Source organism: Colossoma macropomum, unplaced genomic scaffold (assembly GCF_904425465.1).
Source record: "Colossoma macropomum unplaced genomic scaffold, Colossoma_macropomum, whole genome shotgun sequence".
Taxonomy (NCBI): domain Eukaryota; kingdom Metazoa; phylum Chordata; class Actinopteri; order Characiformes; family Serrasalmidae; genus Colossoma; species Colossoma macropomum.
In genome coordinates this window covers 11,078,766-11,200,269 of record NW_023494810.1, presented here as the reverse complement: position 1 = coordinate 11,200,269, position 121,504 = coordinate 11,078,766, and the positions used below count along the sequence as shown (strand labels likewise).

The window sequence follows — 121,504 nt, the reverse complement described above, 5'->3', positions numbered from 1 at the left end:
TTTGAAAAAAAAAAGTTTTGAAATCATTATTAAGTCACAAAAAAACAACATGTTTACATGCAGTTGTATGCAAAAGTTTGGGCGCCCCTGGTCAGATTACTTTTTTTGTGTGTTTCCGATTGAAAAAGTATTAAGTATTTAATATTAAGTATTTCAGAGTGGAGGAGCCTGAGAGTGGAGGAGCCTGAGAGCGGAGGAGCCTGAGAGCAGAGGGCCTGAGAGTGGAGGAGCCTAAAAGTGGAGGGGCCTCAGAGTGGAGAGGCCTGAGAAAAGAGGAGCCTGAAAGTGCAGAGGCCTGAAAGTGGAGGGGCCTCAATGTAGAGGAGCCTCATTGTGGAGGGGCCTGAGAGTGGAGGAGCCTGAGAGTGGAGGAGCCTGAGAGCGGAGGAGCCTGAGAGCAGAGGGCCTGAGAGTGGAGGAGCCTAAAAGTGGAGGGGCCTCAGAGTGGAGAGGCCTGAGAAAAGAGGAGCCTGAAAGTGCAGAGGCCTGAAAGTGGAGGGGCCTCAATGTAGAGGAGCCTCATTGTGGAGGGGCCTGAGAGTGGAGGAGCCTGAGAGTTGAGGTGCCTGAGAGTGGAGGAGCCTGAGAGAAGAGGGCCTCAGAGTGGAGGAGCCTCATAGTGGAGGGGCCTGAAAGTGGAGGGACCTGAGAGTGGAGTGGCCTGAGAGTGGAGGAGCCTGAGAGTAGAGGGGCCTGAGAGTGGAGGGCCTGAGAGAAGAGGGCCTCAGAGTGGAGGAGCCTGAGAGAGGAGGAGCCTGAGAGTGGAGAGGTCTGAGAGTGGAGGGGCCTGAGAGAAGAGGGCCTTAGAGTGGAGAAGCCTCAGAGTGGAGGAGCCTGAGAGAGGAAGATCCTGAGAGAGGAGGAGCCTGAGAGTGGAGAGGCCTGAGAGTGGAGGGGCCTGAGAGAAGAGGGCCTGAGAGTGGAGGGGCCTGAGAGTGGAGGAGCCTGAGAGTGGAGGGGCCTGAGAGTGGAGGAGCCTGAGAGTGGAGGGGCCTGAGAGAGGAGGAGCCTGAGAGTGGAGTAGTCTGAGAGTGGAGGAGCCTGAAAGAAGAGGGCCTGAGAGTGGAGGGGCCTCAGAGTGGAGAGGCCTGAGAGAGGAGGAGCCTGAAAGTGGAGAGGCCTGAAAGTGGAGGGGCCTGAGAGTGGAGGGGCCTCAATGTAGAGGAGCCTCATTGTGGAGGGGCCTGAGAGTGGAGGAGCCTGAGAGTTGAGGGGCCTGAGAGTGGAGGGGCCTGAGAGCAGAGGGCCTGATGGTGGAGAAGCCTCAGAGTGGAGGAACCTGAGAGAGGAGGATCCTGAGAGAGGAGGAGCCTGAGAGTGGAGAGGCCTGAGAGTGGAGGGGCCTGAGAGAAGAGGGCCTGAGAGTGGAGGGGCCTGAGAGTGGAGGAGCCTGAGAGTGGAGGAGCCTGAGAGTGGAGGAGCCTGAGAGTGGAGGGAGCCTGAAAGAAGAGGAGCCTGAGAGGGGAGGGCTCAGTGGAGAGCCTGAGAGTGGAGGAGCCTGAAAGAGAGAGGCCTGAAAGTGGAGGGGCCTCAGAGTGGAGAGGCCTCATGAGAGGAGCAGGAGGGCCTGAAAGTGGAGAGGCCTGAAAGTGGAGGGGCCTGAGAGTGGAGGGGCTGGAGGGGCCTCAATGTAGAGGAGCCTCATTGTGGAGGGGCCTGAGAGTGGAGGAGCCTGAGAGTTGAGGGGCCTGAGAGTGGAGTGGCCTGAGAGTGGAGGAGCCTGAGAGTGGAGGGCCTGAGAGAAGAGGGCCTCAGAGTGGAGGAGCCTGAGAGAGGAGGAGCCTGAGAGTGGAGAGGTCTGAGAGTGGAGGGGCCTGAGAGAAGAGGGCCTTAGAGTGGAGAAGCCTCAGAGTGGAGGAGCCTGAGAGAGGAGGATCCTGAGAGAGGAGGAGCCTGAGAGTGGAGAGGACTGAGAGTGGAGGTGCCTGAGAGAAGAGGGCCTGATGGTGGAGAAGCCTCAGAGTGGAGGAACCTGAGAGAGGAGGATCCTGAGAGAGGAGGAGCCTGAGAGTGGAGAGGCCTGAGAGTGGAGAGGCCTGAGAGTGGAGGGGCCTGAGAGAAGAGGGCCTGAGAGTGGAGGGGCCTGAGAGTGGAGGAGCCTGAGAGTGGAGGGGCCTGAGAGTGGAGTAGTCTGAGAGTGGAGGAGCCTGAGAGAAGAGGGCCTGAGAGTGGAGGGGCCTCAGAGTGGAGAGGCCTGAGAGAGGAGGAGCCTGAAAGTGGAGAGGCCTGAAAGTGGAGGGGCCTGAGAGTGGAGGAGCCTGAGAGAAGAGGGCCTGAGAGTGGAGGGGCCTGAGAGTGGAGGGGCCTGAGAGTGGAGGAGCCTGAGAGTGGAGGAGCCTGAGAGTGGAGGAGTCACAGAGGGGATTTTCCACTGGAATGAATGGCTGAATGATTAAAAAATGGTTGTGCAAACGTGTGAGCATCTCTTTAATGTCACCATGATACAAGTACACTAGCAATACCACAACCTTGTTGAACAACATAGCAACCACCTAGCAATACCTTAGCAATCACCTCCAAAACCATAACAACAATATAGCAACACTCCAGTAACCACCAACAATACCATAGCAACCCCCTAGCAACCACCTCTAATACCAAAGCAACTGCTTAGCTTAGCAACCACCCAAAATACCTTAGCAACCATGTAGCTATACTTGGAACTGCTTAAGCTGCATTCTGTATTTCCTTCAGAAAATGTGCTTTTCTAGGTTTATAACATTTTATGCCAACTTCTATATTCATAAATGTAAGTATTCAAATCAAGTATTATAGTGGTATTTATAAATGAAGACAACCTCAATCAACCTTTGTATTTAAGGGATAAGAAAGATGTCAAAACTCGATTACTATGCAGACTTTGCAACATGTATTGTACTTTTCTGTATTGTGATGCTTGCCTGTATTTTATGTCTATGTATGTTTTTGTGTAATTCATTAGAAAAATAAACCAGCCAATTAGAAGCTGAATTAAACAAAGCCAGCTTTAGCTGCTTGTTTTCAGTATATTTTTGCGAGACTTCTCAGGACAGTGGTTCAGTCACTGATTCACATGCTTGCTCCCAGTTGTTGGATAATGCATGCTCTCAAGTTTTAAAAGATGTTAAGGCTACTGTGTCCTGATTGGTTGGCAAGGTAATCAGGTAATCAGGCGCTATGACGTCATTCACTGCTCAGGACGTCATTACTCCACTACATCTTTGCATAGAAAATTGTTGTTTGCCGTTATATTAATGTTTGAAATATTGAGTGTAGAACATTTAAAAAGTGTTCTCAACTGAATGGAGATGAGAAAATTCGCAAACACTTTTTAACATTAGGGGTGGGATAAAATATCGATATGGCAATATATCGTCTCGCTTTCTTTTGCGATGTTATCGATACACTGGCACCAAATATCGATTTATTTATTGAAACATGCGTGTGCTGTAATCGCTCTAAACAGACTCTCCCTCCAATTTAATCTACCAGATTCTTACTTCATGACTCCACAGGGTGGCGCTAAGGTGCTAATCAAATGAATAGGCTAAAACTGCAATGAAAAAGAAACTCACAGGGCAGAAATGGTGGACCATGGGGGGGACAAATCAGACAGGCGTCCTCTTTCAAGTCGAAGGTCCGGGCCCACTTTGGCTTTTACGGCATTAAAGGTACAAATAAAACAGACAAAGATTCCGATCTTGTTAAAGTATACAGGCAACACAACAAACATGCATAGCCACCTTCTTCATCATCATCCTGATCTGGTTGTTAAGAAAACAGCTAACGTTGCCACAGCTCGAAGTCAGATCATCACTGAGAGGCATATTTTAGTCATATTTTTATGAGGTATCAGATGAAATACACGAATCACTTTCATACTTCCCCCCCCTCAGAAATCTCTGGATGCACTACTTTCAGTCTAATCTCTCTCATCTACGCAGAGGAGCAAGTAGTCAATTATTCATTCTCTGTGCATATTAGCTGAGGTTTTGCTCTTGCACAGTTAAAAGGGGCATCCTGTCCTTAAACTAGCATTACATGTTATTTGTTATGTTATTGTTGTGATGTAAAGTGACTCCAGTCACCCACACCAGTCTATTTGTTAAACAAATCACTTTATCTGTAAGTCTTACATATCATTTACGTCTAGCAAGTATTCTATCTCAAGATTTCAAAGAAGACTTCAGATGCTGGGTTCAGTTGGAGAAAAAAGGCTTTAATTTTTATTACAGGCAAAGTGCATTCAGCCTGGGCATTAGGCTCTTGACCAGGGGTCAGCAACATGTGGCTCTTTTACTGTCCTGTTGCGGCTCCACAACAGAATTAGATTTCTAGATAAAAATAAAATAATCCTCCTTTGCAGTAAAATAAAGCCCTGCTGCTGCTCGTTCAACACAGGTTTAACAATAAATGGTCTTAAGCGCTGGAGTTAATGTAGAACTGCTAATTCAGCCTTTAACCCTGAAGATTGGCGCGCAGACTGCTGGCCACCATAGCAACGGAGACAACAATGTCGCCTAGCTAGTAGCTAATGAAAAGATTTAAGATGAACATCGATAATTTGGAGACAAATAGACTTATTTGCATTTATAATCACTCCAGCTGGTTTCCTGACACGTTTAATCTGCAATGAGAAACTGAACACTAAACACTGAAAATTTGAAGATGAAATCAGCTTCTTGTTCGAATTCTCCCGTTGTACTCATTTAAGGTGGAACGGGGAAAATTCAACCAAGATGAGAAGCTGACTTCAGCCTCGTAAAAAGTCGAATGTTAGAAAATATTTTACGAGAAGCTATTCTATTCTTGCAGAAAAGTTTCCTGCCAGAGATGTGAGAAAAGCGGCTATAGCTGAGCTAAAGCTTAAAGCAGAGCAAAGTAAGTCTGTGTTTCGTTTATATTATGTTTACTAGCCTACACTATCACATTAGCACATACTGAGACATTTTTACAGCCAAGATGGCAAAACTGACATAAAATCTTGTGGTTCCCAAGGTGGTTTGATTTTTGTTGAAAGGACAGAATGGCTCTTCTTACATTTGGATTGCCGACCCCTGATCTAGACCCAAACGCGAATACAATGTACAGAGTTCCTTCTTTTTATACACTTTTCAGAGATCAGGTAATCCCCTCTCTCTCTTTTGATATGTCATAACCTGTTTTTCCCATCATTAAATTCGAGCCATTAAAAAGTTCTGTTGTCTTTTTCGTATCTAATCATTAGAAAGGGCAAACTGCATCTTTACCCATGTAAAGATGGTACCCAACAGCTCCCTTGGTGTTTATTAAACACCTGTTTATACACTGGCCTCTTTGTGGCTTAAGGCTCAAAGGATTCACCTGAAAGCCTCTGCTGCTTAGAAAAGTTCTGGTATTTTCCAACACACAGATAAAGTCTCAGGGGCTTTGCTGTCTTATGTACACTTTCAAATGTCTTATGTATGTACCTTTAATTAGTGATGTTCTTTTTCAGTCATCATGTTTGATTATTATGTTAGAAATTTTCATTTTATTGTGAGATTATGTAATATTCTGTAGTGCAGCGCTGCATCCCTCAGCCTTATCAGTTTAACAGAATGTATGATTTTGTATCCTTTTTCATCATCAGTGCTCTCTCACTACAATTCCCAACATGCATTGATCAAATACATCATTGGGAATCCCTGCTACGGCCTGGGAAATTTGGTTTTCCATAATATGGGCACTTAAATTCAAAGGGATAAAGAAATGGGGGTAAAAATGGTAATGTAAAAATGAATAATAACTGTTTTTGGTAAACACAAAAACCACACACGGGTGAAAAGTGGACCTCAGGGGGAAAAATAGAATAGACGACAATAAAAAGTAGGATACGGACCCGTTAGAGTAGCTTGAACATCATCGTCCTGTGGTTAGTCCCTTCACATTTGCCTGTCACCACCACTTTCTGTCTATGAGTCTGTTATTATGCAGCAGTGTCTGACTTTACTGAGCCGTGGCAATAACTCAGCGCGCTTATTGAAACTACAGCTTGGCCTGCGTGAGCTGAGTCTAAATCAGTCTTGCTATGTGGTTTGGACAGCTGTGAATGCTACAGGAAGAACTTGTACTTTTACTATTTTTATCTGAAGTCCATGAACAGAATAACAGAAACAGTAGCAATTTAGATTCAACAGCATCAGTCAAAGCCCACAAGTGATTAACAGTTCAGTTCATTGGTGTCATTTTGTCATTTGGTTGTGTGTTACTGCAACTGCAATAAAACGTGCTGTAAAAACTAAATTTTCGGTATAGAGGGGTTAGTTTTTAGTACAAACCCTATTCCAAAAAAGTTCGGACAGTATGTGAAATGCTAATAAAAACAGAAAGCAGAGATTAGTTAATTCGGTTTGATCTGTTTTAAAAAAAGGTACAAAAATATATTTTACCTTATGAACTTTATTTTTTTTTTCTAGATATACGTTCATTCCAAATTTGATGCCTGCAACACATTCCAAAAAAGTTGGAAGTGCATGTTTAACATGTTTGAGCACTTAATAATCATTTGAGGACTGAAGACACAAACTGATCTGGTTTTGAAAGTGAAATTTTTTGCCATTCTTCTGTTATACCAGTCTTCAGCTGCGCAAACAAATGGCCTTTGTTGTTGCATTTTGAGCTTAATAAGACACACATTTTCAACAGGAAACAGTTCTGGACTGCAGACAGGTCAGTCTAGCACCTGCAATCTCTGATTACGCAGCCATGCTGTTAAAACACTTGCTGCATGTTGACATTCCTGAAAAAGACGGTAACTAAAAGGCAGAATATGTTGCTCCAAACTGCGTTTAGTATTAATAGTGCCTTCACAGTGTCATAGCATGACATCACTGAGTTTCGAACTTTATGCTGGTATCAGTCTGGACAGAGAACATGACATCTGTTATTTATAGATGACATCTGTTATTTATAGATTTTTAGACACAATCTAAAAGGTTGACTCATTAGAGCACAATACAGGTTTCCACTGTGCATAAGTCCATTTCAGATAAGCTCAAGCCCAGAGAAGTCGGCAGCATTTCTGGATGTTGTTGATATTTGATTTCCACTGTGCATAGTACAGTTTTAACTTGCATTTGTGGAAGCAGTGATAGACAATGGTTTGTTAAAGTATTTCCAAGCTAATGAGGTGATTTCCATCACAGACGAATGCTGTTATTTAATGCAGTGCTTTTTGTGGGGTCAAAGATCACAAGCTTTCAAAATAGGTCGTTTGCCTTGGCCTTTACACACACAGATTTCTCTGGATTCACCGAATATTTTGATGATGATACGCACTGTAGAGCGTGAAATACCAAATCCTTGCAATTGCTTGCTGAGTAACATTATTTTTAAACTGCTGGATTTTTTGCTGTGTCCACTCACCGTCCACTCTATAAGACACTCCTACCTTGTTGGTCCACCTTTTAGATGCATAGTCAGAGACAGTATCTCATCTGCTGCTGGACAGTTTGTGTTGGTCATCCTCTAGTCCTTCCTCAGTGGTCACAGGACACTGTTGGCTGGATGTTTTTGGTTGGTGGACTATTCTCAGTCCAGCAGTGACACTGAGGCGTTTAAAAACTCCAGCAGCACTGCTGTGTCTGATCCACTCAGACCAGCGCAACACACACTAACACACCACCACCTGTCACTGGTGAGAATGATCCACCACCCAAATAATACCTGCTCTGTGGTGGTCCTGACCACTGAAGAACAGGGTAATGAAGTATACAGAGAAACAGATGGACTACAGTCTGTATACAGTCCAATATGGTCAGTGGAGCTGATAAAATGGACAATGAGTGTAGAAACAAGGAGGTAGACTTAATGAAGTGGCTGGTCGGTGTATTGTGTTGGGAGTCAAACAATTATTCAGAACAGATGGATGATCAAATTCTATATTATGAAAATGTTTAACAGTCTATTAGTATGAAGGGCAATCAGCTGGAATAACTGTAATTAAATTAATAATTAAAAAGCAGATTTACTTCCATTAGTCAGTGCATAAACACAAATAAGTACTATATGAGCTTCTGTATTTATTGATGGCATGTTTGTTAAGACAGATTCAAGTCTGTATTTTAAAAACTGGACATTTTTTCTTATGAAGGAAATCACAGTCCACACATTTCTAACTGATTCAGCCTTAAAACCTTCTGGCTTAGTGAATTTTCAGTGGTCAGATGTTCTTTTGTTATGCTAATCAAACTCCTCTCTATATGTAGTCGCGGCGGTGGGGGAGGTGCTGACCCAGGGTCATCAGCGCATAAACAGCAAGAACATGAATACAAGGTCTTCCTCGGGGTCAGAAAGTATCTCATGTTCCAAACATGAACCTTTCACACCATCATGAGCACAAAGAGAGATTACGGTTCTCTCATTTACATACAGCGAAAACATATTCTGCACATGTGGAGCCTCATTTATATAAACATTCGATCTGAAAATGATTGTAAAAATTTACATTTAAGTACTCTCTTAAAAAGGATGGTTCTTCAAGGGTTCTTAAGTAATGGGAATGGTTCTATTTAGAACCATTTCATGCTCAAATGGTTCTTTGCATAATGAAATTGTTCTTCAGATTGATGGAGAATGTGTTGTATATGGTTCTATAGAGAACCGTTTTTAAAATGTTCTATACAGCACCGAAAAGGGTTTTGCTATTGTTACAATAACCATATACAACACACTCTCCATCAATCTGAAGAACCATTTCACCAGGCAAAGAACCATTTAAACGTGAAACGGTTCTATATACACTCTTAAAAAAGATTTTCATCAAGGGTGCTTTAGTAGACAATGGTTCTATATAGAACCATGAAAATGAACACTCAAATTGCCATTTGCAACGGTTCTTTACATGGTGCAATGGTTCTTGGTGATTGATATAGAACCCTATAGACATTGTCACAACAGAAGGACCCTTTTTGGTGTTATATGAAACTAATTCAAAAAGGTTCTATATAGATGTCTACACACTTAAGTTCTTCAAGGGTTCATTAGTAAAGAAAATGGTTCTATATAGAACCATGAACATCCAAAGAACACTTTCCATGATTGAACAGTTCTTTGCATCGTGAAAAAGTTCTTCAGATTGATGGAGAATGTTCTATATAGAAGCGTTCTTCTATTGTTACGATGTCAGGCTTGTAACAGTAGAAGAACCCCTTTTTGACTCTATATGGAACCATTTTCAAAAAGGTTCTATACAGAACCATCTACAGCACATTGTCTGTCAATCTGAAGAATCCTTTCATGATACAAAGAACCATTTAATCATGCAAAGGGTTCTTTGAGTGTCTGTGGTTCTATATAGAACCATTTTCTTTGCTAAGGAACCCTTGAAGAGCCATCTATTTTAAGAGTGTATGGTTCTAAATCAACCCCTTGTGAAAACAGTTCTTTCTGCTATTGTTGCGTTGTTAAGCTTGCACACAAAAGAACAATCCTTTTTGGTGCTATATAGAACCATATACAGCACATTATCCATTAATGTGAAAAAATGTTTTCATGTTGCAAAGAACCCTTTAACCATGCAATAAGTTCTTTGAGTCTTCATGATTCTATATAGAACCATGTTTTTACTAAAGAACCATAATATGTAAGAGTGTGGAACTCATGGCCCTAAATAGAACCATTCCTTTTACTAAAGAACCCTTGAAGAACTATCTTTTTAAAGAGTGTAGTGAATTTGACATTGAAGTGTCCAAAGATGGACAGTTTTCCAACCTGACGTATAAACGGCAGTGCCGGTGTGCTACGTGCATTAGAACGTGCGACTTGTAAACATTGCATTTTTTAAAAATCAACTATGCTTAGAACTTACCTTAAGAACAAATTCAGGAAGAAATATATTTTATAGATTATCCAGTGGTCTGCAGTCTTGACAGTGTTGCTGGTAGACTCTTAAAAATTAAATTAAAATTTAATTAAAATAAGTGACCCTTATTAGTCCCACAGTGGGGAAATTTCACCTCCACATTTGACCCATCAGTGCAGTGGGCAGCCCTATCCATAGTGCCCAGGAAGCAGTTGGGGGTTAGGTGTCTTGCTCAAGGGTCACTTCAGTCATGTACTGTCAGCTCAGGGGATCAAACCGACAACCTTACGGTCACAAGGCTCCAGCCCACAAGTTCCCTAACCTCCAGCCCATGACTGCCCCAAATGAAGGGTTTTTTGATCTTTTAAGAAAAACTCACAACGGTTCTCAACATAATCTCCACCTGCAGTATCAGCCATAAATCCACACTCCTGAGAACTCCAGCTTCAATCGTGATCAACCTCACCCGATCCACCTATTTACTGCCTTCAGAAGTCTCTGATTAGCTGAAGGAGGTGTGAAACCTTTGGGGAGGTAAATGTCCAGGAGGAGGGTTGGTGACCACTGGTCTAATTTATTGTCTGTGCCAATCAAAAAGTGCTAGATGCAATATTTAAGTGAACACTTTCCATTATTGAAGCATTCTTTGCATCAGGAAAAGGTTCTTCAGATTGACAGAGAATGTGCCATAAATGGTTCTATACAGAACATTTTTGAAAAAGGTTGTTCTATTGTTCCAATGTCAGACTTGTTACAATAAAAGAACCCTGTTTTGGTGCTCTATAGAACCATTTTCAAAAACGTTCTATATAGACCATCCACAGCACATTCTCCATCAACCCGAAGAAGCCTTTCATAATGCAAAGAGCCCTTTTAATCATGCAAAGGGATCTTTGAGTGTTCATGATTCTATATAGAACCAGGTTCCTCAATAAAGAACCCTTAAAGAACCATCATTTTTAAGTGTGTATATGGTTCTATACAGAGCCTTTTTGAAAGGGGTTCTATATAGCACCAAAGAGGGTTCTTCTATTGTTACAATGTCAGGCTTGTTACAATAGAACCCTTTTCAAAAAGGTTCAATACAGAACCATCTATGGCGCATTCTCCACCAGTCTGAGGAACGCTGTCATGATGCAAAGAACCCTTTAATCATGCAAAGGATTCATTGAGTGTTCATGGTTCTATTTAGAACTATTTTCTTTACTAAAGAACACAATTTTTAAGTATGTATATGGTTCTATACAGAACTTTTTTGAAAAGGGTTCTATGTAGCACCAAAGAGGGTTCTTCAATTGTATACGATGTCAAGAAGGTTCAATACAGAACCATCTATAGCACATTCTCCATCAGTCTGAAGAACCCTTTCATGATGCAAAGAACCTTTTAATCATGCAAAGGGTTCTGTGCGTGTTCATGGTTCTATATAGAACCATTTTCTTTACTAAAGAACCCCTGAAAAAATGTCATTTTTGAGTGTGTATATGGTTCTATACAGAACATTTTTGAAGAGTTCTATATAGCACCACAAGAGGGCTCTTCTATTGTTACTTAGCAGTCTTATTACAACAGAATAACTCCTTTTTGAATGCCCATAGTTCTGTATGGAACCAGGCTCTTTACTAAACAACCTTAAAGAACCATCATTTTTAAGTGTGTAGTGCTGTTCTGTGAAATGTAGCACAGTATTCTGGTGGAACTTTATTTTGTTCCTCTAAACTCATGGCTGTGATAAGAAGGAACAAAACTTAGCTCAACTTCAAGGAACCATTTAGAGCCACTCAGTCTCAGTCCTGACCTCAGTGACCTCTTTTAGTAAACGAAGAGAACCTTATGAAATAAGGTTCAACACATCCCTACAGAGCACCGACCGTTCTTCAAAATAGTGCAATTTGTTTCCTCTGAATTTTCTTTCTGCTGCTCCAAGTTTCCTCAGCGTAGCTTTAAGAGCCGCTACACGACGGTAGTTTATATTTTCATTCTTGCTCTCCAGCTGTGAGTCCTGCTCTGTGAAGGTCTCTCGCCTTCCAACTGACCAGAAACTCCCTGGATAATTATGAAAAAATGACCAAATTCCTTCTATTCAACATCCATGTTTCTATTTTCTGTGGTGTGAAAGAGCTTTTTTACTAAAGTCCTGAGAGTCCATGAGATACTTATAATTTTCTGAATTGTTATGGCTTAATTATCTTGTGATCTTAAGTTATCTTGAGATCACAAGATAATTAAGTCATAATCAAGATAACTTATCTTGAGATGACAAGTCACAATTTAATTATCCTGTGATTGAGATAACTTGAGATCATGACTTTTCTTGTGATCTCAAGATAATTATCTTGTGATCAAGTTGAGTCATGATCTCAAGATAACTTCGTCGTAATGAAGATAGTTATCTTGAGATCACAATATAAGTATCCGGTGGTCTTGAGATAAAAGTTAATAATTAAGTCATAACTCGATCACAAGATCACAAGATAACTGTCTTGTGATCTCAAGATAAAGTTGTTCTCCTAAGATCATAAGATAATTAGGTCATGATCGCAAGGTAACAATTTTTGTCTTGAGATCACAAGATATGTCACAATTATTCAGTGACCCTGAGATAACTTGAGATCTAGTTGAGATCTAGTCATGATCTCAAGATAACAGTGCGATCACCGTTATCTTGAGATCACTGTTTAACTATCCTGTGATCGAGATAAAAGTTATGTTGAGATCAGAACACAATTAAGTCATGCTCTCAAGATAAGAATCCAGAAAATGATAACCCTGGATTAATGGCCTCTCTGGACTTCTGTACTTTTCCGGCTCACTGTAAGTGGGATGTTTTAGCACCAATGGATTTTTCTCAGTTCTTCATAAACGAGTCACGTTTACAGAGTGATAAAATGTTTTCAGTTGTATTTATATTTTGCAGATTAATGCACAATATTACTCACCCATCCATAATAAATATCCCAAAACAAACCATCTTATCTTGTGAGATATAAGAATTCATTTCCCAAATACAGGGTGGTGCCCATCATTGATGGATCAGCTGAGACCCAGCTTGTAACAGAAAGACCGCTGTACATTTGAGACTCTGAACTACACTTATATCCTCTCCAGGTACAACTTGGTAGACGAGGAACATCAGGTGCTTGTTGGGCCGTATTTCTTGAAAGGGTTGAGTGGAAAAAGTGTTTTACAAGCTATGATATTACACATTTAATGTCTTTTTGACTGAAAAGATGATATCCTTGATTTGCGGTAAGCTGTTGTCTTCCAGAATCTTGGCATACGGCATTGGGATGTCCACTCCAGTCACTCTGATAGCGGGGGCATCTAGGTAGTTGAATGCTGGACCTACAGTTAGAAAGCAGACAAGACAGGATTGTGTATCGTATACTGTACAGATGGAGGCCTAATGACCTTTCAATGCGCAATGCTACTCCATAAAATTCAGTGAAGTAAAACCCAGAATGACAGTTTACCCTCCATAATTCTGGCACAAATCTCAGCCCCGACACCAAACTGGGGCCAGCCTCCCTCCACAGTTATCAGGTGGTTGGTTTTCATCACGCTGGCTTCAATTGTCTCCACATCAAGCGGTCTGATGGTGCGGAGGTTGATAACCTGCAAGTAAGTTGCAAATCAGTCAGCATATCAAAATTAAGAAAACGAAGGCTAAAAGCAACTGAGCAGAACATTCGTGAAGCTCACCTCACATTCAATACCCTCTTTGGCCAAAACAGCAGCAGCATCAAGACAATGACTAACCATTCGGGAATGCGACACAAGTGTGATGTGGTTTCCTGTGTAGAAACACAGATATAATCTTTAAGTTCTACTTTGGATGAGCTGAAATACTAAAATTTGACTTTTTTGCCTTGGGGAGAGCATCAGACTGTGGCATTACCTACCTTGTCTTTCGACCTTCGCCTTTCCAATGGGGATGGTGAAGTCTTTCGACAGGGCTTGTTCAGACATCTCAAAGGCCACTCCATACATCAATTCATTTTCCAACACCACCACTGTTTGAGAACACAGAGGATGAAACTGCTAAACTGTATTACAGTAAAAAAAAAAAATCTACACTTAATATCAGTTTGTTAAATATTTTATGAAACTCTGGCCTGAATTAAGTAGGAGTTTCTTGCGCGTTTGTTCGTTATGTTGGTTTTGAAGCGCTGCCTTCTGTTAACACTGTAGAAACTTGCTAATGTAGGTTTCTTTACAGTGGTGGTGATAGGAACCACGGGGTCACCACGTCTACAACACAAATATAGCCATTTTATTTACTATCCAAATCCACCAGTGGACCTACATGAGTCTTCTGAGTTTCATATGCTGATGATGGTAAAATAGTGGAAAATCAAAGGTTGAGTGAGACATCTGAGTCAAACTGGCAATTAGGGCAACGAACCTTTAAGCCAAAGCTAGCCCTTATATCCAAACCCAAGAGTCTGATATTCCCCTGATTAATTAAAAAAAAAAACTCTGCTGATGAAGCTTTAAAAAGTTAAAATCTCTCAGACTCCATGTTCTTTAGTTAACCCTTTTGTTGCCATATGAAAGCTAAAGCAGAGAGCTAATAGCAGGTTTTACAGTGATCTGGCTGTGTGTTTGTGCTGTATTTCTGGGTTGTGAAATGTTAGAGCTGATTTCTCTCACTCTGGCTTGTGATCGCAGGTTCTTCTGAGTGATCTGGTGTGTGAATCATGTCACTATTTTTAACCCTTTGTTTGTAATATGAAGACTAAAAGCAGAGATATATTATAGTAACAGTAGCGAGTGGGTTTTGGGTGATTTTGGAGCTGGATTGCTGGCTGATGGATGGTCACAGGTGGATGAAATCACTCTGGATTGTAAGGTCAGAGTCTGATGAGTGATCTGATGTGTGAATCATGTCACTGTTTTAACCCTCTGTTGAAATATGAAGGCCAAAAAGCAGAGCAACAATAAGAGAATGTTGGGTGGTTTTCCAAGCCAAATTACTCACTGATGCTGACATCAGAGCTCAATGACATCATGCTAACTAGTTAGGGGTGGGTCTGCTGAACATCCTGATATGTGGATCATGTCTGTAGCTTAAACCATTCTGAAGTTATGAAGATTAGAAGTTGCCTATGGTTTTGCTCGTAAAATTGCAGGCTTTGGGTCCTAAGGGTTAAACAGCTTGTTTATGATTAGCTACAGTGGCACTCTCTTTCAAAAACAATTATAGGATTACTCATATATATATATATATATATATATATATGACACACATCTAATTTACTAATATCTAACCTAACTCTTTCAAGAGAATTCAGCAAAATTTAAACTGGTAATTTTCAGTGATTTTCATAATAGTTGGGCTTCCATCCACATTTTTATGCGCACTTCGACATACTGAATAAAAATGATTCGCTTTGCCGGAGGTGGATATATTATTTGCTGATAAAGAAGTAAAGTTACAAATTACTATGGATACATATTTGCTGATGATTCTGATTTGCTCGACCGCACCTACAAAACATGAAAGAAGGCTGCAGGTAATCAAAAGATAACTAGCTTTTCAAAGAAGAAACCACAAAACTGATTTTAGATTATAAACAGATACCTTAAGCCTTTTTATTATGACAGGGCATTTTGTCTTTGCGCTCTTACAATGTAAAATACAGCTATAAAATGAAACAAGAGCAGAGATAAGCTGCCTAATAAAGTTTCTCTGTAAACTTGCTATTTATCTGAATTGCTTTTATGGACATGATGTAAAGAGTTTTGTTCTCGTGATGGAAACTCAAAGTCCAATCTGCTTAAATTTAATTCAACAACTGAATGCAACGGGATGCTTCCATGAAACAAGGGCTAAAGGCCACAGCTAATTTGCTGGAAATCAATCAAGCAAGCAAGAAAGAGAAGGTTAAAATCCTCATGTTAAATATCAAGGCACAAGGTCAGTCATACCTGGGTTGTCGTCTCGAATGGCTGATTTCAGAAGACCCCTGGCGTCCTCCGAATTCCAAGGGCTTACAACCTTCAGACCAGGGCAATGTCCATACCAGGCTGCAAAGCACTGGGAGTGCTGGGCCGCAACACCTGCAGAAGCACCGTTGGGCCCACGAAACACGATCGGGACAGGCTGCAGACCAGCGGACATATAGTATGTCTTTGCTGCAGAGTTGATGACCTGGTCAATGGCTTGCATGGAGAAGTTGAAAGTCATGAATTCACAGATGGGCCTAAGACCAGCCTGAAAACAGAGAACAAATAATTTAACAAAACTTAATTGTTTATTCGTTACTTTAACACAGAATTTTACATTGAAAAGGACCCAGTATAGTAAACAGGGTTCCATAATCACCTTGGAAAAAAGTGAACCAACTCACCATGGCAGCACCTACAGCAATACCTGCAAAACCCATCTGTATGAAAAAACAAGGCAAAAAAGACAATTTTTAATTACAGTTGTATAATTTGTATCACCACTATTTACAGTTCTGGTTGGTTCTGTTTATGTGACCTAGCAGACGTCACTGCCTGGCGAGCACATTAATTCAAGCATAGACAGGATGGCATAATCAGGACTTGCCTTTGCAGAAACTGCCTTATTTTCCTAAATAGCCAATTTCATACTAATTGGAGTGACTTTCTTTGCTGAAAGTCACATCTGATTGCAATTAATGAAACGTTTCCCACTCGGGATTGAGAAAGGCCACTGCTAACTTGCAGGCAAGTCATGCAGGAAAAAAATACAATAGTTACTCAGAAGACTTGCTGAAAATATTCTGTGCGAAATACCTCCATTTCTGCTGTTAGCCAAAATGAATAACACAAATGGAAAAAAATTCTAATAACACAAATGACTGAATTCAATCACGACCAGTTATTACAGTACAATGGAAAAACAAAATATCACATTTTCCCAGTGGCATGAAATATAATCAGATATATGACCATTTTCAGAATTTATCATGCTGTACGCACATACATAAACTATCGTTCAAAAGTTTGAGATCATTCTAACATTCACAGGTTTCACATAATTAACAGAAAAAGTGCTCTCCAGAATAATCATGTCGTAGGTTTTAATAAAATTAAAATCCAGCATGTTTACTTTTTCAGAATTCAAGCTGACAAAAGTGGCTGTAAATACATATTGGCAGTATTTCAATTAATAACTTACATGGATTACTTAATAAAATGTCTAAAGATTCCTTTTAATGTCTGGTTGATAATATTTGAATCTATATTGTTTTTTGTTATATTTTTGTTTTATATTGTTTTTACTGTATATAAAATAAGGACTATTACAACAAGTGATTATAAACTTTTGAACAGTAGTCCAAATTGCTCAATAAACTAAAGCATGCATGATTTTATTTGCTCAGTGCACAAAAGATAAGCATTTCTGCCCACTGGGGGAAAAAAAATAACATTGCAAAATAATGATGAGAATAGTATGAAGCAACAACCAGCACAGTTAAAATTTGGAATGACTCATTGGTTAATTCTTGCTCACCTCTGTAATGGGTGTGTCAATGATGCGTTTATCTCCATACTTCTTCCAGAGTCCTCTGCTCACCTGTATTGAAACATTTACAGTATAATTTGAGCACAATAACAAGAACGAAAGAAAAAAAAACTTGCAAACTCTTGAAGACTGGAGAGAGTCTCAAAAATACTACACTTATTAACCTTGTAGGCACCATCATACTGTGCAACTTCTTCTCCAAGCAGGAACACGCGCTCATCCCTCTCCAGCTCCTCATCCATCGCCTGGTTGAGCGCATCTCTAACCGTCACCTGCAGCAGTTGAAAATCTTTCATTTATCCAAAACCACCAGTGAGTGTATACAGGTTTAAGTTGTTGTATGTAATTTAAATGTATTATTGCCTCACAATCTTTTTTTAGGCCAAAACTATTGTAAAACAATGCCTCAGCCATCAGACATGAGGATTCATAACTATTTCACGTAATAACTTTCTGTGAAGGAGCTTTTAGAGGTGGACATGTTTTATTACAAAAAGAGCATAGTTTAACTGGATTTAGTGAAGTGCAGCGTACGAAACTGGTATTGATGGCAGTTTTTATACATGGCACTAATAGTACATTGTGTCTGTCTGTCAAAATAACTTTATGAGTACTGTGTATCGTGAAAGGACTGTCATATATCTTTCTCCATATCGTCCACACCTAATAGATGCTTCAGACTGTTTCAAAAAATTTTAAAACCCACAAAAACAAATGGTTAGTGATCAAAATACAGCACATGGCACCTTTCGCCATCATTTTAAGAGAAAAAAACAAACTGAACTGTTTTTTGATTGAAGTCCAATCAAAACAAGAGATATCAGGTTTGAATTTAAAGATCACAACCTTGAAATTCATCAATATCATCCAGTACTGACTACATAAATTACTGAGTGACTCAGCTGTCAGTATGGAAGCCCATTTCTGCCACTATGAAAATGTATAACCATTTAGTAAGTCATAATAATGTGAAAGTTTTCCATAATTATTAGTTAGTATCTCATAATTATGACTTGCTATCTCATAGTAATGAGACTCTCACAATGACTTAGTATTTCATAATTTTGATTGATGTTCTCATAATCATGAGTTATTATCTCATAATAAAGAGATTCAATCTCATAGTTATGGCATGGCATCTCATAATTACATCTTAAAATCTCATAATTATGACTTAGCATCTCATAATAATGACATACTATGACATTATTACGACTTACAATATCAATTATGACTTACCATGTCATATTAATAACAACTATCACATATTTATGACTTCTATCTCATACTTAAGACTTAGCATCTCAATTACGACTTGGCATCATATAATTATAACGTACTATCCAATAATGATGGCTCACTAGCATCTCAGTTTTGACTTTCACATAATTCTGACTTTGTATCTCACTGTAATGAGATTCAATCTGATAATTATGACTTATTTCTTCATAATTATGAGATAGTAAGGTATTACTATGAGACACTATGAGATAACGAGTCATAATTATGGAAAACGTGCTCGTTATTGTGATTTACTACAGGGCTATGTATGTTTTTTTTCAGTGGCGGAAACGGGTTTCCACATAAATCTGATATTCATGCTACACTGACAATCACTGAGTTTCACTGACAGCTCGGGTAGCTGAAGAGCACAGCTAACTTAGCTAAAACTGTAAGCTTGAGGAGCGCCGAGTTAGCCACACAGCTAACACAGCTCTGCCGGGTAGGCGAATAAATGACTTCGTCGTCAGTCATACGATAAATATGATATTAATCGCCTCGTTAATGTATATCAGTTGTCGGTTTTCACGCTGCAGTCCTCTCGGAGGACTTATTTTCCGCCTCTGTCTCTCCTCCTGTCCGAACATGTTAACGCCAACTTAGCTCGCTAACGAAGGTTGGAGCATCACATCAAACCTGCACAGCAGCCGGCGAAGACTTGTGAAACTCCCTCCGGAGAACGGCCGAAACGGCATTCTGCGAAGAAGAAAACAGACAGAACGGTTCATTTCAAAACACTCACTTCTTTACTTTAAGAACCAGACAGTTAAATAGTCGATATTTACCTTTCCAGAGCGGAGAAAGCACCTCAGCGACGCCATGTCGGCTCTGTCCCTCCTGTCCTCTATTTTGGAGGCGTCACTACAGTGATGTCATGCGATTTCAGTGTCCAATGAGAAGATGGGATGCTCAAAAACAGCCAATCACAGGCGGTCTCCTGTCTGGACGTCACCAAATGGAAACGGCGCGTTAGGAAATCCAAGGGCAAGGAAGCAACTGACTTGTGGCTGCTGCCATTTTCTGTGAAGTAGTACTTAAAGAGAAATTGCCATCGATTTACCAGAATTTCTGCATAATTAAATCTTTAAGATGCAAACTAAGTCGTTCAGAGTGGTTTGGTGTGAAATGCTCCGTTTTAGAGAAATTTACCGAGTCAGTATTGTTCACAGTGGTGGTGATAGGAACCAGACGTCCGCCTCTAAAAGCTACTACATGAAATGGCTATAAATACACTGAAACAATGTTAACCTGAAATGTATTTTAATCAATTTAATATAATCTATTTAGGGCAGAGGGATCTATGCAGGGTGTTATGAGGCAAAATAGTCCCCAAAGAAAACTTTTTTTATTTTACCATCAGCAACATCACATCTAAAACTCAGAAGACACGTGTAGGTTCACTAGTGGTTTTTCAATGGTAAATAAATTTCGCTGCTGTCGGAAGAAAACCTTGTATCTCCAAAATGGTTACGTTACAGGAGAAGGAAAAAACTTCCTTTACTTTAATGTAAGTCAATGGAACCAGACTTTTTTCCAAGTCATTTTGGGCCATTTCTTTTAGCCCATTCATCATGAAATTTAAAGGGTAACAGGTATTTTCAAATATTCAGAAACTGAAAAATGTGCTGTCTGTGTTTCCCTTTAATATTCCTCCTTAATTGTTTGAACTATGCAAACTGAACAAAAACAGTTTAGTATGAAATTAAAAAGCACAAGATGTGATCCTTTGGATGCCTGTTTTTGTTGGAGGAATATGACTTTATGTTCGGTATTCCTTCATTTTAGCTCCATATTTACAATAACAAAGATTAAAGGGCCCATATCCTATATTTTCTTATATTTTATCTTTCCCCATTATGTCCATACATAACATTTGTGCAGATTTATGCACCAAAGATTCCTCCCTTTATCTTTGAATGAAACAGGTTGTTTTTGTTACCGTGCCTTTAAAACTGATATATGTAAATAAGCTAGGTTCTGATTGGCTGCCCTGTACTGTGCCTCATTTAAAAAGCAGTCCAGGCTGTAAAACATATTATAGTTAATTATTACATCCTTTCATATTTTACAAACAAAACATTGAATCTGTTTTCCATCCTTCATTTCATTACATTAAAATACTTTTTTAGAAAATATTTCTTTTAATATACATTTTAAATATTCATATTGAGAATACTACACATTTGAGTAATATTTGTTGAACATTTTGACCTCAAGGTGGAGCTTCTTAAACTGCATGCAGATTAGTTAATTAATCATAAGTTTGATAGAAAAAAAAACTGAAAAAAGAAAATTTGCATTTAAAATACAAACGATTTCAAAGATCAGATATTTTTTTCTTCAAAATGGAACGATAATCATTTCTGTACTTTCAGTTCTGTCACTCTCTAAGTGGCTTGTTTTGGTCTTAATTTAACTTGTGTGTGGAGTCTCTTCATTACTGTAACTGAATTTGTCCCTGTATTTATTTTTATGTTAATTTAAAGTGAAAATAAGTTAATAAATCCTCAACAAAACAAATATGACATGTTTTGCATTTTTGTGGACAATTTCTAATGTGCCAAGTTCAACATATGGGGGGAAAAAACATTAAAAAAAACAATATACTGCACCATAACTTTTGCACACAATTTGTTATATTTTCTTCTAATATGTTAAATATGTAAAAAAGTAAAGAGTAAATGTGCATTAAAATGTGCAGAAGTGTGTTGTCTGTAGAGCAGGGGTGTTGAGCCCCAAAATGGGCCATATTAAAAAATCTCAGCAAATCTGTGGGCCAGCTGTGGTTTTATTTCATTTTTACCTACCATTTTGCCATGACCCCAACAGGCCATTGTTGGCTCTGCATACTTTAACTATTCAAAAATAATTTTAAATAAAAATAAACTGTGTTATATAAACCAGTAGGCTACATTAGTGGCAGATAACTTAAACCTGTTTAAACGTCCCCAGGATGTAGGATTTTAAAACTGCTTATTTATTTAAACTAGACACCAGGCTTTTTGTGTAACTACTGGCCCAAAGATTGTTGTTGGAGGAAGGGAGTCGGTGCGCACATTATGTTGCAGTGCATGCTGTGGACTGAAGTGCATTTCAGGGTGAAATGGGCTAATAATAACAGAAAATTTAATTAATTTCGCCGAATAGGACTGTGTCAGGGGCCTGACTTGGCCTGCGGGGCTTGTGTTTGACACATGGGCTGTAAATGTTCACTTATTCTTCACTTAGAAAATCAACAAAACATGGACCAGGGGCGCCCAAACTTTTGCACACGACTGTATATGGATTTCACTTTGACCTGAAATACTGAGACTATTAGTTTACATGACAAAATTCAGCACAAGCATCTGTACGCTGACATTTAATACAAAACACACGTTCGGACAAACTGAACACAAAGTGAAGAACATTCCATCATTTTTACTTGAATTATCACAACTGAAAGCACAAAAACACCATTCTGTTAAAATAGTGTCAACACAAGTCTTTTTTTTTTTTAACAGGGAAAACAAGAACATGGTTCTGCTTGTTAGAAACTGTTTAAGGATGCACACCTCCAGTGCTTCCAGCAGTGGTTGTGGCAAACGCACAGTCGTCTTCAGTATTAACCGTCTCCCCTACACTACAGCGTCTTTAATGACGTAATGAAATCTCATGTAAACTTTACACCTCTGTTCAAGACCACTTTTTAACAAGAAGTGGTAAAGTGCTGCAGAGAAACTGATTTTCCTTCCCCAGTATAATTCACTTCTGAGCTCAACGTGTGGCCTACAGGTTCCATCAAAAACCTTTCAGCTGTTTGTTTTGTCTGCAGTGCAAAATGTATGGACGTATATACACAGACAGGCTGATGATTACATGAATATGATTTTTGCTATACAAATTATTCTCGCTAACCTTCCAGTCCACCAGGTGTCGTAGTACTTTGTCCTGAATAAACAAGGATTCTAGGATTCTTTCAAATTACTGTTCCCCGTACCTGTGCAAAAATAAGGATGTTTTTAGGGTGATTTTACTCAACCAGGCTCCGCCCACAAACGCCTTCTATTGTAGCTACTATGAGGCAAATTAAACAAATCAGAGAAACTTTACAGATAGTTGACCGCACTTTGCAAAATAGCTACATTAAGAGTGAGTCAAAATGACATTTCTCATAGATGTGTGAAGGATCACATTTTTAGGATAGACTAGGGGTATTTTTTCCTCGTGCAATTGATCTAATGTTAGTATGCGGGCAAAATCTATTTCATTGTTTTATTTTTGTTATTTTTCAATCTGCCTAGTTTTGATTAGCTAAAACAACTTAGTCCAGCCCAGTTCTGAGGTTTGGAATCACTCGTTATAGTAATGCTTTGTATTATTTTATACACAATAACAATTAAAATATAGACTGAAGTCTTATAAACTACATGGCAAAAGGTATGTTTAGATGTTTTAATAAATATCTCAAAAATGTTGAGTAAGGGTGTAATAATTATTTCAATACATAGCGAAAAATGTGAATCGAAATTTAAAACTATCACTGTTTGAAACCACAAACCTGAGCATAAACATATTTTCAGGCCATCCTTAATTCTGATGTATCCAAAAATATATTGTATCTAGACACCATTGTATCATATTAACCCAAATCATTACATCCCTAATTTTAAGTTATTTTATACAATAAATTAGAAACTGTAATTATCTATTAACAATTTTTTCATGTCAGGCTATCTACCCCTAGACATTCTGGAAGTTAAATTAATTGTAACGTTATTCTTGATGCTATTTACATTCACCTATGTCTCTGTTAGTCATTCTGGACAATCTAACATTTCTTTATTTTTCCTGAATCACATGCAAAATTTTGGGATGCTTTGTTGACTTTCTAAGTGAAAATAAATGAACATCCTCTACAGAGAACACACTTCTGCACTTCTGCACAATTTAAAGCACAATTACTGTTTATTTGCTAATTTTAACCCAGAATGTGGTCTGTGCAAAAGTAAGATCTAATATATTAATAGAAATTGTAAACTAAAATTAGCAGAAAATGCCATGTGTGCTCTCTGTCAAGGATGTGTTAACTTACTTTCACTTAGAAAATCAACAAAACGTCATTTGACTAGGGATGTTCAAACTTCTGCATAAGACTGTAACTGTTTGAAATGTATTAAGTAGCATACTCAATTCACTTTATACATTTTTGAATGGCAGCATTTTAATCTGGAAACGCACCTTTTATGTTGTGACTGTAAACAAACATTTTAGCGGTCCAATATTATGTTTTTTTTTTAAACCAGTGTTCTGTAAAACTTCAGTCACGAAACAGTAGATACGAAAGAAGGCGTTTGTGGGCGGAGCTTACGTCAACTGATTTCAAGTCCTTTACAAAGTCACCAAAGGTGGAAGTATTTGACTCAGATGTTGGTATGTAATCCTGAAAACACATCAGAAGGTTTATATGAGGGTACAGGGACAGGATAATTTGTAATAATATTATATTTATATATAGGCTTGATTGTAACCTTGCATAAAAATTCACACTGTTGCAGACAGGAGAATGAACTATATACAGCTCCTAAATCTGGGAACAAGAATCATACCACTTGTCTCGTATAGGCACAATGGTTAAATGTGGCACAAACCCAAAAGCTATTTTTTTTTCCATTTTTTTCTTTAAAACAAAGCCCTCCCTAAAGAGTATGAATGACTTAAAAAGACATTTGCACAATATTTAAGTAAAACTGTCAAACTTAAAGTCAGCCGGCCAAAGCATTTAAAAAGATGCTTGTGCTTGAAAAAAAAAAAAACGTGTAGCTGCAGTTGTAGGGTGTCTGGTTTGTGGGGGGTCAGTAATATGCATATGATTAACACAAATATGCTGGCCCAATTCTTAAAATCTGACAGCTGGAGTCCAGTTTCCAGGATTAGATTCTGTATAGCAGCACTGTAGACCCCAAATTGATTCCACACAATTACCCACACACTCCAATCTGCAGCTGATTTGGGAAATGAAAAACAGCAACCTTTCAAGCTTTCCACTGCAGTCCTATTTTAAACAATACTGCCAGCTTCTGCACGACTGAAGAAGAGACCTTGGATGCCTTACAGGAGTCAGCCAAGGACGAATTGCACAATAGAAGTTGAACGAAGAGTCGTACAAAAACAGGCCGTCTCTCAGATGTGTGGATTGCTGCGATCGTTGGTCTCTGACTTCTTGAGCCTGCCTTTGCTGAAGGTCTGGATGGAGCTGAGGAGGGCGCTGCGGCCCTCGCCGTTAACGGAAGGCGGGTTGAAGGGAGGGGGGGGCCTGGGACACTCCCTGAAGGTGGAGGAGGTGGAGGTGGCGGTGGAGGAGTTGCTGGCTTAACACCTGTGTTGACCACATAACAAATATTAGTATGACCGGACACAACTGTACTCACAGGTGTTCCACAGGGTTTAAACCCGCTGCCTCAAAGGCAGGAGAACTACAGTACCAGTCAAAAGTTTGGACATGCCTACTCTTAGAAGGGCTTTTGCAAAACTGTGAAATAGCACATGTGGAATTATGCACTAGCTAAAAAAGTATGGAGGTCTGTAGGGATACACAATAAATCATATTTTAATGGTTATTGATATATGAGTTTCCATGAAAAAAAACACATTGTTAAGGGCTGCGATGACGGAACAGTTCAAATTACTTCAAGAACGCAGCGCCAAAGTGACATAATTAGATTTATACAATATAGTGTCAGAAGAACCTCTGTCACAATTTACCTAGTCTCAGTTTGAGCTGATCATAATTATTTTAGCTGACAGCAGTCACTTTCCACAGTCATTCGATTTCTCAGTCATATTATGCTGCAAAGAACAAAATGTGACTTGGGGTGTTTTCACATATAGTTCTTTTCAAATGAACCGAACTGAGTTCTTTTAAAATGAACCTGAAAGTGAACCAACTGCAAATGACCTCAGTTCTTTTTGTGTTCACAATGTAAGTGAACTATGAAGAGGACTCAGTTTTCTTTCTGGTCCTTTGAGATCTCAGACCACTTCTTGTTCAGACCACAACTCCATTAGAACTCAGACCCCCTTCACATCGCTCACAGTCCACAGTGCTCACAAAGTGGGCAGCGTTCTCTGATAGATCTGATCTTTCAGGTGGCCAGAGGAACCACCAGACCTGCCTGCTGCTCCTACTGGCCACACTGAAACAACTGGCCAAAGTGCATCATGCAAAATTGGAAAAATGACCCTGCGTGTCTGCCGCAGTGCTTTCCATTTTTGGTCAGTTTCCTTTTTCTCGAGAGGTAGTCTCAGTTCGTTTTTTTTTGGGGGGTGTTTAGAGGGTCTGAGACCGTTTGTTGTGGTCATACAGTGTTTTCACATATAGTTCGTTTTAAAAGAACCGAACCGAGTTCTGTTAAAGTGAACCTGGAAGGGAACCAACTGCAAGTGACCTCAGTTCTTTTTGTGTTCACAATGTGAGTGAACTCTAAAGAGGACTCAGTTTTCTTTCTGGTCCATTGAGATCTCAGACCACTTCTTGTTCAGACCACAACTCCATTAGAACTCGGACCCCTTTCACAGCACTCACGGTATGCACAGCGCTCGCCAAGTGGGCAGCGTTCTCTGATAAATCCGAGCTATCAGGTGACGAGAAGAACCACCAGACCCGCCCGCGGCTCTCCTATTGGCCGCGCTGAAACGATTGGCCGAAGTCCATTGCGCAAAATTGGAAACACGGCCCTGCGGGTCTGCCGCGGTGGGCTCCGTGTTCGGCTAAATTTTCATTCATTCAGCGTTCAGTGTGAAAGCAGCTGAAAACTGCGCTGCGTGCCCAGCTCGAGCCTTTAACACGGTATAATCACGCGGGCTCTCGCATCTGATCGCTTTAATAAGTCAGCGCTGCTGTCTGTCTCAGATCACGGACAGACTTTATCCTGAGTAGAACCGTATAAATGATCGTTTGTTTGTTTACCTGCTGAAGTGAAGACTGTGGCTGTATGTACGGTGAGCATCGAGGTCTTCACCATAAAGCAAAGCTAAAGCGGACTGGGGCCGTTTTGTTTTCACAATGCACAAATTAATCGAACCACAAAACGAACTACAAACGAACCGAACTGAGACCACCTCGAGAGGTGGTCTCAGTTCGGTTCGTTTTTGGGGCCGTTTAGGGGGGTCTGAGTTCGTTTGGCGTGTTCACATATGCAAAAGAAACCATGACTCAGCGCTGAAACGGCCCAAGTGTGAAAACGCCCATATATGCTCCGAAAACCATTACTCAGCAGTCTGAGTCCACTTTAGACACTGAAACGGCCCAAGTTTGAGAATGTCCTTGGTGCATTTATTAAATATGAATAAAAGAAAGCAGTAAATGCATTCATTGAAACATTATGAGGCTTACGAAAACAAAAAATTCTCACTTCTAAATTTGTCCTCTAATTAATATATGTCTCTGTTATCAGAAGAAAACCTCATATCTCCAAAATGAGAACTTTACAGGTAAAGGAAAAACCGCCAAAGAAACCAGACTTTTTTTCCCAGGTCATTCGGGGGCGCTTCTTTTGGTCCATTCATCATGAAATTAACACACAATATAAAGGGCAACAGGCATTTTCAAATTATGTCAAAAACTGACAAAGTAACACTGCAGGAACACTGACGTGGTGGTGGTGTGCTGTGTCTGATCCACTCGTACCAGTGCAACACACACTAACACCACCACCACGTCAGTGTTACTGCAGTGCTGAGAATGATCCACCACCCAAATAGTACCTGCTCTGTGAGGGTCTGGTGACATGTCCACAGTGTTTCCTGTCCTTCACCCAATGACCGCTGGGATAGGCTCCAGCACCCCCCACAACCCAGAAGGATAAGTGGCTTAGATAATGTGTGTGTGTGCTGGCAGAATTGCTTATATTTTCACTCATGTTCTCACTCTCGCGAAGAACATGTAGCTTTGCTTGACCCTACACATAATTTTGTAATTGTAGACGTTTATCACTGCGCGCAGCTTCGATTCACCAGTACAAAACAGGCAGAAACAGGTAGTGGTGGTGTGGACACTGGGTCATGGAATTTTATTTCTCATAATGTTGTCGAATTAAAATTTAGAAATAAATTCAAACATTGGCATCAAGCTTTGCTATTTACTGTCCTAGAGACAAATTTCAAGCATTTAAGCAGAAAGCTTTAAATTATTATTAACATGATGAAAAACATCAGGCGTGTCCACATTTTTGACTGGTACTGTAACCTCTGTGGACTAAATGCAGCCACATGCCACAGCTAGGCTAAGCAGAGTGGTGCACTTACCATAAAGATGGGCACACGCTACAGGATATTTTTTACATGCTTGAAAAAACAACAAAAAAAAAAAAACAAAGCCTCTCACTAATTACACAAGTGAATACCTCAAACTACAACATAATCTATTCCTCAGCCCTACTTGTGCCTCAGAGGAGCAATTTTCTACCTTGAAAATTTGCCAGCGAGGCAAATTAGGGCTAAAATTGGATCCTGCAGTATGTGCCCAGAATAAGGGGTAACATTTAAGCAGCAACAAAAAGAGACCGCAACAAAAAAGAAAATGTGTCTACAGCTACGGCACTTTTTTTCTTCTATAAAGTGAGCCCTTAGTAATACCAAGCGCCACGTCTTATAACCACATTACTAAACTGTAATCTTAGTGTCCAGATTTAAAATGACTTCATAAATCAAATGCATGAATAAAGTCTTTAATGCAACCTGCAAACTAAAATATCAGATGAATGCTTTGACCCCTAATTAATAATTCACCAAATCACATTTCCAAGTGATACTATGTCAGTTTTGCCACAATTACCAATAGAAATTCCACAGAAACCACAAATAATGTAAATCACAATCCACATGAAACCCAAACATCTGTATAGTGAAGATTCCTGAATATTTAGAATACCTGTATGCCAAAAATAAGCGTGAAAAAGTGAGGAAGGAAAAAAAAGGGAGAAAAATCCAAGGACAGGTCAGCAGGCCATTGCAGATTGTGAAGTTTAAAGTTGCATAAACCTTTCTCAGTAGGCCAGATTTACATATAATGTGATTCAATGATGTATTCCCAGACGGAAACACAACTTCAGGTGATGAATAACTTAACAAAAATTTACTTTGATGTAGTGCTGGGCAACATACTGTCTGTACTGGTGCAGTGCAAATGACGCAATGTGATACTGCATTTCAGTTTTAGTATTATTTCTGACACATAATAAAACTATATTCATGATATAATCCCCTTACAATAGTGGTATCTGTTCTCCAAGCAGCTCGTTTTTAGTTTTTTTTAATTTCTTTGTATGCTTTACTTGTGGTAACTGGGCACTGAACGTTAACTACAGTGTAGTGATGTACTCAATGCTTTATTTTGATTCGAAAGAACAGTTTAAAATCCATGAAAATTAAATAAATAGTACGTTTCCTTTCTGTAATGGTGCTTTCTGTCTGGCTGATGTACAACGTGTACATTTTTTTTGGTGCGATTTTAAGAGATGAACAGAACAACACAGTCTAATCAAAATGAGCTGCGTCAGATTTGCAGTAGGGCCTGACCAAAATAAATATTTTTGGACCGATATTGATTTTAAGGGTCTTAAATTTAAAATTTAATATAATGTTGGCTGGTATATTTTTTATTTATACTTAAGATTCTAATGATTCAAACACGATACATTCTGCCATACAGACATTTTTCCTTTGAATGTTGCTGAATCCTCTGAATTAAGAGGATTTAATTATCATTAAGGAGTCAAAATATAACACTGCTGCACACTGAACTGACTTCATAAGACTGGCAACCTCGCCAAAATCCCCCACAGAAACCAACAGGCTCTGTGTGCAGGAGTGTTAGCTTGGTATTAGCACGTACCAAGCAAACTTCATATTTAGACTTCTTAATGACCTCGTAATTCAGAGCATACAGTGACTTTCGAAGAAGCAATGTACGTAAGACGAAATCTGTCAGGTTTGGAACATATTTGTATATCATAGCGGCCATTTTCTGAAACTCTGTTAATTTTTATCACAGAGAAGTCAATCTTAGACCTGGAGTTCCTAATATGGGCATGAGGCTGACTTCAGAACGATGCACAACTTTTGTGGTTGATTGAGCTGCTCAGTGACAACTTATATACACGATTTTGTGCTAACACGAGGAGATCATGAGTTCGAATCCCTTGAACAAAAAAAGCACTAATTTTTATCTTGTTTATTATTAAGTGCCTCAGTCTGTTCTGACTCCTGGTGACCATATGGACAGTGTTTCTCCAGAATATTCTGTCATCTGTTTGGGTCTTCGGGCTTCTCAATGGCTGGTTCATGATTCCTGTAAATGTATCCATCCATCTTGTTGCTGCTTGTCTTCTTCCTCTTCTCCCTTTAACTCTTCCAAGCTTAATGGTCTTCTCCAATTAACTGGTTATTCTCAGAATATGTCCAAAGTTACCAGCGATATTATTGGCCAATAGCAATCATACTGTAGGTTGTTAATATTGGCCGTTATATCAATCAGGTCCTTGTTTGCAGGAGTGTCCAAAACAAACTGTGTCAACTTTAACATAGAGTAAGGCCCAATCCCATTTCACCCCTTGCCTCTATCACTTAACCCTTAGCACTCCATTTTGCGCCTTCATGCTTGGCGCAGGGTGTCTCGATTTTGTTTGAGATGGAGGAGTAGGGTGAAGTGATAGGGCTAAAAATAAAAAATGGGATTGAGCCTAAGAGTACTGAGGAAACAGTGTCCAATTAACTTTATTAATGCACACTTCAATATCACTTGATACCATGACACCATGCTGAATTTGGAAAATACTGTGATATTGAACTGTATCAATGCTGCCCAGCACTACCTTGATGCCCTTATTGTTGTGGGTACAGTGAGGCAAAAAGCTCACTACTGAGGAAGGGTGCACTGCAACTTTACAACATTAAGAAATTATTATTGAATTACTTTACCCCACACATGTTCAAAATGGTGCATGCTCTACTTTGAAGACAGCGTAGGAGGGGAAAGAGAGGCAGATACACGTTACTGATCATTTTAGAATGAGAGGAATCAAAACACACATGTTGGATGTGGAATATGATATGTTAAATTCAAAGATGATTACAAATCATTTTAGAGCACATTCAACACATTCGAGATTTGATTCATTATGCAGTGAGAAAGAAGCCGTGAATGAAATATCATTTGGGTAACTCTTGCACATCTAAAGTCAATTAAAGATTACCATCAAAGCATTACTTAATGAATCACTGAACATTGGTATTTAACTGTAGATAACATCTAATGCAAATTCTGGCCTACTCAGACCATTTCACCTTTCACCACTAGGGGGATTTTTTTTGAGCCCACTGGCTGTTCAATGGCTTTACCTTCATTTACAGACAGGAGGCTTGAATTAGCAAAAGAAATGTATCTTTTTCAATTACATGATCAAAATAGATGACTGGCGCAATCTTGGTATGAGATTAGATGTATGTATGTTCAGAACAAACATAATTTAGAAAGAGATAAATACCTGGTGCAGGTGGAGGAGTGGGAGAAGAAGGGCAAGTAGGGGGAGAACTTGCTCCTGAACCTGGCAAAAAAACCAACAAAAAAAAACAAAAAAAAAGTTGAAATATAGTTTCTTCATTTTTAAATCATGTTTTTAGAGACACTTGGACCGGTTCACAAGCAGACAGTTTCAATGCACGAATCAGATTCTGAAGTAGAATTCTGCTGCGTTACTTCAGGGATGTTCAATAGTGTAGTGGTGTCTGTATATGTGTCTTTACTTAAAGTACCTACTGATGGGGTTCCCAAAAGTCTGTTTTTCACCAGTCATTTCCCCGATTTAACCAACATCAAGCACCTCTTCTGAAACTATAACAAAATTATAGAATCATTTGCAACCTACCAGAGTTGTTGTTGTATTTCACTGAAAAATCTTCCTCATTTTCATAAGCAGACTGTCTGGATTTCTAAACGAATAAAAACGACAAAATAACTTTTCTCTATTTTGTTCGCCACCATGCATACAGTTTTTTTGTTCATCATCATTATTTGTAAAGCAGCTCAGCCACTATCTTGTCTACCTTTCTAGCCAGGATCTTCCTCCTCTTTTTCTCCTCCTCAGAGCCGTGGTGAGACTGTGCCCGGGTCAGCCTCCTGTGCTGGTGAATCTGCACAGAGGAGACACATTGTGTGTCAGTGTCAGCATCAAGGTAGTGCTATAAAGGTCCAGTGAGCAAAATGCAAATTATATTTGATTATACGTTTTTCCCTCAGCATACAGGGTGCAAGGACAAAAGGAACATAAAACACTTACTGCTCTCTGTTCTTCTTGGAGACGCTTTTCCAAGCACTCTTTGGATGATTTCAAGGCCTCCTTCAATTTGGAGGTTATCTACGTTTTAGGGAGGAAAGCAATACATGTTTACTGATAAGCTGACAGTATTATTCTCACATGATGTGTATATAGATATATACACTACAGTTCACTGGTCCTGTACAACTTTACAAGTTCATATAAGTAAAAATAATCAGTTGGATGCTACTTTTTGTTGTCTAGAGTATCTAAACCTGCATTGTTTAAAATTGTATATAAAATAACAAAAATTATTCCAAACTTCTGATTGAACAGTAGTGTCTTATCGTATGTTTTTTCCTTCTCCAGTTACCATTTTGGAGATACGAGGTTTTGTTCTGACAAAAGCGACATACAAGTCCAGTTATTAGAGTTACAAGTCAGTATCTGGCATAACTATTAAGTCACTCATTTATTATTTATTATTCACTCACTCAATTATTCCAAGTGTTGTTGATAGAATTAAATAAATCTATGAAATGTAGTGCACTGAGAATTATTCTCTAATCAAAGTATTACTAACTTTTATAAAAAAAACCCAAAAAAAACCAAAAAAAACCACTTTTTTTTTACTGTGTTAATGTTTATTGGTATTTTTTTGCATTAATCTAATTTATGCAAGTTCTGCACAAAACACAAACAAGGGTGTAGAATCACCTTGAACTGGGGCTTTTCAGAGTTGAACAGTAGCACATCACTGAACAGTCTGTAAAGAAAAAAAATGACATTTACATTACTTTCTTGTCATCATTACACAACACTGTGAAAAGCTGGAGCAGTGGTGTCACTACTCACGGTGTTTGCAGGAGTTGAGGAACAGTGGGCATTCCTGTTTTACAAGCCTCAGTGGACAGGATGGACTGCAGTACCGAGACTGAAAGAAAAGTGGAACTTTAATTACCATGCTTACAGTACAGTGTTCAGATACTCTTGTGCCAATTAAAAAGATCTGAGTGCATTTTTAAGCCGACTCACCGACTGAGGTGTAGGGAGCAGAGGGATACTGGTCCACAGGTACAGCATCTGGAGGCCTCCCGTACGTCATTTCATACAGCAAGTGTCCAAAGGAGTAGACGTCAATGCTCTCTGTGGTCTGAAAAAATAAGGTCAAATATAATTAGCTCTCAGCCATTTAAATATGTGCTTTTAACAATACTAAAAAAGAAAACTGTCAAATCATTATTTAAGCAAAACCTTTGATGAACATGAAGCTGAGTGTTGAAGATAAATATACCCAAAGCATTAACACAGTTTTATGTTGAAAGTTTTCTTACTTAACTGTAAATCAAACATGTGAAAGTGTCCTAAAACAACAAGAACGGCAAGAAGTCTTAATGCTTGTGACACTAAACATACTTGGGTAACACACTCTAAATGAAAAGAAAATCAACCGTGTAGCCAATAGTGTTGAAGAACTACAGAACGGTAAAAGACCAAGATCTTACGTTAATTTTCCTAAACTGTGTGACGTATGGTCGGTAGTAAGAGGGAAGTCCCAGTAGAGAGTTCTCTATGTCCAGGAGTTTGCACGTATTGTCTTCAATTAGAATATTGGACGCATGGAGATGCCCATATGGAAATCCTTTATCATGAAGGAACTTCAGGGCCTAAATCAACACAGAAAAGAAACATGATCTAACAGGAGTAAAAAATCAAATCAAAAGTTCAGACTAGACTGCAGAAAATACTATGTAGACACTTATGCACCACACCAGGCCATAGTAAAAAAAATATATGAAATTACATTAAATCAGGAGACAATATCACTGTTGCAATAATGTATTTTGTAATGAGTCAGCAATGTTATTTTTCCAGACCTCCAAAATCTGTCTCCCGTAAGTCCTGATTTGCTGGAGTTCCAAACCCTGGATCTTTTTTGGGTTACAGTACTTCTTCAGGAATGACTCCTTTGGCTTGACCTAAAGTATAAGCACAGGAGAAATAGATGAATGGACAGACAGATTGTTTGTTGGATGGATGGATGGATGGATGGATGGATGGATGGATGGATGGGTGGATGGATGGGTGGATGGACGGGTGGATGGACGGATTGACGGACGGATGGATTAACGCATAGATGGATAAACTGATGGATGGATAGATGGATGGATGGATGGACTGACGAATGGATGAATGGCAGGATGAACTGACGGATGGATGGATGGACTGACGGATGGATGGATGGATGAATTGACGGATGGATGAATGGCAGGATGAATTGACGGATGGATGAATGGCAGGATGAATTGACAGATGGATGAATTGATGGATGGATGGATGGATGGATTGATGGACGGATGGATGGACGGATTGACGGACGGATGGATGGACGGATGGATTGATGGATGGATGGATGCGTGTATTGGGTCGATGAACCTTGTCATGGCTCATGCATTTGTTACAAAAACTTCTCTATGAATTTTAAAAAATGCCATATAGAGTTTTATGACACATACCTTGCAAATATGATCCCTAAGCGTGCCTTTCTCGTTGAAGGTTCTGATCACTAAAGCTGAGGACTCACTAGTAAAAGCAAAAGTGACTGGACAGATGTATGGATGCTGTAGTGAAACCAGAAATCAAAAACAAGAGAAAGAAAGAAAGAATCACATCAGTTAACCAGTTAACAACAAAAACACAAACAAACAAGCAGATAATAATAGTAATGGTGAAACATCAAAGGAAAACCTTTATTAGACTAAGGCACAATTGATATAGAAAAAGGCACATGATGTCCAGTAAAGACAGCACGTATGGTTAAAAACGTCTGGACTGTAGAAAAACAAACCAAATCAATACAAGGTTTCACATAATCCTCCTCTTTGTGAGGAGGACGGCATGGCTGGATGCTTTGCATCTGCATGATTATCACACAGTCATGTGGTCTAGATTCACCCTGTTTTTCTCACATCATTAGCAGCTGCGCTAAGAGACTTAACAGAGGGAGACTAAGTGGAGGCTGTGAACATTTATCTAGAAGGTACTACAGCATAACACAAAGGCAAACTATGGCTTAATGTAAGAAATAGTTTGAAGAGACCAGCTTAGTTTTACAGATTCAGATATCTGATAGATCAATCATGCAACAAGCAGCACAAACTGTGGCTGGTCAAGTCAGATGTGCAATAACTGTGGACTGTATTCCACCAGCAGAGATTACAGTAAGGATGGAGGTATTTAAAGCTCCTCTTAGTTTGACAAAAACTCAAATGAAGAATAGACAATAGACAATAAACAATCAACAAAGAAAATCAACCGAGACATGTTTGGTATCTCAAGTTGGCTTCTTCAGTTTTACAAAGCAAATTTAACTAACAAGTAATGGAAGCTTATACCCCACCAAATAGCACCTCACCAAACGCATGCCTAAATCATCACACCATCAAACAGTGCCTATTTGTAAAGCAAACTCTAATAGACTTGCTTATGATAGTTTCTCAAAAGGTTCTGGCCCAAAACATATTCTTAAAATCCATTTATAGTGAAGTGAGACATGCAAGGTGTTGTAGGGCAAAATAGTGCCCAAAACACATATTTTTGTCCAAATTTGTGACTATTTTAACACATATACATATATATATATATATATACATATATATATATATATATATATACATATATATATATATATATATATATTTATATATATATATATATATATGTGTGTGTGTGTGTGTGTGTGTGTGTGTGTGTCTGTGGAGGAAATCCTCATGGGGTTTGGCTGACCTCTTGTAATGTATACATATATAGACTTAACCAAGGTGTTACATAGAAGCATCTGGTTCAGGGGTCAGCAACCCAAATGTTAAGAAGAGCTGTCTTGTCCTTTCAGCAAAAATCAATCTACCTTGGAAGCCACAATATTTTATGTCCATTTTACCATCTTGGCTGTAAATATGTCTCAGTTTGTGCTAATGTACTAGTATAGGGTAAAAAAAAATATAACTTTGCTCTGCTTTAAGCTTTAGCTCAGCTATAGCCGCTTTTCTCGCATCTCGAGCAGGAAAAAAGCGGAATAGTTTCTTTTAAAAACATCTCTCAGCATGTGATTTTTTTTATGAGGCTGAAGTCAGCTTCTCATTCGCCAGCTTTGTGTTCGAATGCTGCACCATTTAAGGTGGAACATGAAAACTTGAACGAGAAGCTGGCGAATGAGAAGCGACTTCAGCTTTGTGACTTTTTAGTGTTTGACAGTTTCTCGCTGAAGGAAACCAGCTCAGTGTTTACAAATGCAAATAAGTCCATTCGTCTCCAAATTATCAATGTTCGTCTTGAATCGCTCTTTTTGCTTGTTTATTAGCTACTAGCTAGGCGAGATTGTTGTCTGTGTTGCTAAGGTGACCAGCAGTCTGCGCGCTGATCTTCAGGGTTAAAGGATGAAGTCGCAGTTATACATTTAGCGTATACTTTAGCGTTTAAGACTATTTATTGTTAAACTGTGTTTGAACGATCAGCAGAGCTTTATTTTACTGCAAAGGAGGATTATTTTATTTTTTATTTAAAAAGAGTCGCATGCTGCCGACCCCTGACCTGGGCCAACCACAGCTGTGGTGAACACAAGACAGGCTCACAAATACAGACTGAACAGCTTTCTTATCCCACATCTGTACACTTTAATGAGAAGATTTTATAGACACTAAAACTAGAACTAAAAAAATCCAAAAAAGTGAGACTTACAGCCAAAGAAGGAAGCAGCTTCACTGTGGACTGAAGATCTTTATCTGACAGAAACTTATCAGGACCCAAATCAACCTGAAATCAGAGAAAGAAACAGAACAATAACAACCTGGACATTAGATGAAAGCATGCTTAATCAGACTTCTCAAATGGCTGCTAACTTTAGAGCATTCAAATGAACAGAACTAGGAGGAAATAGCATGTTAACTAAGTACTTCTTTAATATTCCCTAATAGTGTTGCATTTTGTGTAATTAACCTCAGGAGGTGTTTGCTAAATCGAAGTTATGCAACAAGGAGAATTAAGCAATGCAGGGTCAAAGTACAGGATTACACTGAGCTTACAGAAAGTGTGGCACCACAATTATAAGTGCATGTTTGAGGTGAAAACACAACTCACCCAACTTAAGACTTGTCGCTCCTTAGGCTGCTCTTTGTTTTTGACTAAGAAGTACCGCTTTCGTAATCTCCAGCCTGTGTAAAGAATAGACAGTTTTATTTAATCCCTCTTCTCTGTCAAATTTGGTAAAGCTTTATCATTATAATCCTCCTGCAGTGATAAGGCAGATTGATGGAAAAATTATACTGTAATAATAGATAGAAGAAATGAGACTAAGGCATGATTCTGGGTTAAACAATGTTTATATAACGAATAGTTCCACTTCTAAATTCTGATTGGTTGAGGCTTTATCCATATAAAACACTCAATATACACACACCTATGACCACCTTACATCAACTGAATTCTGTATGTATGTGCCATGTCATTAATAACCATTGTGGTAAATAATGTATACTGATTGACTGGACCAAGTCATGAAGTAAACAGCTTAAAACCACTTAAAGGTACTCAACCGGAAGCTGACAACTTATTTTCTAGAACCTAGAACTAGGCTGATCAACTCAGCAGACAGCTAAGAAGTGAACAGACTCCTTCATTAACAATTCAGAGCGTTAGGCTCTGAATTGAAGTATTTACTGAAGAATTCGCTGTAACATAACACTAGTAACCCATAGGTGCTAGCAGAAATGACTGAAACGGTAGTAATTTGAAGCAAAAGCTATTTATAAAAGGTCTTCTGGATTAACCACTGCCATATTTTGACATGCGTGGCTGGTGTATTTATTATATGACAAATTTAAACATTCACGAAATCACTGCAATATAGTGTGATGGGTGACTAACAACACCCCTTACCTGTGAACATCACTAACTCATAGCCTCTGATGGCCTTGTTGCTTTTAAAAACACAGTTAAACTAGTTTCAAAAATCAAATGATGGTCCATTTAGGCTTATATGAAAGAAGTATGGATGGTGTTCTTACAAATTAAACAACAACAAACATACAGGCTCAAGTCTTTGCCTGCAAGAATCCTAGCTTGATGAAAAGAAACTAGTGTAATGTTTATGTGGACAGAACACAAAGCAGTCCTTTTCTTATACATCATACAGTGTTACTGCCAACATAAGGAGTCTGCATTAAATGTACACTGCTTATATGTTGCCTGCATATTGCCATGGTTACTGCCAAAATAGAGCATATGTCTGAGGTTATATGTATAACGTCTATAGGATCACTGGCCACACCAACTTTTATGAGCTCCACTTACCTTATAGGTTTACTATACAGGTGTAGAATTTTAAAAACTGCAATTAAACATCTGTTGCAGTATAAATTATCAGCCTCCTTCACCCTGTTTATTATTAGTCAGTTTCAGTGGTTTTACATGCATTAGTGTTACTGCCAAGTTGATAGTGGTCTGCCAGCGGCTATGTGGTCAGAAACTGACCATTAATGAAGGGTCAGAGGATGGCTAACACTAACTGTACATGAATAGATGGACTACAGTTTTTACTGTACACCATCAAGATAGATGTTTCTAATAAAGTGGCCAGTGAGTGTATGCTGTATTAAAACATATTGCTTAGATATCTGCATGGAAGAATTCCACTTTAGCTGTACTCGTGCACCAATTACAGCAATAAACCTGAAGCCTTGACCCACTAACAACAACCTCTATTCACACGCGTTATTTAAATTTTAATAATGACTTCCTTGAAAAATTAATTTTTTACAAATGTGTGCAATAAATGCACATGAACAGTGACAAACATATGTACGCAATTTTAAAGTGAACTACAGATAAGGGTTTTAAACAAAACATACACGTTCCCCAGACAAATTACAACCACAAAGCATACCAAAACAAAGCCAATGTAAACCATTAGCTGCCATACAAGTGCTACTGGTTATACTGCCCTAGCCACCTGGTCACTTTCTAACTGTGCAGGACCACAAAGAATTTCCTTCTAGGAACAAACACTGCATATCTTATGCTTGTAACTCAGTAACAACCCAGTAAATGCCCTGGTGCTGTTGATGAATCATGGTTGCACGTGCACTAATTTAAAATGGTTTACTGACCCCAGTAGATGATCAACTTTTACTTACCTATGTCTTTTAATGGTTCCACCACTTCCCACTTTGGGTCAGATCTGAAGAACATGGACACTTGCTGTAAGGCGATTTCTGCAGATAAAAAGTTACGGTAGTTAGAGAAACAAAACATTACTGTGGCACAACATGTTTTCAGCATATCTGCATTTTACTTTTTCCCTTTGAGATCCACATATATCGTTTGTGTGATTTCATGTACTAAAATGGTCTTAAATCATTTTACATCACAATTTTCCAACCTCTCTTGATCCCTTAGAATAAAACAGGCTGTTTTGTTACTGTGCCTTTAAAACTGATTTTGAACAAATGATCTCTGTTCTGACAGCTGCCCTGTATTGTGCCTCGTTGAAAAAGCAGTCTGGGCTAAAACATTCCTTACAACTTCAGTGTAAATGGGTGGAGCTAGGCTAAATAGGCAGATATATGTAAATGAGTTGGTTCTGTTAATATCACAGAAACAATGAAGTCAAAACGGGCGTTTTCTACTAAAGTTCTCCACTGTACTAGTAACAGAATCTCTTTACTCAAACTCTATACACCATCAATTATTCAAAAACATGCATTCAGTAATAACATGCATTAATGTTGGTTACAAATTCTCAATTCTCTTATGTAGAACATTGCAAAACATAAAACACTACGGTCTAAATGAAAATAAGGGAACAATTACAAACAGACAAAAAGGAGTCACAAAACTCAAGTTATAAACCAAACGACTACTTTTCAAAATCCAAATTTAAAAATACCTATAGAGCTTGTATACGCACATAAGCTGTAGTTGTTCTCTGTAGCATTAACCTGAAATTGCTAATTCATGTCCCTGGTTATATTTAGCATGATTCATCATATAATACAAGACAAAACCCTTGTTTTCCTGTCATGACGGTGAACCAGCGGGCGGGAAAAAAATTTTAATCAATAATAACGTGTCACTACTCCACCATCCCCACCCAGCACTGAGAGAAAATGCTCAGCTAGCTCAGAGACCAGTGTTTAACTTGGAAATACGTTGCACTGTGCTACGATTTCCCATTTAATGTCTGATTTCCCTAAAAAACAGAAGATGTTTTTTCGAGGTGGGCAAAAGTCCTTATTTTCTGAGGGAAGACTAGGGGAAAAGAAGAATTTTTGTTTTTTTTAAATAGTATGATTTGATGAATCGTGCTAAATATGAACAGGAACATTAACTAGTCAGATAAAAAGGTCCAGGTTGACTTTGTCATCTTACACATTTAGTTTAAGGAATCAATAAACTTGGTCCTGCCATTTTTCTTCTATCGTCCTATTATGTCCCTTTTTCCTGAACTACTTTCCCAAAATTAGTCTACAGAAGTAAGACCCCCATCCAAACCCTTGTGCCCTTAATCTGACTCCACATACCTGTGTAGTTTGCAGAATAATTGTTGGTGTCAAGGAACTTTTTGACCAGCTCGCAGCTGGAGAGGATGTGGTGCTGGGTGAGGAAGTTGAGATAGGCCTGAAGACCTTTCTGCCGCTCCGCTATGAACTCTCTGTCCATGTTCCCTATTAACTTCTTGGGAGGAAGGGGCAAGTTGAGGCCAGAGATCTGACGCAAGAAGACCGGCAGAGAACCAGTGAGTGGGCGGGACAGACAGGCAGTGAAAAGCAGAGGAAAAGAAAGAAAGAACGAAAAAGAAACAATGTGCCTGTAATCACTTTTACTGGAAAGTTTTACTGGAGAGTTCCAGGATTAAGCGGGAAACGTGTTTGTGAGGAGTCAGCAACACACATCCTGATTTGTGCTGAAAACACAGCATTACTACAGACAACTTCAGTGGAAATTCCAGTCATGTTTTCATGTACAGTGTGTTTCGTTATGTGGCAGGAATTCACACATTTTACTCACCAACAAGCTGTTGTTAAGCATGTCGAAATCACTGTATCTCCTGATGACCTAGAAGTATTAGAGAACAAAAAGCCTTAAGTCATCAACCGTTTACGAGTTCTCATGGTGGTGAACTGGGTCACATGTTAGTTTTCACAGATTCAAATCTAATTTTTCTCTCCCACAAATAAGAACATATATATCTAGGAATAAGACAAAATGTTGAAAAATTAAAGGTTTCAACTATCTAGTTCAGGGCTGCCCAAAGTGTGGCCCGCAGGTTGGCCCATTAGGACTTTTGGTTTTCAATATTTTTATACTTTATATTCACATATTCAATTCTTATTTCAATTTTAAAGCTGCATTTTTAAAATATTTTAGTAACAAATTACAGTGTAATGTGGCACACAAATTATATAATCATCTGATCGCAATTATTTGAGCTGATCACATTTAAACTGAGCTCAATTATTTTCCACAAACAGAACGAAAACTGAGTGCACTTTCATGAGCTATATTGAGGCGAATACATAATAAAAGAAAACGACAAATGTATTTATCCAGACAGATCATGGGTGGTACGAAAACAACAAAAGCTCAGATGCCACAACACCTTTAGAGGTCAGCGGTGAGTAACAAGCTAGAAAGTAAAATAGCTAGTCAGCCAGTTTGGCCACTTTAGACACATACCTTAAATAGGAACTGCACTGATTTCTCAAAATTTCTGCATAATTTCGTCATTATGATGTAAACAAATTCTTTCAAAGTGGTTTGAAGTGAAATACTATTCTAGAGAGATTTACAGTGTCAGAATTGTTCTCAGCAGCATTGATAGGAACCAGACATCCTAACCATTTAATGCCTTTAAAAGATCCCTCACAGAAAGATAGTGGACAAAATGGTGATAAACATGCTGCCTGATGTCTGAGACATTGTTTTACAATGTATTTGAAAAGGTTTTGGTTTCTAAAATACGTTCATGGTGGAGGGTACATGCAGGATGTTGTGAGGCAGCAAGTTAGTAAGTTTCTCTAGAATGCATCACTACATATTAAACCACTCAGTCATCTCAATGACTGCGTTTACATGCACTCAATAATTTGATCATAATCAGATTTTTGCAGTTATCTGATTATTCAAATGATCATATAAACAGCTCACTCCAATTTCTTAGGTCAGAGTATGGTCTAGAAATCAGATTAAGAAATAGGATAAAGAGAGCTGGATTATAGCTCGGTAATCAGATTTCTCAGTGAATGTGAACTCTTACTCTGATTTCTTTCAGAGTTCTCAGTCCACGCATGGGTGAAATCAGACTGCGGCCCAGAAATAAGCAAGCAGCGTTGACGCAAACGCAGCAAAATACTTTTGGAGTGATGCTGAAACCAAACACATGCTTGACGTGATGAAGGATTCTCCATCTTCTAGATAATGTATGTTCCTATTTTCAGGTAAAGTGCGTTTTTTTTTTTTTTAAAAGCCGCGGCATCAAGTTTGAGTTTTACATTACGTTCGCATCACATCGTCTTCTGTGAGTTTATTGGCTGGTTGCAAAACAGAAATCTGATTACTGTCTGACTTATGTAGACCCAGAGTTTCCCCATTATCTGATTACCCAAGCGCATGTAAACGCGTTAATCAGATTACTGACGAAATCAGATTTTTTGCGGATTATTAAGTGCTTGTACACACTCAATGATTAGCCACAATTTTTGAGATCAATTAATCTAAAATGTCATTTTAAAACCTGCCAAACTTCTATCGACTATCTATTGTTTTGTCTTTTAGCTTTTAGTCCACCACAAGCACTGCACTTTGGCCTCCCCATGGCAAAAAGTTTGGGCACCCCTGACCAAGTTACACACTGGGTTATTCTTTGGTTCAGAGCAAATAGCTATTACACTAAAAGACCTTTAGGTTTCCAAACAAGGAACTGCATCTTTGGTTTGAATTAGCTAATGTCTTCAGCCCATAAGCACTGTTGGTTAAGCCACCTCACATCCTTTTTACTGTAAGCTCTGCAGCTTCGGACAAACTTAGCAAAATGGAAACCTGCTTATGTGTACAGCAACATCACAGACAGCATATCAGCACAGAACACACAACAGAAATAACCAGGTGCAACTCTCTTTCAAGAGTTGATGTTTATGCATGAAATGAATGAACAGATTTAAGATTTCAATGCACATGCTCACTTGGGCTGAGTTTGGATTGTGAAACAGACTTCACTATGAAAGCCTTGAACATGTGGAGTAAAACTGCTAACCGATATGACTCCATTTACCTTTTTTATTAATAAATTGCCCATTTTTGAAAGACAGAAGTGATTAGTCTTGTATAACATATGCACCCTGAATCAGAAGAGGTTTGCAGGATCTCCAGTTCATTAAGCCTCCAGCTGCAGAGCTCAAAAGGAGAAGGATGTGCGTTGTACGTTTGACTAGATTCAGCTGATCCAAAACAAAAACTTACTGTCCAGCTGTTTTCTGATGAGACTCCCCTCTGGACACGAATGATGTATTCCTGGTGATAAAAAAAGCAGCCTATTAAAATCTCTGAGAACAAACACTCCACAACATGAGTTTGAGTTTATTAATGAATGACAATAATACGTCACAAGACTGTACGCTAGTGTATGGCTCTTTATGACAGGTAGTTGACCACAGTCAAGCTCTGCCACTTTTTAGACTTACAGACAGGTTTATTTACTGTGCTGACATACTTGGTTTATTCATGCTGGAATTACAACAGGAGAATAAACAGGGTTAAAAAAGAGGTCCAAAGTCCAGATATAATATGGCCCCCAGTGTGCCAGGCCTTTGCTTAGGCTATAATTTACAGCATTAACCCATTACGTCAATCTGTATACTGCTTAGAGATGACCTGGGTCAGTGAGTATAAAGAGACAATGCTGGATTAGATATTGGAAAGAAAACTTATTGAATCTGATCCAAACCTGTAACAAATCAATCCTGAAACAGCACTCATTCACACTTTGTTGATGTTAGCTATGTAGTTCTTCCTGTGGGGTAGATCATTTAAGTAGCTTCAGCAGGCTGGCCTGCTTTTAAAGGCTCATCTAAAAGGAGAATTCCACCAAATTCTCAAAATTTAATTTTGTAATTAAACTGTACACAGTCAGCCAGAGCGGTTTGATGTGAAATGGTTCACTGTAAAGACTCAGAGACTCTTTATTGACTCAGTGGTGTTGATAGGAACCTGCGGTCGTGATATCTACAGCACAAATATAGCTTTTTTTTTACTATCCCAAACCACCTGTGGAGCTACTACTATCTTCTGAGTTTTATGCTGATAATGGTAAAATAGTGGTAAACATTAAAAAAAACACATTTTAGGGGACTATTTTGTATCACATTGCCCTGCATGTGCCTCCCCACCACAAATGCATTTGAAAGTATTTAAGTAAAAATAATAAAAACAAATAAAAAAACTTTTTAAGCCAAAACCAAAACCTCAAACCTATCAAAAAGCAAAGCGTCAGGCATCAGATATTCGTTACAAGTTCTGTGAGATGTCTGGTTCCCATCACCACCTGTGAACAATTCTAGCTTGGGCCTGTTTACACCTCCAGATCAAGAGAACTCTAGTCAAGTGAACTTCGAATGAGATCAGATAACTGAAAACATAAATTGATGCAAGGTGTAAACAGGGTCTTAGTTTACATCTTAATGAATCAGTTATGCAGAAATTTTGAAAGTTTTGGTGGAATTTCTCTTTAAGGGAAATTCTTCACAAATAGAGCTTAGCAGCTTTTAGAGAAACAAGATCAGATTTGCTTCAGTATTGGTTGATGCTCAAAATTTCAATATAGGTGTCGACTTAGGAAAAGAAAGAGTTTAGTTGTTTACTATCACTTTAGAATCACTGGCTCTCTTCACACACTATTGAAGCTCTTCTGCCACAGCAAAACTACAACATACACTATAAAAAAACATTAAATTAAGGACAACTCTGACACTGAAGAACACAAAGTTTAGTTGAAACCAGGCAACAGTTCCCTGGTTCATTCTGAGGCGTTGGCATTTCACAAACAACCATGGTGCTGACAGAAAACATAGGGAGGCTTGTCATTGTAATTTTACAGAGCTGTTTGCAGTCAACAAGAGAGCAGCTGTGTTGCTGTCTGAGTGGCTATGGAAATGCTGGAAAAAATAAATGTGCAGGCAAAGGGGAAAATGCAGGTCACGTTGACAATTAAGGTTAAAGGGAAACTCCACAGATTTTTCAAAAATTTCTGCATGTTTTAATGGTTAAGATGTCATTCAGAGTGGTTTGGTGCGAAATGCTCCGCAAATACTCCTGGAGAAACGCACTAATTCAGAATTATTCACAGGGGTGGTGATAGGAACCAGAAAGTTATTACATGAAATGGTTAAATACACTGCCTGCTGTCTGAGACACTGTTACAGTTTGGGCCTAAAACATAATGTAACTGATTTGTGTTAATCTATTTATGGTGAAGGGCTACATGAAGGGTGTCCTACAGCAAAATAAAAAAAATCCCCTATGGCAAAATAAAAATCCCCAAAGAAAAATTACCACTATTTTATCATCATCATCATTATAAAACTCAGAAGACACGTGTAGGTTCACTGGTGGTTTTGGATTGTGACCCCTGGTTCCTATCACCACCACTGTAAAGAAATCTGAGTCTGTATTTTCTCTACAATGAAGCGTTCCACACCAAACCACTATGAATGAGTGTGTTTACATCTCAACCACTGAATTATACAGACTTTTCCCTTTCCAGCTCCAGAAGAAAATCTGTTCAGTCTTAGTAGCCAAGTTAAATTAAAAATCACTAGCCTCGGTGGGTTTTTAAGGAGACGTGTCAGTTTATTTTCAACATAAAATAAGAGTGTTCAAGTTTTAATCACACCAGCAACACTAGGTTAACTACGTTACTGCTGAGGACGACTAACAAATTTAGCTGAAACGAACCTTATTTACTTACTTAACGTTAGCGTGCTGTTGCTAAGCCTGGCCAGCTATTGATTTTACTAACAAATGTTGACCAGCCGGTTAGCTAAGCTACATAGCTACGTATATTTTGTATTTTAAGTATATAAATAATTAGCAACTTAGCCTGTATGTGTTAAAGTCGTCTGGTTGTAACGTTATGTTGTTAGCTAGTTACCTAAGCGAGTTAGCTTGTTTGTTAGCTGCCTATATGACATTCACATGATCCAGCTGGCTAGTTAACCTAGCAGTATGATAGCTGAATGTGGAAGCGGTTATTTAGATGAATAACCAGACACATTTTGAGACAATTTGCTCTCTGACTGAGATGAAAAGATACTCAGAGATGTAAGTATAATATCTGGCTAATGTTTTCACTCTCAGGTCGGCGTAACAAGCCGCTGTCCGCGAAAATTTCCGAGTTACCGTGTGGGACTGGAGGCTCTGGCTGGTTTCTATCACCGCCGTCAGGGGGACCGTGTCGTCCAGCAGCAGCTTCCCGGCGGACGGTTTCTCCATGAAAGCCATTTCTGGGAATATCTGTTGTAACAGCGGACGCGTCAGTAGCTCCCGATGTCTCGTACCAAAAATATGCGGCGAGGAAAAGCAAGTCCTTCAGCTGAAAAGCTGTTTATTTGTCATTGTGGCGGAGGGAGGGTGAGAGAGCTTGACAGAAGCTTCTTCCTCTGAGCGGCTCATCAGCGGCGGTGCCGCTCTGATCCCGCCTCCGACCGACCGACTGCCTGAGGGACGGGAACCGAGCAGGAGGCGGGGGGGGGGTTGTTTACACTCATATGTGTTTACACTCAGTGAGAAGCAGAAACATAAACAGGCGGCTGGAAGTAAACACAAAAAATGTCAACCTGTAAGCGCGAAGCTGAAGTTGGCTTTCATTCGTCAGCTTCTTCGTCAAATTTTCCGTTCCACCTTAAGTGGTGCAGAAATTACATTATGGCGCCTGTGTAGGCGCCACCATTTAACCCATTTAACTGCTGTGCCATTTAAGGTAGAACGGAAAATTCGAACGAGAAGCAAACTCGAGGCTCCTCCTGTATCAAAGAGATTACTCAGAAATGAAAGTAAAATATTTCAGTCTTTCGATGTGAACTACAAATGTGAGGCATATGTTCATTAACCCTCCACTGCGCACATGCTTGGGGAAAATATTTATACACTGACCAGACTGAAATAATATTTACCGAACACCATAAATATTTTGTTGCCCCAGGGCAACATTGAGCCACAAGGGTATTAAATCACACAATAAAAATATTTTTATGAATTTCTCTATGATTTAGCTAATCAGTAGTTTCAGAAATAACACATTTCAAAATCACAACTTGTTACCACATGTATGTGTACAATGGAGACAAGTGTGTATGTTTGTGTATGTGTGTGGGGGGTCTCCATTTTTCTGCAAACAATAATTTATATCAAAAACAAAACAAGGTTATAATTTACATACATTCTACATTAAACACGGCCTCCCTGAACAGTACTTTTGCTGTATAATGTTGCCCTTGGGCAACACAAAGAAAAACAGAACCTTTCAATGTATAAAAGCACAATCTTGTAAAAACCTTTAATTAAATTAAATAGAAAAATGTAAGGATATATACTGGGCTGTTCTTAGACATGATTTGAAGCCTTTTGGTCAGTTGAAAACATGGGGTATAAAGGGGTTTAAAAGGTAAACTAATTACTAAATTACTAATTTTCCTTTTACTTCTGCTGCTCACCATGTTACACAAACACAATATACTAATATATATCTGTACAAATATAGATAGGAACAAAATTCACTACTTCACTAGTCCACTGTGTGTGCAACAAAGATATACACGTATCCAAGAGAATTTACACCTGACTTTTACTCCGCTATCCCAAAACTTATGCTTGTGTGTGTTTGTGTATGTTAACACAAACAAAACCTGAAAGGGGTTTAAGCTCTCTAATCTCTCAGTTTTCAAAGAAATACATTTATTACAATTATTATACCAATTTGTGAAAGATACAGCAGTTACCCAAATTTCAGGCAACATAGTCACAGCACACTTAAATGAAAAATAAACTGCATACATTTTAATGTGTCAAGACATGTCAAATCACAGCAGCACATTTTACCAGGAAACTGGCCTATTACTTCTAAACCAAAACCACACACTGGAGATTCACAGAGCTGGTTTTACAGCACTACTGTTGGATACGGGTTGCAACCAAAGCCAAACCACGCGTGAAAGAAAAAAGCACCCAGGATATATAGTGAATCGAAAGTAGAATTTGGGTTGGGTGATGGATTCCGTTACTCTTTCATTTTTCTTTACAGAAAGCCTAGGCAAGCTTTTAATCCATAACACAGCCAACAGCTCATGACAGAGTTCATGCACCTCACAGGATGGGCCAATTCTTGAAAGAATGAATATTTTTGTTCATGTTTCTATATTGCGGTTTTCCTTATACACTACTCAAAAGTAGTTTGGGACACTTTTACTATCGTTTGTCTCTTAGAATGATTTGATTTGTTGAAGGATTCTGGAAAATGTGCTTTATTATATTCAAAAATACATCATTTCAGCTATATTTTAACTTGCAACAATACTTTTGGTCCAACTAAATAATGGCAAACTAGACCAAAACCCCCCATTTTACTTCAAAACAAACACTGGGACACTCATCCAAATGCATATATGTTCTAACCAGAGGATCTCCAACGCACCATCCAACACTCTAAATTTCATTCTAAAAGACAGATAGAAAACTAGGAAAACATGTATTGAGTTGAATTAATATGGGGCTGAATTAACAAAAAAAAAAAATCTCTGACAAATAAAGTATCTGTGAGATCACAGGTATGCTGAAAATTCGAAAATCAAGAATGAAAAACGTATTGAAGTTGTGAAAAGAGACACCTGTCACGCTCTGAACATCCATAAGAGAACTGGCTGATCATAAGTCGTGCAGACTCATGCACTCCAGGCCTAGAAGCCTCAAGCTGTCATCTAATACAATAGATATACAACAAAATACTGATATACATGAAGGAAAGAGACAGTCAGTTTGTCCCACAAATGTGAAGTAAAAGTGAATGTGAAAAAGTACTTTTACTTGCCTTATTTAAGATAATTAATGAGATAATTTTGAAATTTTGCTAGTAAACCTGGTTGTTATTGCCGATTATAACTTTTCTTATGGATATGAATGAGTGAAATTTGTCTTGGAAAGTAATAAATAAACAAGACAAACTGTTTTCAGTGTGTCCCAAGACTACTTTTAAGCACTGCATATTTGCATAATGCACACTTTATCAAAGGCTTTCTTTCATAAAGATACATGTAAACCTCCGGAAATAAAATAATAATGGTTTCTAAATAAATCATTTGTATCTCTGATAAGGAAACAAAACAGCTCTCTAACTTCCATAACAGGCAATTTATAGAATTTGGTGCTCAAATGAAGAAATTAAAGTCCCAAATGAAAGTTTCATATACGTCCTTTCAAAATGTCCTTTAGCCCTCTTCAAGGTCCTTGGGAGTGCTCTGGCATCATGACCATCACTTCTCCCTCCATAACCACTTTGTCTTTGACTGAACAGGAAACGGAAATGAAGGCAAACGACATTTTGATCTTTTTCACCTCAGCCTCGGCTACCACCTCTTCACCGATGTACAATGGTGCCGGGAAGCGAATTTCCTGGTAGAGAAAGACGCAGCCCGTGCCGGGCATTTTAGTGCCCAGAACTGCTGAGATGAGGCCGTTAATCAACACGCCGTGAACAATGGGAGTTTCGAAAGATGTCGTCTTGGCGAACTCCGGGTCGAGATGAAGCGGATTAGTGTCTCCGGTCAGCTCTGCAAAAAGTGCGACGTCTCTGGCTGTGAAAGCCTTGGTCAGTGAGGCCCGCTCACCTACGTGCAGCAGTCTGTGACTGTTTGTCTTGGGTAGGGTCATCTTTGTGACCCCACAAACAGCCATGCCGACTGCACGGCGCATGCTTTTACCCAACAGGCTCCTTCTCAGAACGAAGGTCATTTTCACAGGTAAATGGTGGAGCTCTTCTCGATGATGACAGAGCTACTACACCTCCATCTCACGACTGTTTCCAGAAAGGGCTAATAAAAATGGCGAAACCTGAAAAGGAGAGAGAAAATAAAGTTTAATTTCACCAGCAAAAGCCTTGTTTTCCAATGGGTGATCCAAATGATCCAAAGGGGCTTGCATTTGTGTCGTAAAAATTCAGAATACTAGCAGGACATAAGTACACTCAGCAAGTTGTTTACAATATTCCAACACATATTAGAAAAAAAATGTGTCGAGTCATCTTTAACAGTCGTATGATTACTGAAAAGATTCACTACCGCCATCTGTTGATGAAAAAGTGCACTGTAAGCTAAGAAAAAAAAAAATCAAAAACAAACTTCAGACATTAGCAATTTGTAAACTAGTGCTGTATAAAGTATCAAAAGTTCAATACTTTTTTACTATTACAACATTATAAAATTACTCAGTATTCTAATTTGATACATTCCAATAAATACAATTCTTTTTAAAGGCCTATACAGTCATATGAACACTTCCAGTCAAATCACTTGTTTTTTTAATGCACAATTTCTATTTCTAATTTATTATAATTATGTTAAATTCGGCAAATAAAACAGTAATTGTGGATTAAAATGTGCAGCAGTGTGTTCTCTGTAGAGGATGTGTTGAATTTTCACCGTCACTTGACCAGGGGTGCCCAAACTTTTGCACACAACTACCACTGAAAAGCAGATCTCTTTTTTGAAATAAGAATTTGATGTTGTATGAAAACTTCTTTAAAGTTTCAAAGTATACTCTTTGCTCTTCAGTACATACAGTCGATGTATGGAAACTAAGCTGTATTTTGAATGAACTGTTTTAGTGATGTCACAAAAACAAGCACAGCAGTCTACAGCAGTTTAGCTCCTCCCATTAATACTGATATAAGCAGTGTTTCAGCCCGGACTGCTTTTTGAATGAGGAACAATACAGAGCTGGAACAGCGGTCATTTACACATATCAATCTTAAAGGCACAGCATGTTTAATTCTAATGGATAAAAAGCGGTTGAAAAATAAATGGTAGTGTAAAAATGAATTGACTGTTTTTGGTACATAAAACCACACAAATATTGTAAGTGAACCTCAGGTAAATACTGGATGTTTATTGGGCTTCAGTTGTTGCCACAGAACTGGTATTTTTGGTATTTTGTGATACTGCACTTAATCCCCCCCAAAAACTTATTATTTTTAGATTTATCACTATTTTACCACCAACATTACATATAAAAGTACAGCATAGAAGACTTGTGTAAGTTCGCTTGTGGTTTTGGATAGTAAATCTATATCTATATATGTCTATATTTGTGTTGTAGCCATGGTGACCCTTGGTTCCTATCACCACCACTGTAAAGAAATCAATAAGTTTCTCTAGAATGCACCACTTCACATCAAACCACTCTGAATTATCTTAATGACTGAATTATATAGAAACATATATATAAAAAAAAATCAACTTAACTCCACTAGTTTCATACAATGAGCAAAAAATAAATAAAAAGTAAAAAAAAGCACAAATTGTTAATCACAAAAAAGTTTCTTTACAATGATTTTTAGTATTTTGTGCTACTACACTTGATATTGGTGTCCAAGTCAAACTTTTGGTATTGTGACAACCCTATTGTAAGCATAAATAAACAAAACATAGGATTATGTTTTATATTAAAAACCTACCTGGGTGACTCTGAAAGCGCACGGTTCATTTGCATACGATCCAATCAGTGTTAGTGCACTCCACAATTTCACCAGACCACTGATATGAGGAAAAACAAATAACATTTAGAATCTCACAGTGCTGCTGACTGATTCAAACATGTCTCTGTAATCAGAGGTAAGTTCATATTTCATCCACAGCAGACAGAATTTCACAAATCTACTATCCACCTAATACACTGTATGTCCAAAAGTATCCAGAGAGCCCTTCTAATTAACGAACTCAGCTACTTTAATAGTGAAGTTTTAGTTAAGTGACCCTTATTAGTCCCACTATGGGGAAATTTCACCTCTGCATTATACACACTAGTGAAAGCACACACACACACACACACACACACACACACACACACACACACACAAAAACACAAAAACACACACACACACACACACACACACACACAAAAACACACACACAAAAACACACACACACACACACACACACACACACACACACACACACAAAAACACAAAAACACACACACAAAAACACAAAAACACACACACACACACACACACACACACAGGTGCAGTGAGCACACTTGCCCAGAGCGGTGGGCAGCACTATCCACAGCGCCCGAGGTGCAGTTGGGGGTTAGGTTCCATGCTCAGGGGCACTTCAGTCATGTCCTGTCGACTCAGTCCTGTCGGCTCAGGGGATCGAACCAATGACCTTTCGGTCACAGGGCTGGTTCTCTAACCTGCAGCCCACGACTGCCCCCAAACTTTAGTTAATAATGTATAGTCTCCATAGAAAGAAAGGAGCTCTACAGCAGCAAAATATGAGCCTAAGGTCACTATGCTCAATGCCAAGCGTGGGCTAGAGGAGTATGAAGCCCCACAATCTTGGGCTGTGAAGCAGTGGAACTGCGTTCTCTGGAGTGATGGAGCTCCATCCAATACCTTTGGGGTGAGATGGAGTGATCCAGAACTGACCACCCAACATCAGTACCTGACCTCACTAATGCTCAATCAAATCCTCAAAGCAATGTTCCAACATCTAGTGTAAAGCGTTCCAGAAGAGGCTGTTACTGCAGCAAAGGGGGACAAACTCCCTATTAATGCCCTTCATTTCAGAAGAAACACTGATGTCTACAAACTTTTGGACATACAGTGTACATGAATTTTATAGACACAACAGATTACTGTGGGTCTCATAATGAGAAGCCGCTTGGAGAACAGGTTCTATTAGCGCTCAGGAAAAATGATCCAGCCTTCTGCAGAACTATTACAGCTCACCTGTTGTACACTCGAAGTATGGCCGATAGTGCAGTCTGGTCAAACGTCAGCACATCAAAGGGGATCGCAGCTCCAACCTATATGTTACAATGCATTGTGAGGATGAGTATGTTTAAGGGGAACTCCACTGGAATTTCCAACATTTCTGCATAATTTGGTCAAGATGTCCTGGAGTTACAGTGATGGTGACAGGAACAAGAAATCTAAAAGCTCCCTCACAGAAAGTTACTAAATGAAATGGTTATAAAAATGCTGCCTGATGTCTGAGACACTCTTTTAAGGGTAGTTTTGAGGAGATTTTCACCTAAAATGAACTCTTAAAATCCACTAATTGCAGAGAGATACATGCAGGGTGTTAAGAGGCAAATTAAAAAGCCAAATAAAACAATATTTTCAGGTTTAGCAATGTTTTACCATCATCAACATTACATCTAAAAGCTCAGAAGACGTGTAGGTTCACTGGTGGTTTTGGATAGTAAATAAAATGGCTATATTTGTGTTGTAGACATAGTGACCCCTGGTTCCCATCACCATCACTGTAAAGAAATCAGAGTCAATAAGTTTCTCTGAATGCACCACTTCACATCAAACCACTCTGAATCATCTTAATGATTGAACTATACAGAAAAATCAATTTAACTCCTCAAGTTTTTATTCAAGGAGCAAAAAATAAAGAAAAAATAAGACACAAACTGTTAATCACAGTTACTGATCAGCTCTGAATGACTTTGTTTACATCTCAATGACTGAATGATGCAGTGATTTCTGAAAATTCTGTGCAATTCTCCTTTAATCTCTGACCTTTTTCTTCAAACGACATTACTGAGACTTTTCAGTATTTCAGGAATAGAACATGGTATAACAGATCATAACTGTAATGCTATTTTCAATAACATACTTTTCCATACAATAGTCTTACCAAGTAAATGCAAATTAAAGCAAAGAAGCTCCACATACTGTTTCAAATATATAATTCAATGGTCAATTTCTGCTGGCAAAACTACTACTTAGCAACTGGTGGTCAGCACAATGATACAGGTGTAGTGACCAAAAACATAATTATCAAGAAAATAACACTTTTTTCAACTAATCAGATTGTCTGCTGTATAATACAACATATAAACTTAAGTTTAAAATTTGGTAAGATTCACCATTAAGAAAGTTCCCACCTCTCCGTAAAGGTCTTTGAGTCCACAGATTATCAGGTGCTTGAACTCTTCCGCGCTGATGCTTGTGTTTGCATTTTCAAGAACTCTGGATGCAAAGAAAGTCCAAAAATGAAATAAGGCTTCAAGCTCTCTGTGTTCATAAGCGCAAAACTGCACCAAGAGCGGTTAAGTATTTCATATAATGTTATTCATTTTGTTGATGTTGTATTATAATCAAAATAGCAAAAGCTTTAATTCATTTTGTCCTTTTTTTTTTACATCATGTTAAAAAGAAATGCCACCAACATTTCAAAAAACATTCTACATAATCACAAAAAGATGTAAACAGAGTCATTCAGAGTGGTTTGGTGTGAAATGCTGCATTTTAGAGAAACTAACAGAGCCAGAATTGTTCAGAGTGGTGGTGATAGGAACCAGACGTCCACTTCTAAAAGCTCCCTCACAGAAAGTTATTACATGAAATGGTTCTGAATACACTGCCTGATGTCTGAGACGTTATATTACGACAGTTTTGAGATAAAATGTATATCTAAGCATACTTTTATTAATCAATTTATGGTGGAGAGGTACATGCACAGTGTTCAGGTAAAACAGTAGCCAAGGAAACCTTACTTTTTCAGATGGACCACTTTTTTACCATTGTAAACATTACACACAGATGAGTTTCTAAAAGAAAATAAGTTAACACACCCTGTATAGAGAACTCACTTCTGCACACTTTAATGCACAATCACTGCATATTTGCTTTGTTTAACACATTGGAGGGGAAAAACAAAAAAATGCGATCTGTGCAAAAGCTGTTTTACACACATTCTATATTTTTTTTTCTTATATGTTAAACTTACAGAAATTGTGCAGTAAAATTGGCAGAAAATGCCATATTTAAGTGTGTTATGTGGAGGATGTGTTAACTTTTTTCCCCTTACACTGTTAGAAATAAAGGTTCTGTGCATGTCCATTTTTCGTTTATTAAGGTACAAACAATGTAAATGTTCCCTCAAACAGTGGTTTTAAGGCCCGATTGTGAACGTTAAATAAGTTTTTTCCAGGTGAAAAGTACATATTTCATAACCTAAAGTTTTAAAACAGAACAGTAAAATAAAAAGCCTGGAGACGAGACGGGGGGTGTGGAGTCGGTACATCTAAAAAAATATAATTTCAGTGGATTACAGTACAATTACGTTGCCTGACTAAAGGTAATGAGATATCAAAAAAAGGTTCATTGGTGGTTTTGAATAGAAAATAAAATGACTATATTTGTGTTGTAGTCATGGTGACCCCTGGTTCCTATCACCACCACTGTAAAGAAATCTGTAAGTTTCTCTACAATGAACCAGTCCACCTGAAACCACTATGAATGACTCTGTTTACATGGATTGAACTATGCAGAAATTTTGAAAAAATTATGGAATATCTCTTTATAAATGATATACAGGAGGAGAGTTTGCAACATAAGCATGTGCTCAGTTTCATTAACGCAGTTTGTTAGTCTGAGTTGCACTTAAGTGCCTGTTTTTACACAACAGTACATGTTTGAGTACTTCATATAATATTCAGTCATATGCTGATGATATATCAATGAAATTAAGGAGGATAAACAGTATTAAGATGCTAAAGTAGTTCACTTACAGATGAATCTTCATGTAGTGGTACTCAGAGGGGTTTTTGTACACAACACGCTCATAAGATGCAGATTTCTCCTCCATAGTATCTACAAACTCTGTCAACACAGGGAACACAATTACAGGCAAACAGAGTAAGTACAGTGGAATAGAGCAGCGTTACTATGCACTGCAATATATCATCTCTTAAAATTAACAAACAAACCAAAACACTAATTTTTAATCACAAGTATTGATTTGACAACTAAAACTAAAATGAATGATCGTGACAGGCCTAAAAGTACATTTCTATGCAATTTTAGGCTAAATTTTTGGTGGAAGTCCCCTTTGACATGAACAAATCTAATCAAGCAGCTATTTTGGTGTAGTTTTTGTAGGGAAATCGCTGTTTGAGATCAAGGAAGGCTAAAGTGACTATAGAGTGAGTAAACAGGCCATGTGCAGATGAAGAGGCCATCATCACCTGGACATCATGAGAACTAAAGACTGCAGCTAAAACTTCAGCCCCGTAAACAGTATAAACATCATAAAGCGCTGGAAACCAAAGCTACACTTCAGTATCACTGAGTTACCTGCTGCACCATTCGAGGTGGAAACGGGAAAATTAGAACAAAAAGCTGGTAAATAGGAAACCAACTTCAACTTCTACCGAAATCCCTGGCTGAGTAGACTAACTGTGTTTCATCCATATATAAGAGCACAGACTGTACCGGCTAAAAAAGACGGACCATCTCTAACGTCTAACGTTACCCACAGTGCGTCCTTGTCGCCATGCGGCTCCTTCCAATACAGGTTGGGAGAGCGCTGTAGTTTAGAGCTTCAAAGGTGCGTTAAGTTAACGCATAGAGAGCCCCACAAATCCTGCGCAGGACTCGGCGGACCCTGCCCTACACGAACGCGCCCTCTTAAAGCGACAGTGGCGTAGACGTATTGGCTGCGCTCCAATCTGCGTTAGTGTGCTCCACCCAGAACGATCCGCTGTGAGTGCGCCATCTGCTGGTCGCGTTCGGAACGTTTTTGAATCGCTCTTCATTTTACCACTTTTCATTTTACCACTTTTGATAACGGATCAAAAATGAGTTTAAAACATCTTTTAAACATTTTTTTGTCTTTTACTGTCATTTGATCATTTGCAACATTAACACTGAGTGTGTTTACATGTACTTAATAATCCGATAACTGCAGAAAATCAGATCGTGTCAGAAATACGCTCAACGTGTTTCCATGCACTTGGGTAATCAGATCTTGGGTAATCAGATCTTGGGTAATGTAGATCCGGGTCTACACGAGTCAGTCAGTAATTTCTGTTTCCTGATTTCTGCTTTGCAATCAGCCAATAAACTAACAGAATAAGACGTGAGGTAAATGTAATGTAAACCTCGAACCTCATATTTTGTTTAAAAACACTGAGTCACTATAGTGGAAAATATACATAAACAACATCTAGAAGATGAAGAATATTTAAATTCTTTATTCCGTCAAACATGTATTTATTTGCTATATTTTGGACAGCGACCTGTTTTCACACATGTACGAAGCCCTGCTGGTGACATCCCGTATAAATAAAAATAATGCATGACCACGACTTAGTAAGGTGTGGGAAGAAGATAATTAAGTCATAGCCATGACTTAGTAAGGTGTGGGAACGAGATAATTCGTCGTGGCTGCGACTTTCTAAGGCATAATTTCGTTCCTATGCCTGACTAAGTCATGGCCACGACTTAATTATCTCGTTCCCACACCTTATTAAGTCACGGCCATGTGTTAGGATCTCGTTCCCGCACAATAGTACGGCATGGCCACACGTTATCTTTATTTATATGGGAAATCAGCAGGGCTGGTTAGGATTTCGTTCCCACGCCTTACTAAGTTGTGGTCATAACTTAATTATCTCATTCCCATGTCTTACTAAGTCATGGCCACCACTTAAGTATCTCATTTCCTCACCATTATTTTTATTTATTTGGGATGTCACCAGCAGGGCTCTGTACACACATGCACAGACTGAGAGAAATGAAAGAAATCAGAGTGAGGGTTCACATTCAATGAAAAACCTCATTACTGAGCTCAAATCCAGCTCTCTTCATCTGATTTCTTAATCAGATTTCTAGGCTTTGATCTGATCTAAGAAATCTGAGTGTGCTGTTTAAATGACCACTCAGTGTGTAAAGTAAAAGTGATAGTGTGCATGAAGAGCAACCAAAAAGAAGTAAATAACAACGGACGCACCGTTCTCACTACTGAGATTTGATTTGATTTACTTAAAGCACTGAAGAAAGGAAACCACTGCAGTTGATTGGAAATAGAAGTTTATGTTCAACTGATTTTAAGTTTTCAGAATATAAAATTGCAGTGTGGATTTTTTTAAATCCCCTTCTACTGACGTATAAATTCTGAAATTCTTCTTGTGACGTATAAATCTTTGAACGGCCTTGCTCCTCAGTACCTCAGTGACCTTATGTCCAACTGACATGCCCACTTAGATCACAAGGTGTGGGCTCATTATTAGTACCTAGAATTAATAAAGTTATGTCAGGGGGGAGAGCCTTTTCATACAAAGCCCCCCAGCTTTGGAACAACCTTCCAGTCAGTGTTCGGGAGTCAAACACAGCCTCCATCTTTAAGTCTAGGCTAAAAACTTACCTGTGTAGTCGAGCCTTCGGTTAATTAGTTTTCCCTAGACAGAGAGCCCTATGGTAATCTGGGAATGTTGGTTCTGAACTAACTATGTGTCCCCCTTATCCCCCCCCCCTTTCCCTGAGCTGAGCGGCTGCCCGTCCCAAGAGGGTCTGATGTGAAAAGCACTCTATCACGTCCCAGGGGGATGTGATGCGGCCGGCGCACTGCACGGAAGTGTAAAACTGCATCCACTTATACTGTTCTGTGTCTGTGCTGTTATCCGGTGTCGACCAGAGGAGGATGGGTTCCCCTTTTGAGTCTGGTTCCTCTCGAGGTTTCTTCCACCTGTTGAGGGAGTTTTTCCTTGCCACTGTCGCCAAGGCTTGCTCACTGGGGGCGTGGACCCGGATTCTCTGTAAAACTGCTTTGTGACAACATCTGTTGTAAAAGGCGCTATATAAATCAATTTGACTTGACTGACTTTCAGTGTTTACATGCATTTTACGCTTATATCAGCTAGCTAATGGCCAACTAACCATCTCAGTAGTGGGCTGGAGGTTAGGGAACCAGCCTTGTGACCAGATGGTCGCCAGTTCGATCCCCTCAGCTGACAGTATGTGACTGAGGTGCCCTTGAGCAAGGCACCTAACCCCCAACTGCTCCCTGGGTGCCGTGGATAGGGCTGCCCACCGCTCTGGGCAAGTGTGCTCACTGCTCACTAGTGTGTATGCAGTGTTTTACTGCACAGATGGGTTAAATGCGGAGGTCTAATTCCAATGTGTTCAGACACAGTTGACTAAAAGGTTCATTTCATTTCAATTAATATGAAGGCAAGCAGTGACGCTGATGCTTTGCAGCTCTAGAAGGGACTAGCTAGTGTACTAGTACATAGAGTGCAAGTGTGCCAACTGGAACACGGCTCACTGTTATGTTCATGATACTTTTTCTGGTAAATATTAATTTTACAATCAGCAAATTTACACTGAAGCGCTGCACTGCCTAACAAACATCTGCATTTTGTAACGTTTAAACAATTAATACTGAACAACTGTATTTGGTATGATAAGGAAAACTGCATAGTAATTAACTGAATAAATATCTAACTAACAATACACATTTGTTTAGTTATATATTTCATACATAGTATTATATTATATGAGTAAATGAATTAAATTATAAAAATGTCAATTGACAATATTGTGTTAATTACTTTTATGCTCACTGTAAAGCACATTAACTTAATAACACATTAACTTTTAACATGTAAAGTTTTTCTCCATTTTATTATTATTATTTACTGGCAGAATAGGAAACATGGCTTTTGTTTACTCCTCAATATAATACATATACAAAAAAATACATAATAAAAACATGCACTTAATAAAAATAAATATAAAAAACATATAAATAAATAGAAATACAATGCATGTAAAAACATAAAAAAAATACAAAAGATAATAAAATAAATATAAAATTACAAATATAATTATAAATAAATACACAAATACATAGCAAATAAATTCCATATAAACATATAAAGATATATTAATGTATTAGTCATCATCAGTAAATATCTATAAATAATATAAATATTTAAAGCCTTAATTGTGCTGTTATAACAAGATTAATTTTAAGATTATAACAAGATTAATTTTAAGATTATTTCAAATTATGTCTCAAAATAAACAGGACTTATTTATAAGACTAAAGACTTGTAAGGTATGAAGTAACAGAAATATAAGAGAAACAGTAGAAATAAATGAAAGAACAGTAAACGTTAGCAGTCTAATTAGCTCAGTGATTTCTGTGAATGATGTTGTCTTTTATTATGTAAATCCCATCAGTTTAGTGAAAGGTTGCTAAACTTGTTTTGACACTGAGCAGGAATCTCAAGCTGGAGCCACTTCCTGAAGTCTCCTCTTCTTTCGCTTTTCATTCAGCGCTGCTTTAAACGACGTCAGGAAACTTCCAGTCGCCCAATGTTCGAGCTGAAGTGGTCGGTTTTTCTCTGAAGGTACGTTTTTCTGTCTGTTTCTTCCTTTTTAGCTTAGAATAAACGACGAAACTAAAGTTGGCTGCTTGTTCGACAGCTTCTTATTCGAATTACACCGTTCCACCTTAAATGGTGCAACAGTTACATTCTGGCGCCTCAGGCAACAGAACGGAACTGCTGCACCGTTTAAGGTGGAACGGTGTAATTGGAATAAGTTAAATTTAGCCTCGTCGGGAAATGATACTAATAAAAACGTAAAGACCCGACAGTGTTGTGTTCCTAAGGTAAAAGTCTTCTTAACTCCAGTGAAGTAAAGATAACTAGCAAAGCAACTCGAGGAAGTAAACATCCAGTACTGGGTTCCTTATAGAACAGCTGTGGAACCTCACCTTCGCACCTCCAGCATCTGTCAACAGAGGAACTTAAGTTTCTAAGGCTCTGTTCTTCTCTCTCTGCTCTGAAATAAGAAGTGAGACCAGTCACTGTAGAGGCTGAACCTTTAGAAGAGAAATGGAACCCAACCAAAGGAAAAGAACCAAACATGCTTACGATGCACTCCTAAAAAGATGGTTCTTCAAGGGTTCTTTAGTAAAAGAAATTGTTCTGTTTAGAACCAAAAGTTCTCTATAGAACCATTTCATGCCTTAATGGTTCTTTGCATGGTGAAAAGGTTCTTCATTGTTATATAGGACCATTTTCTTAAAGGTTCTACCCAGAACCATATACACATATATTTGACAAATATTTTAGATGTAAGCTTGAAGAGTATTTGAGAAAAGGTAAAAAAAAGACTCATAGGAAAGATGGTTCTTAAAGCGTTCTTTAGAAAAAGGATTGGTTCTTTTTAGAACCGTTTTATGCATGAATTGTTCTTTGCATGGTGAAATGGTTTCTCAGATTGATGGAGAAAGTGTTGTATATGGTTCTAAAAAGCACCAAAAAGGGTTCTGTTATAGTTATAATGTCAAGCTTGTAACATCAGAAGAACCCTTTTGGTGCTTCATAGAACTGATTTTAAAAAGGTTCTATACAGAACCATATACAGCAAATGTATCTGACAGTTATTTTAGATATAAGCTTGAATAGTAATTGAGAAAATGTAAAAAAAGACTCATAAAAAAGATGGTTCTTCAAGGGTTCTTTAAAAAAAGGAATGATTCTATTTAGAACCATGAGTTCTCTATAGAATCATTCCCTGCTCTAATGGTTCTTTGCATGGTGATAAGGTTCTTCAGTGTTGTATATGGTTCTATATAGCACCAAAAAGGGTTCTGCTCTAGTTATAATGTCAAGCTTGTAAAAACAGAAGAACCCTTTTTGGTCCTATATAGAACCAACTTCGAAAAGGTTCTATATAGAACCATATGCAACACATATGTTTCTCCATCAATCTGAAGAACCATTTCACCATAAAAAAAAACATTATGGTATGAGATGGTTCTATATAAAACCCGCTGGCTCTAAATAGAACCATTATCTTTGCTAAAGAACCCTTGAAGAACCATCTCTTTAAGAGTGTAGTACAAGTAAGCTACTCACAAGTACAAATCCATTCACATTATACTTAAAGGGGAATTCCACTGAATTTTCAGAATTTCTTCATAATGAAATAGGAGTCATTCAGAGTGGTTTGGTGTGAAATGCTCTGTTCTGGAGAAACTTCCTGAGCCAGAATCGTTCACAGTGGTGGTGATAGGAACCAGACGTCTGAAGAGTTTAAATAAGCGTCTAAAAGCTACTTCACAGAAAAGGCTTCCATGAAATGGTTATGATGCCTGAGATGTTGTTTTAGGACAGTTTAGAGAAGGTTTTGGCCTAAAACACATATTTAAAATCCATTCATGGCAGATGGGACATGCTGTCAAAATAGTCCCAACAGAAAAACGTATTGTTTTCTTATGTTCACCACTATTTTTAAATCCTTGTATAGCCTCGCCCCCTCCTACCTTGCTGCAGTCGTACTCTTCAGCATGCACTCTTCACTCCTCTGACTCACAATCTGTAGAATACATTCAAGTGATATAGATGGTAATCTTGTCAGAGATCAGATTGAAAAATGTTGGCATTATCCTTTAACATGACATACACTGTGTGTCCAAAAGAATCCAGACAGTGTTCGAGCGAATTCAGCCTCCCATTGTTGACACAGGCGTTCACTGGAGCTGCGTTTTCTCGAGTGATATTTTTTGGGACTGTTGGAGTGATCCAGCATCAGTACCTGACCTCACCAATGCTCTCGTAGCTGACTACAATTAAATCCTCACTGATTTCAGAAGAAATGCTGTTGACAAACTTTTGGACATGTAGTGTCTGAACAGCCTGGGATTGTTCTTTTAAATAATAATAATAATAAAGATAATAATAATAATAATAACTTTATACATAGAGCACTTTTCATACCAAACAGTGATAGAGCAGATATGAGTATTAAATTCAAATCATATACAGCAAATTAAAAAGATAAATATCAAAAGAGAGGTAGAATTTGAGGCAGAAGTAAAGAGATGTGCTGTCAGATATTTCTTAAAAGTGATTATCGAGTTTGACTGTCTAATAAAAGGTGGAATTGAGTTCCACAGTTGAGAAGCAAAATAATTTACAGTCTCTTTGTGTTTTCTGTATTTTACTGAAGGTGTCATCTGAAGGCCAGAATCTACAGATCTGAGATTGCGTGCTGGAACACAGACAGGCATTCTGTGAGGTAAGCAGGTGCTACGTCATTTTGAGCCTTAAAACTAGTAGCAGAACTTGTTTTTGGTAGGATTCGTGCTGCTGGATCTTTTATGAGCTGCAGAGGATGGATGGTTTTCTCCAGTAAGAAGAGCATTACAGTGATCAACTCTGCTTGTAACCGAGTTCAAGAGGCTTTATTGTCAGTTCAGCTCCATACAAGTACACAGTGAAAATACCTTCAGGACCAACACAGGAACACAAGGGCAAAACAATACAATATACACAGTGCAGATAATACAGTGCAATAAATATAAAATGGGACAGTCCAGGGTACTGAGAATATGTAGACTGTGCAAAGCAGGATGTAACATACTATGACATATTAGCAGATTAGCTGCTATCCTAGCATTTATGAGCATAGCAGTCACTGAGGTAGCAACCAAAACAGCATCTATTTGGTTGGTACAGTACTCGAGCAGCCGATATTATTAAAGGAATAAAATGTGTAAAAATGCAAGAAGGCAGATATGAATTATATTGAGTGGAGTATTTCAGTGTCACAGACATAATCTGGAATTTCAGGAAGTGTGGGTGTCCGGCAGGTCAGTCGGTAGGAGTTGAGGAATCTGATGGCTTGTAGAAACTGTTGCACAGTCTGGCTGTGAGGGCCCGAGTGCTGCTTTACAAATGCATGAACAAGTTTCTCTGCATCGCTCTGAGACACAAAAGGCCGAACTTTAGCAATATTTCTCAAATGATAAAAAGCTACTTTAGTGACTGTGTTTACATGCAGGATAAACAGAGCTCAGAGTCTAAGATAACACCCTGGTTTCCTCCTTCAGATTTGTATATGAAGCAAAATAGTAGCTTCTCATAAAGCATCTTTTCTCTGAATTTTAGTGCCAGGATTTTCTTAGGAAAGATTTTTTGAATGAGCTTAGAGTTGAAATGTTCTTTAGATCAATGTAATTAATGCCCTCATGGATTAATTCTTCTTTTTTCTTGATTATTTTTTATCTTCAGATCCAGCCATGGCAGCGCCTTATGACTCTGGCAGTGTAAAAAAAGGTACAGAGAAGGATAAGTCACAGTTTAATGCAATATAAGGAGGTCCTCCGTTTGGTAATATGTTAGAATGGAAAGAAGCAGTGAAGTTAAAAAATATATTTTTCTGTTAAAGGGAAATTCCACCAGTTTTTACAAATTTTCAACAAAGTCATTCAGAGTGGTTTGGTGTGAAAGAGTCCATTGGAGAGAAGCTTTCTGATTTCTTTACAGTAGTGGTGATGGGAACCACGGGTCGCCATGTCTACAACTCAAATATAGCCTTTTTATTTACTATACAAAACCACCAGTGAACCTACAAAAGTCTTTTGAGTTTTATATGTAATGTTGACAGTAGTAAAATAGTGGTAAATGTGTTAAAAATACAATTTATTTGGGGACTTATCATAAAACAGTATAAAACATGTTTATAACCATGTCATGTAATAACTTTCTGTAAGGGAGCTTTTTACCACGAATGTGAACTATTCTGATTCAGTAAGTTTCTCAACAAACCACTTTTGAATGACTTTGTTTACACCTTAACCATTTAATCATACACAAATTTTGTAAAATCTGTGGAATTCCCCTTTAACTCATTTGGCAACAACCAAAGCAACATGATGTGTTTATTGACAGTTTAAACACAGGTGATTTTCTGTTGCTGTTGCAGTGCTGTATACTTACTGTATACTGTGCTGCATATTTTATGGGAAAAAACCTTCACACTCTGATAAAAGTCCCTAGTCTCCTAATGTAACACACCTGATTATGCTGATGAACCTTGAGCACCCTCTGAAAGGAGGAAGCAGGTGTATCTGCTTAGATCTGCAATAAAACTCTGTAAGAGCTCATTAACAGTCATTTGGATGTTATTGCTAAAGACATTTAATCTAACATTTTACTGTCTTTTGAAAAATGAATTTGCATTTATTTTTAAAAAGTTGGTGATACTTAACTTTTAACTTGTGGTCTGCATACTTTCCTATTTGGTTATGTTTAAGACTGTATGCACAAGAAAAATAACAATAAAATGAAGAAGTTAGAATAGTTGTCATCATTACCATCATTAGAGATGACACTAATTTTCTTTTCTGATGCTGATAATAAAACCTGCTTTAAAGTGTCTTTTTAAAAGCAGACAGACAGTCGATAAGGCAAACAAATAAAGTGAAAAGCAAGACAAGCCAAACATAAAAAATAATGAGAATCAGGCAGTATACCGAACAAATAAAGAACAAAATATACACATACAAGCACACGTTCAGCATCTTTGTACCAAACATAGTCTACTGTAGTAATCTGTGTCAGTAATAAATAGGAAATATTGTTTTCTCTGTAACCACACAATAGATTAGTATGACTTTGTCTATATAGTTGTGTGCAAAATTTGAACACACTTTAATAAATTTTATTGATGTTCTACGTGAAAATTAGTTAACACATCCTCTACAGAGAACACAGTTAAATATGGCATTTTTCTGCAAATTTACTGTATGATGTCTGTTTATTTCCTGAATGTAGCCTATTGGGGAAAAAATAATACCTAAAATATAAAATGTGCTATAACTTTTTCACAGGCCACATTTTATGTCTTTTTTCCATTATGTTAAATTCAAATAAACATTGGTTGTGCATTAAAAAGTGCAGAAGTGTGTTCTCTTCAGAGGATGTTAACTCATTTACTCTTAAAAATCAGCAACAAACAAATCATTTGATGAGGGGAGGCCAGTCTTTTGCATACGACCGTATATGAGAGGTGGGTCAGTGAATCAGCTGGGATAGCAGACCCTGATGCAGGATCTCTCGCTTCATCATAGAGGTTAAACATGAGCTGTAGTTGTGTACAGTAAGGTTCTGGCAACATGACTGACCTTCACAGCTGTTACTGTTGTAATTCTGATTATTGGTGTAGTTTACTGAAGTTTTACAATTACAGTAAAGTATCTTAGAGTACAGTACTGTATATTTATATGTCCTTTTCTGGTGACTAAGCTAATCATACACTGAGCGTGTGCTGATCTCATCTCTAGTCATACACTGTAAAACAATGGGCCTCATTCACCAACTCTTCTTAAGAATCCTTATTTGGGATTTGTTCTTAAGTAAGAACAGAATCTACACACACTCAGGAGCACAAAGGTGAGAATAATTTTGTCAAAAATCTGACGTAGACTTTTTCTTAAGACCTTTCTCGAGAAATAATTTAACTTAAGAAGATGTTGGTGAATAAGGCCGAATATATTTAACCTGGTTCCCTTAAATTTTTAAATTAATTTAACTTCAGATAATGTCAGCTGAATGTAAAACACAGGTTATTGTTCTCTTAAAGCAGTGGTTCCCAAGCCTGGTCCTGGAGGACTTCCTGCCCTGCACATTTTATTGTATTCCCTATTCCCAATGCGTCTGATCCAACTAATCTGCTAATTAACAAGCCCTTCCTGAGTTGAAGTGGGTGTGTTTTGGCAAGAAAGCACACAAATGTGCAGGGCAGGGATCCTGCAGGACCAGGGTGGGGCACCACTGTCTTAAAGAGCCCACAATGTGCAGAACAGATTTTTTTTTAAAATTAAAGACTTTGATGAATCTATAAACATTGCTAAAGTTTTGAACCATACCGTTCACTTCCCAGTTCATACAGTCCAAATGTGGAAACTAACTTAAACAGATCGTTTTGAATTCACTGATTCTGTGATGTACCATTTTCATACATCCACCTATTCAGCCTGTAGCTGTTTAGCCCCACCCAATCTCACTGAAGTTATAAGGAGTGTTTCAGCCTCAACTCCTTTTTGAATGAGACACAAATCAGCCTATCAGAACAGAACTCATTCACATACAGTCTTAAAGGTACAGTAAGAAAAACAGTCTGTTTAATTTCAAGGGACAAGAGAGATCGGATAAATTATTATGGATTTCGGGTATAAAAATACCAAAAACGTTGTAAGTGGACCTCAGGGTGAAAATATAAAATACAAGAAAAATGTTTGATATGTGGCCTTTAACTTACTTAGGATTTTAAGGCAACCAGGTTGCAAACTTTTCAAAGATGGAGCATTGAATTTTTTAGTGTAGTAATAATTAAATAGATTTTACTTTCACTAGTGGTATTTCTGTACGCCCTGAAGACCCTGTAATATAATAATGCATCAATGTCTGATTAGATTTGTATGATATCTTTTGTTATCTTCCAGCGGAGGACGTGGCCTGCCTGCTTACTGAGGCTATCAATACAGGCAACAAAGCAGAGGCAGTAAGATGTCTAGACGAGCTCCTTCCACTAAACGTGCCTGTGTCTGTGCAGCTCAGTCCTGAAGCCTATTCTCGAGAGTCCTTCAGGTGTGTTATCAAAAAACAGCACTCATCTTTGATTCCCTGTAGAGTGAGGAGAGATTCTGAGAGTTAAAGGGGAATTCGAACAATTTTTAACATTTTTTAAACTTAATTCAATCGTTAAGACTGAAAGACAGTCATTCAGAGTGATTTGATGTGAAATTTGTTGTAGAGGAACATACTCGCTCAGATTTCTTTACAGTGGTGATGATAAGAACCAGGGGTCACCCTGTCTACAACACAAATATAGCCATTTTATTTACCATCCAAAATCACCTACATGTGTTTTTATATGTAATGATGATGGTAAAATGGTGGTAAATGTGAAAAAATACATTTTCTTTATGTTCTGTTTTGCTATACATTCCTGCGTGTACCTCAGCGCCATGAGTTAATTCGTGATTTTAAAATTTTAGGCAAAAATCTTCTCAAAGCTATCATAAAATGTGTCGGTCATCAGGCAATGTATTCATAATCATCTCATGTAATAACTTTTTGTGAGGGAACATGAGACTCTTTAGGCGTCTGGTTCCTGTTAACACCACTCTGCACAATTCTGTAGTTTCTTTATTATTGAAACATTCCACACCAAACCAGTCTGAATGATTTTATTTACTTCTTAGCAATTTTATTACACAGAAATTTGGAAAAATCCCATTTAAATGACATAACCTGCTGTGTAACTGCAGGCTGAGAGTTGGGGTTGAGGATGCACTGTCTGATGTCAACATACCTATCACAATGCTGGTAAATCCAGGCATGACAGTCGCAGAGCTGAAAGAAAAGGTAAGCAAGAGTACATTATGCAGTTATTTTATTCACTTAATTTAATTGTACAAATAATTGATTATTTTCTTAAGTTGTTGTTGTTTTTTTATAATCTGAATAAAAAAAGACATCTCTTGCATCTCTTCTATTGTGAAATATGATCTTAAAATATTGTGATTTTTTTGTTTTTGCCATATCACCTGCATGAAATATTTATTACACATTTTTATAACCTAAGAATAAGTCAGCCAGTGTGCATTGCAGTCCATGTAGTTACTGAATAACAAGCCATAGGATGCATTACAGTTAGGATTTCAAAATAAAGGATTGCTTTGGCCACTATTCTACCATCTCCACCATTTCCTCTGAAGGTGCATGAGATGTGGAGAAGATTGCTGATCTGTAGAGAAAGTTTTGGAGGCCCTGGGTCTCATTCATGTCAGCAGTACAATTAAATTCACTGTTTCCTTTTTGGGAAGTGAAAAGAGGTTGTGCAACAATGCGTGTCTTGCGTTGTGTCATGTTGGACTACTGTACTTCCTTGATCTTTTGTATAGCAACAAAAAGGGTTCTTCTATTGTAACAAGCCTGACATTGCAACAGTAGAAGAACTCTTTTTGGTGCTATATAGAACCCTTTTCAACAAGGTTCTATAAGGAACCATAGACAGCACATTCTCTAACAGTCTGAAGAACGCTTTCATGATGCAAAGAACCGTTTAATCATAGAAAGGGTTCTTTGAGTGTTCATGGTTCTATATGGAATTTTCTTTACTAAAGAACCCTCAAAGAACCATAATTTTTAAGTGTGTAGACCTTTTTAAGGTAGTTTAGTGAAAGACTTTCATAAGGGATACGACAGTATTCTGATCGTCCATCCCTGATAGTAACTTGGCTCTGCCGTCAGCTGTTAGATCAGGAAATTTTCATCTACTGACCACTTCAGGCCCCAAGAAGGAACACAGGCCAGATGGAAATGGTGCCTTATTGAAGCTTCATTTATACTACTGTGTCAGTCCAGATGGTCCCAGACTTTTTCACACACAATTTAAAAGCTCTACCTACATATTTTCTCTTTAGATTTTCTCCTTTCTGTCCAAGATGTGTTCAGTTAATGTACAGTGGTGTGGCTCCTTCTCACACTCCCAACTCAGTTTTTCTGTTTACCTTTTTATGTGGTCAATCTATTTTAACTGCCTATTTGCTTGAACTAGATGCCAAGCATCATTTCTTTTTGTGTAACCGCTGGCCCATAGATTGTTGCTGGGGTAAGGGGGGCTGGAACACACACTACGTTACAGTGCATCCTGGGGACTGTAGTGCATCTCAAGGTGAAGCGGGCTAATAACAATAGAAAATTTAAATAATTTCGCAGACCAAATAGGACTGTCACGGGCCTGACTTGGCCCACGGGCCTTGTGTTTGACACATGGGATTTAGAGCAATTATTTTATGCTTAAAAAACTATTACTCTTAATATTACTACTATTATTATCATCATTAATGTTATTATGTTTGTATATATATGTACATATATATATATATATATATATATATATATATATATATATATATGTTATTATTATGTCTATATATTTACTTTTGCTTTTTTTAGCTGTCTATATGACTAAACCTTTTTGTAGTCATTTTTACTATTATTTGTGTTATCATTTTAGGGAGAGAGAGAGTGAGTGAGTGAGTATTGTAGAGCATGAGTTTGTGTCTTCTGTATTATCAGTTAAAACTTGTTGTACATGAGTCATGTACTTTTTTATGTCATACGCGCCCGACTGTTCATAAGTCTAGTGATGGTTTTCTATAAACGGCAGTGCTCCAGTTTTGTCTGCTTTGTTAAAGTAAGACCCACAAACTGTGAGAGGTTTCTGGTATGGATAGATCAAATTCCACCCAAGGAAACTGATTTTGCAGCAAGGAATAGATTTACTCCATGCACAGCTAGATTAGACCACTTTTCCCCCCAGCGAGAGGGGGCTTGGATGTGGAAGCTAATGAAAGCAATCAAATATATTGTTTACTGAATCAATGCAGGAAGCTACTTGGTTGTCATCTTAGCCTTACTAAGTGGTGGCTACAACTTGTCTCATTCCCACACCTTACTAAGTCGTGGCTTTGCCTTAACTATCTCATTCTTACACTTTACTAAGTCATGGATTTAATGTAACTGTCTCATTCCCATGCCTTACTAAGTCGTGGCTTTGACTTAAGTATTTCATTCCCACGCCTTACCAAGTCATGGCTTTGACTTAACTATTTCATTCCCACGCCTTACTCAGTCGTGGCTTTGACTTAAGTATTTCATTCCCATGCCTTACTAAGTCGTGGCTTTGACTTAACTATCTCATTCCCACACCTTACTAAGTTGTGGCTTGGACTTAACTATCTCATTCTCACGCCTTACTAAGTTGTGGCTTGGACTTAACTATCTCTTTCCCACGCTTTACTAAGTCGTGGCTTTGACTTAACTATCTCATTCCCACACCTTACTAAGTCATGGCTTTGACCTAACTATCTCATTCCCACACCTTACTAAGTCGTGGCTTTGACTTAACTATCTCATTCCCTTGCCTTACTAAGTCGTGGCTTTGACTTAAGTATCTCATTCCCACGGCTTACTAAGTCGTGACTTTGACTTAACTATTTCATTCCCACACCTTACTAAGTCATGGCTTTGACTTAACTATCTCATTCCCACGCCTTACTAAGTCATGGCTCTGACGTAACTATCTCGTTCCCACACCTTACTAAGTCGTGGCTTTGACTTAAGTATTTCATTCCCATGCCTTACTAAGTCGTGGCTCTGACGTAACTATCTCGTTCCCACACCTTACTAAGTCGTGGCTTTGACCTAACTATCTCATTCCCACGCCTTACTAAGTCGTGGCTTTGACTTAACTATTTCATTCCCACGCCTTACTAAGTCATGGCTTTGACTTAACAATCTCATTCCCACGCCTTACTAAGTCATGGCTCTGACGTAACTATCTCGTTCCCACACCTTACTAAGTCGTGGCTTTGACTTAAGTATTTCATTCCCATGCCTTACTAAGTCATGGCTCTGACGTAACTATCTCGTTCCCACACCTTACTAAGTCGTGGCTTTGACCTAACTATCTCATTCCCACGCCTTACTAAGTCGTGGCTTTGACTTAACTATCTCATTCCCTTGCCTTACTAAGTCGTGGCTTTGACTTAAGTATTTCATTCCCACGCCTTACTAAGTCGTGGCTTTGACTTAACTATCTCATTCCCTTGCCTTACTAAGTCGTGGCTTTGACTTAAGTATTTCATTCCCACACCTTACCAAGTCATGGCTTTGACTTAACTATTTCATTCCCACGCCTTACTCAGTCGTGGCTTTGACTTAAGTATTTCATTCCCACGCTTTACTAAGTCGTGGCTTTGACTTAACTATCTCATTCCCACACCTTACTAAGTCATGGCTTTGACCTAACTATCTCATTCCCACACCTTACTAAGTCGTGGCTTTGACTTAACTATCTCATTCCCTTGCCTTACTAAGTCGTGGCTTTGACTTAAGTATCTCATTCCCACGGCTTACTAAGTCATGGCTTTGACTTAACTATTTCATTCCCACGCCTTACTAAGTCATGGCTTTGACTTAACTATCTCATTCCCACGCCTTACTAAGTCATGGCTCTGACGTAACTATCTCGTTCCCACACCTTACTAAGTCGTGGCTTTGACTTAAGTATTTCATTCCCATGCCTTACTAAGTCGTGGCTCTGACGTAACTATCTCGTTCCCACACCTTACTAAGTCGTGGCTTTGACCTAACTATCTCATTCCCACGCCTTACTAAGTCGTGGCTTTGACTTAACTATTTCATTCCCACGCCTTACTAAGTCATGGCTTTGACTTAACTATCTCATTCCCACGCCTTACTAAGTCATGGCTCTGACGTAACTATCTCGTTCCCACACCTTACTAAGTCGTGGCTTTGACTTAAGTATTTCATTCCCATGCCTTACTAAGTCGTGGCTCTGACGTAACTATCTCGTTCCCACACCTTACTAAGTCGTGGCTTTGACCTAACTATCTCATTCCCACGCCTTACTAAGTCGTGGCTTTGACTTAACTATCTCATTCCCTTGCCTTACTAAGTCGTGGCTTTGACTTAAGTATCTCATTCCCACGGCTTACTAAGTCGTGGCTTTGACTTAACTGTTTCATTCCCACGCCTTACTAAGTCATGGCTTTGACTTAACTATCTCATTCCCACGCCTTACTAAGTCATGGCTCTGACGTAACTATCTCGTTCCCACACCTTACTAAGTCATGGCTTTGACTTAAGTATTTCATTCCCATGCCTTACTAAGTCGTGGCTCTGACGTAACTATCTCGTTCCCACACCTTACTAAGTCGTGGCTTTGACTTAAGTATCTCATTCCCACGCCTTACTAAGTCGTGGCTCTGACGTAACTATCTCGTTCCCACACCTTACTAAGTCGTGGCTTTGACTTAAGTATTTCATTCCCATGCCTTACTAAGTCGTGGCTCTGACGTAACTATCTCGTTCCCACACCTTACTAAGTCGTGGCTTTGACTTAAGTATTTCATTCCCATGCCTTACTAAGTCGTGACTTTGACGTAACTATCTCGTTCCCACACCTTACTAAGTCGTGGCTTTGACTTAAGTATTTCATTCCCATGCCTTACTAAGTCGTGACTTTGACGTAACTATCTCGTTCCCACACCTTACTAAGTCGTGGCTTTGACTTAAGTATTTCATTCCCATGCCTTACTAAGTCGTGGCTTTGACTTAACTATCTTGTTCCCACGCCTCACTAAGTCGTGGCCCCTCCAGCCTGTAACTATGCCCTCCTAACATAGAATTCTTGCTACGTCACTGGTATAAAGAACCTTTCAGAACAGTGACGTTTAAAGAACCACCATTGTGATGTGAAGGTTCTACTTCTACACCAGTTAAAGCTTTTTCTTCCCCAGAACCTCACATCCAAGCCTGGAGCCAGTCTGTACAGCAGCTCAGTATACACACAGCTGCTGTACAGATTTTTAGATGAGCCTAATGGATGAGCTGTAGTGGTTAAGATAAACAGTTCACTTGGTTTCTCTGTGTGGCGTTCTGAGAACTTCCTTATGAGGTTTCATTGATTGTGGATTAGTTTCTCTTTGCTTGAAACGTCTTGTAAATTTGCTCTGTTTTGCGTTGGAGATGCGTCATGTAACTTTACAGCTTTAGCAGACGTGTCAAACTGCATTCTTCTTCTCTCTGCTTTAACTCACAGCTTATCAAGTCTAAAGAGAATCGGGTGGATGGAAAAGTGACATTCCAGGGCTTAAATCTGATACTGGTGCGTTAGTGGTGTATATAGAGTGAAAACTGTGAGTGTGAAATTGGAAAAAATATATTCACCAACAGTTTAACCCTCCTCAGACCTCATGGAATGTTTTGTTTACTGTGTGATGTTTTTTTTTCATTGTTTTGCATGACTTCAAATTGGACTACTATTAGTCATTTTTAAGTCTTTTGGGAAAGTGAAGGCTTTATGTGTAAAATGGTAAACTTTTTATCCAGTCACATGCCTTCCTGTTGCAGCCTGCACCTCTTTTTCACCCACACATTAAAATCATCTGTAAAAATCATCATTCTTCTTTTTTATATTCCAAGTTGATGAATTCATCAATATTATAACTATTTCTTTCATTCCTGGATAATGATTGTGGCAGTGTTTATGAGTTTGTCACTCATAAATGTTATTGTTGGGACAGTCTTATTTGTGGTAAGAGAAACAACTCATTTTGTATTTTTACATTGAAACAAGAAAATCAGAAGTGCAGACTCAAACCAGTCTATACTGAATGAAAATCAATCATAAATATAATTATACATGTAACCATATAGTTAATTATGCAATTGCAATTATATTTAACTAATTGCATAATGCAAATCAACAAAAAATGTAATAATCATAACCCTATAATAATCAGTAACCCTAGACCTCTAACGTTTAACATCAGTGTTTTTGTTTGTAACATTACAATGTAGTTTATTCCTTTACAGATAAATCGTGACTACCGCTTCCATCCGTCTCTGCAGTGTTGGGTTATCGGGAGACGTCTCGCTCAGGACACAGACACGCTGTTCAGTCACAACGTGACAGAGGACAACGACCAGGCCTTCCTCTACATCAGATCCGCCCAGGCTGCCAGTTTCAGCCGTGAGCAGCAGAAGCAGGAGGAGGAGGACAGACGGATAGGAGGTAGCAAACCCTCTCCGATTGTTTTTCTCCATTTATATACAGCACTGTGAAAAGTCTCCGGTGTCCAGACTTCTGTTTCAGTCTCCTATAACTCAGAAATAATAAGTTGTGATAGTTAATTTGTGGCCACAATTTAGTAAAGTGTGGCACAGAAGTGATTAAGTAATTCCCATGCTATACTAAGTGGTGGCCATGATTTAAATATTTGCTTCCCACGTCTTACTAAGTTGTGGCTTTGACTTAACTATCTCATTCCCATGCCTTACTAAGTTGTGGCTCTGACTGTACTGTCTAATCCTTACGCCAGTCTAAGTTGTGGCTCTGACTTAACTATCTCATTCCCACGTCTTGCTAAGTTGTGGCTCTGAATTAACTATCATTCCCATGTCTTACTAAGTTTTGGCTCTGACTTAACTATTTTATTCCCACACCTTACCGAGTTGTGGCTCTGACTTAACTATCTCATTCCCACGCCTTACTAAGTTATGGCTTGGACTTAACTATCTCATTCTCACGCCTTACTAAGTTGTGGCTTGGACTTAACTATCTCATTCTCACGCCTTTCTAAGTTGTGGCTCTGACTTAACTATCTCATTCCCACGTCTTACTAAGCTTTGACTCTGAACTAACTATTTCATTCCCACGCCTTACTAAGTTGTGGCTGGGACTTAACTATCTCATTCTCACGCCTTTCTAAGTTGTGGCTCTGACTTAGCTAATCCGTGGACGCAGTGGATGCCATTTCCATGTGTTAGTAAATTGTGGCCATGCATCATCAAGTAGGAATGTCACCAGCAGGGCTATATATAGTTTCCCTGTACTTTCTGAATGATAAAGTCTTAGAATGTCATAAACCCAGGATTTTAAATAAAAAGTAACACAAATGTTTAGTTTTTAAAAAGGTATTGATACGTTGTGAGGCGGTTAGAAGATTTGGTGTCTGGACACCCAGCCACTTCATGTTAAATTCTGTCAGCAGCACAACTGATTTATTTGAGTGAGGGATTGATTAGATTAGATAATTGGATAAACTAGGTGATGGATGGTAACTTGAAATACTGGGCTTCCTCTAGGAGAGCTTTGGAAATGGTTAAGCTAAATGCACCACATTTTTAACCACAATTTATTTTATTACTGTTCATTTGTATTTATTCTGCTCTTTTTCCCAAGCAAAAACACGTACTGCCCAGATAAAGCAGTCACCTTCTGCACAGTGCTGTACTTGACTTTCATTTTCTATAGTGTAATATGTAGCTTGATAAATGATCATTATTCTGTGTATCTAGTTTAGGCAGAGATCTGTAACACAGTTAATCACTGCTGCATACATTTTTACGGCGCTGGTTTATGACATGCACATTGAACTGGCTTAAAAGGCCATTCAGCGCTGATGATTCCACTGTTGCTCAATTGCTGAAATCAGCTGTCAAGTAAAACCAGTGTAGAGCAAAATGTTTGACTGACTTGCTTTCATTGCTGCCTTAAGGTATAATTGAGAACATTGAAACATTCACCCTGCAAGCCAGAGGAGCGGAGGAGTTAGGAGCAAGAAGGAAACAACCTCCATTGCTTCCTAAACCTAGATGTCCCCCACCAGTTCAACCTAAGCCGGTAAAGTTTGATGTGTTGGCAAAGGTGGTGTTATATAGATCTTTATGACCACATTGCTGCATACCCAAAGCAGGCCATGCCAGACAAGAACGCAGCATACTTCACTGTATCCTATTTGTTATCACCTGTTCATTAGTAAGACGTTACTTTGTACTGATAGTGTTTCTGTCATTGTCGTCTCGTTTATTTTAATGGGATTGTGCTGTAGGTTGGCTGGGCATGCGTGCAGTGCACCTACGTGAACAAACCCACTCGGCCAGGGTGTGAAATGTGTAGTGCAGACAGACCCCCAAACTACGAAATACCAGATTTGTACCAACCAGATGAAGAAGAGATCCAGAGACTTCACCAAGAACAGCTGGCTAGTTTACAGTATGAACAGGTAAGCTGAATACTCTGTACAGAACCTTTTCTAACAGTAAAGATGTAATAATGAGGCTTGGTATTACATATACGGTGCTATATGCAACATATAGGTTTTACAGTACAATGCATTACACATATGTTATACAGATATGTAACATACAGTGCTGTGAAACCAATCTTTCATTTATTTAATTTATTTAATTTCTTGTCAGAACAGACATTACATACATGTTATGCATTTTTCAGTGTCAGGAAAGAAGCAGGAAACATACATATAAAACGGAAAATTACACTTCATGTGTAGAACTGCTCTTCATGTGCAGTTGAAACACTGGTGGAATGATTTAGTGATTATCTCTATTTGTATTTTTTCATTTTTGTTTGATTTAGTCCATTATCGAAGAACGGGAGAAGAACTTTTACAATCTGCTGGAGATCGATGCTCATGACCTTGTGAGCAACATGGAGGAGCTGGAGTGCACGATCTGCTATTGCCCAGTCATGCCAGGAGAGGGTGCCACACTCCGAGAATGCCTCCACAGCTTTTGCAGGTACTGTCTGAGGAAGAATAATTACACCAGAGACAGTTTGGAGGGAGCCTGCCCACTTTCTGTTCATCCCGTTTTACCAGAACATCACTGCAGAACGGGGCTGAATGGAACCAAACCACCCCAAACATTCATTAAAGGGCTCATATGTTCCATTTTTCTTGTATTTTATTTTTTCCCCTTGAGGTCCATTTAGAACCCTGGTGTAGTTTCATGCACCAAAAATGGTCATAATTCATTTTTAGACTATTTTCCTGCCTCTCCTTATGCCTAAGAATTAAAAAGGCTAATTCTGTTGCTGTGCTTTAGAATTGATGTAAATTAGCTCTATTCTAATTGGCTGTCCTGTATTGCGCCTCATTCAGAAAACACTCAGAGCTGAAACATTCCCAAGAACTTCATTATAAATAAGCAGAGCTAAACAAGGCAAATTTGTGTAAATGTGACATCACAGAAACAGTTGCAGCATAGTTTCCATATATGGACTGAATGGACTGGGTAGCAAATGGTACATGGACTTGGTAGCAAATGAGTCATTTACAGATACACTTTTGCATAAAAGGTCCATTGGCTCCCATTCATTTTGAACTCTTCAAGATTATTAAGTGGAAACAATAAATGCAGCTCAATATGAGTTTTTTTTCCCCTTGTTTTCTAATCAGAGAATGTCTGAAACAAACCATTTTGAACTGTACGGATGCAGAAGTAAAGTGTCCTTACTTAGATGATGCATATTCCTGCGCCTGCACGCTTCAGGACCGAGAGATTAAAACAGTAAGACCCTCTTCTAACAGTTTTACATTGAAATGGTAACCAAACTCCTGTATTTTTCAACTAATGAGCCCCAGGTTTGACACTGAAACTCTGTGGACCTTCAGGGCTGTCAGTGAATTGCTTTTAATTACCAGAAGTTGAAAGTTACTAATATCATTTTGTCATTTTCATCATTTTAATATCATTTATAATTTTAATATCTGTTTAAATATAGTTTACATTTACATTCTGTCTAGACAGGTTTGAGTCTGCACTGTCTTCTTTGTTTGTTTCAATGTAATGAAATAAGAAAAATGTGACAGGCAAAAACAGAAAGGATGTTTTTTCTTTCTGCAAAACAAAACTGTACAGATAGCAATAATTTTTCATTAGGGATGTAACAGTACAGCAAATCACATAGCTGTGACTCCTATCGCAGTGTAACATATTGTATTGGTATATTATGACTAGCATGTTAGCTTGTGGCTAGCAAGTTAGCTTGGGGCTAAAATATTAACTTGTAGCTGGAGCATTAGATCAGGATAGGATCATTATGAAGAACAACTTTTGTTTCAAAAATTGCACTTTTATAACATGTAATACTGTAATGAACTGAAAATTGAAAAATGAACTTTTTAACATAAGGCATGTTTTAGGCACTCCTCGTTTTTGCTGTAACGAGACAGAATTGATTTGAATAAATCGTTACACCCCTCTTTTTCATCAAATTCATCAGAAATAAAATTTCTCCTACCGGTTCATCCGGTATACTGGTTGACCTTAAATGCTGATCCACTTTAAATGAAGCAGCAGTTGCATTCTGGCAACTGTAAAGACGCTTAACAGTATCTGCTGTCCCATTTAAGGTGGATTGGGAAATTTGAAGAACAGTATCTGCACTTATTTGTGGCATACTGGTATAACTCGGAAGAAATTCGACCAGTGAAGAAACATACCACAATAAAAAGCTTAAATTAAATGATACCATGACGTAAATGTTTGGCCATACTGCCAGAAATAGTGTTTCTAAGTAAATTATTCCTTTATTATTACTGGTATCCCAGGATGCTGCTGATCGAGATTTCTCTTAAAGCTTCTGTCACAGGAGGAGTACCAGAAATTCTTGGAACTGAGGCTGAGCATTGCCGAATCTCGCAGCGAGAACAGCTACCACTGCAAGACCCCGGACTGCGCTGGCTGGTGCATCTTTGAGGACGACGTGAACGAGTTCACCTGTGGCATCTGCAACGAGACAAACTGCCTCCTCTGCAAGGTGACCTGGAAATCCCAACCGTCTCCTTTTACAAAAAACCCTCAGTAGTTTTCTATACTGCAACAGCAAACTGTCACCTGATGTAATGTTTGTTTAGTTTAATTGTCCTTCAGATATTTTCCTGTCATTTCCATCCCATACTAACACTGCTAATAAGGAATCATAGTCTGAATGTGTTAATGAAAATGAGATCTGCTAATCTGCTCTTAAATGTTTAAAGTAAATTTTAGGTTAAAGTGAAAATGAAATTTGGGTCTTACCCCAAATGTATTTGATCAGCTGAGATGTGTTTGGTGTCTGAAGTTTTAGTTTTACACTGGAGTTACGAGGCTAATTGACCTGATATAATAAAGCTGATATCTAATGGAAGCTTATAGGCAGCAGGTATTGCTGTACAAACTGCATGTCTAAATCATCACACCTGCCTCACACTGTGTCAGGTAATCTCTAATACACTTGATTATGCAGAAGTGCATACAAAATTAAGACTGCATGATGGCTGCTAATCCTGTTGTGAAGTACTTTTGTCCATTTTGGCTAATTCACTTCATCTGGGTTGAAGAAAAATTATGTAGATTAGATTTTTCACTGAACTTGTGTTTCATGAACGGGCTTGGTTTGTCTTCTCTAGGCCATTCATAAAGGAATGAACTGTAAAGAGTACCAAGACGACCTTCGTGTCAGAGCAGAGAACGACACTGCAGCCAGAAAGACCACCGAGATGCTTGAGGTTAGTAAGCCAAGACACGTCCACAATCAGCCTGTAACCCTAAGAAATGGTGTAGTCTAAGGAGGGGAAGTGGGGAAGCAACCACCACCGGTTTCCTGTGCCCAGTTTTTGTAATAAATAATTACATCATCAACACCTGTAAGATCAGAGCACAACGACCAAACAAACAAACAAAGAATTGTTCGGTCAGTGTGCCATGTTTGATTATTCTGTCCCCATTGACACTGTTGTAGAATCATCTCCTCCATCTGAATTCATGCGACCATGCAAAATATTTTTTTTTAAATTCAGGAAGATTTGAATTTATTCAGGAGTTTGAAGGAAATACCATCAGTCCCTTTTGAGAACATACAGGTCTTAAAATAGATTTTTGACAAAATAATTTTGAGAACTGACTGAAATATTGCAATCTGGCAATAATAAAAGGATCTTGTCCATTAAATGAACGTATTGTGTCAATTTATGAAGATAAAATCAAAATCAGGGATCAGTTAATATTTCAGATCAGTTCAGTCATTCATTGAAATCAGTTAAACTCAATGTTTAAGATGCAGAGGGCAAACTTAAAAAAATCATAACTGGAAAACTAACTGGAGCACATTTTTGAAATTTCGCATGGCTGCAAGAATTAAATTGAAGTTTTATTTACGTTTTTAAATGGAAATGCATGATGTGACTGGACAGGCCTTAGGTGAGTAAGTGTGGAATGATGCTATGTTGACCTGTTGATTGCTGTTTTACAATTATCTCCTTGCAAATAGCTGTAAAAGTTAAGGTTCGCAAGCTAAAGCTATTAGCATATTTGCTAACAGCTACCCTTCCACCTCCCCACTATCATACGTGAACAGTTACGCCTCAAACTGTATGATACTTAACCAGCTTTGCCTGGCGTCTGCTCCAGATGCTGCTGCAGAACGGAGAAGCCATGCACTGCCCTAAATGCAAGGTGATTGTGCAGAAGAAAGACGGCTGCGACTGGATTTGCTGCCTCATGTGCAAGACGGAGATCTGCTGGGTGACCAAACAGGCTAGATGGGGGCCTCAGGTAATTATACGTCAACACTGATAACTTTTCTCATGTCAGTTTTGTTGAAGCGTTATAGCCCATCCAGACCACTTCGCATATCTCCAGCAGACTTATTGGAAACTCCTAGGATCTCTTAACAGCTCAGTTGGTGGAAGATCATTTTATTATATAGCACCTAAACTCTGGAATAGTGTTCAAAAGGATGTTAGGAATGCAAACTTGATAGGTGTTTTAAAATCCAGATTGAAAAATTAAACTGTTCACACTTGCCTGTGTCTAGAAATATGTCCTGTTTGTGTAGCTCTTGATGAACTTGATGAAAGTAAAAAGTGCTATTTAAAGATGTATAATTATGATTATAGTTTTAGCTTAGTTGACATATGAAAACATGCTTAGAATACCTTAGAAAATATGTAGATTTTGTGTTTGCTACTCTTTAATGTTACCCATTAAATCCAATTTACTGCACAGATCTTATCTTGAGTTAATGTGGACCTGTTCTGTCTCCTCAGGGTCAAGGAGACACATCAGGCGGCTGCAGGTGTCGCGTCAATGGAGCCCTTTGTCACCCAAAGTGCCAAAACTGTCACTGATCTCTGTCTCCTCTCCTACCATCACACGCCGTATCTAACACCTTGGAAATGTGGGAGGAATGCAGTCCTGCGACTAGCAGAGCGAAGCTTTACTGAGAGGGTAATCATTGGAATTGTGAATCATTGGTGGGTGCATCATCATAGAATTCGTAATCTTCCTAACACATAGTTTACAAACAAGAATATCATATAGGGACCAAATTTTGCTTGGATAAATCGATGACCAAACTGTTTTTTGGATATATTGATGGCCAGAGTGGGTCTGTTCTTGCACAGTCAACATTATAGCATTAATTAGGCTGGCTTTACATGGTGAAAATTTCATGCAACTAGTTGCGTGTTGCGAGTTGTCTCCAACATAATTGCCATGCAATATGCAAGTTGCTTGGCTCTAATGAGCAGCCAGATTAGCAGCTCTTCTTTATTGAGGCACCGTATCATTTTCACTATACAGTTATCCAGGAGGTGTAACTCACATATTTGCATCAATTTGATTGTATTTGTATATTTTTTTCAGCTGTCATTAATATTTGTTTTTTATATCTATATTATAATAATAAATGGTACCACAAGCAGCTCTTTAAACAGCTGTCTGTGTTATCTGGCTAGTTAACCAGCTGTTTACAGAAACATTATCTTTGAAAAACTCACTTTTTTTGTAGTTATGGCTCAGGAAACTGTCAAAATCAAAAAAGTACCAACCATATCTCCTTTTTGTAACCACCCAATAACCAATCTTTGTTTTTGTTTCTTTTTCATTTGCTGTTTTCAGTGTGTTATGCAACTCAAGTGCAGTTTAGTTTCATCTAGGTTTCGAGCAACTAAAGTTGCCTCAAAGTTTCACTGTGTAAAGCCAGAGTTCTCACAGGTCCAGATATTAGGGATTTTCCTCTGTGCTATTACTTAAGATGGCAAAGTAGCCAACCAGTTGACCCAATCATCCAAAAGTTTGGAAATACTTCTCAATCACACAAATAAATTGTAAAATATAGATTAATTTATCATAAACTAGATACAAAAATCAATTTTATGTTTCGTATTTGAAGCTGGGAAAAACAATGCTTTTTTGTCAAGTTATTGGCCTCGTAATTTAAACACCAATTGAAATACAAGCTGTTCTGGATATTCGTTTGTTAGGTATAATTTTATTCTTTGTTATGCACCTTCTTAGTCATTTAATTATTTATGTATTTGCAAAAAAATGGTTTTATAATGTTGAAAACATTAGGACTCATTAAACAACCATTGTTAAGATGAATTTTCTTCTTAAAACCACTTACGTTTTTACGCAGATTCTTACATTTACCAGTGTTTTCTTATCTGGGATTTGTTCTTAGGTAAGAATAGGATCTACACACACTCTAGAGCACAAAGGTGCGAACAGTTCTGCGGTTTAAAAACATGTCATGAATCTGACGTAGACTTTTTCTTAGAACCTTTCTCAGGAACATATTTAAGAAAAAACAGGGAAATATTGGAGAATGAGGGACTTAAACGGTAGTGTACATTACATTGACACCCAGAAGCACTTACATGGATTATAATGAGCAAATGCTTGTAGACAGTATCTGCAGAGTTAGATACAGTATTGTGAAAAAATATTTGGACCTTTCCAGGTTTTCCCCATTACTGCATATTTGTCACAGTGAACACTCAACTCAAAACACATTTGTTAATTGTCTAATTGATTTATGGAGCAAAGTTACCCAACATATCAGTCATCCATGTGAAAAAGTAATTTCCTTCCTTAAAATGAATAGCTTGCTTTGTCACCTTTAACAGCAACCCACACTATGATACTACCACCACCATGTTTGAATGCGGGTGTAATGGTCCTATTGTGAAATGCAGAACTGGCATTAAAGACTCATCTGTCTGTACAACAGTATCCCAAACATTGTCCAGGTGCTTTCTTGCAAATGTAAGGTAAGCACTGGCGTTTGTTTTGGTTAGCAGTGTTTTCTGCCTTGATACTGGTCCATGAGCCTATCATGAGCACTGACCTCAGCTTTAGTGTGGTAAAGCTTCTGTAGCGACTATGTCGGTTTTAATAGCAAACTTCAGTATGAGTGAGGTTTACATTTAAAAGGGCTGGACTGGATTCAAGCCTGGCTGTACTCAACCAGCTGAATCTCATTATCAGTTAAATTTGCTGCTTGAGTTAAAAGGGGAGGAACTACATTTTCACCCAGGTGATTTGCATGGTGGCTATCTTTGCTCCTTAAATTAATTAAATAATAATTTAAAATGTATTTTGTGCTTGATAAGGTTCTCTTCGTCTGATAGAGGAAATCAGGAACGGGCAAATACTCTTTTACAGCACTGGATTCTAGATCCAGATTTAAATAGGTCTGATTTCGAGATTCATAATCCATAATGTGGATTACGGAAAAAGGACTTGATTAATAGCAACTGATGTCTCAGATGAAGGAAAATCAGGTGTGGATGACGTAACTGGAGCTATAAAAGTTGATCTGAAGGCTGTGATTTTGTTGTTTGATAAATGCACTCATGCACATGTTTAAGCCTTTAAACTGTTATTATTATTTGAAAACCTAAATTAATCAAATGTATTTGTATATTTGACTGATAAAATAAACTTTTATTAAAATGAATAAAAAAGAAACAAAAGCAGAATATTTAAAGTTTATTTGAACTGGAAAAGAAGGCCCAATGTGCAGTATTGCAGGGAAAACCTTCAGATTGTACAAGGGGGAGTGATTCTTTGTGCGTCACATACTCAGTTTACTTTAAAAGGCAAATTTTAAAGGGACACTGCGGACAAAATAAAAAAGTGACCATAGCTACATCTGCTGAAACATGCCAGGGGTTGGCGGGGTTGGTGCTGTGAATTCTATCAAAAAAAGTGACTGAGTGATGCAATGCAGAGCTACAGAGAACTTCATCACGAACGAAAAAACATATCAAGCTCAGTTTTAGACCAGAATGCCCCTTTAAGCGTGTTAAACATAATTTTATTTGGTGAAAAACTGGTGTCTTTCAAATACGAATAAACACAGATAAGCAAATACCAAGAACAAGTCAGATATTCAGTTGAAATATGAAAGCTTTAAGTGCTGTTTATCTGATGGGGACAGTTTTGGTGTCTAACAGGTCTTCCAGGTGGTTGTTAGGAATCCCAGTTTCTCTGTACCTTTTGATAATTTTTTTGAGCTCCAGTTTTCCCCCAAATGTTTTACTTTGACTTCCCTCTTCCTTATGGAGGTATATTATTTTATATCTAATCTCTTCAGAAATATCTCCTGAAAAATTATTAACTTGGACTTAATGGCACTTTTGACTGGATTTTAAATAAATTACGGTGGTCTAGGACTTTTGCACAGTACTGTATGTGTATGTGCAAGACATGGAAATTCCTATAATGTCTTTTTAGTAATATGGCAGATCTTGTACAGCAGCCGGTAATCCACAATACACTGTTAGAAATAAAGGTTCTGTGCAGGTACATTTTCAATTCATCAAGGTACAAACAATGTAAATGTTCCCTCAAAGGCAAAACAGTGCTTTTAAGGTCCAGTTGTTTTCCAGGTGAAAAGTACAATCTCAATTCCAAAATAGTTGAGATGCTGTGTAAAATGTCAATAAATGTAAATGAAAACAGAATGCAATGATTTGCAAATCTCATAGACCCATATTTTATTCACAATAGAACATAGAACATATATCAGATGTTGAAAGTGAGACATTTTACCATTTCATGAAAAACATTGACTCATTTAGAACTTGATGGCAGCAGCGCATCTCAAAAAAGTTGGGACAGGGCCACGTCTACCAGTGTGTAGCATCCCCTAAAAATGAGCTTTGGCCCAGAGAAGACAGCGGCGGTTCTGGATTGTGTTGACATATGGCTTCTTCTTCATATGATACAGATTTAACTTGCATTTGTGGTTTGCACTACGAACTGGGTTTACAAACAATGATTTCTGGAAGTGTTCCTGAGTCCATGCAGTGATTTCCAGTATAGAATCATGCCTGTTTTTAAGGCAGTGAGGTCTGAGAGCCTGAAGACCCAGGCATCCCAACTTTTTTGAGATGCGTTGCTGTCATCTTTAAATGAGTTAATGTTTTTCATGATACGGTAAAATGTCTCTTTCAATATCTAATATGTGTTCTATGTCCTATTGTGAATAGAATATGTGTCTGTGAAATTTGCAAATCAGTGCATTCTGTTTTTATTTACATTTATTAACATCTTACACAGCGTCCCAACTTTTTTGGAATTGGTGCTGTACATATTTTTAACTTTTCATGATTTAATGTTTTAAAACATAATAAAATAAAGCTGGAGCAAGAAGGTGTGTGTGGAGTCAACTTAGATACAACTTAGAAAATATAATTTGGATTATGGTACAGTTATGTTCCCTGACTAAATGTACTGAAATGTACCCTTGAGGGTTCCACCCCAGTGACAAGAGGGGAACTGCCCCTTAGACAGTTTCGTACCTTTATTTCTAAAAGTGTACTTGCAAAAATGACGTTTTTTTTGTTTAGAAGTTTATTTGTTTTTGAACGTTTTGCATCTTTATGAAATTAGCTGAAATGACTAACAAGTCAGAGACAACTTAGCACAATCGCTCAAAGTGCAACCAGCGAACATGAACAGATTTCAGTGCAAATAAAACAATACTAAAAAAAATATATTAATAACTTACAATCCACTATGGATACCAGTGTGATGCTTAAGTAAAGATATGGATTACATACGGAAATTGTGAACGCGTACAACCAAGCATTGTTAAATTTTGAAGATAAACATAATGCAACATGATGCAGTTCAGAGTTCAGTTACAAAGTGATTAGTGAAAATAATATAATCTATTCTGAGCTGATATTCAAAATTAAAAAAAAAAAACAGTATTTATATGCACCATTATATTACATTGGTTTCTACGACCATGTCATTGAGGAACTAAAGCCATCCCACTTTTTACTGTCAACACATTGATTTCAACACTTCAGAACTGATTAATCAATTAAATCAAGTCTTCTTAGTACTTACTAAATTTGTGTGAAATGGAGGTCATTGCATAAAATGCAGCTAAAACTTTTTTCCATGGTAAGCTGTACTGTGCAATCTGAGAAGTATCAGCGGCTGTTGAGGGTGAATACATCTATATGTTTATATCATAAAATACATCAAAAATCACACCTCTTTTTCCTTTTCTGAACAACATACAAATTATCAAGATCATTTAAAAAGAATCTATACTTTTTAATGTTCAATTATGATCATTTGAAGAGCACATATAGAAAATAATGGGCTTTATCAGAGAGATACCTCACTACACTTACAAAAGATCAAATTAAAAGTGATAACAATACAAAGGTGGGACTTCAACAAAAAGATTTTTGGTCTCGAGATGATTAAAAGATAAAGGGGATACCTTCTCTTTAATGGATTTGGGCACAAAAGACGTTGGTTCTGGACTCGGTGGACGTTTACATAAACTCTTGAAAGTAGAAGTGACACTCCTCAGGGCTCAGTAGTTACTCTAGTCAAGCACTTCTGATGATCAGGTTAAACTCATGGGGAGACGTTATAATCTCTCTTAGCATAAAATACAGTTGTATGCAAAACTTTGAACACCCCTGGTCAAATTACATTTTGTTGATTTTCTAAGTGAAACACATCCTCTCCAGGGAACCACTTAAGCATGGCATTTTCTCCTAATTTTATTGCACAATTTAATTTTTTTTAACATATTGGAAACAAAATAAAACATAAAATATAAAATGTCACAAGCCACATTTTATTTTTTTCCCCCAAATAAGCTAAATTCTATTCATGAACAGCAATTGTGCATTAACTTGTGTTCTCTGTAGAGAATATTTACCCACTCTTACTTAGAAAAATCACTAAAACAGTAATTTGACCAGGGGTATGCAAACTTTTGCATAAGACCATATTTATTAGTCTTGTTGGCTTCACAAGTATAAATTAAAAGGGAAAAGACACAAAAATGTTTTGCAAACAGCCCCTCCTAAAGTCCTCAGGGAGAGGGGTCATTCAGCCGACTCCTTCGCTCAAGGGAAAAGGAGGTCGAGTTTAGGGGCCCACTCCAGAGCAGAGTTCACTACAGCTAAGGCGGCGGCTCCCAAGGCCACGGTTAGGCCCATGACGGCCAGTCTGACGAAGCGGCGGGCGGTGGGCTGGACCACAGCCATGGTGCCCCTCTGAGCCTCGACTGGAGCCTGCTGCTGCTGCTCTTTCCTCCTCCGCCGGAGCACCGCGTCAGGCCGCTGCTGGGCTGAGGCCAACTCAAAGTCTTTGAAGGTAGAGGCGGCGGTTCTGGAGGGCAAAATGAACTGTTATTTTTGGTGATGGCATTGCACCTTTAAAAACACAACTGAAAGACGACAATTTGCCCTAGCCGGCACTAAGAAAAGGGGTCTAGAACGCACGATTACTATTTATTTTTTTTCTTTCAGTGCACATAAAACTTGTATGAAAAACTTGTACACCCTCTCTTTATCTATTAGAATAGTTGTTACGATGCCTTTAAGACTGCTGTATGTGAATGACCTCTGTTATGATTGGATGCTTCGTATTGGGCCACATTCAAAAAGCAGTGTGGGCTGAAATGTGGAACAAACTGTTTAGGTTGGGACTGAAAAGTTTATTTAAAAAAAATAATCTTCAGCTGCTCCTTTTGGATTTATGGATCCTTTGAAATGCAACAATGATTAATTTGCTTTTAGACAGACAAACCTTAACTGCTGAAGGCTAAATGGTGCATCATATGTATATTTGTTCATAGCTGTGACATCACAACCATGAGGAATTCAAATCAGACTGTTTTTTGCAGCCCAGTGTTCACATATGGGCAATATGGAATTGAACAATATGGCAAACTCTTATTTGTACAAAAACAAGGAAAATGTTTTTAGTTATGTAGGCCCTTTAAAATCTGAATGACGAACATGATAATACAATTTGAAAGACATGCGTTTCACTGCTGATATGATGTTGCATTAATTAGCCCAAGACTGCAGCAGCATATTTGTGGATGTTCACAATGCTCAATTTTTTCTCCATAAAAACTTGCTATTAAAGTATTTTTACACCTAAATGAAATATCTTTATTGATATCAGCAGATCAAGGTCCAGTCACTGTGTATATATAGTGATCTATAATCTTCATGTATGTGACTTGCTACCTAAAATGCAAAATGCAAAGCATAACAAAGAAAGCGGAAATAAAAAGTGGCATGCATAAAGGAGAAAAAGAAAGAAAGTGCAAGTGAATCGATAGTAGCAGAAGTCACTCACTGCTCACTGCGTTGCTGAGCTGCTTCCTTGGCCAGCTCGGATGGTGGGAACTGGACGAAGAGGTCTCCAGCGCGGCTGATGAGCGTTTCATAGGGCAGGTCCTGAGGGATCTGAGACAGCAGGTGGTGCAGCATCGCCATATCACACTCACAGTCCAACACCTCCTCCTCCCGATAGAGCACGATCTGAGCACAATTTCGATACAGACATTCACAACAGAGACAATGTAGTCAAAGAGGCAAACAAGTGCTGTTTGTGCTCCTTTTCTAAAATGTTGTGGGGTCAGATGAAGGATGGTACAAGGCAGCGGAACTTCAATACACCCAGTTACAACAGCTGCTGAGCTACTGATACCCGTCCTGGCCTTACCAAACACAAAGGAGGTTCTGGAGTCTGCAAAACCATAGTTGTCTGCAAATGTTTGTTCTCTTCATCTTTCTTTGAATTTTGCCAGCCTGTCATTGAGTACCAGAAATAGCAGCGTCCAAAAATCCCTTTTTTGAACACGAGGACATTACTGAAGTCTAATTATAGAAATACATTGTACTTGAGTAACACTGCACACTTTTTGTGGAATTTCAAGTGAACTCACTCACCACAGCAGCAAAATAAATTGGCATCAAAGGATGGCAGGCCAGGAAGAAATCGTACAACCGCACCACATGCCGAAAATCTGATAACACGTGTCCAAACCAGGTGATGAGCCAGCTTAGGGCGAAGATGGTGCCCACCTCCGCTCTGAAGAGAAACAAGAGTGGCCTTGTTAATTTCACATGAAGTAACTGGCACTTAAAGCTGGGTGAAGTATTGAGTTTACACAATGAATAGGCTTCAGTCTGAACGTTACATAACGGCGATTAAAGCTGGGGCTTTTCCCACTCGGCAAAATTCCATTAAGCTTCCTCCTGGGTTTTTCAAAACCACTCAAAACTACAAGAAACTGATATTCATCAAGTTAATTGAATAATAAGACACATTAGGGGTCTTAATTCAATTTACAACATCACATTACAAGCTACCAAGACACATCTTAACAATCATGAAATATTTAAAGGCTCTTAGGTTTACTGATCCCTTATTTTTCATACTTAGTTTTCATACCTAGTTTGGTCCAGAGTGTTGGTTTTAGTAACACTGTATTTTTGTCCCATTTGGTTTGGTGGTTTCACATTGCAACTGCTAAAAAGTACCACACAGGTGTTCCTTGATTGGTCAGAAATTTGGCCGGGATACAATTACTCTGTTACTTTTACATTTTACCCAATTAGTACCAAGACAGACCATGTTTTTACGTTTTCATTAGCCTATCACAGTAGAAAATTCAGATCTACTCTTTACATTTACTTCTGATAGAATGTATGATTCTATCCATGTTGCATGAGACACTTAATATCTTGACGTCACAATCCGATTAATAAGATAAACAGTACTTGAACTATACTTTATAATCAACTGGTTTAATTACATGTCAATATATCAGAATCCTGATGCTTGGCCTCACTTCTGTGTCAAAATCAAATGCTTCACTATTGCTCGAGTAAAATGTGAAATGTGTGGTCACCGCAATGCAGGTGTGCTGCTAGATGAAGAGAAAAGCATGCTCTGATGTTTAAATCCCTTGTTTGGAGCAGACCTGAGTACAGGAGTTCTCACACCGGCCACAACAAATCAAAGTATAGAAAAGGTTTGACTGGTTCGCACCAAACACGGCAGATATGAAAGTGCCCTTAGATTACATGAACACAATCAAAACACTGAACTCACTGTTGCATGAAGTCATACACCTCTGGGTTGACTCGCTCTATAATTGGCATAAGGTAGTTCAGTATGTGTTTTGTGTTGTCCATGGTGGGGTCCATAAAGTCCCTGTAACAGAAAAAAAGAAAGATTCTCAATAACAAAAAGTAACATTGTAATACAACCTAAAAATCTAATTTGTTAGGTCCATTAAATGACTGAAGCGTCAGTATGTTTTGGGAGTGTAACAGTAGGCAGAATCCAATACCCTCACTACAAGAGACCACACTTTATGAAAAATGGCACCACCTGAGATGATGTGTGGAGAGCTTCTCCACCAGGGCAGTGGCAAGGCGCTCGCCCAGGACCAGCAGAAAAGTGACCACGATGTCGTGATAGCCCTGGTAATAGTGCAGCTGGGGGTTTTTCTGCAGCACCCGCAGAATGATGTCAATCAGCTCCTCCTGCAGACCTTCCCTCTGCTCATCAGGCATCCCTGCACACGTTTAGCATAAACAAAGGTTCTGGATGTATTTTTACAATACATGATATGTCACGATATATTTTTTTCCAACACGTGATAAACTGGAAAAAAAACACAGAAGTCCTACATTTACAAAAATCCCATCAAAACTATAAATACAATGATATTCATTTCACACACTGTGCTGCACTAAATCCAATTAAACTGTACTTCATGCTTTTAGTTACTCTTCTTAAGCAATCTGCAGTTGTTTTTCCATTATTTGTCTTGTTTGTATGCAAAGGCAGCTCTAACACCAACCTGGAGGAAAGCGTCTCAGGGACCTCTGCACATCCAAGAGCACTTGGTTGTAGTCTTTATTATTCTCTCTCTCCACCTCATCTGACAATGAATCAAACACAATGAACACAGATTATCTACCCAGAACAGTGGCACTTTACAATCAACATTAGGGCCAAGCACAGACAGTGTGTGTCAAGAATTAACCTACCAAGTTTTTCAGGTATGCTGTCTACGGGCACATTTAGAAGCCTGGGCCAGACTTTGCATCGGATTTCGTCAGTCAGCAGTCCTCCTTCGCTGATGGCCATCCTTCTCAGTGCAGCCACATCAACAGGAGTCATACTGAGAGCCTGTGAGATCTCTGCCATCTTCCTCTTCTTCCTCGACTCAGCATCTGCCAAGATGATTCAGACGGTCAGGGTAGTCGTCAGAATTGCAATGAATAGCGTGTAACAGTTCAAATGGCTAAAAATGTTCCATTAAAAGTGAGTTTGCTGCAGTAACAGCCTCTACTTTTGCAGAAAGGCTTTACAGTAGATGTTGGAACATTGCTGTGGGGATTTGATCGCATTCAGCCATAAGATCATTAGTGAGGTCAGGTACTGATGTTGGATGATCAGTTCTGGATCACATTCCAAATCCTAAAGTTACTGGATGGAGCTCCATCACTCCTGAGAACACAGTTCCACTGCTCCACAGCCCAGTACTGGGGGGGTTAATACCCCTCTAGCCCACACCTGGTATTGCACATGGTGACCTTAGCCTCATTTGAGGCTGCTCCAGATCCTTGATGCTTGTACAAGCTACGCATGTGCAACTGAACTCCTGTGTCAGCAAGGGAAGCACCACAAAGTAGCTGAATTCACTGAGTCTGGATACTTGTGGACAGTTGTTTATATGTGAAGCGACTTCTTCAGCAATTCCAGTAGGAATATGGCTTGTTGGTTTGCACAGAGAAGCCTTATCAGCCACTGTGAAATGTGATTTTTGACCTCTTCCCTCAATCAGATTTCTTCCTTGAAAACAGCAGCTGTTGAGATTCCCATGGGGAAAACACAAAAAAAAAGGGGGAAAAAAAAAACAAAAAAACACACAAACAGCCCAAAGTCTTCTTGACAGAAGAGAGAACTCCTCAGAAGTTTAGCAAAAAATGAACCAGCAATTTAAAGGCAAAGTGTTAAAAAGTTCAGTGTTTATAGGGGTGGGCAATATGACCATATTTTATCATTATCTTGATAAATCGTGTATTTACTGAGCATATCGTGGATATTGTCAGCACTAAGAAAACAATGGCTAACTACATAAGTCTTTCAAGTAAGCACAATTAGGCCTGTCTAATTGGATTTTGTGTAGTGCAATTTATAAAATACTGATTTTTTAAATCTTCGAAAAACTAAATTTTCGTGTATCTTGAAAATGTCTTGAAGTATCGTGATATATTTTTGCCATATCGGCCACCCCTCACAATATGCTCAGGAAAGCATATTATGACATATTGTGATATAATTCATCATGATAAACATAAATACTGTCATGTTTCTCAGCCCTAGACTGAAACATAATGGCTTTTCAGTCAACTGATCTATAGAAGTAAACAATGAATTAAACTTTTGTTTAGTTTAATGGAGTGACACAAAGTTAGTAGCACCCCAGGTTCAGATGTAAAACAAAGGTGATTTAAAAGGTATTAATGTGACGTCATCTGGGGAAGAAACTAGGCATGGACAAAAGGATGATGTTTACGGTTATTGTGATAACTTTACATCACATAGGGGCTCCGAGTGGCGCAACCGTCTAAGTGTTGGCCCTATCATCAGGAGATCGCGAGTTCGATCCCTGGCGATGCTACAGCCATCCGCAGCCGGGAGTCTGAGAGAGCACAATTGGCCTCGCTCTCTCTGGGTGGGTGGGATGGCTGCCTTTCTCCCCCCATCACTCACTAAGCGCGATGGTAGTCAGCGCAGGCGTCTGTTAGCTGACGTAACAGATCTGGCGGTTGGCGCTCTCCTCCGAGCGCGTTCAGCTGTCCAAAGACGTTGCGTGAGCGGCAGTTCGAAAAGAAGCGGTGGCTGGTTTCACAGGTCTCGGAGGAAGCCTGTGTTAGCCTTCACCCTCCTAGCGTTGACGCCGTCGTGTGTGATTGGGGGAGTCCTAACTAGCGGGTGGAATTGGCAAAGACTAAATTGGGGAGAAAACCTATTCTGAGCATATTGTAGATAAAGTCAGAACTTAAAAAACAGATCAACTACATATTCCTTTACGAGGAGAGTATAATTAGGCCTGTGTAATTGGATTGAGTATCTGTGAAATGCTGAATTAAAATAACTATACTGACAGTTTTATAGTATTTTTTAATATTACTGTTTTTCTGTCTGTTCCAACTTTAAACTCATTATCTTTAAAAAATAAATATCGTGGTACATATCGCGTATCGTCCTCAAATATCGCGATATCATTTTTTTTTTGCCGTATCGCCAACCCACAGAAGAAACTCCCTTTAACTGGCTGTATAATTGATTATGCACACGTCAACACAACATACTGTCTAGAAATTTTGAAACGCTGCTCTCGACACCAACCAAGTTGGAATAATACCGTAAATGGTTCACTTTTTAATTTTATTCTGTAACAGCTATGTAAAACTTTCCTCATTTACGGTTACCTTGTTTTCCGAGGCCATTCAAAGGAGAGGACGCTCCAACACTTCGGGATTTTTTCAGGTTCATAATGTTGACATAGCTGGCAAAACGCGTGGCGAACTGTCTCTTTTTTGCTTCAGCTCATAAAAAGAGGAGAAAAGCGCAGATGTGTCCTTCGTCTTTCCTCCACCATTGATTTGTTTATGTTCATACGAGCCCGTACGCCGTTCGTCATGCTAGCATAACAGCTAGCTGCAGCTTTCAGAAAGGCCACATCCCGGAGCTCCGCTGGCGCTCCTTTCCTCTTTTACTGACTCCGCTGTTTCTTAAACATGTCAAACGGCTAAACCGAGGCGTCCCGGAGTTACAGAGAAAACAATTCCACTACATAGTGGCCGTTCTTGTGCGAACATGATAAAAACAGCGATGTCTTGTCAGCAGCAGCATCTTCTCTGGGCTGAGAGTCAGACTCTTTTTTTTTTTCCACAGAAGAAGTGGCCTACATTAACGTTAGCGGCCCGACAGAATAAAAGTCCCCACAACCGATTTGCTTTGACAGAGGCTTAAAGGGATATTTCACCAATTTTTCAAAATTTCTGACTTACTTAAAATTACTGAACTCAGTCCTTGAGATGTAAGCCGAGACATTCAGAGTAGTTTAAAAACAGTTCATTATAGAGACACAGATTTCTTTACAGTGGTGGTTATTACAACACAAAAATAGCCATTTTATATATATATATAACAGTGCCTTTACATCCCTCTGCCATGAATGGATTAAAATAAATGGATTCAAATATATTTTAAGCAAAACCTTTATGACAAAATTATCATAAAACAATGTCTCAGACATCAGCTGTGTAATTGACAGAGCCGGTTTATTTTATGTAATAACCTTCTGTGAGAGCTTTTAGAGGTGGACATCTAGTTCCTGTCACCACCACTGTGAACAATTCTGGCTCACAAGTTATAAAAACTGGTAGGGTTACCCTTTAAAGGGATATTCCATAGATTTTTCTCAGTTTTTGCATAATTCAAAATCATTCAACTACTATATGGTTCAATATAGAACCTTCTTCTACTGTTACATCAATGTGGTGCTGTATAGAAAAAACGGTTCTATATAGAGCCATGTACAACACATTCTCCAACAATCTGAAGAACCATTTCACCATGAAAAGAACCATGAAATTGTTCTATATAGAATTTATGGTTCTACTCACGAAAATGGGGATATTCCCTATACTAGTTGGAATATTGTATGTAATTCCTTGTAATTCCCTATCATTGCCCAATAACACTGCTGCCTCCCAGCGCAGGGACTTTTAATATGAAGGTCTTGTTCTGCTCTTCTGGTGTTTACACTGTTGTCTGTCACGTGAATCTGACTGACCGACGACCCAAAATAGCTACCTTTTTTGTCATTTTTCTTAAAAAGTCTGTCATTTCTGTACAAAATTGTATCGCAGTAGAAGAAAAACAATGCTCTCCCGGCTGTTAAAGGAACATCAAGCAAAACAAAACGAAAGGAAGGAGCTTCAAGGTAACGTTACAATATTTTAGAGACGAGTTGGCTTCCTATTCGCCAGCTTCTGGTTCGCATTTCCCCGTTCCACCTTAAATGATGCAGCAGTTACATTCTGGCGCCAGAGGCGTTGTAATAATAACTGCTGTACAGTTTAAAGTGGAACGGGGAAATTCTGGAAAGGGAAGCGGACTTCACCTTTGCTAGAGGGATGTTGGCTAGCTGGCTAACTAGCTAGGTGGCTAGCCAGTCAACATTTGTCCATCTAATCACAGATTTAAAAAGGAACTACACGATTTTTTAATAAATTGTGCATAAATAAATGATAATGACTAAATAAGATGTAAACAGAGTCTTTCAGAGTGGTTTGGTGCGAAATGCTCTGTTCTAGGGGTACTGAGTCAGAATCGTTCACAGTGGTGGTCATAGGAACCAGACGCCCACCTCTGACAGCTCCCTCACAGTTAGTACATAAAGCGGTAATGGATTCACTGCTGGTTTTGGACAGTAAATAAAATGGCTCTGTTTGTGTTGTAGTCATGGTGACCCCTGGTTCCCATCACCACCACTGTAAAGAAATCAGTAAGTCAGTTAGTTTCTCTACAATAAACCATTTCACATCAAACCACTCTAAGTGACTTTGTTTACATCTCAACCACTGAATTATACAGAATTTTTGAAGAATTGCTTGAATTCCTCTTTAACCCTAATACAATATACAGAGAAAATACACTTAGATAAAATGGACAATGAACAGCCTGTTTACAGTTACAGTGTTTATGACTAGACCAGCCTCTTGTAGCCTGTTTAACAAGATTTGTTTGAAAAAAATAGTTCATAATAATAGAAACATTTTTTTTGGCTTTGCTGTGTTGCGTCTGCTGTCAGCTACAGTGATGAGGAAACACACTAGAATTAATAATACTAAAAAATTATATTCCTTTGAAGGGACAATACTGTGGAACACCGAATATTCCTTACTTTTTGAAATAAAAGAGTTTGATGTGGTGTGTAAATTGTTAAAGTTTTAAACTGTACCATTCATTTCCCAGACAAACTAAACTGCAAAAAAAAACAGCCTCTATGCAATTTATTTAATTTTTTGATGTCACAAACACAAGTACATTTCCATATATCTGCCTATTCAGCCTACAGCAGTTTAGCTCCACCTACGCATGTTGAAGGTATAATGATCTGAACAGAGCTCATTTACATATATCAGTCTTAAAGGCACAGTAACAAAATCAGCCTGCTTAATTGTAAAGAGATAAAGAGAGGTTGGAAAATGGACAAATAAAATAAATGATATTAAAATTGAATTGAGTTACACAAACGTTAGAGGTGGACTTAAAAAATGCCAAAGGCCATGTCTTTGTTGTAATAATAATATGCTTTTGCAAGACTAACAGACCTGGCCAGTTCCCTCTTGGCTGGTTTAAAAGGTGCAGAGCTGTAACTTTGGACCTAACCCAGCTACTTTCTGTATTTATAATATAATCATTACTCAGCATTATTATTATATAATAAAGACCCAAAATGCACCTAGTTAAAGGAGCATTCCACTGATTTTTCAAAATTTCTGCATAATTCAGTGGCTGAGATGCACACAAAGTCATTCAGAGTAGTTTGGTGTGAAATAAGTCATTGTGGAGAAACTTACAGACTCAGATTTCTTTACAGTGGTGGTGATAGAAACCAGGGGTAGCAAAGTCTACAACACAAATGTAGCCGTTTTAGTTACTGTCCAGAACCCACAATGAATCTACTTAAGTCTTTTGAGTTTTTTTATGAGTTTTCTTTGGGGACTGTTTTGCCTTACATTGGCCCACATGTACCTCTCCACTGTGAACACATTAAAGGTATATATGCTTTTAAGTATATATATGTGTATAAAACCATTTTGTGTAATAGCTTTCTGTGAGGGAGCTTTTAAAGGGATTAAACTCTATAGACGTCTAGTTCCTATCACCATCGTCGTAAACAATTATGGTTTGGTAAGTTTCTCTAGAATGGAGTACTTCACATCAGACCACTCTGAATGAATGACTGTTTACACCTTAAAGATTTAATTGCACAGAATTTTTTAAAAAATTGGTGGAATTCCCCTTTGCATGTAAAAATGCATACAAATAATTGTATTTACAGATCCTAAAATGTGCCGTTCTGTAATGAATAGACAGTTATGGTACAGACCTAACAAAAAGTTGTTCTTCAAGAATTCTTTAGTAGGAAAATGGTTCTATATAGAAACAGGAACACTCAAAGAACCCTTTGCGTGATTAAAGGGTTCTTTGCATCATGAAAGAGTTCTTCAGTGTGATGGAGAATGTGCTGTATGTGGTTTGGTAAAGAAACATTTTAAAAGGGGTTCTATATAGCAGCAAAAAGCTGTATTGACATTGTAACAATAGCAGAACCCTTTTAGGTTCTATATACAACCATCTGCAACACATTCTCCATCAATCTGAAGAACGCTTTCACAATGTAAAGAACTCTTTAATCATGCAAATGGTTCTTTGAGTGTTCATAGAACCATTTTCTTTACTAAAGAGCCCTTGAAGAGCCATCTTTTTAAGAGTGCAGTGAAGGCCTGGCCTGATCTTGAGTTTTTTCCAGTTAATTTTGTTAGGCCTGGTCATTCATTGGAAAAGAACACCAATTCAATAGAGATGCATTAGTATTATTTGAATTGGTCATTGAATAATACTGGCCAGCTCTTTTTCATGCGTCTACTGTGCTGTAGTAACACTCCTTTCTCATTCTGTCCCTTTAACACAGAGAGGCGTCGACGTGAAGCTATAGCAGCAGCCACTTGTTTAACAGAGGCCTTGGTGGACCACCTCAATGTGGGGTAAGAATCTGTTAGATCTTTCCTCTACGTGGTTGGAATGATATTTCGGGATTTAGTTTGAGTAACAGAGTCTATTTATAAATCGATGCTCAGAAATAGAAGTGTAAATCCAGAACAACGCGTCTGCACATGTGACGTGCAAACACAGTAGCCATAATCTGGGATTGTTGTGGAGAAACAGTGTGGTGAAATGAAATCGGCTTAAAAAGCAACCACTGGATGGGGTCCAACGTGCTTGTTACACCATTCTGATTTGATTAGCCCATTTTTATTTTTCTGACGAGTGTGTGAAAATGTGTTAGAATGTTAAAATCTAAACCTGCCACATCATTGTAGAGCACATTTCTCATTGATTAAAGGGGAATTCCACTGATTTTTTCAAAGTTCTGTGTTGTTACATTGGTAAAATGGAAGAAAAGTCATTCAGAGAGTTTAAAGTGAAATGCACCATTCTAGAGAAACCTCAAAAAGTCAGGAATAGGATAGGAACCAGACGTCCAAAGCGTGTAATGTCTTACACTGGCTTGTTTAACTGCTTGTGTGATGTGTGGCAAAGTCACACGTTTCCTTAATTTAAATATGGCAGTATGGATTCATAACATGCATAATTCTGCAAAAAAAAATAACGCCTGGAAACACTCTGGTGATAGTCTTCCAGGTGAACCTTATAATTATGGATGTAGGAAAAAAGAGGAGAAAAAAGACCTGCTTAAGGATATAAAAGCTAAAACTGCTTGCCATAGTAATTCGAATTTCAGCATGTTCATTTTTAATTGTAATAAAAACAATGCCACATTTTGAACATTAATTTGTGTTAGTAAAAATGAATAAATCTTACATGCTACAATATAATGCATACAAATAAAAGTTGAATTTTAAGATGTTAAATTCTTATTTGTTATTTTTTTATGAAAAAAAAAATTCTGTTAGGAAACTTTGTTTTTTGATTGAAAGTTTAAAGTGTTTTACCGAACAATTAGATATTATTTATTAGCACCTCTTCTCTTAAAATTTTTTGCTCTGTTTCTGAGAATTTTGGCAGCTGACTGGAGCTTCACTTGGCAGGTCTTTAATTTGTATGACCTCATTTACTTCTGGATGTTGATTGGCTCTTGCCCAGGACACTGCTGAAAATACTGTTGCGTTAAAACACACCTGTTCGCTCATCACCACCACAGTGACTTTATGAACAGCTCTTATTTACAGTGCTGCACATTTTACATTTCATAGCACTGTTACTGCTGACTTGGCGTGAAAAGGTTTTGAGCTTTGGCGCCTCCGTCTGGTACAGTTTTAAAAAATGATATATAGTGATAATTTTGTCGCCATTTATTGACTTTTGAAAATTATTATTTTTTATGTTGTTCCATAACAATGACATTGGTACGTTCTGTGTCAAAAATGCAAGTAAAACACCTCACATTCGTTAAAATAACATATTTAAAGACGACCTCTGCTTTCCACATTGTCATCCTAAATAAAAAGCATTCTAGATTAAACCTGTCATTGCGTTGCTTTGTGGGACTGACTTATTGAACAAGAACACATATGATTCTGCCTTAAAATTTGGTCAAAATGAAAAGTCTTAAAAGCATTTTCAAGCTGTCTTAGAACTGTGACAGCTTCTGTCTTGTGGATGCACATTCGGTCATTTAAGATGCCGCCTGTGTCTTCTGGCAGTGTCGCCCAGGCCTATGTCAATCAGCGCAAGCTGGACCACGAGGTGAAGACCTTGCAGGTGCAGGCCGGTCAGTTCGCCAAGCAGACAGCCCAGTGGATCAGCATGGTGGAAGGCTTCAACCAGGCCTTAAAGGTACATTGTCCTTGTTCCATCAGGTCAGGTGTGTTTTTTCTCATGTGTCAATTCTCTTATCAGTGTCTTCCTTCTTTTTCCGGTGGGTTGAGAATTGCAGGCACATGAAATAAGATTTTCATTGAGTTATTTCTGTCGTCGTCAGTATTTTAATATCATCTCTCACATCATGTTCCCACATGACATCAGTCTCATAGTGTATCTGCAAAATGTCACAGTATCTGTTTGATAACTGCTGTAACAGTAACTATATCATGTATAATGATATTCTGCAGTTCTGTGCAGTAAAGCAAATATAAAAGATAAAAACTTGCTGAACTCTCTCTGAACAGCCTGGAGTTTCCCATGGGGGCTGTTAGGTCTTGGTTGAGATGGTGCCAAGCGAAGTGAAATCTGTGTCTTTCCTGAGGGAAAACATTGAAAATAGACAAGAAAAGAAAGATGAGGAAGTAGACGGAGAGATAAATTCGTTTGCTGGGTTTGACATGATAGTTAGAACTTCTAATCTGCAGAGTTATGCCACAGTGAATTCATTCCTGTGGTGTTGAAAACATAATGAGGAAAAAATTCAGAGCAGTTTTGAGTTTTTCTATTTCTGAAAACAAAATAATGAAATGTTAATTTGACTCCAGCCCTAAAAGCTGTTGTCTGTTTCCGATCTGATGTCCAAAAATAGTTTACAGAGCAGAACAGAATCTGATGGGTTGAAGCTGCTGTACATTATAACACAGGCAAAAGCAAAAGAGTCAGTGCCAGCAGAAAGTTCTGGACATCTGAGGAGAAATAGAAAATTTAATTCTATAAAGAAATCTGTAAAGTCATGTGATAACAATAGCCTTACATAATAATAATTAATAAGAACAATGAAAACAGCTACGTTATTACAATAGAAATACAGTTCTTTTGTTTATTTGTTTGTTTATTTTTATCTTTATTTAATCAAATTCTTCCTCCAGTGTACACATTTGAAAAAAGTTTCCTCAAGGGTTCTTTAGTAAAGAAAATGGTTCTATATAGAAACACTCAAATGTGCTGTAGATGGTTCTTTATAGAACTTTTTTGAAAAGGGTTCTATATAGCACCAAAGCGGATTCTTCTTTGTAACTTTTTGGTGCTATATAGATTCTATATAGAGCACATTCTCCATCAAGCCGAAGAACCATTTTACAATGCAAAGAACCCTTTAATCATTCAAAGGGATCTTTAAAAGTTCATCGTTCTGTATAGTGTAACTATTTTCTTTACTAAAGAACCCTTGAAAAACCATCATCTTTAAATGTGTAGTCAGGGGCATTTTCTACCTGCTATTTAAGTCTCCCCTCCATCATGCAATGCTACCAAGCTGGGAGGGTTACGGCTGGCACACGCTTCCTTTGAATCATGTGAACTTTCACCAGCGCAACATCATTATACAGCTCAATACGCCAACTGCTAATTGTATTACATTAGCTAACAGACGCCCAGGTTGGATAGCATCATACTGAGTGATGAGGGGAAGAGGGAAGACCATCCTACATACCCATAGAGAGAGAGAGAGAGAGAGAGAGAGAGAGAATTATAATCTCTTGAATTTACGGATGGCTGTGGCATCACCAGGAATCAGGCTTGTGATTTCCTGATGATAAAGCCAATTCTTAGACCAGGAATGCCCAAAGTGTGCTCAAAGTGATTTGGCTTGTCCAAAACCCCACCCCCTCAGCCAACGAGAGAACAACAATTTCTATACTGTGTATAATTGAATATTTGTAACATAATAATTATAACTCACATACGTCTTGTTTTGCTTTTAGATCTGTATTTCAGTGACAAAATTTAGTGTAATGTTATAAAAAAGTTCCTGTATTTTATTTCCCCCCTAAGGTCCTCTTTTTGACATTAGAGTGGATTTGTGTACCAAAAACGGTCATAACCTATTTTAATATGATCTTTTTCCGACCTCTCTTTATCCATCTACATTAAACAGGCTGTTTTTGTTACTGTGCCGTTTAGGCTGATGTACATAAATGATCCCTGTTCTGGATGGCTGTCCTCTATTGTGCTTAATTCAAAAAAGCAGTCCTTGCTGAAGCACTCCTTATAACTTCAGCATGAGTGGGTGGGGCTAAATGGCTGTTTACTGAATAGCCAATATGTAAATAACACCTCAAGGCAAAAAGTTTGAGCCCTCCTCTGGCTTAGACAGTTGTGCCACTGTCCGTTTTAAATAGTCTAATTTTGCACACATACTGTTGTTGGCTTTGTATAAGCCATGTTGTTGACTGTGTATTCTTTAAAAACGTATAGCTTTAAAAAATACACACAAAAAAAGCTTAGTTTTTGTTTTCAATTAAAGAAGGATGATTATCAGCGTCTGCCGAAGGTTTTGGTATCTATATCGAAAATGAAAAGTGATATCACGCCATCTTCAGACTTGTATGCTCCATTGTTGGTTTTTCATTTTTTGGGTCATGCATCTGTGCTTATCTAATTTGTTAGAATGAAATGGTTACTTGTATTTGTAATGATCTCTCCCCTCAGGCGAGGGCACATGCCAGCTATGCCCAAGCACTGTTGTTGCCTAGCGGTTGAGATGAATATCAACCTGAGTATGAAATCTTCTTTGTTTTTTTACCAGGAAATTGGGGATGTGGAGAACTGGGCTCGCAGCATCGAGATGGACATGAGGACTATCGCTACAGCCCTGGAGTATGTGCACAAAGGCCATCTTCAGGCAGCTTCTTCCTAGGTTGACCTTCAGCCATGCAGCAGAGTGGATCTGGTTAACATGAGAGACAACTTGACGCAATACAAAAGCCTGTAGTGGTGCAGACCACGTCTACTACAGAGACCGTGAAGATATTTGGGGCTGCTTTCCCACATTCAGAATAAGCTGAATTTTAGACTAAAGAAGGATTTTCAGTGGTGAATCACCTCATGCATCTTGCAGGCTTTATTAATGTCCAGGTAACCAACCTGTAATGGACTGCTAATTCCCTGCTTAAGGCATACAGCACAGTTTCAGTTTGACATAATTGTTTTAGGCCTTGAAAGGATGCGTAGGGCATCATATGTTGTTATATTTTGTCTGGAGAACCTTTTGTTTAACCAAAACTTGTTTTTATGATAATAAGTTACATCAGAAATGGTTTGTGTTGTAAATTTTTGCTTTGTTTTATTGTTCACTACAATAAAATCCTGTTTTTATGATTTTGCCTTGCAATCTTTTGTGTGGTTGGAATGTCAGGCTCTAGCATGAGAGCTCTGGAACCTCAGAAACCAAAACTGCAGAATGACCAACAGCCAGGGCCAGTGCATTTGTGAATGTGGGATAAACTGGAGATAGAAAGCCTATGCAGCTACATGTAATGGGAGCTTATACTACACCGTAGTGCGGGTACACCGCACTGTACCCGCCTATATCATTACAATAGTGGACAAAAGTTTGCTGCATAGTTAAAAACAGTAGTAGGTGGCATCTCGAGGACTTTTGTCCACACCTTCGTCTGTTGGTGTAGATAGCAGTGTGTCATACAATGTCAGAAAACACATAAGCAAGTCTGGGATTAATTAAAAACTTTAAGGTGAAAGAAACTTCACACATGAAACTTGCTCAACGTGTGGCAATAAAACATACAAAGGCCTTCTTTTTTGCCTTGTTCTTCTATTACACTGTTAGTTGCAGAACAAACACAACGGCAAATAAAGGGACACTGGCCAAAATAAAAAATGCGTCCATCTTTACATCTGTTGTAAACATGCCTACTTGCCTACTACAGTGGTGCAACAATAGTCTCAAGAGTGAGATTTTCTGGTTTAAAGACTATAAAATCCCCTTTCTGATGATGTATGTTGAAGGTTGGACAACTGTTGAAAACTACAAGTGCATTTTTTTAATGCAGAAGAAAATCAGATAGCTAATGTTACTGATAGGAATCAGAATGACTGATTTTATTAGCTTCTATGTCAGTGGCTATGTATGCTAGTAGTGGGGGATTCCCAATGGTTTTATGATGTATTTGTGTAATGCATGTTGGGTATTGTAGTGAGAGAGCACTGGTGGATGAAAACAAAGTTGTGAATTATGTCAAATCAATAAGGCAGAGCAAAGTGATGCTGCGCTGCCAAGTATTACATAATGACAAATAACAAATGTGATTTCAACAGATCATTTACAGATAATGGGTCTCTGTGGTGTTATTCATTTTATTGCAGCAAAGGGGATGATTTTTTCTTCAGTCCTCAAGCCTTATTACGATAATAATGGTCAGCAGATGAAGAATAAGTCTTCTTCAAAAACCTCTTAGCGCTTGTGAACGGAATTACGCAATGCGCTGCCTCTGAGGGGGAGACTATGCGGAATTCTAGATCCGCTTTTTCCCCCACTGCACAGAGTCCCCTTATTTAGAACAATGAGTGCTTGCATGAAGGACTAGGATTTGTTGGCTTGTTGTTGAATTCATATTTAGAGTCATAGAGGGTCACATATCTGCAGTCGCTATTAGCAGCTTTTGCTAACCAAACAGCCAAACTGTGTACACAAACTGCTCAACTAAACCTAACTAATCTGCTAACTTACTGCTGATATGTCCTGGCAAATCTCTAATCTAGCAAAGTGTAATGGCCTGTGGAACAAAAGAAAGCAGCAGTTTTATTTCACATTGTTCCAAGCTAGCGAGTAGCTTGATGGTAGAAAGGTACACTACATTGCCAAAAGTGTTCACTCACCCATCCAAATCATTGAATTCAGGTGTTCCAATCACTCCCATGGCCACAGGTGTATAAAACCAAGCACCTAGGCATGCAGACTGCTTCTACAAACATTTGTGAAAGAATGGGTCGCTCTCAGGACCTCAGTGAATTCCAGTGTGGTACTGTGATAGGATGCCACCTGTGCAACAAGTCCAGTCATGAAATTTCCACGCTACTAATATTCCACAGTCAACTGTCAGTGGTGTTATAACAAAGTGGAAGCGTTTGGGAACGACAGCAACTCAGCCACAAAGTGGTAGGCCACGTAAAATGACAGAGCGGGGTCAGTGGATGCTGAGGCGCATAGCTCACAGGGGTCGCCAACTTTCTGCAGAGTCAATGCAGACCTCCAAACTTCATGTGGCCTTCAGATTAGCTCAAGAACAGTGTAGAGAGCTTCATGGAATGGGCTTCCATGGCCGAGCAGCTGCATCCAAGCCTTACATCACCAAGCGCAATGCAAAGCGTCGAATGCAGTGGTGTAAAGCCACTGGACTCTAGAGCAGTGGAGACGTGTTCTCTGGAGTGATGAATCACGCTTCTCCATCTGGCAATCCGATGGACGAGTCTAGGTTTGGCGGTTGCCAGGGGAACGGTACTTGTCTGACTGCATTGTGCCAAGTGTAAAGTTTGGTGGAGGGGGGATTATGGTGTGGGGTTGTTTTTCAGGAGTTGGGCTCGGCCCCTTAGTTCCAGTGAAAGGAACTCTAAAGAGATTTTGGACAATTTCATGCTCCCAACTTTGTGGGAACAGTTTGGGGATGGCCCCTTCCTGTTCCAACATGACTGCGCACCAGTGCACAAAGCAAGGTCCATAAAGACTAATTTGATGTGGAAGAACTTGACTGGCCTGCACAGAACACCTTTGGGATGAATTAGAGCGGAGACTGTGAGCCTGGCCTTCTCATCCAGCATCAGTGTCTGACCTCACAAATGCGCTTCTGGAAGAATGGTCAAAAATTCCCATAAACACACTCCTAAACCTTTTGAAAAGCCTTCCCAGAAGAGTTGAAGCTGTTATAGCTGCAAAGGGTGGGCCAACATCATATTGAACCCTATGGATGAAGAATGGGATATCACTCAAGTTCATATGCGTGTGAAGGCAGACGAGCGAATACTTTTGGCAATATAGTGTATTAGCCAACCCCAGGAGTGTAGCCAAGGGTTGGCAATTGCTACCCTAGTGTGACGTATGGCCCTTCTGGCCACCCCAGTTAGGCAAAGTGAGACAGCTATGATCAATAAATCAGTCACCAGAGAAATTTTCTACTCTCAACTTTGTGTGACATCAAATGGGCCATCAGGGCAGTTACCGATAAGTATATAAGAGTCATATGATGGTGCCCACAATAATTATCTTGTCATTGCTCTGATAGTGAATGCTGGTCAAAACCTTAAAGTTAGCTTATTCATTTCGCTTAAAGAGGCTGTTAATAGTGGTCACATTGGGAAACACAGTTAAAGGCATCTAAAAAAAATTCTACATTAATATAGTGCAGTATTTTTGTTATATGTTGCGCTGTGGATTGCATAATTCTAACCAGTGTCAGCAGTCAAAATGAAATAAGAAACAAAAAAACAAACAATATTTTTCATTAAATCTGGTCAAAAACTGGAACAGCAGTTTTTAAAAATGTGTTTAACCAGTTAATAATACAAAACACCTGGTCTAACCTGGCCACCCCATTGTAATCATTCTGGCTACACCCCTGGCCACTAACCACTGTTAAAAAGAAACACAATGTATTGCTGGTCAAAGCCAGTTTGTACTGGTTTATGTTGGTCTGGTGCTGCTTGACCAGCATACCAGCATCCAAAACACAACACATCACTGCAATTCAGTTATTTACATGATTTGAAAATGCCTGTTGCCCTTTGAATGGACCAAAAGAATGGCCCAAAATGACTTGGAATCAAAGTCTAGTTCCATTGACTTGCATTAAAAGTAAAGTGCAGTTTTGCCTTGTCCTGTAAAGTTATCATTTTGGAGATACAAGGTTTTGTTCCGACAGCAGAGATATCCTGGTTTTGCTTGTGATCAGCCTAGTAACTGCTGACCAGCATCCAAAACACAACATATCGCCACTGTCGGAAAAAAAATCTCGTATTTCCATTTTGTCATTTTTGAATGAAACAGCCCAAAATGACTTCGAAAAAACTCTGGTTCCATTGACCTACATTAGAAATAAAGTAGTTTTTTTCCTTCTCCTGTAAAGTTACTATTTTGGAGATACAAGGTTTTCTTCTGACAACAGCGACATGCTGGCTTATGTTGGTTTTTCTAGCAGGGATGTTCAGACAATATACAATATGTAGTTTCACAATAATCTTGTTTCTTTCATGGAAGCAACTGAGAAAAAGTCCTCTAAATAGTTCATATGTTGACGTTTCACAGGACAGGGCCTTTCACCTTAGCAAGACCTCCAAGTTTGGTAACAGCAATCTGTTCAATCAGTCAGGCTAAAGGGCTTATTGTTCCAGAAAAGGCTTACACATTGTTTCTTAACAGGTTTTACAGGCTTGACATTTTTTGTAAGTTTTGTGATATTGTGATATGACGTTGGCCCTCGTGTTGTGTTGGATTTAGAGCCATTTTTTAAAGGAAATGAGCCCATTTACGGAGTAAGTGGATCTAGAACAAAAAGTAGTAGATATGACATATAATTAAATTGAGGGAAATTTTGCCCATTGTATAACTAGTAATGCAAAAACTAATAGCTTATGAGTTTCATATTTAAAACCTTATAATGGTTTCCTCTCGTTGTTTACTTTGTAAGCAACAGCGTCATGGAAAATCTTGTAACTTCAGGCCTGTAAATGTGGTCAGCATGGAATTCACTCTTTGTACTTTGATGGTTTATATAGCAGATGGCAGACACCTTCAAAGCCTATACCAATGCTTACGAACTTTCAACATGCAGAGACTCAAAGACTTTCAAAATGTCTTCACAATGAAAGGACTTTTATTTATTCATAGAGATTTGTTTTGTAACAAAAGTGTAAATCTTTGCTTTAGTCTATCATTTTAAATAAAAGGAAAATCTAATATTCAGTGTCATGTCACTCTTTAAAAAGATGGTTCTTCAAGGATTCTTAGGAAAGAAAATGGTTCTAGAAAGAACCATAAACACTCAAAAAACCCTTTGCAGGATTAAATGGTTCTTTGCATCATGAAATGGTTCTTCAGATTGATAGAGATGGTTCTATATAGAACATTTTTGAAAAGGGTTCTATATAGCACCCAAAAGGGTTCTTCTATTGTTAGAAGCTTGACATTGTAACAACAGAAGGACCTTTTTGGGTGCTATTTAGAAACCTTCTCATGATGCAGAGAACCCTTTAATCATGCAAAGGATTCTTTGAGCGTTCATGGTTCTTTATAGAACCATATTCTTTTTTTTTTAACTTAATTTTTTTATTTTTGTTTTGTGCAAATTCACATTCATATAAATGAAATACAAAAGAGGCTGGGAAAAAAAGGTACATGAGGTCTTATTTAAAGGTTTACAGGTACAACATTTCAAACATAAAACTCAACAACAATCTCTGTTTTCATACACCAGGCAGAATGATCAGAGTCAAAGGTCTCAGTTCACCACGCTTACTCGGGTGTAGCAATCCCATTTCATCCCGTTTTTCTTCCCTCTCTCCTTTTGAAGACGTACGGAGTAAGTCAACATTTCCATGGAGCGAATATAAGTAACAATTTCAACAAAAAGGTCCACAGTTGGGGGGTTTCTTCTGAGCCAGCACTTAGTAATAGCTTTCTTACAAGCGACCAGAAATATATTCAATAGGTAGCAATCACTCTTACTTAACCCTTCAGGGGTTACACCAAGATACATAGAGTTAAATGACACCTCCACATTAAAACCCAAGATCTCCGAAATAATTCTCCCCATATTAGACCAAAAGGACTGAATTTTTGGGCAACACCATACTACATGTGCATGGTCTACGTCCATTGGCCCACACTCCCTCCAGCAGGGGAAGTGGGCCCAGTCAACCTTAATTTGAGTTTGGGCGTTATAAAAAATCTGATCAGACTCTTCCAGCAAAAATCCCTCCAAATCAATGAATTAGTGGAAGTACAATGGTTTTCCCATACTCGTGACCATACTTCCTCTGTTATCTTTTCCTGTGTATCTTGTTCCCATCGAAGTCTCACATAATTAGTAGAATTTTTATTCATTAAACAAATGACTTTGTACAGTTTGCCAATAACCCCTTTATTTCCTTCACCCCTATATGCATCTATAAAAAACTGAGTCAGTCCTGAGAAAGGAACCGGGTTGGGGCCTTTAACCTCTTTCATATAGAAGTGACAGATCTGTAAATATCTAAAAAAAATCCTGTTTACCAAGGTCAAATGAGTCACATAATTTCTAGAAACTGTCAAATTCCCCACTCGACAGCATTCTACAGAGGGCATATAGAACCATATTCTTTACTAAAGAACCATCTTTTTTAAGAGTGTAGGGCTGCACAATACATCATTTGTTAATCAGTATCATGATATTGGCCTGTTCAATACTGATATCGCAGAAGACTGTGACTTGCAAATGAGCCTTTTACTAATCACATTTTTTTCACTGTGCGCTGTGATCATGTCGACCAATCACAGCTCCAGATGAGTCCTACTTTTTTTGTGAAAATATTTTTGCTAACGTTTTCAAAACATCAAACAAATGACATACAGACACACACAAATAAGTAAAATAAATGCGACTTAACAAGATCCTGTTCCGTGCTTTTTATGACCAAGTGAGCTAATGTGGACCAAGCTTTTTTTAACTTAATTTTCTCTGTTCAGTTCACCCAGAAAGAAAAAGCGTGGACAATTATGCGCTCTTGGACTTCCTGTCAGAGATGGCTGCAGAATCACTGGGGAATGGACTCTTGATGTCCTAATGACGGGGCCAATGCAGTAGCACCACTAAGGAGCCCATAGTTGAGTGTTTCTGTAGGTGTTTTGTTGGAATCAAGGTACTCACATACACACACAAACACACACACACACACACACACACACACACATACATTTTCTAAGCTGCTTGTCCTTCTGGGTCATGGGGGGTTGCCTATCCCAGCAGTCACCGGGTGGAAGGCAGAACACAGCCCGGACAGGTCGCCAGTCCATCGCAGGGTACTCACATAATCAAAAGGAAATTATTTTGGTCAAAAATAATGCAGGCCGATCTTCAACCAAGTAACATGACTGATTTTTAAAGTCGGCATTTTTCTCTGTCCTGGCACTCAGGTGGTGGAACAAACTTCCACTGGCTGTCCGAACAGCAGACTCTCTCGTGGTCTTCAAACACAGACTGAAGACACATCTCTTTTTACAGTACTTAAGTGAGCACTACTTTAAGCCTCAAAAAAGTAGGCTTTTGTTTCTAGCAATATCTGAGCTCACACTCAAATAGTATACTGTCAAGTGAAGTGATCTTAAATGTAGTCAAAATATCTAATATTTTCCCTTTGCATATAATCCCTTTTTGAGATGGTTGTGCACTTATGATAAGATTATCTATCTTTTTTTCTAGACATTATTTACTTGCGTCAGGTGATTTTACTAAGTAGAATTATCTCACTATACTGGCAGATAATTTGGCTGGTTTAAGGAACATTTCTTAAAACAAACAAAGTTATCTGCCAATATAGTGAGATAAGCTTACCTACCAATCACTTAAACAAGTAAAAAATGTCTAAAAATAAGTTAAATGATCTACAGTTAAGCTTACAACAATCTCAACAGGAGAAATATTACATTTATTGACGATATTTAAGATCATTTTACTTGACAAGACACCATTTTTTTGCAGTGCTGGATGACCTTTTACTTGGAACTATTTGTAAATAGCAAAGATACTTTCTCAGAGTAGACAACAAAGCATTTTTGTAAGTCGCTGTGGATAAAAGCGTCTGCTAAATGCTGTAAATATAAATGTAAATGTAAATGTTACTGTCAGAACAAAACATTGTATCACAATTTTTTACATAATTTGTAAATGCCAGCTGTTCATTTCCACTGTATTAAAGTTTCAGAAAGAACAGACCAGTAGAAATGGCCAAAAATGACCCAAAAAAGTTGCTGTTGTATAAACTTACATTCAAAGTTCAGAACATTTTTTCCTTCTTCTATACTGTTACTTTTTATGAGGTTCTGTTTTGATAGTGACAATATACTGGGAGATGCTGTGGCAGTAGGAGACTTTACAATGCTGAAAGTCAATCCCACCTCATTTTCGCTGCAAGTTCATAGGCTTTCATAATTAGCATGAAGGCCCAAAACCTCAGTGATGTGCGGATGGGCTGAAAAACAAGGGCAAATGTATGGAATGTGGAAGAACGTGTTGTAGTAAATGATGCTTGAATAGTAACCCTTGTGTGGTGTTGGGGTCTGTGGGTTTTCAATGTTTACCAAAAGAAAAAATGATGTGATTTATTACTATTTCAACCTCAGATTCCTTGGCCTTTGCTCACTTTCTGTGAAGAACACATAAAATAACACATTATTAGTGTCTTCACACTGTTGTGGGGAATAAAAGTGTGGAGGTGCTGTGTCCCTTTACCCTGTTCTCCTCCTACATGGCCTGCTGTGTGTGTGTGTCTGTGTGTGTATGTGTTTGTACATGCATGTGTGTGTGTGTGAGGGTGGACAACATGGACAGGCTGCTGACTGGCTACAGCTGCTAAAGGAGATCCCTCCGCTGGCCACTAACATCTTTAAACACATAATTGTTATGGCTGTACTGACAATAATGTGGTGGGTCAACAACACCACATGAGTAACAACAACATGAACACCACACACGGGTTAAAACCTGCAACTGAAAGTGAAAGAATTCCAATGGCACAGTAGATTGTAGATTTTTGTGACGTTTGAGGAAAGGAAGAAAAGGTCTTACATAAGCAGTTGCAAGTTGTTTGGATTCTGTACCTCCTTCTACCATTCACATTTCTCTCTCTCTCTCTCTCTCTCTCTCTGTGTCTCTCTCTCTCTCTCTCTCTCTTATAAATAAGGAGCATTATACACAGCTTGGAGATTACAAATAGTGGACCTGGTCTTAAGGGATAAACTGAAGGGATAAAGCTCTCCCTGAGACGTTCACATTCAGAGCCAGCAGGCCTGAGCCATCACGACCCTGAGGACCCACAGCACTTCCACGAAGAAGGGAACAGGTAGGACTTGTATCAATCTGTTTAACTGTAACTGATATCAACCTTTGTGAAATCCTCATTGCAGAACACTTGATTGTGCACAGGTGTCGGCTGTTACAGCACCAGAGCGGGTTTAAGTCTGAATACTCCTCTAAAGTCATTTTCCTACTGAATAATTCTCTTTTTATTCTGCTGGCCAAAGTGTTCTTATACTGTAGGCCCTTCAGTAGATGCTCAGTGGTGCTCTGCATCTCGTTCCTGCTGTCTATTTGTCTTCTATATACAGTAAAGCGTTAGCAAGTATTCAGACAGTTATTGTTTTTGTAATTTACTATACTTTCACACATAGTGACTTAGACTTTTGTAATTATAAATATAAACAAAAAAGTGTGTATTTTAAAGCAAAAGCTAAATTTATAGGGGAAACGTATTCAGTCACCAGACTACGGTAAGGAGTAATTATCTTTTTGCACATTGTAGTTCAGTTTTGGCCTGTATTGTCCAATTTGGCAAAATGCCTTCAAATCCTCAGGATTACAAGGGTCCCTCTAATGAACCATTTCAAAATCCTCTATATACTTTCAGAGGGATTCAAATCAGGAGATTGGCTAGGCCATGCAAGCACCTTTACCTTCATTTTTAGAAAGCATTCTTGGGGTCTTGCTGAAATGTCCATCTTCTCCCCAGATTCAGTTTCTTTGCCGAAGAGAGTGGATTCTTCTCTAATACTTACCTATACATCGCTCCATTAATGTTTCCCTCCGTGATGTGTAATGCCCCTGTACGGTTTGCATGGAATAGCTCCATATCATGATGCTCCCACCGTCATGCTTCACTGTGGTTGTTCTTGGGATCACACATGCAGCTTGTCTTTCTCCAAACTCTTGCCTCTTTCTATTTTTGTTTCGTCTAATCAGAAATCTCTGAGAATGAAATGGTAGTCATGCAGGTTAGGCATTTAAGAGGTTTAGTTTGTATTGCTTCTTTTAACACCCTTTTAACACCGTTTTTGGTGTTATATGGAACCATTTTGAAAAGGTTCTTTAAAGAAAAATATACAACAGTTTCTCTGTTGTAGAGAAGAGTCATTTAACCATGCGAAGAACCATTTCCTTGAGTTATCATGGTTCTATATACAACCATTGTCTTCACTAAAGAACCATGGAAGACCCCCCTTTTCTAAGGGTGTGCCACTAAAATAAGAATAAAATAAAAATAAATCAAGTAACTATTCAGCTTTGCACTTGTTTCAAATTGTTCATGTAAAGTTATATAAAGCCTCATGATGATAGTAGTGATTGAAAGCCAGTCAATATTATTTATAGGGAATTAATGTGTTTTGCATTTGCATCTACACACACTCTACTGTCTTCATTGGCCTTACTATGTTTACTTGCTGTTCTTTATGCTTGTAAGCTGTGAGGCTAATAGGTTTTGAGCAATGAGAGGCTTACTGAGGCCTTGCTGCCACTGGATTTCTCACTGCGGAGAAAACAATCAAGACATTCCTTCGGCTTCTGCACTGATACTAATGCCTCTTTGTTTCATAAGAGCCTTAACACGAGATTTGTGCTCCAACAAAGACTTGTGCATGTAAGGCTCCTGTGACTACATAATCTATAAAAGCATATGCATACAATATTGTAAAATGAAAAGTTCTGCCAAAGTTTTTCACAGTTTTTAGCATGTACAAAAAATACTTCTGCAAAACTTCATTAACATTAACTGCATCAAAACAAAGGCTTCAAACTGCCACTGGTTATTTCACGTTTTCGACTTTTAAAAAGCCTTTATCATTAAAAGCCAAATTTTTATTGCTTTTTAAAATAAAAGACTTTGATGCAGTCTATAAACATGTTAACATTTCAAAATTAACCAATCACTCTCCATATATAGTCCATATATGGAAATTATGCTGCAAAAACAGCCTGTTTAAAGTAACTGTTTTTGTGATGTCACAAAGACCAACACATTTAGATACATTACGTCTAACAGCTTAGCTCCGCCCATTCATGTTGAGGTTAGGAAGCATGCCTGATCATGGACTGCTGTCTGACAGGGAAGCCAATCAGAACAGTGCTCATTTACATATATCAGTCTTAAAGGCACAGCACTAAAAACAGCCTGTTTAATTCTAAGGGATTTTAAGGTTGCAAAACAGGCTTGTAAAAATGAAAGAAGATTGTTTTTGTTATATAAAATGTAATAAGTGGACTTAAGGGGAAAAAATACAACGCACTGAGCTGTTAGTTGTTTTTAAAATGATAGTCTATGGACATACTGTGGTTTTGCCAGTCATCTTGACTGTGTATTGCCAAATATCAGCCTTCCAGTCTTATTTTGCATTTTGGCGAAATTGTTTCAGTTGATACAGATGTATTTCTATATTGCACTGATTTTCTTTTTTTTCTGTGATGGTTTTACAGCTATCCATTAAAACCTCCATCAATCAGGACCAAACATGGACATGGAACAAATATACGAGTATATAGGGTGAGAAAACAAACATATTACTAAATTACAGTATGCTTTAGTTACCACTGACTATAAACATGGCATCTAAGAGTTAAATTCAATTGATTAATTATTTGTTATTTCATAAAGGAGAATTCCACTGATTTTTCTAAAACATCTGTATAATTATGTGGTTATGATGTGAACATAGTCATTCACAGTGGTTTGGTGTGACATGATTCATTTACAGAGAAACCTATGGACTCAGATTTCTTTACAGTGGTGGTGATAGAAACCAGGGGTCACCATGTCTACAAACACATATAGCCATTTTATTTACTATCAAAACCACCAGTGAACCCATACGCGCTTTCTGAGTTCCATATGTTATACTGATGATCTCTCTGCCATAAATGGCTTTTAAAAATATGTTCAGACAGCATTTTCATTACCATTACATGTAATATCTTTCTGTGAGGGAGCTTTTAGAGGTGGACGTCTGGTTCCTATCACCACCACTGTGAACAATTCTAACAGTAAGTTTCTCTAGAACAGAGCATTTCACACCAAACCACTCTGAATGACTTTGTTTACATCTCAACCATGTAAGCATGCAGAAATTTAGAGAAAAGAAAAAAAAATAGTGAACTTCCTTTTTAAAGATCGATTTTGATTGATTCAGGTAATTGAATTAGTTTGAAGTCCTTAAAAATATTGATTATAGATTCTTGTATGTAGATCCTCCCATTTGCTTTTAGCTTTATGGTGATTCACGCAGCATTATAATCACTTTGTTGGTCTGAAATGATAGTTTACCCATAATATTGAACATCATATGTGTTTGTGTTTTTTCACCACAGTAAGGAGAACGTGACAACATATGCTGTTGGTGCATTCTTGCTGTTGTGGGCTTTGGTATGGCTTTACCGGGACAGTCTGGAAATCGACAAAATCAGTGAGAAGTATGTGTTTGTCACCGGCTGTGACTCCGGCTTTGGGAACCTGCTGTGTAGACGGCTGGACAAGCGTGGTTTCCGTGTACTGGCTGGTTGTCTAACAGAAAAGGGTGCGGATGACCTGAAGAGGGTGACGGGCCCCAATCTGAAGACGTGTATTCTGGATGTGACCAGCACTGCCAGCATTCAGAAAGCATTTGAATGGACACAGAAGGAAGTTGGAGATAAAGGTTGGTATATTGTACAACAGTGGATCCCAACTCTGGTCCTGGAGTAACCAAAGCCCTGCTCAGTTTTTCTCCTGCTTCCAACACACTTGATCCAACTAATCAGCCAGGAAAGCACTAAAATGTTCAGGGCAGGGGGTGGTCCGAAAGCAGGGGTGGGAACCTGTGCTGCACACAATTGAGTTTATGGTCCCTTAATGAATGAATGTGACCCTTCCACTCACACCTAAAACTAGAGGTTAATATAGTATTTGTTGTTATGCAGTGTTCTGTAGCACCATTACATCCCTCAGCCTCATCAGGGCCTCAGTTTGATTCCCTGGGCGGGCAAATGGGGTCCTCACTTTGTTAAGTTTGCATGCTCTCCCTATGTCTCCGGGTGCTCCAGTTTCCTTGTTGCTCGCTAGCAGCTCAACACAGAGCCACAAATTTCACACACAGAGCCAACAGTGTTCTAGTTGATTTGATAACAGAGTTACAGGGAAATTATTTTATAATAATTCAAAATTATTCAAGTCGATTTCCCTTCTAGAGGCAGAATGGCCACTTTGGGACATCTGCAGAAAGATGGTACAGGGACAGTTAATTTGAACGTCAAGTTCATTATGTTCAGCAACAATGTGAAACAGAGCGCAGAGTCAAGGACTGCACTGTTAAAAATCACAGGAAAACATTAAAAAAGGATAGTAACTTTGTAAATATTGTAAAAAATCTAAACTTTTCAGGAGAGACATGTTTTTATTAATCAATACAATCACAGATCATAAAACCATTTGGAATCACTGTGGTGTCATCCAAACTTAGCCACTCTGTAGGCTAATAAACACAAGCTAGCATATATAGCTATGCAGTGTAACTCACCTCAGTCTTCAAACATATTTGTGAAGAAAACAGCAAGTCTATCTTTATTCAGCACAAAATGAACAGCAGAGACAATTTTATATCCTTTCAGTCAGAGAAAAAGAAGCCAAATTGAGAAAAGATATCTAGATATCCAGGTAGCTACTTTGCTAACTTTAGCTTAGGTTGTTGTCCTTCTCAACATGTCATTTCTGTTCTTTGAGTGATCCATTCTCTCCATTATAATAATGATTTGCAGACAGTTACCACAGTTAGTTACCATTGCTAATGAAGAAGGGACAAGTTCCTACAGTGTGTCCCCAAAAATCAACCCAAAGCGGTCCAAGGCCTGTCAGCAGCAGTAAAAAGAAGCTAACTGCTAATTGCTTCACTTTCCGTTTCGCCTAGCTTTTACTGTTCATTTACTAACAGTCACATTTGCATTTTTTGAGAAACCTATTTATTAGCTTAGCCTTGTGTTTTTGGTTCTGGTAGGACTGTGGGGGATTGTAAACAATGCAGGCCGCGCTCTACCCATGGGTCCATCTGAGTGGATGCGGATCGAGGACTTCCACAGCACTCTGAAGGTCAACATGAATGGTGTGATTGAGATGACCATGAAATTCCTGCCACTGATCAAAAAAGCCCGCGGCCGCATCGTCAATGTGGCTTCAGTGCTGGGCAGGGTGGCGGCAAATGGGGGTGGCTACTGCGTCTCCAAGTTTGCAGTGGAATCCTTCTCCGATTGCCTCAGGTATCTCCAAATTCAGCATGTGAGTTTAAAGTGACAGTATACAGTAGACTTAAAGACATAGTAACAACAGCCTGTGTTAGATAAAACTTTATTTTAAAAGACCACTGTTGATGCTGTGGATGCTCAGTCTGGTTTTAACTAATATTCAGCTAAATATCTATTAAATGCAGCTGAATTCAAAGTTGAGTGTGATAGATTATGTTTAAACTAACCCTGAACCTAACTCAAACCTTAACTTCAACGCATATTATAAAATGGATAGTTCTGGTCCTAAAATCTTATTGGCTGAGCTGCGTTCAAAGCCATTGTAAAATCCATGAAATACGCACAGCTATGACCACCTAACAACAACTGAATTTTTTATTTTACTACACTGCAGCACAAAGAAACTCTTCTGCTATTAATGCAATAATCTTTGACTCTCGTGCTGCTCTCATGGACCACCAAGTATAATGATATAGAACTCATTTTTTGTTAAAACTGAGGGGCTGACGGCTTATGTTGTCATCTAGAACCAGGCTGGTCAGCTAGCTAATAGGCCAACAGCCTCAACAACTCCATTATTAATATTACAGGCATGAATTAAAGTACTTACAGTAAGATTAACTGTAAAACGGCAGTAAAAAAGTCTAAAAAATGTCATGAATCAATTACATGCTTCAAATGTCTGTGTTTCAGTCAGAAGTCGCATCAAACCCAGGCAAATCCCAAACAGCTCTGTACTCCCTAACTAGCGTGCTAGCTATGAAAGTTTAGAAATTCTAGCCTCTGCATCATTTATCGAGTGTGGATATGGCCCAAATGACTATTTCTTCCTGTGGTACAATCGCAGTAACGCATGGCCTCTCGTGGCTTATTGCTTTTATCTAAATCTAACCCTAACCCTAATTTTGTTGATTAACAACTAAGCATCACCAGAAAGTTTGTAAATAATTTAAGTATGTGTAGATCATCTATACGGGATCATCAAAATAAAGTGTAATCAAAAGTATATAAGAATATGAAATATGTGAGAAATATGTGGAGAGGTGTGAATAGTTTTCACAGCAAAGGGGTTCTCACCCCTCTGTTTTCACCCCTCATTGCTCTCTAGCAGCTCAATACAGAGTCACAACATTTCACACACAGAGAGACAACAGTACCCTAGTTAATCTGATAACAGTTACAGGGAAAATATTTTAAATTAATTAGAAATATCCAAGTCGATTTCCCATCTGGAGGCAGAATGGCCCCTATAAGGGGGTCTGCATAAAGATGGTACAGGGACAACTAATTTCAACAACTTAATTTCTCAAGTTCATGTTTAGCAACCATGTCAAACTGTGTGCAGAGTTGAAGGCTGCACCATCAAAACTATAGGGAAAACATAGAAAAAGGAATTTATAGTCAATAAAGAAAGATTCTAATCTTCTTTTCAGGAGGGACATTCATTATTTTGGGATCAAAGTGTGCATAATTGAACCTGGATTCTTCAAGACACAGGTGACCAGCCTGGAACCAATCGAAAGAGAACTTTGTCGCCTGTGGAACCAGCTGACACCTGAGGTGAAAGAGAGTTATGGAGACAAATACCTGGATAACTGTAAGTGTATCTCTTCATGTAATAAGTAATATCACATTTTGATTTTCATACCTCATATTTTAAGCGTTCCCCTATTGCAAAATTGATCCTAAATCCATTTTATTCATATCTCTGAATGTGTGATCCTTCTGTCAAAAAACTACACTCTTAGGAAAAAGGGTTCTATATAATACCAAGTCCTTTGGCTTGTAACAATAGAGGAACCCTTTTTGGTGCTATATAGAACCCTTTTCAAAACGAAACGAATCTGCAGCACATCCTCCATGAACCATGAACACTAAAAAAACCCTTTGGCATGATTAAAGGGTTCTTTGCATTGTGAAAGCGTTCTTCAGATTGATGGAGAATGTGCTGTACACTTAAGATAGTGCTTCAAGGGTTCTTTAATAAAGAAAATGGCTCTATATAGAACCATGAACACTCAAAGAACCATTTGCATGATTAAATGGTTCTTCAGACTAATGGAGAATGTGCTGTAGATGATTCTATATAGAACCTTTGAAAAGGGTTCTATATAGTACCCAAAAGGGTCCCTCTATAGTTATGATGTCAGACTTATAATAGTAGAAGAACCCTTTTGGGTGCCATATAGAACCCTTTTCAAAAAGGTTCTTCATAGAACCATCTATAGCACATTGATGCACATTTTACATCAATCTGAAGAACACTTTCATGATGCAAAGAACACTAATCATGCAAAGGGTTCTTTGAGTGTTCATAGTTCTATATAGAACCATTTTCTTTACTAAAAACCCCCTAAAGCATCATCCTTCTTAAGAGTGTAGATGGTTCTATATAGATCCTTTTTGAAAAGGGATCTATCTATCACCAAAAAAGGGTTCTTCTATTGTTATGATGTCAAGCTTGACATAATAGAACCCTTTTTGGTGCTACATGGAACTCTTTTCAAAAAGTCTGTAGAACTCTTTCATGATGCAAAAAACCCTTTAATCATGCAAAGGGTTCTATGAGAGATCATGATCCTATATAGAACCATTTTCTTTACTAAAGAACCCTCGAAGAACGATAATTTTTAAGAGTGTACTTTATGGTATTTTTTTTTTAGATGTCATTTTATGATTGGCTTTATCGTTGTCTGTTTTTTGTTAACATGTAAAGTGTTTCAACCTTTTATTCTTTTTATTATTATTATTATTATTATTATTATTGCTGCATTTAGCCCCAATTCTTTCTTGTCTTGCCTGTTCCCCTCTCCACGCCTGCACTCTATCTAGACATCAAGATCCAGAGGTTGATTATGAATGCTATTTGCGACCCAGATTTGAGCAAAGTGACCAACTGCATGGAGCACGCCCTGACAGCTGCTCACCCGCGGACTCGCTACAGTGCTGGCTGGGATGCCAAACTGCTCTGGATCCCCATCTCTTATCTGCCTGCTTGTGTTGTTGACATTGCCTTAAAACTGGTGTTGCCTCGGCCAGCTAAGAGTGTTTAATGTTTAAGTTTGCCTTCAGATTCACGTTGGCCTGTTTACAGTATAGTTGAGTTTAGGCGTGTAGGCAGGCCCGACGCCTGAGCCACGTCATGAGTGCTGCATCTGAAAATCACAGGGGGGCAGCACCTCCATGTGAACTTACCCCACATCATGCCGAACAATCAGATGTTTTAAAATCAGATTACAAAATGTTAGCTCTGCCCACAGCATAGTTTATATTTATATTTATATATTTAATTTATCTTAGCTAGCGTTGAGCTGCTATCTCCATTATCTCTGCATGCACAACAACAGAACTGGTCTTATTCATTTTCAATACTCTTCTGCAAAGCTACACTGTCATAAAGTGAAGGGGACCAAACTGGGTACTTTAAAAAGTGGTAGGAACATGCAAGTTTTAGCTTGATCTGGCTACTGCACATGCACATACCTCGGCAATGAGGTGGAGCCTTTCCTGCTAGCACAAGTATGTATTCCTGCAGGCCAGACCATCTCCAAATAGGAGGAACATAACTCTAAATGGGTCAGTCTTAACTCCAGATTGACGTATGTTCTGTTAAATGCTGTGTTATTGGTCTAAAACAAATGAAAGCAAACAGGCTAAATGTTAACTCTCGTGGTACTATGTGCTTTGTGATATTTCATGCTTGACTTGTTAAAAACTTTTTTTTGTAAGTTTTCCATCATGCAGAAATACCATACTCTGCTAGCAGCTTAACCAGCAAGCTAATTGGCTCTTTTTATTGAAGGACGGGATTTTCTTCATAAACCGATGCAATATTGAGCATTACAAGCTTTCCCATTTTTTTTCCAACAAGCGTCCGGTCTCCTCCTTTATAATATCTCTGCCTCAACTAATTAGCCTAGCCTTTTTTCACCTTTTCACCTTCAACTTGAAAACAGCAAGTTTGTAAAGAGGTAGTAAACGCTTTCTCTGGGTGGGTAGGATGGTTCTCCCTCTCCCTTTCACTCAGCATGATGCTAGCCAGTGCAGGTGTCTGTTAGCTAATGTAACATGGATGGAATTGGATACGACTAAATTGGGGAGAAAATTGGAAAATATAATGCTAAAAAATAAACTGGTCATAAATACCTTTTCAGAGATGTTATTCCTAAATTTTACGTAGTGTATATTTACTGACTGCACATAATTTAATTGAAATTATGTAGTATTTTGTAATAATAAGAAGAAGATGAATAAAATTCAAATTTATTAAATCAACAAATATTTAGTGGCAAAAATTTAGGCCACTAAATAACCCCCCTGGTGTCGGGTCTGCATGTAAGAGTAGTAACAGGAGTTACTCCAAAGCACTGTGTGCCTGTAAATTATACAATGTATTTAAGCAATGCACAATAATTGTTTATCTTGTTTGGTGCAGTTGATAAGATGTTCTTCAAAATGTGTTCTT

General features: G+C 38.5%; 8 protein-coding genes across 11 annotated transcripts; 3 read left to right on the top strand and 5 right to left on the bottom strand.

Moving 5' to 3' along the window:
* Positions 1 to 12,686: 12,686 nt before the first annotated feature.
* Positions 12,687 to 19,435, bottom strand: pdhb (pyruvate dehydrogenase E1 subunit beta). The gene is made up of 10 exons (XM_036559689.1): positions 19,367 to 19,435; positions 19,218 to 19,277; positions 17,465 to 17,572; positions 17,289 to 17,351; positions 16,156 to 16,191; positions 15,734 to 16,019; positions 13,705 to 13,815; positions 13,505 to 13,596; positions 13,276 to 13,417; positions 12,687 to 13,147 (listed from the first exon to the last, which is right to left on the bottom strand). The coding sequence occupies exons 1-10, from the start codon at positions 19,400 to 19,402 to the stop codon at positions 13,002 to 13,004; spliced, it is 1,080 nt and encodes a 359-aa protein (XP_036415582.1). The 5' UTR covers positions 19,403 to 19,435; the 3' UTR covers positions 12,687 to 13,001.
* A 4,178-nt stretch (positions 19,436 to 23,613) lies between these two features.
* pxk (PX domain containing serine/threonine kinase) lies at positions 23,614 to 46,645 on the bottom strand. The gene is given in 19 exon segments (XM_036559245.1): positions 23,614 to 24,872; positions 24,875 to 24,939; positions 31,106 to 31,165; positions 31,487 to 31,550; positions 31,665 to 31,751; positions 31,898 to 31,975; positions 32,594 to 32,642; positions 32,732 to 32,810; positions 32,912 to 33,029; positions 33,382 to 33,543; positions 33,754 to 33,855; positions 34,393 to 34,497; positions 36,614 to 36,688; positions 37,013 to 37,086; positions 39,067 to 39,144; positions 40,453 to 40,639; positions 40,940 to 40,987; positions 43,391 to 43,441; positions 46,325 to 46,645. Coding segments are annotated over 19 exon segments (1,713 nt in total). The 5' UTR covers positions 46,427 to 46,645; the 3' UTR covers positions 23,614 to 24,743.
* Positions 46,646 to 47,958: 1,313 nt separating this feature from the next.
* LOC118799810 (hydroxyacyl-thioester dehydratase type 2, mitochondrial-like) lies at positions 47,959 to 49,975 on the bottom strand. The gene has a single exon (XM_036559862.1). It carries the CDS (start codon positions 49,925 to 49,927, stop codon positions 49,415 to 49,417), a length of 513 nt encoding a protein of 170 aa, XP_036415755.1. The 5' UTR covers positions 49,928 to 49,975; the 3' UTR covers positions 47,959 to 49,414.
* Positions 49,797 to 56,576, bottom strand: rpp14 (ribonuclease P/MRP 14 subunit). Of its 3 annotated transcripts, none has more exons than XM_036559863.1 (6): positions 56,471 to 56,576; positions 55,724 to 55,814; positions 54,095 to 54,179; positions 52,926 to 53,002; positions 51,648 to 51,726; positions 49,797 to 50,026 (listed from the first exon to the last, which is right to left on the bottom strand). In XM_036559863.1, the coding sequence occupies exons 2-6, from the start codon at positions 55,798 to 55,800 to the stop codon at positions 49,973 to 49,975; spliced, it is 372 nt and encodes a 123-aa protein (XP_036415756.1). In that variant the 5' UTR covers positions 55,801 to 55,814; positions 56,471 to 56,576; the 3' UTR covers positions 49,797 to 49,972. The 3 variants fall into 3 exon arrangements, with proteins under 3 accessions (XP_036415756.1, XP_036415757.1, XP_036415758.1); XM_036559864.1 differs by having other exon boundaries at positions 56,289 to 56,508; XM_036559865.1 differs by having other exon boundaries at positions 56,427 to 56,476.
* A 3,640-nt stretch (positions 56,577 to 60,216) lies between these two features.
* Positions 60,217 to 84,064, top strand: rbck1 (RanBP-type and C3HC4-type zinc finger containing 1). 2 transcript variants are annotated; one of them, XM_036559747.1, is made up of 14 exons: positions 60,217 to 60,349; positions 62,961 to 63,029; positions 64,025 to 64,069; positions 67,240 to 67,384; positions 68,068 to 68,164; positions 74,246 to 74,408; positions 75,895 to 76,019; positions 76,228 to 76,401; positions 76,776 to 76,936; positions 77,596 to 77,707; positions 78,780 to 78,959; positions 79,591 to 79,689; positions 80,591 to 80,734; positions 81,229 to 84,064. In XM_036559747.1, exons 3-14 carry the CDS (start codon positions 64,033 to 64,035, stop codon positions 81,307 to 81,309), a joined length of 1,518 nt encoding a protein of 505 aa, XP_036415640.1. In that variant the 5' UTR covers positions 60,217 to 60,349; positions 62,961 to 63,029; positions 64,025 to 64,032; the 3' UTR covers positions 81,310 to 84,064. The 2 variants fall into 2 exon arrangements, with proteins under 2 accessions (XP_036415640.1, XP_036415639.1); XM_036559746.1 differs by having other exon boundaries at positions 74,210 to 74,408; positions 81,229 to 84,062.
* Positions 84,065 to 87,276: 3,212 nt separating this feature from the next.
* Positions 87,277 to 94,235, bottom strand: tbc1d20 (TBC1 domain family, member 20). Its single transcript, XM_036559960.1, has 8 exons — positions 93,766 to 94,235; positions 91,312 to 91,497; positions 91,122 to 91,202; positions 90,647 to 90,833; positions 90,365 to 90,466; positions 89,197 to 89,338; positions 88,601 to 88,785; positions 87,277 to 87,619 (listed from the first exon to the last, which is right to left on the bottom strand). Exons 1-8 carry the CDS (start codon positions 93,827 to 93,829, stop codon positions 87,355 to 87,357), a joined length of 1,212 nt encoding a protein of 403 aa, XP_036415853.1. The 5' UTR covers positions 93,830 to 94,235; the 3' UTR covers positions 87,277 to 87,354.
* An 858-nt stretch (positions 94,236 to 95,093) lies between these two features.
* On the top strand, positions 95,094 to 103,117 carry bloc1s1 (biogenesis of lysosomal organelles complex-1, subunit 1). Its single transcript, XM_036560057.1, has 4 exons — positions 95,094 to 95,285; positions 98,046 to 98,118; positions 99,799 to 99,931; positions 102,546 to 103,117. Exons 1-4 carry the CDS (start codon positions 95,225 to 95,227, stop codon positions 102,654 to 102,656), a joined length of 378 nt encoding a protein of 125 aa, XP_036415950.1. The 5' UTR covers positions 95,094 to 95,224; the 3' UTR covers positions 102,657 to 103,117.
* An 8,502-nt stretch (positions 103,118 to 111,619) lies between these two features.
* On the top strand, positions 111,620 to 120,839 carry rdh5 (retinol dehydrogenase 5 (11-cis/9-cis)). Its single transcript, XM_036559663.1, has 6 exons — positions 111,620 to 111,844; positions 114,250 to 114,316; positions 115,138 to 115,463; positions 116,796 to 117,054; positions 118,473 to 118,636; positions 119,872 to 120,839. The coding sequence occupies exons 2-6, from the start codon at positions 114,285 to 114,287 to the stop codon at positions 120,090 to 120,092; spliced, it is 1,002 nt and encodes a 333-aa protein (XP_036415556.1). The 5' UTR covers positions 111,620 to 111,844; positions 114,250 to 114,284; the 3' UTR covers positions 120,093 to 120,839.
* Positions 120,840 to 121,504: the final 665 nt, after the last annotated feature.

What these genes read in the sequence shown, in the direction of transcription:
- rdh5 (XM_036559663.1), top strand. Translation starts at nt 114,285, where the DNA reads ATGGACATGGAACAAATATACGAGTATATAGG. An exon ending in CAAATATACGAGTATATAGG is followed by an intron (nt 114,317 to 115,137) that starts GTGAGAAAACAA and finishes TTTTCACCACAG; the next exon opens with TAAGGAGAACGTGACAACAT. An exon ending in AGACAAATACCTGGATAACT is followed by an intron (nt 118,637 to 119,871) that starts GTAAGTGTATCT and finishes CACTCTATCTAG; the next exon opens with ACATCAAGATCCAGAGGTTG.
- rpp14 (XM_036559863.1), bottom strand. Translation starts at nt 55,800, where the DNA reads ATGGAGGAGAAATCTGCATCTTATGAGCGTGTTGTGTACAAAAACCCC. An exon ending in TCAAAGACCTTTACGGAGAG is followed by an intron (nt 53,003 to 54,094) that starts GTGGGAACTTTC and finishes TGTAACATATAG; the next exon opens with GTTGGAGCTGCGATCCCCTT. An exon ending in ATACTTCGAGTGTACAACAG is followed by an intron (nt 51,727 to 52,925) that starts GTGAGCTGTAAT and finishes TCCTCATATCAG; the next exon opens with TGGTCTGGTGAAATTGTGGA.
- tbc1d20 (XM_036559960.1), bottom strand. Translation starts at nt 93,829, where the DNA reads ATGAACCTGAAAAAATCCCGAAGTGTTGGAGCGTCCTCTCCTTTGAAT. An exon ending in GAATGGCCTCGGAAAACAAG is followed by an intron (nt 91,498 to 93,765) that starts GTAACCGTAAAT and finishes TCATCTTGGCAG; the next exon opens with ATGCTGAGTCGAGGAAGAAG. An exon ending in CAATTTATTTTGCTGCTGTG is followed by an intron (nt 88,786 to 89,196) that starts GTGAGTGAGTTC and finishes AATTGTGCTCAG; the next exon opens with ATCGTGCTCTATCGGGAGGA.
- LOC118799810 (XM_036559862.1), bottom strand. Translation starts at nt 49,927, where the DNA reads ATGACCTTCGTTCTGAGAAGGAGCCTGTTGGGTAAAAGCATGCGCCGT.
- pdhb (XM_036559689.1), bottom strand. Translation starts at nt 19,402, where the DNA reads ATGGCGTCGCTGAGGTGCTTTCTCCGCTCTGGAAAG. An exon ending in GGCGAAGGTCGAAAGACAAG is followed by an intron (nt 13,597 to 13,704) that starts GTAGGTAATGCC and finishes GTTTCTACACAG; the next exon opens with GAAACCACATCACACTTGTG. An exon ending in AAGAGGGTATTGAATGTGAG is followed by an intron (nt 13,418 to 13,504) that starts GTGAGCTTCACG and finishes ACTTACTTGCAG; the next exon opens with GTTATCAACCTCCGCACCAT.
- rbck1 (XM_036559746.1), top strand. Translation starts at nt 64,033, where the DNA reads ATGGCAGCGCCTTATGACTCTGGCAGTGTAAAAAAAG. An exon ending in CACCAGTTCAACCTAAGCCG is followed by an intron (nt 76,020 to 76,227) that starts GTAAAGTTTGAT and finishes ATTGTGCTGTAG; the next exon opens with GTTGGCTGGGCATGCGTGCA. An exon ending in AGGACCGAGAGATTAAAACA is followed by an intron (nt 77,708 to 78,779) that starts GTAAGACCCTCT and finishes TTTCTCTTAAAG; the next exon opens with CTTCTGTCACAGGAGGAGTA.
- bloc1s1 (XM_036560057.1), top strand. Translation starts at nt 95,225, where the DNA reads ATGCTCTCCCGGCTGTTAAAGGAACATCAAGCAAAACAAAACGAAAGG. An exon ending in GTGGACCACCTCAATGTGGG is followed by an intron (nt 98,119 to 99,798) that starts GTAAGAATCTGT and finishes GTCTTCTGGCAG; the next exon opens with TGTCGCCCAGGCCTATGTCA. An exon ending in GCTTCAACCAGGCCTTAAAG is followed by an intron (nt 99,932 to 102,545) that starts GTACATTGTCCT and finishes TTTTTTTACCAG; the next exon opens with GAAATTGGGGATGTGGAGAA.